We start from the raw sequence: 104,680 nt of genomic DNA, 5'->3' as shown, positions 1-104,680 counted from the left end.
AAAACAATTTTCCATATAGAGTGTAAGAGAATGTGAATACTAATTGGTCATATTTGAGATTGTGACGCCATTTAATACTATGGTCTAGTGTTATTTATCTTCATTTGTAAGGAAGATGTCTTAAGCTTGATTCTCACCAAAAGAGAATTTGAACCACATTATTGCTAGCTCATTGTGAGGTTAAATTCATCTCCTCCCCTTAATGTAGATAATCATGTGTTAAAAAAAAAAAAAAAATTTGAGATTGTGACACTTGTAGTCCATAAATGAAAGAAATATTTTGAAGATAAGCTTTGATGACTTAGGGAAGAATATCATTGTTGTTGTGGGTTTCATCATTAGGGAAGGATTTGCAAATCTTATTTTTATCAGTGCTATAAAATGTCACTAGCGCAAGACATCTGTTAGAGATAAACTTTGATGGCTTAGTGTTACTGCTAAGGGCGTTATCATTAGTTGTTGAAATTTGAGGGAGGCTTCTGTACTAGTTGTTGAAGTTATGGCCTTAAGAGATGCTCTCAAATTGATGAATAGATTAGCATACAAAATTATGTGCGAAGGGTCAGAGGGCCAAACTTCTTAGCTGATGTCACCGCGGATTTAGGCCATCTCCAACCGAAGGGTCCAGAGGGCCAAAGGGCCCAAAATAGCCCGAAAATCGTCTCTAACCGAGGGCTAGGCCAGAGGGCTGTGAAATCTGAGAGGGCCCCATTGTATTCAATTTTTTTTTTTTTTTTGGGTTTTTTGGGCCAATTTTCTTTAATTAAATTCTTAAAAATTCTAATTTTTTTCTTATAAATAACTAAACCATTCATTAAATTTAAATTCTAATTTTTTTGGTTTTTTGGGCCAGTTATCGTTGTAATTTTTAAATTTAAGTTGTTATATTTGAATTTAAGTTGTTGTAGTTTTTAAATTTAAATAATAAATTATATTTGGCCCTATAACCCTCGGTTAGAAACAGAGGCAAATATGATCCTGTACTGTTTATTAAAATATTATTATCTTGAAGAATCTTGGAGGGCCAGAGGGCTAAAACGAGCCATCTGGTTAGCCCTCGGTTGGAAATGGCCTTAGGGCACACTTCAGATGCCACTATCTTCACGGAGATTGCACTATTCCTACCTTAGCTAATAATGCTCTTTTGTTTGATCTTATAGGATATATACAAATATTTTAGAAATTTCTAAAATGAATAAGATGTTGTATGACCAATTCCAAGAGACCAAATATTACCACATTCAATAATAGGTTCGCCCTTTCCTTTTGAAATTATCCCAACATGAGAAAGTTAGTAGTGAATCGATCCAGGTTATATATTCATACATGGGATAATTTTTTCATGTATCGTTGTCTCCATGTCGTAGAATAAATTTCTTCATTTATGAATGACCTTAATTGCTTCACGAAATAAACTAATGTCTTTTCAATTAGAGATTTGTTATTAATACTACAAAAATCTTATTTTGCTATTTAGTATTACGGTTTGGTGGTATCATTCTTCATTTGTAAGTGAGAGGTCTTAGGTTCCAATCTCGTAGATGACGAATTTGATACCAAACTAGGTTGTACATTGTGTGGCTTAGCCAAACTCCATATCCCCTTAGTGTAAAATATATCGTTGTATTAAAAAAACTTTCTATACTTAGAAAGAAAAATACACTTATAAAGAGCGTAGAATAAAATTTTTAGAGTGCTAATAATAGTCCCCTTCAATTATTGTCCATAATTACGAGTCCATTAGCTGTCAATTGATCAATTTGAAGTTCATTGTAGCAAGAAATTGCAACCACGTAACTTCATTGTTCTTTTTAAATGACTAATAGCGAGAGGAGTATGAAATCTAGTTCCTTCAATAACCGGCCAACAAAGTGCATGCAAATTATATTATTTTTGAATCAAAATAGCGAAAGCGTTGCATGCACCCCAATACCCGATAACAATGGATTTTTGAAGCACTATCCATATTTTTATCAAGGTTGATTACCCAAGTGGAGGACCTTCTTTCTATGTGGAGGACCTTCTTTTTATACATGTATACTCCATCTACATAGCTTAGACTTGAAGCTTGTAAAAACCAATGTTGCGTTTACCAAACGGGAATAGAGTGGAAAGAAGGGTAATCACGCTCCTTGCAAAGGTTCCAATGTTTACTATCATTTTCCAGACGAAAATGAATAGGGTCCACCAAAAACCAGTAATCAAATTTTCAAATTTCTCATAATTAGATTACGTAATGAGGGGTGATGTTTGGATTCCGGAGAAAAGATAAACAGACTACAATATTTTCTACCGATAATACCCTCATACTTTTTATAATCTTAAAACATTCTCACAATTTGCCACTTAATACAATGGTCTAATGATATTCTTCATTATTTATAAGTGAAAGGTCTTAGGTTCAATTCTCAGCAAAGACTAATTTGAATCATATTATTATAGCTAACCTAGTGTGAGGCTTAACCTATTCCTCCACCTCTTAATATAGCTAATATCTCTTGCACAATAACAATTACTATTTAGAATGAATAGTAAAGGTAATTTCACTGCTTTTTCCCTTGCCTTATCCTTGCCCTAACAAATCCCCTTACCCAACAAAAGTTGCTCCAGCCCGCCCAAATCGCCCTTGCTATTCGATGGGCCCAACTCCCCAAACTTCGAAATCAGGCCACTCTTGCAACCTCTACGCGATATAACGTCATGTTGATGTCATCATGACAAACAAAATTGCAGGCGAAGGTGCAGCAGTACGAGACGGTGGTCGAGGGAGAGGGAGAAGTCTACCTTCTCTACGGTCTAGAAATTCGACTTAGAAGACGAAGTGGACGAACAAATGGAGAGAAGAATGACGGAGCGAGGGGCCGAGATCAAGGAAGAAAAAGAGGGAGAGGGACGGACGGACGGAGCGAGCTCCAAAACCCGGCCTTGTGTACAAGGACCACGGCCTTGTGTACTAGGACCCGTCGTCGGCGAGCTTGAAGTCGAGGAAGTAGGAGGAAGAAAAAATTCGCCGATGGGAGGGGATGAGAAGGATAAGGAGGAGAGAAATCGACGGTGGCTGGTGACGCGGCTTTGCCTATAGGCAATAAACTCGGACGATGTTGGCTGTCTCTACACGTGACGGAGAAAAGGAAAGATGGAGAAATTGAGAGTGAAAAACAGGGAGAGAGGGATAGTTCCAAGAAAAAAAGACGAAGATATTTTTGTTACAAAATAATACTAATTTTTATTTTATTTTTAATTACTTTTTTTAAAATAATTTTTATGTGAATTACGCGGACGGGCAATTTATTTAGAGCAACTTCAGACTTCAGCTCTAAAGATTTTGCGCCAGTACTCAGCCCATTTATCCATTTCAGTGAACAATAATAGACCCTAATGAACAGTAATGGACCAAAGCATCTCCACCCCAAAAAAAATGTGTTGGCACCTAGTCTAAAAATGTGCTGGCACAAACGATCTCCACCCCTACAAAATGCGCTGGCACCCATTCCATTTAAAATATTAAATAATTTTTTTATAAAATAATAAATAAAAAAAATAGTTTTAATTTCGGATAGGATTTTTAACCAATCTCGTCACGCCACGTGTCATTATCTTAACATACTATTTTGTGAATAGATTTCTGCTAAGATTTTCAACCAATCCCGACAACCCACATGTCACTTCCTGTTTACAATAATTTAGGCAAGATTTCGATAAGATTTTTAACCAATCTTGTCACGCCACGTGTCATTATCCGAATGTACTATTTTGTAGATAGATTTCTGATAAGATTTTCAACCAATCCCGACACGCCACGTGTCACTTCCTGTTTACAATAATTTAGCCAAGATTTCGATAAGATTTTCAACCAATCACGTAGTGCCACGTGGCATTGTCCAGAACCTCATCTTCTCTTTTTTTGTCCATATAAACCCTACATCCCTACATCCATCCTCACACTAAACTCAATCCTTTTTTTTTAGCTCAGAATTCTTCTTTATCGTTTTCAAATCTTAAGTTCTTACAATGTCTTCTTCAAGTAGAGCGTATAAAGAGTTGCAAGAGCGGCAGAAAAGGTTGTTGGCACAACATGAAGAATTGGTCAATCTTGACCAAGATGGAGGTGGAGATGAGGCCTTCGCAATGGAGGAGGATGAGGATGATCACCATAGAAGGCGGAGGGCCTCACATTCTCGCCGTATCATGGATGTTGTGGGTCAGATAGCCAAACCCAGACGTGCGGCAAACATCGATAGAAAAAGGGAAAGACGAGGTAAAGATCTCTTGGAAGATTATTTTATTCCCAACATCGTTTTCCCTGATCATGTTTTTAGACGTCGTTTTAGAATGCAACGAAGTTTGTTTGATAATATCATGAGTGATGTTTGCAACCATGATCCATATTTTGTGCAAAAAGATGATGCTTTTCATGTTCTAGGTCTTCTTCCTGGGCAAAAAATTACGACTGCCTTGCGAATGCTTGCATATGGAGCATCTGCAAATCAAGTGGATGAGATCGCAAGGATGGGAAAAACAACAGTTCTGGAGTCCCTGATGCCGTTTTTCTCTGCAATTGAAGCCCTCTACACCAATGAGTACCTTCGGAAACCCATGCCAAGGGACATACGAAGGCTTCTGAGGAAGGGTGAGATGCGAGGCTTCCCTGGCATGATTGGAAGCATCGACTGCATGCACTGGACATGGAAAAACTGTCCAAGTGCGTGGCAAGGAGCTTATGGCGACAGAAAAGGAGCCAAAAGCATCATTTTAGAAGTGGTGGCTTCTTTTGATACATGGATTTGGCATGCTTTTTTTGGTTTTCCAAGAGCTCAGAATGACCTAAATGTCCTTACCTAATCTCCAGTGTTTGACGAACTGCTACAAGGAAAAGGGCCGAGATGCACATATTGGGTTAATGGTAATAAATACGAGGGACCATACTACCTTGCAGATGGTATTTACCCAAAGTGGTCAACATTTGTCAAAATAGTGCCACATCCGCAGAGTGAAAAAGAGAAACACTTCGCAAAGTGTCAAGAAGGGTGTAGGAAGGATGTCGAGCGTTGTTTTAGTATCCTGCAAGCTCGTGGGCCATTGTCAGGGCTGCAGCTAGAATGTTTGATCTCGAGGCTCTTCGATCCATCATGATGACGTGTATTATTCTCCACAACATGATTGTTGAAGACGAGTATGATTATGATGTCGTCAATGAATACGAGCCGGATCCGATGAACAACTCAAGAACACAAATCTACTATGCTCATGACTGGACTGAAGATCCTGTGCAACACGAGCTGTTGGAACGGGATGGACGTTACAATGAATTGATCGTTCAGCGGTACACTTCATTGCAAGAGCCATACTGGCATATAACCCGTCAGAATGACTTGATTGACTATCAATGGGGATTGCACGAAGGCGAAGATAATTAAAATAAGGCTTGTGGTTGAAGAATAAAGTGTATTGTTTTTTAAGTAATCTTATTTAGTGTGTTTTTTTTTTAAGTTTATATGGTGAGGTTATGTAATTTTATTTGGTGTTTTTTTTTAAATGTTTATTTGGTGAGTTTATGTAATCTTATTCAAATATTTAAATAAAGTACAAAAATTACATAAGAAATTAAATAAAGTTCTAAAAATAAATAAGAAATTACATAAGAAATTAAATAAAGTTCTAAAAATGTTAAGAAATTACATAACAAATTAAATAAAGTAGTACAAATAAATACGAAATTATACAAAGTCTGTGGAGTTAGGATATATGGTGCTAGGATCTTGGTTGCTAAGATTTTTGTAGCTGGAACCCCCTTGACTTGTTTCGGCATCTCTTGCACGCCTTCTTCGCACAACATCTCTTTTTCTGATGTCCAAAAATATTTTGAATTCGGAGACAGTCATACTAGAGACTTGTTCATAGTGTCACGATCTGTTTGAGTCATTCTTTCTTCTCTAAGCATCTCATTCTCTCGATGAAGTGCTTCTTTAATCATCTCGTTATCTCGATTAACTATTTCTCTTTGTCTCTCAGCCACCGCATCACGAGCCTCAGTAGCTGCTATTATTGCTGCCATAGCAGTAACTTTTTCCTCATCTCTAGCCTTTTCCTATGCCATGTTCAGTTCACCTTGACGAGCAAGTTCCTCTATATATTTAGTGTAGTCATTTTTGAAAGAACTACATTTTTTCTTTGATGCCTTTTTACCTTGAGGCCTGAGGGACTGACGAGTCGGTTGGGTCTCTGGCACTTCTTCAGGCGTCCCTTCTGTGTCTTCAAATGTGTTGGCTTCTTGTTCGGCTGTGTCTGCTTCTGGCGAATTGTGTAGACCCATATCGTGCATGACAACTTCTGGAACGATTGCCACAATTTTGTATCTAGGGCAATCTTTGACAATTTGCCAACATTCTCATTTGTTGAATGATTTGTGACGGTTCTTTGCATTGTAGAATGTTTGTGCTTGTAGTGTCTATAAAAATGTGGGATAAGATAGTATTAAAAAATACGGGTGTAACACAAATAAATAAATTAAAATATTGATGGGCGTGGAATGCATATGAATTACATAAGAAATTACATAGAAATTACATAAGAAATTAAATAAATTAAAATATTGATGTGGGTGTAACACAAATAAATAAATGAAAATATTCATGGGCGTGGAATGCATATAAATTACATAAGAAATTACATAGAAATTACATAAGAAATTAAATAAATTAAAATATTGATGTGGGTGGAATGCATATAAATAAATAAAAATATTGTTATCTGATCCGCTAAACTTGTTCCACTACGCAGATTACCAGAAGCATGAGAGATGGCGTTTTTCCAACAAGCAAAGGATGCGTTGAGTTTTTTCCAACAACCTTGAAGACCTTGACTAGATCTGGCATCTTTTCCATGTACATAGCAAAAACGATTTTGTAATTTTGCTCCACATTTCTCACTTATCCATCTCATTACCCATAATTGGGTCATGAGTAGTGTGAACCCAACATTCACACAACGTAACATCTTCAATGAGCTTCCACAAAGTCATTTTTTTCTCTCAAAGTGTACAAAATATTCAAATGTAGAAAGTGTAGAAAATGTAGAAAGTGTAGAAAATATTGAAATGTGGTGTAAGGTGGAAGATGAGGGTTATGTATTTATAGAAAAAAATTAATTTTTTAAAATTTTTCTGTATTTTTTAAAAAAATTTCACAATTTTTAATTAATTTTTAATAAATTTTAATGTTGTAATTAATATGGACCGTTGGATTTGAAAAATAATCAAATCCAACAGCCAACCAACTGCCACGTGGCTAACGGTCAAAATTCTGACCGTTGGGCCTTTTTTTTTTTAATTTTTTTTGTGAAAAAAACGTGGACCGTTTGACACACACCGATCGAGATCAGAGCATGCTGGCCGTCACGTGGAAGTGACGTAGCCATGTGCACAGTGCGGAAGCTAATAAAATAATAATAAAGGTAGTACGAATAAATAAAATCCAGCTTAACACAAGGTAATAACATACATGTGCAAGCGAAGTGTGAAAACAAAGTTCAGAGCACGAAGACCTAATGCAGTCCGGGAGAAAACGACACTACAAAAGCACACCCAAAGGTGATCCTACACTGGTGATAGTCTGTCAGATATGCCGGGGAAATCCTCTGGGAAGCCACCAAACGTGCTAGTTAACTAGAACCTGGATGGGCGCAAAACAAAAGCGTGAGTGGGCAAAAACAAAGTTTTTCAAAACCATTTCAAAAACAAGTTATAACCCCTCGCCATAATATCTGTATACTTCCCAGAAAATAGAATATACAAATATATAAATCATGCACAAAAATATGCCATGCCAAAACCTCGAAGTAAAATGCAAGTGCTCAGGTAATGCCAAATCCAATGCTATGAAATCTGCCAGCCGGAGTCACCTAAAGTGACCTGTACGGCTGAATCTAGAGCTTAAATCTCCATCTCACTAACTATACCTGCACAAGAGTCGGAACCACCTAAAGTGGTCTGTACGACAGGACTGGGTGTAATATAAATACGCTCAAGTGCTACGATCACGTGAAGGCTGGGCGAATAATCGCGGGTCACCTACGAGTCGGAACCACCTAAAGTGGTTTGTACGACAGGACTGTGCACCTAACTTGGATCCAAGATGAGCGTGTGGTGCGGGAGGTGAACATCATGTGAAGGACTGTGCCCAACTTTGAGCGGAAGCGCTAACACCGGGGGTGCAGGTTATGAGCTCTCTATGTATCTAGAATCACTACTGAACGTAAATATAAATCATACTCACCAGACACTTATCTGTGCGTCCGCAGTACCAAACATATATATATATATATATATATGCAACTAATAAAACTTAAATGATGGCAAATAATAAACATGGCATATAAACGAATAAACATTTCAAATCAATTTCTGGAAAAACATAAGTATATAGGTATATACGGAAAACCAAAAGCCCACTCACTGGTATGTAGAAGGGTCGTAACCCCCTTGCCTTGAGTGACCACGCTCGTCCTCGGGATAGGTATCACCTATATGCGAAACAACTATAAAAACGTTAATTTTTGAAACACATAACCAACCTTATGAAATAACTTCTCATACAATGCTCAAATGGGGTGTATGAATACACCAATGTGATCTACTCAACCTCAGAAACATCCCCATATTTTTAGAAAAAATTTTCACTGTTGCACGCGCCCCCACGCGCCGGCCCACACGTGCCTGGCACGCTGACGGCGTCAGTTAACGCCGTCAGGAATATTCCGTTAACTTTAATGGATTCCGTAAACGCCGTTAGGAATATTCCGTCAGTTTTGACGGAATATTCCGTCAGTTTTGACGGAATATTCCGTCGTCTTCTCCGGCGAGGCTTTGGCGCCGGAAAATCGGGAAAATTTCAAACCTTTGTAACTTCTTTTTTTTTTTCAACCAAATTTCACAAAATTGGTACCAAATTCAAGCTTACAACGAGAGGAACAAGTTCATACCACTTTCAAGTGCTAAAATCCACGAAATCTTGCTGGGAAAACACCACCAACTCCTGCCAACCTCGAAACTTGCGATCTCGACGTCCAAAACCTTCAAACGAACCACCCCGAGCCTCCTAAGGACCTCACCAAGCTTCCTACAAGTTTGAAATTCCCAAAAACATAACAATTTACGTGTGCATGAACAGTGACAAAATTCGGGTATCCTGAGTTCAACGTGAAAACGAAGGTATCCTTATCTAAAATGGGTATGGTTGAACTTCTACGGACCTCACGAGCATGGATATGTACTTTGTTTCTTCGATCTGTGAAGATTTGGGTGGTTTCTAGGTATGTCCGTACAAATGGAGGGGAAAATGGAAGAGAGAGGGCTCGGGACAGGGGGTGCAAGGCAGGGAATGGTGAGGTTGTGTGTGTGTGGAAATGTGTGTGGTCCAAAACCAGCCACACCAAGCTCAAAACAACCACACAACGTAAAAATCACACTAGGGGCAAAATCGTCCTTTCACACTTATGTTTTAAATAATTCCGGGACGGGCTGTCACACCGTTGATCTGTGATCGGACGGTCCATTTTAAAAGTCAAATTAAAATTTTTTTTACCGCTGGAAATCCAATGGCCTACAAAAACTAGCCGTTGGAAATCCAACGACTCTGAGGAGGGCCACGTAGCCCTCGGCTGTTCGAAGCCAAGTTGGCCTGAGACGCGGGCCCTGCCGCCTGCAACGCGGTCTCCTACTCGCGCCCAGTCGCGAGTGTTGTGCACGCGCTAGCCTTTTGGACTGGTTTCTGGGTCTGTCCGAAATGGGCTGGCCTGCTGCCTGGCTTGGGCTGGGTGCCAGGCTGTTTTGCGGGCTGAAGCTTTTGGACAGGGTGCCAGGCTGTGTTTTGGACTAGGTGCTGGGCAAGTCCACCTCCGGTGGAACTGCTCTTAAGGGGTGAAAATACCTTCGGGCGATTATTATTTACTAAGAAAATAATTGTCAATTGCATAGTAGCCCGGACAATTAGCTTCCTAAGGGGTAGAGTTGCTTCAAGGGAAGTGGAGAAGAATATAGTTTGGGAGAGGAGCAAACTCATAAAAAGGGGATGACATGTTCTCTTAAATAAAAAAAGGAATTACAAAATAAAAAGATTAAACTTTTTTAGGGTAATTAAAGTTTTATTAAAACAAATATTGTAGTTTGTTTAACTAATACTAGTAATCACACTAGTTTTTATTTCTTCTATTTATGTGAATTATTATGCAATGAGTATCACTCTATAAATTTTGTAAGCAGATTCATAAGAATATAATTCTGACTCCAACTAATTCTAACTTCTCCTCAATTCAATTACATTCTCATTCCAATCACGTATTAATAAACAAGCCATAAGAGTCTTCCTAGCACCTAAAGTTTGGTGCCTCTAAGAATAGACATCTTCTAGAGTGGGATGAGTGATGGAGGATGGTGGTGGCCATTTTTGGGCGGTGGTGGTGCTATATTCCTCTCAACAATCTTGCTTGTAGAGATGGTGGCCCTTTTTGGGCGGTAGTGGTGGTATATTTTTCTCTCATGAATACTTTTTTTATTTCTTTTTTTTTATATATAGAATATATGCAATATTCTTACTCTAAATTATAAATTGAAGATAATTGACCTATAAAAAATTGAAAGATAAATCCGGAAATATTTTCAAATATAAGAAATTAATAAATAACCTTCCAACTAAATCACCATGTATTGGAAACGAAGAAAGTTCCTAATGAATTTCAGTGGAGAGGAAAGAAGCAAAAAAAGCGAAAATGTGGATTCTTTGAGAAATTGTTTTTCTCCAAATCTTCAACAATCGAGGTTGTGTCAGAAAAGTACGGATTGTTGTCCTGATGGATCAGGGGCATATGAATGGATTTTGATAAATTTAAGTTATTGGTTTTTATTTTATTTTATTTTATTTTTTTATTTTTTTGGGGTCAAAGCAAGTTTTTGGTATGTATTTTCATTTATATCAATGAATGAAGTTTGGTTTCAAGTGAAAATCCCAAATTATGGGTATTCTATGTTGAAATCATAGTGTTAAAAATAGTCAATGTAGCAACCAAAACAATTACCAAAGTATCTAAGATTAACGTGCACAAATATAAGTAAAAATTAATCAGGTATTGTGTTTAGCCATTACCCTTTGTTTTAAATTAGGTATTGATCGATTTTGGATTGGAAGTTTGGAATTTGGTGTTAGATTAAGGGCGACTTAAAAATGTTTCTAATCGTTCTGAATGATGGTACTTTCTTTCTTCTTGTGATGCATATGCTGTTTAAAATGTCTGTACAAGAACAAGTTCAGATTAAGAATGTGATTAAGAATTTGATATGTTTAGCCAAAAATCAAAAGTCATTAGTTCTTTTTCTTGTTCATATTTTGGTCAAATTAATTTTTTCTAAAACACCAAAGTACAAAGCATGTAGAAGGCTTTGTTTTCGAGAGGTGTATGTTGAGCTATGATGATCGTCAACCTTGCATCGCAAAACATAATGGACTTGGCCATTCTAGAGAACGTATTTTATTCATTTATTCTCTCACTTTTTTTTTTTTTTTTTTTTTTCTTTTGTTTTGTTGTAGAAGTGTTTTATTTCTTATTTAGGTTAAGCTTGGATTACGTTTACTGATTTCTCGAAGTTCAACTTTTTGTTTAAACTGAACAAGGGACAAAGATATGAGTATTTTGTTGTTTTTGTTATCTTAATTTCTTAATCCAACTTATTGAATTGTTGGTATAAATTCTTGCTTTCCAAATGAAATTTGGACCATATTTGTATAACTTGTAACCCTTGATATATCATGTTGCAAACTAAACCCATTATTAAAAGAGAATTTTAACGAAAAGCTTCCGGTACTGTTTACTTTAACGAAAAATCACATTTTTACACTAAAAAGTTATTCATAGTACTATTCACTTTACCCTTTATTTTGTCATTATCGTTAAAATTCAAAATTTTCAAACCATTTTCATTAGTTTTCTTTAATAAAAGCATTACAAAAATTATCTCCTCTATTGAGACCCTTTCTCACCATGGTGTGAGTGACTTTCGTTTTTGATTTTCTGCGTCCTCGCCGACCTTTGCCATGGTCAGGGTTGGTGGCAGTCCCTTGATTGGCCCTTATCTTCTTCTTTTTCTTTCTCCTACTCTTTCTTGTAATAATCCTAGCCCTATTTTCATCCCGATCTTCCCTTCACGATCTCATATTCTTGTTACTTTTTTTGCCTCTGTTTTCACCATCTTGAGTGTTAAATTTTAATCACTCGTTTCCTCCATCTCATTCGTTCCTTTCCCCTGTACCATCTTCATCACCTGGCTCCATCATCTTTCCACAAATCCTATTTTCGACTCCACCATTTATTACTGCGATTGTCGCTTTTCTACCGGAGGGTGTGCAGAGCTTTAGCTCAGGTTTTTGCACCACCACCTTTGTCGGCCCTTATTTGGTCTTCCAGTGTTTGTCCTTGTTGGCGATGTCATTCGCGGGATCCCTCTTCCCACAGGCTTCCTTTGTAATGTGTGTTTAATGGGTCCATTTTACCTTTTGTACTTGGTGTGTGTTTGGGCCCTTTATGTGTAATGTCAATGTCATCACTGCCACAAGCCCAATTGAAGACTAGGACAACCTCAACTCCCAAACAAAGCATCTAACTTTTTGAATCACTGGGAAAGGGAGCAAGAAATTACTTCATGGGTGGAATGGAATCTGTATTCTTTAAGGCTGCCTCCACAGGGACAACTCATAAGCACTGAAATTTTCAATTATAAGGAAGATAATCAAAACCCAAATTCTACCTAGCCTTGAAAATTGTAAATCCCAAAAAATAAAGCTAAACAATCAAGCCACAACGGCTTCTAGGTTTAGGTGCAACTGCAAAACCTCGAGTTTTAGTCGTAAAAAAAGAAGATGGAATTGAGAAAATCCTCTTGCTTTGGTTTCCTTGCTGGGAAATTGCCATTGATGACCTTGTTGTGGCACCACTGACACATGGGGTTGCAGAAGCACTGTGATTCCAACGACAGGTTGTGAATGTTCAGACGACAAGGAAGAAGATGGACCAGAGAAATCGAAGTCTGATATAATACTAAGGCTATTGACGATAACATAAAAGTAAAACGAAGTTAAAAATGTCGCTTGACGTTTCAACTTTCAACAATGTGTGTTTAAATGAAAAAAAAAATGATAAAGTTAGATATCCAGTTTTCATTGGTTCGGTACTCCACTTATAAATGTTGAGATGGGGTTTCGAAACCTTGAAAAATTCCTCAACAAGACATTATTCCGGATATGCATGGTCTACATGCGTGCAATATCGTCAAACTAACAGACTTTATAACAAAGGTTACAAGTACTGCATGTTTGGTTATAACATAATTATAATTCGTGGGTAAATTTCTAAACTTGAGTGAACAAATCCTAAATTTTACTTTTAAATATGTGTAAAGTGTTGCGAAACTAATTATTGAGGGATAGTAGAATAGAGAGAAGGTCCGCTGGAGAAGAGAAAATGAGTGAAGGGTTGAGTAATTCTTTATACCTAGTGCCTTTATTTATAGTAATTATTGCATTATAGGCTATAAGTAATAGAAATAGTACAAAAAAATGATCTTCTAAATATTATTGAGTTCTGACTTCTAGTTTATACAACTCAAATTAGTTATAGAGTTTGTTTTGATGTGCTATTTAAAATGACTGAAAATGTTTTTGGTGAAAATATATTTAGAAACAATCCTTAGTAAAAGTTCTAGTTAATTTTGAAAAAACACTTGAAGTATTTTCTAGAAGAATCACATAACTAATGCTTCTTGTAAAAAACATTTCAAATACTTTTGAAACTAGAAAATATTTTTTCTAAAAACGCTTTTAATTATTTTAAAAACACATCAAAATACATCAAAATGAACTCATAAATTATTATCCACAATTTCAAATTACAATGCGCGTGGATAGTCTGTGTGCGTGTGGGTACACGTGCTCATTGTCAGTATGTCATGTGCTTCTCCCTCGTCTCCCTGAGTTTTGATCTCAATCAGCTTGCCTACTTTTGAACTGAACAACCCAAACCCCACCACCACATTGCTCTCTCTCCGTCCCCACAACCTCGTTGTTGACTTTTCACCTCCATTTTCACACCTTCACTTGACTTGACCAAACTCCCACTTCCACTTCCACACACTTAACAACTAATACAGATCACAAAAGAAGAAGAAAGGAAGCAGAGCAGTGGCATGTAGCTCTCATCAATGGGCTGCTTCCAGTCCAAAAACCCCCGCCTCCCTTCCTCCGACCAAGCCCCTCCTCCACCAGATCCAGGTTTCGCTCTTTTTCCTTTCTGGGTTTCGATTATTTTTGTGTTTAGCAAAATCCCAATAGAAAATTATGAACAAAATGATTGATTTGTGTTTGAAATTTGAACCCAATATCTGTATGATGGTGTGAAAGCCAATGAAGTGGAATTGGAAGATGAACAAGCTGTTCCTGCATTCAAAGAGTTTGGACTGGCAGAGCTGAGAACTGCCACCAATGGGTTCAACTCTGAACTTATTGTCTCTGAGAGTGGGGAGAAGGCCCCCAATGTTGTTTACAGAGGGAAGTTAAGAAACAATCGATTTGTCGCCATTAAGCGCTTTTCTAAGTTGTCTTGGCCCGACCCACATCAGTTTTTGGTATGCCATTGTCCACCGAGTTTATGCATGTTATGTGTTTGTGTTTATATGCCTGTATGAGTTTCTGAGCTGATGGAGGTGTTTGTGTTGTATCTGGATGTAGGCAGAGGCGGCTGGGGTTGGCAAGGTTAGGCACAAAAAATTGGTGAATTTGATTGGGTGTTGTGCTGAGGGAGATGAGAGGCTGTTGGTGGCAGAGTACATGCCTAATGATACTCTCTCCAAGCACCTCTTTCACTGTATGTTTCTATCGTTCTTGTACGTATTTTTGCTTATAAACTATAAAAATATGAATGTTGCTAATATTCTCTAAGCCTCATAGCGTTGGGACATATTATATAATGTAGTTTTGCTTTGGACATTCTTCTAGTTGTAACTTGTAACTCAATGCAAATGCTTGGGAAGTGAAGTGATCTCCAATCGTGAGTCAGCATGGTCATCTGTGTCCAAGAACTCTCACTAGGCATTTAGATGTAGATACTAGATATAGTCCTTTTCTGGTATGATTCGTGTAACTCGCATGTTCTGTAATTTGCGTCTTAGTTGTAGGCTTCCCCTCCCGGTGGATGCACCCACATCTATCCTACCTTCTGCCAATGTCTAAAAGTAATAAGTCACCAATGATTCAGACCTCGCAAAGGCTAGATTCACCATGTTGACATCCTGAAGCCTAACTTAGTGGTGTTTGTTTATACTATTTCTATAGATTAGGATTCCCTGTACTCTGCTTGGATTTTAATCTTTATGTGTTTTCATAGGAAAGAGTTTTAACTATGCCTTGATGGGTTAGCTGATAGTTAGTGCAGACGAATTTCCTCTTCTCTTTGTAGTATTGAAGTCCTGTCATTAACTAGAAGGTCTCTCGCTGCCAAAATTAGGCTAATTGAATGTTCTAGCTCATATTCTAATGGTTATGCTTCTCTGGCTTAACTTTTTTGGACGATGAGCTCAATTATTTTCTGTTTGCATATTCTATATTGTCACTGAGCATGGATAACTTGATTGTGCATTTCTTTTTCCTCTTAAGATTTTGTTTTCAATTTGTCTTCCTGTTTTGCTTTTTTTTTTTTTGCGTTCATTCTTTGAGCCACAGTTAAATTTGGTTTCCCTTATTTGTTAGTTTTTCTAATATATGTTATAGGGGAGAAACAGCCATTGCCATGGGAAATGCGCGTTAGAATTGCATACTATATTGCACAAGCCCTTGATCATTGCAATACAGAAAACCGAAAACTGTATCATGACTTAAATGCATACAGAGTTCTTTTTGATGAGGTACGCTATATCCAAACACAGTGCTTTAGTGTTTAATTGACTTCCAAACCTAATTATTGGAACCAAGGTTGGGGGTTACCGAAATTCCCGTAGTTTGCACGTACAGAGTTTTCTTGGAAGAGGTACAGATCATTCAACACAATAAGTTGCTAGTGGGAAATTCATATTTATTTGCTTTAGTGATTCATTAACTTCAAAGCCTAATTATTTAGATCAGGGTTAGCGCTTACTGAAATTTGGTAGTTTTTACAAGTGTAATGTTTATGCGTCTTCATTTGTGCATTACATATTCAAGTTAGCACAAATGTGCTTAATAACAATTAAAGCAGACGGAGTATAGTGAGTATGCCGTTGAGAGAGATTGTTCAGAAACAAATCTAACAAATGATATTTGAATTTCAAATTTCCTATCTCTTGGCCATCCTGGGTGGTTCTCACTTTAAGGAAATAATGGTCTGCCTAGCCAATATGTGATTAAGGGGAAACCTCGAGGTTCTACATGTTCTGTTTCATGCCCTGATTCAATTGTGACCCTTTATTATCAAGTAGTTCCTTTTTGAACTAGAAAAAGAAACTTCCTTTTTGTGACATCAAGGGAGCATATTTTGTGGTGTTAGTATTGAACTTATCTGAATTGTTGTTGAACTTAATATTTGACTGGATCACAGGATGGTGACCCGCGGTTATCTAGCTTTGGTCTGATAAAAAATAGCCGAGATGGTAAAAGCTATAGCACTAACTTGGCTTATACTCCACCTGAATTTTTGCGGACAGGTATGCCATGTTGTTTAGCATACATTACTGGAGGTTTCTTATAGACTCTTGCATGTGGAAAGATTTCAGTATGGTGATGTTTGATATTATGTTGTCATGGTTGGTAATATTCATCAGAGCAGAATATAAAGTAACTGGAAGAACAATAATGATTTTTACATTAAACAAAAAAGAAAACATTTAAAAAAAGAAGGGAAAGATCAAATAAGTTGTCACAGACATTAAAATCAAGGGACCAATAAGTAAATCTTGGAACCTGTCTCGATGTCTCCATTGAAACGTCTGAGTTAGAACAGCAAGAAAGTGGATCAAGATGTGAACTTTTGTCCCTAAAATTTACATTTTGTTATCCTGTGCTTTCTATGGTGTGAGCATTACCATTTACCAATGTAAGAAAGACCCAGACGGTTCTATTATCTAATTCTCCTATGTGTGGTCTTCCATTTTCCATCCAAGGGAAGTGAAGTTGGTCTCGTTTGAAACAAGAGGAATTATTTCTGCTTCTAATGCTTGATTTTGTTACATGATGAGTCTTGTTAAAAATCAAAATGCTAATAATTGATACAATTCAGTCAGCGCTCTCTCATGGATAGGAAACTAAATTTCATTAATGGAAAAAGGAAGAATGACAGTGTGGGCAGATATCGACTGAGCCTGATGAGCTAAAAACCTGCTTCCCCCACCAATACGATCAACTACAACAGATAGAACATCCACAACCCCATTTACAGCAACAAAATAGAAAACAGCAGCATTCCAATCATACAATATTGCAGAAAAAGAACCATCCAAACTCTCGAAAGTTTAAAATGTAGCAGGACTGTGATCATTTCTTGTATGTTTCTGATAGTGGCTACTAAGGAAATACCATTATCCATTTTACACAATAAAACGTTTGGTTTTTGCAGGTAGGGTCATTCCAGAGAGTGTGATCTACAGTTATGGGACTGTTCTTCTTGACCTTTTGAGTGGAAAACATATACCTCCAAGCCATGTATGCATTCTTCACATATTTATCTTTACTTTTCTGTACTATCTCAACCTTCATGACAGTTTCGTTCTTATTTTTCTTTTTGGGTTAAGCATGACAGTTTCACTCTTTAGTTCAATCATGTAATTTTGACAAGGGTTAGAAGGGTAAAATATCTGGTGCCAGTGGTAGTTGCCAACCCCCACTATATTTCCTCCAAACACAAAGGATGAGTGTGTCATTGCGAGCTCCACTTCCATATTCACTCTATAGATTGTCAGTTGGAAAACAAAAAAGAATTAAAGATATGTTGTTGGGGTCAATGCTAAAAAGAGTGGTTTGAATTTTAAGTAATACGAGAATGTTTCCTTAAATAGGCATTTTCCTGTCATTCCAAACATGGTTATCAGAGCAGCGCCACTAGGTACGAGCATTGTCTGTTTCGTTGGTATACTCTATCCCATTTTGAAATTTATTTCTTATAGATGAGTTATAACTTATACCCAAGCTAGGGATGGGAGACTTAGGAGTACTTACACCATCTCCATGTTGAATTAAAACTAAATTCTTGAGCATGGAATACAAGGAAATAATGCAGTAGTAATAAACAGAAATAATGCAGAAATAATAAACAAAAATAAAACCCAAATGGATGCACCAAATGTGTAAGGGCCTGACTTGACCAACAAAATAGACCGTCATTAATTTTATTATTTATATCAAGATACACTGTCTTTCTCAAAGCAGTCAATATATCAAACAATTGTTTGAGCCTAATGTTCTTCATGAGAAGGCTATTGAGGGCCATGTAGTTGGTTGTGAATAAAATAGCACCAAGGCCTATTAACAGACCATGATTATAGCTACGCTGTTAACTATTGTTATACTTGGAATTGCCTGCTTGACTCCAAGTTCATTGGCCTGTCTTCTATTATTATAGTATTTTGTCGCCTTTAATGATTTGGGGGCAGACGAGACACTTGCAACTTCTTACTTCATCGATTTAACTTGTTATTTTCTAGGCATTGGATCTCATAAGGGGGAAAAGTTTGTTATTGTTAATGGATTCATCCTTAGAAGGACAATATGCCAATGAAGATGCAACTGAATTGGTTGAATTGGCCTCAAAATGTCTTCAATATGAGGCTAAAGATCGACCTGAGACCACATTTCTTCTGTCAGCAGTATCCCCCCTCCAAAAGCAGACAGAGGTATTTTGAATAGTTACGAAGTCTTATTGAAAACTAGGATTTTGTGACGACTTATCCTGCAATTTCTTCATTTGTTTTATTTATATTTACTAATATATTCATTCGTTGAAACTGTTATTTTAGGTTGCATCACTTGTTTTAATGGGTTTATCAAAAACTCCAGTGGTGATGCCAACCATACTTTCTCCGCTTGGGAAGGCCTGTGTACAGATGGACCTCTCTGCAGTTCATGAGATTTTGCTAAAGACTGGTTACAGAGATGAAGAGGGTGCAGAAAATGAAGTGAGTTTCTTATCTTCTCTTTGTAGGTGAACCACATATATCTGGAAATAGAAAACTTAAATATGATTATCTTACCATATTACAGAACGAAAGAAGGCAATCTTCTTCCATTAAATAAAGTTTTGTGAGCAAATGCCGTAATTTTGCCTAAAAATTAGTTGATCCACATCAGTGTTCTCTTAGCTTCTGTAACATCTCCCAAAATATAGTCGGCCATATTAAAATATGTAATTACTAGTTAGTACAATTGTTTTCAAAGGCTTGTGGGTTGTGATCTTTTATAATGATCCTTTTCATCGGAAATGTGTTCTATCTAAAGCTGTCATTTCAAGAGTGGACACAACAAGTGCAAGATATGTTGAATACCAAGAAATTTGGGGACATTGCGTTCAGAGACAAGGATTTTAAAAATGCGGTGGAGCACTACTCTAAGGTATTTTTCTTTAATTTCCGTTGTTCTTTACGTTTACTCTTACTTTCAAATGCATAATGTGATTCCTATGATGTCATGGTCTAGTTAGCAATTTCCGTTATTAAAATCTTGAAATGGGGATATCGCGTTCCTTACAGCATCTTTGACTTACGTGAAATTGTTTTCATCATCTTCTACGCACGTTGAGTAAAACTCATTGAATGGAACGGTAAATCTTGCAATACCTTTATGGCTTTTGAAATCATATGAGCAGCAGATGACAGCAGAAAATTGAATAAAAGAAGTTTACCTGAACCGCGAGTACTTGCAGACTCGGCCGAAAAAAAATTAAAAATCTTAGTGCCTTTGTATCTGTATGTGTCTTTTAATTTCTGATCCTTTTTATTGTACAGTTGGTTTCAATGATGTCTGTTCCTTCGGGTACTATATTTGTGAGGCGAGCGCTCTCCTACTTAATGATCGGGCAACCAGAATTAGCTTTGAGAGATGCCATGCAAGCTCAAGTGTGCTTGCCTGAGTGGGCAACTGCCTTCTACATGCAGGCTCTCGCCCTTTCGAAACTGGGAATGGAAACTGACGCTCAGGACATGCTAAAGGATGGAGCTTCCTTCGAATCGAAGAAGCAAAACAGCTGGCGCAATTAGATCGCGAGGCTGATGAGATGGCGGTAACCAAGGCCCTTGAATTTTTTGCCACTTTTTTCACCCTGATGTTGTTGCTGCAAAGGATATGTGGTCGAGCGGAAGCAGGTTTCGTTTGGGTTATTTTCAGTTGACAATTCACCTTCTAGTTGTGAAAGTAGTCTTACACAAATGTATAAGCAAAAATTTGAAATAAGAAATTAGAAACTAGATGTGTAATCAGCTGTTCAATCAAATTTACAGTTATTTGTTTTCTACCTTGGTTTCTTGTTCTGGGGTACAAGAGCAGGAAGCCGGAATCACTCTGATTGAACACTGCATCCACGAAGTCCACCACCGTTGCCAACGCCTCTCGTGGTACAAAACTCACGTCCACCATCTTTACTGGCCAGTTCACTAATTACTTAAATGGTGAACTGCCTTGACTTTTTTCTACCACTCTCCACCTATTGTGAATAGTATTTGTCATGGCACATGCACTGTTCTAAAAATACGACGAAAGGCGGCTGGTCACTGGATTGTATTACTAAGTGGCGCCAAAACTTCAACTTGGCTCAAAACTTGTAACTTATCCTTGTAATCAAGTACAAGATTTGCAAAGTTGTCCACATGGATTTACACTGCGCTATAGATGGCTGACTACTAGACTGTAGTACTAAGTGGCACCAAAACTTTAACTTGGCTCAAAACTTGTTAACTTATCCTTGTAATCAAGTACATGATTTACAAAGTTATCCTCATGGATTACGTCCTTAGTTGTTAACTTGTTGGAGAAAGTTGACAAATGTTTACAAGCAATTCTTGGTATTTTCTGCTATGCATTGCCTCCGCTTGGCCTTTGCAATTGCTTTTGTTGTTTTCCTTGTTAGCGTTTTCGTAGGTTACAAATAGTTTGGTCCAAATCGTCTTCTTCTAGTTGTCGGGTTGGGCATTTTTGGTATTTTCCGCGCTTTTTGTTGGCCTAACTTGGTGCTCTCTTTTAGGGCACATGCGTACAAGAAAACAACAATTGTTAACACAAGTTTTTGTGGTCCAATTCGTAATGTATTTTAATGATTTAAATTATCTATCTTTTAGAATATCATTTATTGATCATTCTTATAAAAATTTAGACAAAGGAAAGAACCCTAAACCTAAATATGATTTCAGATTTGGGTGATTTTTGGTAGATCCAATATTTGAGAGAAGATCTAAAAGATAGACGGTTCATCTGATTTCAGATTTGGGTGATTTTTGGTAGACCTGATCTTTGAGAGAAGACCTAAAAGATAGACGGTTCAAATCATTGAAATATATTATGGAGTGAGCTACACAAAAAACTTGTGTAAAAAAAGTAGTGTCACGAATCTGTATATATATATATATATAAAGTAAAGGGTTTTTTTATAAGAAGATATTAAGTAAAGGAGGTTAAGCTAAGCTTCACAATTATTCGTAAATAACTTGATGTTGAACTTAGTCATTGAATAAGTCTTGTCTAAAATCTTCTATTTACATAAAAAAATGAACACTACGAGAGTGTAATACGTGTTGCCAAACCAATATACATTTGTTTTGCTTGAAACGCTGGTGTTTAGAAACGAAAAACGTTGTATTGCAACAAGTTTGGTGCTAACTAATAATGCATAATGCATGTTAGTTGATATTGTTTTATCATTAAACTTAAAAATCGAATTATATATGCTAAGACAGAAGATTAAGTTTAGATTTAACAAAGTGATATCAATCCCACGATGTAAGTCAAAAGATGCTGAAATGCCTCTATTGGTCTTTTTGACCCTCGAAAATATAGATTACCATGAGTCAATCCCTTTTGAAAAAGACATATTTGTCGATTTGTCCCTTAAACTTGTATGGAGCTGCTAATTTTCTCTCTGAACTTAAATTTTAGCTGATTATCCCTCTGAACTTTTATAATTAGCTAATTTTCCCAAAACTTTAATTTTAGCCGATCATCTCCAGAACTTTTATAAACAGCCAATTCCTCCTAGCGTCAAATTTTAAAAACTTTCATTCAATTTTTCATCCATGGCCAATTATAAAATTTCTAGAGGTAATCAGCTAAAATTAAAGCTTAATGAAAAAATTGACTCATTATAAAAATTCAAAGAAATAATCTGTTAAAATTAAAGTTCAGAGGATAAATCAACAGCTCTATACAAATTAAGAAACAAATCAACAAATGCCTCATTAAAAACATTTGATTAAAAACATTGAACTAATTGCGCTGGGCCTAGCGAGCGCTGCAGGCCAACCCATACAGGGATCGGACGACAAGAAACTTCTAGCAAGACCTAGTCTAGGCTAAAGGACAACATTTATAGGGGATAAGGATAGGATCATTTTTCTACGAATCCTAAAGATCCCGTAATCGTATTTAAACACGTAATATAATTTAGGTTACGACAAACACAATAAAACTACACCGTGCCAGGTGAGTTGCCAGGTGAGTTCCTCTCTTCTACGTTCAAAATTTTATTTACGGTTATAACAATAAAGAAAAAACATATTTTCAGTTGTAACCAAGGCCCTTTTATTTGTTCGTCAACAATTTGTTAGTCGGACCACGTGAGCGTGATAACGTACAAAACCAAAATTACAATACTTTTTCTATAAAAAAGTTGATTGGGGTAATAAATCTGCAAACTGGGAAACTCAATATCTGCAACCAATCAAAGGTTGAAGATTGAAGACGGAGAAAAATAGGCGCCAGTATTTGCTTTGCTCTCTCTCTCTCTCTCTCTAATACTTTCTCTCTCTACTCTTTGGAGCCTACTTGCAACGTCTTCTTTTTCTTCCTTTAAATAAAAAACAAAGTTAAATAGAGGATTCAGAGTCGATACAATACAAATATATTTATGTACACAGAGAGGTCAACACACACTCATAAATCTCTATTCACCAACTCCCTTTCTTCTTCCTCAAGCGGCTCCGATTTCACGGTATGTCCTCTCTCTCTCTCTCTACAATTTTGTTTGGGACTATATTTCTCTCTTCTTCCGCTCAGTCTCTATGGTCATATGTTGTTTCAGAAATTTGGGATGTTTGAATTTCTTTCTGGGTTTAAATGGTTCTGCCTCTGATTGAATCTGTTTTTGTTATTCATCCTCGTAAACAAGACATGGGTTGTGCATGTTTTTCTCCTCGCTTTGATGGGTCGGTGCTTGATTTTCCATATTTTTTAAAGTTCAATTTTTTAATTTTTGTAGTTGTTAGATGCTTTTCTCTTTTCTGAAGTTATAATTTCAAATTAATTTCAATCATTAAATGGTATGTAGCTTCAATATGAAGCTGCTTCTACTTTGTAGATTACTGGGTTTTCTCCGTTTTTGCATAGGTTTCAAGTGGTTCAGAAATTAATTGTTTTTCAGCATTTTGGCTGTTAGATTCCCATGCCATTAGGGTTTTTGATAAAATTCATGAAAAAGAAATTGGTGGTTGCCAAGATGTAACCCTGGATTCCAATTCAGAAGTCAAAACCTGCATTATGAGCACCTCATAATCTCCTAATTAAATCTTCTACCCGGTCAACTTCTAGTTACTGACCCTTGTGATAATTGATGCAACTGAATGAAGCCTGAAAACCCTCAAATCGCATGTTTTGGTGGCGGATTGGTTTTGGTTTCAATCCTATATGTTGAGAGCATTCAATTTTGTGTGGAATGTGTGCATGATTTTCAATAGCTTCTTGGGGTTTCATATTATGTGTTGCGGTTTAATGATTCGGGTTCTACACTTTCGGGAATCAGAATTTGATCGGCACAAAGCTTGCCAGTTCCCTCTGTTTTTGAAAGGGATAAGTTTATTTTGTGTTTCCTGTTATTCTGAATAATCTGAAACCCTGCCCCTTTTGTTGAACGTGACAGTATTTTTTTTCTTCACTTTTTATAGCTTTGAAATCTAGTTGTCACCTTTGATTTTCCTGGAGGGACGAATTGGAAATCTAGTCGTTACCTTGTGTCTGCATCTTTTCAACATCATCTTCATTTTTAACTCGGTTTCCTAGTCTTCTGTATTTTGGGTTTTCTTATGCTTCCCTTCTAATTTAATCATCATTGGGGCCTTTTCCGTTGTTGTGCAATATGCTGTCTTACACTGATGTAGCGGTTGATTTGCGATTTTTTATTTTGCCATATCATGTAAACTTTTGTGACTGAAAACACTTAAAATCGACTATCTTTTATCAAAGCCAAGATATACTGAAGTAGTCTATGTTCTGAGAAAATAAAAAAGTACAATTCTTTGAAGCAGCTTGGCCAGTAGCCCTCCCATAATTTTGTTGTTTTCTTTTTAGTTGGTGAATGGGGATTCTCGGATGCATTTCTATTGCAAAATGAACAACTTTGTGAGAACATTGTGGTAGTAATTGGAACTTCTTGTGAATGTCTCTTCCGATTTTCTTGTCACCATTTTTCAACTTACCTCCAGTTAATATGATGTTTGGATACATGCAGACCAAGCACATCAGACATTTTATGGATAAAGCAGGACTTGGCAAGGAGGCTCCTGAAGAAGTGACTCGTGAGTCGCTTATTGCCATTTCGTACTCCTTACCAGAGAAGAATCTCACTTCAAAACTCTCTTCTGGAAAGTTGAATGGCGAGGCAATAGATACTGATGGAGAAGAGAAGTTTAGGTCTGAGCTGATCTCCATTTCGTATACAGAGTCACCGGAAGTTGGAGGCTTACCTGTTACCATGGGAGAACTTAACGGCTAGGGTGCAGGCGGTTCCTGTTGTAATAGAAACCGAGTAATACTGTGTGCATGGACTTGTACTGTGGAAGTTGTTTGCATGTTCTGTAAAATAAACCTTAAAAGAGTTCCTTGAGACAATGAATGAAAAAACTTCCTGTCTTCTGTGTCTCTGTGTGCTGCTGGTTGTGAAATCTGGGTTTTGTATCTCTGCTGCCTCGAAGTTTACTCTAAATCTTTTGGCACTTGTGTTACCAATTGTTGGGACTCACAGCTCGCCTGCAATGAATAGTATAAACTTTGTGTTATCTTTTCATGGTACTTTAAAACTTCAGAGATGAGATTGAAAGTTTTAGATTTTGCTTATGGGATAAAGTATTTTGAAGTTTGTAGTATGATGATGACTTGATAGGTTTATAAATTTTTTCTTATAATTAATTTCAACATAACTGGAAATTTTCATATAGTATTAGTAATATGTGCATGATAAACTCCAAATCGAACCAAACTGCACAGCAATATTGGTGAACCGATTACATCGGTTTAAGCCATTATGGTTCGGGGTGGTTTGAAATTCAGGCAAATCAGTTTGGGTCTTGGTTTGTACCCAAAACTGAACCAATCCAAACTGTGTCGACTCTTAATACATTTTATTAGGCTGGCAGAATATTCTACAACTAAAAAAAAAAAAAAAAAAAAAAAAACCTTGCACAATAGACTAGACAGACGAGCTAGTCAACGAGTTACAGTTTGATACTGATGAAAAACATAGTTGTAAGATATAAACTTAAAAGACTAGAAATCTCAACTAGTCAAACTCCACCAAGTTTAAGTTTAATAGCAAATATTCATACACAGAAGCTTATTCACTTATCAGATCACACAATACCAACAAGTAACAATAACATAAGAATGTAAATTAAATAAAAATATGTTGTGAAATCAACGGTATGTGTGCAGTGGAATAAAGTAAATAAGACACAATATTTACGAGGTTTAGCAAGTGTATCTACATCCTCAGGGTAGTAGCAGTAGTCTCTCTTATTATCATACTGAAATTACAAAGTAATGGAAACAATACATTGTATTTACGCTTCTCTATCATATTTGTATGCTGATAGGCCTTTATATAGAGAAACTTTATCTTCTTTGTTAAGGTCAACAAATGTGAAAGTAGGCAGCACAACTTTAACATTTGTTGGCTGTTGGTGCCTTTTTCTTCAAGTGGGTCATCCACTTTTATAACACTCCTTCTTGGATGACCACAAGTTTTTAACTGATTGTCTTCATTAGAACTTTGCTCATATGGCCAATGTAACATACTGTTAGACACTCCCCAAGATGATATCTCCCCTTGATTAGAATAAGCTTTGGATTAATTAATTTGTCATTAAGCCAATACGCGATAGTTGGAGTGTTTGCTTCTGAAGGTGAATCATGTGTGCTCCAAATTTGATTGGCCATAGGTCTTAACCATACACATGTATTTCTAAGAGATATAAAGATGTAGCACCGAATGCTTGTTTCCTTGATCGTTGCAAGATCAATCTATTTCCATATGTAAATACTAATCATTTCTGAGAGCGATTTGAATGTAGACTAGAGAGATGTTTAGATTTTGCTTGCTCAATATGACTATGGCTATTAGTAAGTTCTTTGGAATAAAACAAGCATATGTCTATAATTTTCTGGTGATATCAATAGATAAACTTTATTTCATTGCAATACCCATTTTGTTGGTATTGTGCTCCACATGAAATGTAATAATTGATTCAGTATATTGTGCTAAATACAGTAAGGCACGTACTTCACTAAGATAAGGTACTTCTAGATCAAATATCAATTCATCATTTACCTCACGAGGATGAATGACCCTTCTTAGTGCTTAAAAATTAATTAACCATTTAAGTGTTCAACTCATGATCTTCAAACCGCATGGTTTTTAATACCATAAACTTTTGTTGGATAAGAATTTGTGTTGGCATATCATTCGATCTGCAGCTCGAGACAATATTCCTTTCAACACTTTATAATTTGTCTAGACTCTTCAGGAGTCTCAATTTTATATGAACTCTTGCAAGAGATTTAGTATATTGCAACAATATAATGAAAGTACTCTCTGGCAATTTTATACCATCTATTAGTATTGAGCACATAATCTATGCTTTACCCTTCTAGGGCTTACTTTAAGCAATTTGAATCATTTACACTTCATGACACATTCTCCTTTAGAATTTATACAGAGCAATTTGCCTCTATGTATACTTGAGGGATTTACTTACGGAGATATGCTTCGGGCATATATATATCCATTGAAATGAATGAGTTTCACAATGAGAAATCATGTTTAAAAGAGTATATAACAATTTCAGGTTTCAACTAGGAACCAGGTGTCATATCATGTAATATTTCACTGTATTACAAATGTCAATATGTAACGTTATGGGTTCAACATCATTTGACGATTTGTACTATAAGTCTATTTTTCCACGTTCTTGCTAAATTATAATGAAATTGCCTTTTTCCATTTTGGCCAATAATTTTTCTTTTCGTCAACGAACAAAAGAACGTGGCTCAATATCAACATAGCTCATTGATGAAATTAGTAGCTACTGTAAAACCAAAATCAACATTGGTTATCATTAATTCGTGATCCACAATTCTCATGTACATGCAGATGCATAGTTTATAAGCATTGTTGGAGTTTTGAGCTACTTTAGTCCCACATCAGGGAACTCAAGTTCCCTAGAGGCCCATATATTAGGTTAGTCACCTTTATTAGTGATTAGGTGTTGGACCATTTGGAATGAACATTGAGGTTTGGGCCACTAATTGTATGGATTAGGCTTGTGATAATTATACCATAATATTAATATTATTAATCAAGATCAGAGTTCATTAATTTTAATTTTGAATTAAGTTTTTAATTAAACTAATTAAGAAAATGTTTTGATTAATAGACACAACAGTTTGGAAAGAGTTGTGCGGTTTTAGATACATCCAAAAGGTATTTGAAAATGTACGAAATAGCCTATATATCTGAAGATTCTTAGTTCTTTCATATATCATCTTTTTCCTTTCTATCTCTTCCATACAAAACCTTACAAAGAGTAAACACACAAAGCAATTCGCCAGAATTCTATAATCCAGTGCGGGTTGTAGAATTAGATAGTTGTATCCTGGTTGAGTAGACACCATAAAACCACAAGCACAAGAATGAGACGGAAATACTATTCGAATGACATAGTTTTTGCACTAGCCTCTATCTGTGTAAACCAAGTTAGTACAATTTTAATTTCTGTATTTATTTATGTTATTTCATTTTGTATTGCAAGTATTTTTCGTTAGTAAAGTTTTAGAATTTCAAGTTCTATTATTTTTATTTATTTCTGAATTGTTCTCCAACAATCTTGGAACAATATGGAACAATCAGGAACTAAACCTCATTCTGAAAGCTTGAGAAATTTAAGGGCGGAGACTTCAAAAGTTGGCAACAGAAAATGCTGTTTTATTTGACAACTTTGAATCTGGCTAATGTTATGTGTGAGACTGTGCCTAGCCATAAACTTTGACGGTTATAAATGCCTAGAATCATAATGATTTCCTCTGCAGAAACTATATTCTCAATGCATTAAATGATTCGTTGTATGATGTCTATGTGGTATGCAAGACAACCAAGGAACTTTGGGAATCACTTGAGAAAAAATATAAAACAGATGATACTAGTTCAAAGAAATTTGTCGTGGCCAAATTTTTGGACTACAAAATGGTTGATTCCAAGTCTGTTTTCTCTCAAATTGAAGATCTCCAGAAAATCATCCATGACATTCATGTTGAAGGGATGGTGATCAATGAGTCTTTTCAGGTGGCGTCTTTTATAGAGAAATTGACACCTTTTTGGAAGGAGTTCAAGAATTATCTCAAGCACAAATGTAAAGAGATGACCCTCGAGGATCTCATTGTAAGGTTGCAAATTGAGGAAGATAACAGAAAGAATGAGAAGGGCCTGGTTTCAAGTATGGAAGCCAAGGAGAATGTTGTTGAAGGAAGTTCATCAAAGCAAAGGCCGAAATTCTAGAAAACTAAGAAAAAGGAAAAGAACTTTGTCCCTGGTGTGAAAGGCAAAGACTTCAAGAAAATTAAGGGAAGTTGCTGGGTTTGTGGAAAGTTAGGCCATAGGGCTCAAGAATGTCGCCATTGAAGGGATTAAGGTCCTGGAAATCAAGGCAACAATAACCGCACAAACTTGATTCAAAATGATGTGGATCCCTGACTGCAATGATTTCTAAAATCAATCTTGTATCTGACCACGCTGATTGGTGGATAGATACCGGTGCGACTCGCCAAAAAGTTGAGGGGAACAAGCAGCTATTTATGGGAAATGTGTCTGCATCTGTGGTGGCTAGAATAGGGAAATGTATTCCGAAATTCACTTCTGAAAAGGAATTAACCCTCCTTGATGCACTGTATGTACCCGATATAAAGAAGAATCTTGTTTCTAGTCTTATCCTTAGTAATAAGGGATTCAAACTAGTTTTTGAGTCTAATAAGTTTGTACTAACTAAAGGGGAATGTTTGTAGGAAATGCTTACCTTGCTGATGGATTATTCAAACTGAATATACTTGCTAATGCTATGAATGAAATAAATAATGCTACTGGTTATATTGTTGATTCATCTAATTTATGGCACTCTAGGTTAGGACATGTAAATTTTTGTTCTCTTTTTAGAATGCATAATTTAGGTTTGCTGCCCAAACTTGATTATTTAGATAATGTTAAATGTGAAACTTGTACATAATCAAAATTTGCAAGTAAAAACTTTAAATCAGTGCATGAAAAAACCAATGATTTGTTAGATTTAATTCATAGTGACTTGTGTGATTCCAACTCATGGTGGAAAGAACTGTTATGTAACATTTATAGATGATTTCAGTTAGACCTGTAAACGGGTCGGGTTTACTGGGTTTGGGTCGGGTTCAATCCTACTAGTTAAGTTAACGGGTCACCCAAACCTAACCCGTTAAGTTAACGGGTCACCTGAACCCAACCCGTTAAAGCTAACGGGTCACCTGTTTCACCTGTTAACAATTTGTTTTTGGGTTTGGTACCCAACCCGTTAAGCTGTGGTCCGATTCGACGTCGACTGACTTAAGCCTTGCGATAAAAAATGGTGGAGTAGAGTGAAGTGAAGACGGCGTCGTCTGTGTGGGATTACGGCATTGCAAATCTGGCGTGGCTGCATCTTGGGGAGTTCGACAATCGGATCAATTTCGGATCTTGGGGCGGATTTTTGGATTTTGGATTTGAGATTTGGTCGAGGCTGAGAGTTCAGCCGGGAAATGTTTTGCAGGTGTTTTGGTGAAAGAGCTACTTGGATTGGTCGATCGTCGTCGCGAAAGAAAAACAAGAAACGTCTCGCTTTATAATCAAGAAGAACATGAAATGAAGAAGATCTTCTGCATTATTGCAAGGCTTCAGATCCTTTTGCATTATGATTTCCATACAAATCTATGGAAAATGAAAAGCAAAGATTGAAAAATTTGATAAGAAATCGAACAAACAATTAAAGCAGAGACTGAAAGGCTGTTTGGATCGAGGGAAAATGAAGAGCAGTTGTTTACCTTCCGAAGCAACAAAAGATCTTCTCCTCCTTCTCCTTCTCCGTTGGAGTGAGAAAAGTGACTAAAAGACTATTAAAATTACACAAAAGTCCTCAATAACGGATGTTAATGGATGGTTAATGGGTTTTGCAGGTTTACCCGAAATGACCCTTTATTTAACGGGTGATTAACGAATTGACCCGTTAACCACCCAACCCGTTTATCACTCACCCGAATACTAATTTTAACATGTTGGGTCGGATCGGGTTAACGGGTTGGGTTGAAAATGCCAGGTCTAATTTCAGTAAGTATTGTTTTGTTTATTTACTTCATAGTAAAGATGAGACATTGGATATGTTTAAGACATATAAGGCAGAAGTTGATAATCAACTTAACAAGAAGATTAAAGTCTTAAGGTCTAATAGGGGAGGAGAATATGAGTCTCATACCTTTGCTGAATTTTGTACCACACATGGCATAATTCATCAAACAAAAACTCCCTATACACGACAACAAAATGGTATTACCGAACAAAAAAAAAAAGGACTTTTAAAGACATGATCAATTCCATGTTGAATAGCTTTGTGCTTCCACACAATTTGTGGGGTGAAGCTTTACTTACTGCAAATAAAATTTTGAATCAAATTCGACCTAAAACGAGAAAGGAGTCACCATAAGAATTATGGAAAAGAAGAACCCCAACATTCAAATTGCTTAACATGTGGGGTTGCTTGGCAAAAGTACAAGTCTCATTGCCAAAGAAAACAAAATTAGGGCCTAAAACTATAGATTGTGTTTTTATTGGTTTTGCATCTAATAGCTTAGCTTATAGATTCTTAGTTTTTCATTCCGAAGTACACGATATACATGTCAATACTATCGTAGAATCTATAAATGCAATATTTTTTGAGGATATATTTCCATGCAAAATGGGCAAGTCTAATTTCTTGAAAAAGAGCATGATGATGTATCTACGGTTAATGACCAATCTAGAGAACATGATGATGATTCATCCTCGTCTAGAGTTCAAGAAGAAGAACTTGAACCTAGAAGGAGTAAAAGGACAAAAATTCGAAAGGACTTTGGGCCTGATTTTGTGAACTTATTAATTGAGATAGAACCACAATCATTCAAGGATGCCATGTCCACTTTTGAAGCTCCATTTTGGAAGGATGCAGTTAACAGTGAAGTAGATTCCATTATGAAAAATCATACATGGGAATTAGTCGATTTGCCCCCTGGCAATAAGCCAATTGGGTACAAATAGATCTTTAAGAAGAAATTAAAACCAGATGGGACAATTGACAAATTAAGGCTCGCTTGGTAGCTAAAAGGATACCGTCAAAAACATGGTTTGGATTTCTTTGATACATACTCGCCTATAATGAGAATTACTTCAATAAGACTGTTGAGTGTTATAGCTGCACTCTGTAAGATGGAAATACATCAAATGGTTGTAAAGACTACATTCTTGACTGGAGACTTAGATGAGGAAATATATATGGAACAACCCATGGGTTTGTGGTTAAAGGTCAAGAACACAAAGTTTGTAAACTTGTGAAATCGCTATATGGCCTTAAACATGCTCCAAAGCAATGGCATGAAAAATTTGACCATATTATGATCACACATGGGTTTAAGATAAATGAGTGTGATAAGTGTGCCTACATAAAAACTCAAAATAATGCTTGCGTTATGTTGTGTTTATATGTAGATGATATGCTTATAATGGGAACTAACAAAGAGATAATAAATTGGACCAAGAAGATATTGAAATCAAGTTTCGATATTGGTCTAGCTGATGTGATTCTTGGTATAAAAATCAAAAGAAACCAATAAGGTTATACTCTTACACAATCCCATTATATAGAAGCTACACTTAGAAAATATGGTCATTTGGAAAGTAAACATGCAATTACTCCTTTTGATGCCAATAGCAAACTAAAGAAAAATAGTGGTGATGCTATATCTCAATGTGAATATTCACAAGTTATTGGAAGCCTTATCTACATTATTAACTGTACAAGGCTTGATATATCATACTTAGTGAGTAGACTGAGTAGATATACATGCAATCCAGGGCATGATCATTGGGAAGCTTTAATTCGAGTATTGAGATACTTAAAGCATACAATGAATTATGGATTGCATTATATGAGGTATTCTCCTGTGCTTGAAGGATTTACTAATGCGAATTGGATATCTGATAGTACTTACACAAAATCCACAAGTGGATATGTATTTACTTTGGGAGGAGCAACAATATCTTGGAAATCTTCCAAACAAACATGCATAGCCCGATCTATGATGGAATTAGAATTTATAGCTCTCGATATAGCTGGAGAAGAAGCTTAGTGGCTAAGAGATTGTTTGGAAGATGTTCTCATATGGCCGAAACCTATAACGACAATATGTTTACATTGTGATAGTCTAGCTGCACAATATTGAGCTAAAAATAGTGTATACAATGGGATGTCTAGAAAAATTAGCCGAAGGCATAATACAATCAAGCAATAGCTCTCTAGTGGTGTAATTTCTATTGACTATGTTAAGTCAAAAGATAATAATGTAGATCCGCTTACTAAAGGTTTGTCTAGAGAGCAAGTTAAGCATACAACGAAGGGAATGAGTTTAAAGCCAATAGAGTAAAATGAAACTGCCAAACAGAAACCTAACCTAGTGGATTGGAGATCTGATGGTCAAGGTTCAATAGGCAAACTGGTTTGGTTAGTTTCAATGAAGAAACACACTTACATACCCATTCCTATGATGGAAGAAGTATGGTGACTGCTGATGGGTGTAGGATATATTAGTTTAATGATATTGATACTTGTAAGTCAAGTGGAATAATAACAGCCTATTCTTAATCAATATCACCTATATAAGAGTAAATGTGGGGTCGCATTTATGAGAATTACATGGCTACATTCTCTAAAGCTCTCATGAATCCAGGATTTGTTTAGGACCAAAATGAAAACAAACGTATGAATTTACAAAGTGTTGGTGTGACATATGTTTTGCTTATTTTCTTGGTTTACTGCGAAGATGAATAGTTCAAGATTTTATATTCATTGCGTCATCTAGTAAATCCTTTAAGTATATACTAAGGTATGTTCAAGTCCAAAAGACATCTCTTCTGATGTGTGTCACATTTATTGTTTACTCTCATTTTTCACCTTACCCTAGGACCTAATAATCAGCTCAACATGTGGGGTATTGTTAGAGTTTTGAGCTCCTTTAGTCCCACATCGAGGAACTTAAGTTCCCTAGAGGCCCTTATATTAGGTTAGTCACCTTTATTAGTGATTAGGTGTTAGACCATTTGGAATGAGAATTGAGGTTTGGGCCAATAATTGTGAAGATTAGGCTTGTGATAATTATACCATAATATTAATATAGGGAATTGTTATTACCACTCTAAAAATCTCATTCTAAACTCCAAACTTTCTATATTGGGAAAGAAAAAAAAACACTTATGAAGAGTAAAGAATGAGATTTTTGGAGTGCTAATAATATTTTTCTTAATATAATATTAATATTATTAATCAAGACAAGGGCCTTGGGGCACTTGGGGCCTAAGAAGTTAAAATTAATAAGAGTTCATTAATTTTAATTTCGAATTAAGTTTTTAATTAAACTAATTAAGAAAACATTTTGATTAATAGACACAACTGTTTGGAAAGAGTTGTGTGGTTTCAGATACATCCAAAAGGTATTTGAAAAGGTATGAAATAACCTATATAATTGAAGACTCTCAGTTCCTTCGTGTATCATCTTTTTCCTTTCTATCTCTCATACAAAACCTTACAGAGGGTAAACACACAAAGCAATTTGCCAGAGTTCTATAATCCAGTGCGGGTTGTAGAATTAGATAGTTGTATCTTGATCGAGTAGACATCATAGAACCACAAGCACAAGAGTGGGACGAAAATACTGTTCGAAGAACATAACTTTTGCGCTAGCCTCTATCTGTGTAAATCAAGTTAGTACCATTTTAATTCTTGTATTTATTTATGTTATTTCATTCTGTATTGCAAGTATTTTTTGTTAATAAAGTTTTAGAATTTTAAGTTCTGTTATTTTTATTTATTTCTGAATTGTTATCCAACAAGCATTTCATTACTTCGAATATCCTTACCTTTTCAGGATCTTTACATTGTCTCTTTTAGGACAGTCATCTCTTATTAGATGAATTTATTTAGAGAACTAGGATCATAACCTCATCTAGAGCGTTATAGAGTTTGGATTTTTAATCTCCACTTCTGGGGAGTTGAATCATTGGGACCTATACATTTATCATGCTTCAGGCATGAGATGCAGTAAAATTGACAGTGCATAGATTATCCTTTTTGGGACTTGAATCCATGTGGTGACTATTATGCTTTGGGCATGCAACATTTTAGTAGTGCTAAGTCCATGGATAGTCTTATTGAAATATGAGTCGGTTAGTTAGCACAAGATTTAATGCATGAATAGGTGCTCGGGAAGCATAACACTTTCTTGAAATATGAGTTTTCTAACAAAAAAACAGTTGAGCTTCTAAGAAGATTCAAGCAGGCATTTTCATGGATATTTTTATAAAAGGGTAATTCTTAGTTTATTACCCTCAAGGATTGTAATTTTCAAACTTTCATACGTCAAGGTCTTTTTCATCCCAATTTCATACCTAATGTTTGAATTTTGTGACATTTTCATACTTCCATTAGTCTTTTTGTTATTAGCCTAGTTAACTTATGACGTGGCTAGACTTTGGCACATCAAAGTTATGTAGACCTGGCAATTTCTTATACGACACGTAAACAACACGAAAATAACAGGTTTCAGGTCGACGTGATAACTAATCAGGTCGTTATTAAGCCACACGATAAGAACCCGTTAATAACAGGTCCTTAACATGTTTACATGAGAGTGACACGCATGTAACTCATTTTGACACATTAAGAAAAAAGTTATTTTGATGATTTTAATTTTTTCAACTACTATAAAATACAATAGCCATTGTGTGTGTGTGTGTGTATTGTATATTAAAAGTGTATTCTTGTATTATTTTTTTATAAAATTGAAAAAAATTGTTTTATTTATTTATTTACTTTTATAGTATACTATAAGCAAAAAGTGAGATTAAAAAAAATTATAAAACACATTAAAAATCAAGTAATTTAAAAATACCAAACACATTAAAAAAAATTATAATAATTAATTTACAAGTACGAAAAAATGTGAAAAAAAAATATGCAAACACTTGTGATCGTATCCTTTACGCTTTGAGGATGGATACATCATCGTTTGAATTTTTAAAACCATACAAATCCTCAGGAATATTAACTTTAAAGGAGTTCAAAATAAATAAAATTCTTAATCATTAATGTACAAGTCTCAAACATGTGAAATCACATACAAACGCTCGTGATTGCTTCCTCTACGCTTAAACGATGGTTACATGATCGTTTAGATTTTAAAACCCTCCAAATCTTATGAAACGCAACTCCCTTTATTTTGCATATCCTTGAACATTTGGTATTTTATAGTAATGTACTAATATTTTTTCATTAGACTCTTTTTTTAGGGTATGCAATACTTGAAAGACAAATGTTTTTTCATTCTTTTATTTTTTATGTTTTCAAGTAATATTTATCTAACAATACAGTATGCATATACTAATTTAGTATTATGTTTTTCATTTTCACTATTTATTGATTTAAAATATATATTATTTAACAGGTAACGGATCGGGTCATATTACCTGATAATATAAACAGGTCTATTTTGGGTTAGGTCAGTTTATCTGTTTACTTTAACCGGTGTTACATGACACGATCCGTTAAGATCGTAGGTAAATCACGAAAATGGCATGAACACAAAAAACACGTCATAAATACCAGGTCTAAAGTTATGCCACATGAGCAATAAACATAAAGAATTAATTCATAAAAAGTAAAAAGACAAAATTAAAGAAAAGGCATCTCCCTTTTCTCTTCCCCTCCCTCTTTCACTCCCACCGCACTTCCATCCCACCCATCGGCCCATCTCCCCATTTGCGACCAAATGTCAGCGTCTCCACCAAGCTCTCTGCTACAGCCTACACCGTCAATAAAATATGATTTTTACGGATTCCCTTGAGGAAATATGGTTTTTTTTTTTTTTTTTTTCAAAACCCATATCGAGAATTTGATTATTAAGAGGAGAAACTAGCTTTTTTTTTTTTTTTTTTTTTTTTATATATATAAGTTATTCATTTATCTTTTTAGTATCTAGAAGTGAAAATGTTTTAAGTAGTTAAATGAAAAAAAAATAGTTCTCAAATTATAATTCTGATAACTTTTCATTACTGAAATTTTTCAGGAAGCAACGAAATTCCATTTTCCACTGCTACAAAGATTGCAGCTACCAAAATACAATGAAGCCTTACTCCAGCCCTGGAAAATCATTGTCCCACAGAGATGATGTGATGAAATGCACTTCTGAATTTTGAACGAAACACTTTTAGCCGAGGAAGGAACTCTCAACCTTCGGTTCTAAAACTTGAAAGCAAGGTTATGCCTTTTGCTATGAAGTCCAATAATGGTTCGGCTGCATGTGTGCTGCACATTGAATGTAACCTGAGTAACACCTCACTTCGCCGAGAAAGGTAATGGAGTGACCTCGTTTCATGAAAGAATCAAGGACTCTTCGCCAGTAGAGAATTACGATAGATAACTAGTTGGACGTAGTAAACCTATTGTTTAAAAAATGTTAGGCCTCCTGAATCGAACTGATTCTACAACTCAATCCTATTTAACCAAACTATTACCTTTGATGGTTGCCTCTAGAAAACGCTGTCTAACCGGGATGTCGTCGTCTGTCGACGGTTAACACAAATCTGTCTAACCAGATTGTATTCGTGCTAATAGTTAGTGAAGCTGATAATATTTCTCAAAAGGGTTGAGAGAATTTGGATAGAGCATTAATTTGTGCGTTGAGTTAAAGATCCCTCTACGTTGCAAATCCTCTTGTTTTTATAGGACTAATGCGCTTGGATGTGTTATAGAGTCCATGCCGTGAACACCAAGTCATATTTTGATAATGTCACGTTTAAGTGATTAGTTTATCCCACCATGTAACTGTCTAGGTGCATGCAAGTTCCAATGATAATTTCTATGGACTTATTCCAACTCATAATTATTCAAGCCAAATGACTTATCACGAAGTTTGATCAGATTGGCTTTTAGGTTTCCACCTATGTGTCCCGTGTTTGAAACTCGCCCTCTCCTTATCAAGGTCAATTGCATGGTTTAATGTAGTCTTCTCACATCAATCCAACTTTTACGTATTATGGAGTCTATAAAAATCACTGACCGTTGAATCAACTTGTGGTATCAATCCACTGCCCACTCATTTTTATCCTCATCTCCAAACTAAAATATATTTCTCCAAGATAATTATTACGATAATTAAGATGTGTAGGTCATTTGTAAAATTTTTAATTCATTCAATGATATCAATTACTCGGGTGATAATGCAAAAGCGAGTCCAAACAAGTAATTATTATATTTTCATGTGGATTTAAATGAGATTCCTAGTAGGTATTATTAATTTTAGGTTTAGTATATAATAGAAAAGCATTATATGTTATTCTTAGTATCTAGTCACTTCAAATTCATAACAAATATTGTAATTCTTTTTACATGGTATAATATTTAGCTATATATGGATTGTTTTTTTGGTGAACTCTATATATGGATGTTACGTAGATTGTATCTATTATCTTTTAACAATGTGTATACATTGTATTTTTCGTAATATCTGTACTCATTTTTGTGTGAGAAGAATCCTCACATTTAAAAGGAGCTAATGCTAATTTAGGGTGATTAAGAGATTTTACAATTTGGTTGTTCTTGTGGTGTAATTACGTAATTAATTATAGAGTTGTGGTTACAAAACTAAAGCCCAACGGCTGCCTACTTGTGTATATAACCGTGTATGTGGGTTGATAAATGATAAGAAAGAATCATTTCTACAATTTTATTTAGCCTGCAAATTAGTAATTTTCTATATTTTCCCAGAAGGATCTTAGTCAGAAATTCCACATATTGTCCAAATTTAAACATTACTTTAAATGGCTTTTAGATTAGAAAAATGCCAAAATAAAAGTATACACGAACGGTGCAGGTTTAAAAGAATCAAAGCCAATTTACAACACGACGAAACAAAAAATATAGGTAAAGGGCCGGCATATATGTACGTCTTATCACACAGGTTTGTTTGTTTTTTTCTTTTCTTTATTTGGTTTATTATGACAAATCACAATTTTCTTACGTGTAATACTATTCCTATCATGTTTTTATACCATATTTTCATACTACTTTAGGTTGCATATGATGTGAACAGCCACATTATTTGAATTAATCAAATGAACTAAATTTGAATTAATCAAATGAATTAAATTTAAAAATCTAATTAATTCAAATGATGTGACTATCCACATCAGATGTCATCTAAAGTGATATAGAAATGTGGTATAAAAACATGGTACGATAACATTCCTCATTTTGTACTCTCTCTCTCTCTCTCTGTCGGGCCATGCCTAGGAGTATATATAAAGGAGCAAACATAGAGACACAGAAACAGAGTGAGGGATATCACTCAAAGTGCGAGCTTCTTCTCCCTCCCTCTCTCTCTCTCTTTCTGTGCTCACAGAGTGAGTGTTCTCTCTCTCTCTCTCTCTCTCTCTCTCTCTCTCTCTCTCGTTCTCTCGCTCCCTCTCAGTTTCTTTAGTGAGTGAGTAGTAAGTTATAACAAAGCAAAAGAGAATCATGGTGATGGGTTTCGTGGTGGGTGTGGGAACGGGGCTGGGTTCTATTTGGATGGTACTTTTGTTGAGCTTTGTTGGTCTTGTGGCCTTCTGGTGGCTTATCAAGAATGCGAATCGGTTGCTGTATGAAACCAAGCTGGGTGAAAGGCAGTACTCTCTCCCACCTGGTGACTTGGGCTTGCCTTTCATTGGCAACATGTGGTCCTTCCTCAGAGCTTTCAAGTCTAACAATCCTGAGTCCTTTCTCGATACGTTTGTTTCCAGGTCAAATTTCACCTCTCTCTCTCTCTCTCTCTAATTTTGCTAAAGTTATATTGTTCTTCCTTGTTTAGCTAAAAGCAAACTAAGTTGCATTATGTGGTTGATATTGAGCCAAAATGATACATTTAGTACCGGATATCAGTATATGCTTACAGTGTCGATATCTGGTCGATATCATGAAGTGTTCAAAAAATAAATGATTACCAAAATGTCGATCATGTTTGCACTCTATGTATCCGTAAATGGGTGTTTGAATTACCAATTTGTCCCAACATGGGAAAATCTTCCGTTGTACGTCTTTGTTTACCACAAGTAACGTTTGTGAAGTACAGAGTAGAAAACGTTACCAAAAACGCTACATAATTGCCTTTTTTTTTTCTTTTTTTTTTTTTGTCACTTTCACTGTCACATTTGTAACCAAAGCTTTTGTCCTCTAATTTATTTGTGTAACTGATATTTTGTGTGCATGTTTGACACTTGTTGAGGACAGTCTTTACACAATGTGGGTGACTGCCACCACCACACTTCATGTAAATACTCCCAAATTTTCACCGCTCCTTATTTTGAGTTTTCTGCACAAAAACCCTTGTTTTAGCATGCTTAGGAAGGCTCACTACTCTCTTTGTCCTACGAAAAACTCTTGATGACATAAAATAGCGTCACAATAACGTTATGAGCCATGTAAATTGTCCTCATTTCCGACACGGTTCACGCCTTTTCTTGTTTTTCGCATTACAAGTAATTGTCCACATAGGATATGTCAAACTTGAAACTACCCAAGAAATTATTTGAACTTGTGTCAAGTTAACAAGACGGATTTTTATTTAAGCCTTTGATAAGAGGGGCCTATCTCCTCCTTCTCTGTCCCACACACTACCCACACACTAACTGTACATGAGGACTTTAGAGTACAATGGGTGGTCATGTTAAACCAAATTGTCCATGTAGGATGCTAATTAAAACTATAAAATATCCCAAATCTTGTTTATAAGAAATTTGGGTTTAACAGTAAACATTAAAAAAAAAAAAAAAAGGTTTTATATTTGGTAGATGTGGTACTCTTTTTTCTTGACAAAGTTTCTTCAAGTCGTTTTAACAAGTCAGGTTTTAATGAGGCCACTAATTTCCTCGTCTGCTTGATCTCGTCTGATGAAGAGTCAATTTACCTTAAATAAAGAAAAATAAAAAATGGTTTTAGAGTTTAGTCTTTGATGGGTTGAGAATATCTTCATTTTTGTATTAAGGGGATTTGGTAAAGTTGTTAATATTTTGAATGAGTAGCCTAATTTAATTTCAATATGCTTCTCCCTTGTCCTCAACTACTTGGCATTTTCTGACCAAAGAAAGCACTTGGCATGCATTTAGGTGCAAAAGTGGGATATAATGGAGAATAGAGAACTTGACTCATTCCTACTGAGGATGTGGAAGTCAATTTTCCAAACATTAGGAATATGTTCCCAATTTGTTGAGTTGATCGACTAGAACTGCTTTTTTGCAAGTGATTCTCTTTAGAAACTGCTTTTAATATTCTCCTTTGTTTTTTTCCCTGTTCTAAAATAAAAAACAAACAAAATTAAAAAGTTTAGAATTAAAAACGGACATGTGTGCTAGGAAACTAGATGAACTAACAAGTTCAATAGGTGGCCACCACTATAGTTTATGGGAATAAGAAGCAGAAAATATTTTTGGTCCAAAACCTGCATGCTTTTGTTGGGTACCATGCATGTAGCAATGTGTCACACTAATGTTTTGTCAGGGCGATGCAGTGCGTCTAATGCACCCAATACAAACTAGTATATGGATGAAAGAACATTAGTTACATTGTACCATAATGTTGAACAATGTGAATGGAAGAGTTTCTTTTCGCCTCACCATTTGTCACTTCAACTCAAAAGCGAGTCTAACACGAGCGCGCGCAAACAGACACATACACTCTTCTTTGGTTGACCCTTTTTTCATTTGAATTATTTGGAAGTTGATTATCGGCTTAGTTCAATCGTTTTGTGTGTGCCATATATTTAGCCAATTTGACTAATTTCAGTGTAACTATGTTACCATATCAATGAACAATACAGATTTGGGAAAACTGGAATCTACAAGGCCTTCATGTTTGGGTTCCCAAGTGTCATTGTTACAACGCCTGAAACAAGTAAAAGAGTTTTGACAGATGACGATGCATTCAAACCCGGGTGGCCTGTTTCTACTGTGGAGCTAATTGGAAAGAAATCATTCATTGGTATATCTTACGAGGAACACAAACGTCTAAGAAGGCTAACAGCAGCTCCAGTCAATGGTCATGAAGCACTCTCCGTGTACATGAAGTACATTGAAGAGATTGTCATAAGGTCCTTGGAAAAATGGTCCAAAATGGGACAAATAGAGTTCTTAACTCAACTCAGAAAGCTTACCTTCAAGATTATTATGTACATCTTTCTTAGCTCAGAGAGCGAGTCAGTCATGGAGGCTCTGGAGAGGGAATATACAGTACTTAACTACGGAGTTAGAGCCATGGCAATCAATCTTCCAGGATTTGCATACCATAAAGCACTTAAGGTGAGGAACTGATAAATTGGATTTTTGGTTTCATAACTTGGACAGTTGTGTTTGTAATTTTTTTGGCATTTAACTGAGGTCTTTGCATTTCAGGCTCGGAAAAGTCTTGTTGCTATATTTCAATCAATTGTGGATGATCGAAGAGCTCAAAGAAAGGCCGGAAACTACTATGCAAAGAAGAAAGATATGATGGACGCTCTGCTGGATGTTGAGGAAGATGATGGAAGAAAACTTACCGATGAGGAAATTATAGACGTACTGTTAATGTACTTGAATGCAGGCCATGAATCTTCCGGCCATACCATCATGTGGGCTACCGTTTTCCTACAAGCAAACCCAGAAGCTTTCCAGAGAGCTAAGGTATTTGAATTCACATATTTTTGGGTAGTTCATCTTGAATGAAGTTCTTTTATTGTCTCCTTTTCCTTTTGAATATTAGGGGACTGATTTACCTGTGCAGGCGCAATGACACAATTCACCAGTCGCAGCATTTTAGCCTTCATTTTGCATGCATAATCAATCCACTTTGATTAGGCCGCATTTTTTATATTGATCGATATTTATGCTGTTATTCAATGAATTCTGGTTTGATCAATCCACCGATATCGTTTGATGAATTCTGTCTGATGACTCCTAAAAACTTTAAATATTATTTGCTAATCATGTTTGAACAACTTTAGGCTGAGCAAGAGGAGATTCTCAAGAGGAGGCCACCAACGCAGAAGGGTATGACACTTAAGGAATATAGGGAAATGGACTATCTTTCAAAGGTAAGTGGCTTCACCTTCACTTTCCTCTTTATTCAGCAGCTGCCAAGTGATTCCAGCTAACTGTTTTAAACTCCATAGGTGATTGACGAAACTCTTCGAGTGATAACATTCTCACTCACCGTCTTTCGTGAGGCAAAGAAGGATGTCAAAATAAATGGTAGGTTAAGATTTTCTTTCTTATGTATTTTACTCTGCATACATATCTTCAATGGTATTGGTTACACATTTTTCTTTGAATAACTATGAGACCTCAGAAATTTACGTAATGGCTTCAATTTCAGGTTACAGCATTCCTAAGGGCTGGAAAGTATTGGTGTGGTTCAGGAGCATTCACTATGATTCTGAATTATATCCAAACCCAATGGAATTCAACCCTTCCAGATGGGATGTAAGTTTTTAAACACCTGTAATTTACTAATAATTATGAAAAACAATAATTTATACTTACATCTAACTTGTTTTCCTGCTTTCTGCCGGCCCAGAATTTAACACCGAAGGCATTAAGTTTTCTTCCCTTTGGAGCTGGAAGCCATCTGTGCCCCGGAAATGATCTTGCTAAGCTGGAAATTGCTATTTTCCTTCACCATTTCCTCCTTAATTATAAGTGAGTACTCTTTAATAAATTCCTCTCCATGACTAAAATTGGAAACTTTGTTGTTATAATCTTAATAATCTTCTAATGTTTCGGTGATTTGATGCTGCAGGATGGAACGCGCTAATGCGGGATGCCCCTTGATGTACTTGCCTCATACTAGGCCAATAGACAATTGCATGGCAAAAATCAAGAAATGTGGATCTGCAAAGGCCTGAGAGCACTGAGAGGATAAGAGAAGAGAGTACACAGATTAAGGTATTTCATTTCGTAGGTTATAAATATAATCCTTTTTACGGCCTCATATATTTCACTTAGGTTCTATGATTTTAATTAGCAAATTTTGAACCTAATCTTCTGTCCATCTGTTACCAGCCCAGGAGCCACGCCAGCAAATATACACAGAAGTGAGGCGGCCGGGGAGTTTCCCCGGATCAGCAGCTAGCTATGTTTAGTTAATTTAGAGGTTATGTTTCAGCGGGAAAGAAGGCCTAGCATGCAAAACCAATAAGAGCTGGTATTTGTGCATTTACAGGCTTGTTTAATCTGTAACCTTGTTGTCTTCTCTTAATAAAACTGCTGGACAATGCACCAAGGACTCGACTCTTTTTTTTTTTTTCTTTCTTGGGCTGTCTTTTGTGGTTTTCTCCATTTATGATAAATTTGGACGAGAGATTAAAAGATTTCGGTTAAACTAATTAGAAATGCACTGCTCATGAGCATCATAAGGTCACCAAACGAATGAGAGCTACACGTTTTGAGGCATTATGTCCTTAATGGTCCAACGATGCCAACTAGAACAAAATTACTATGTACATCACTACATTTGATACTATTTTGACGGAATAAAAAGAATTTAGTCAAAGTTAAGAGAATATTGAGTTTCAAGCTATAAAATGACCATATTTGAGTTTTAAGGAGAAAAAAAAATAGTTACGAATAATTATAAAATAGAATATTATTAAGAACATGGATAAAAAATATCTTGAAACAATAGTTCAAATTTCAAAGCCCAACAAATTCTCGAAATTGATCCCTCCTTTAACCTAATGGCCAAAATCCTTATTTATATTACAAAAGGTTTTAGAATAAAACTAGAAAATATAATAAAATAATAAACTAGCAAATAAAAGGTTTCTATTTAAAGTTAAATTCAGACTTCTCAGGAAAACACATTTTTGACCGCCAAATCAATTCTGATTTGGACCAGAAGGTCTCTTTTGAAAGTTTAGGACGTTCCCAACAAATCCATCTTCCTCAAAATATGCCACATTTACCTTCAAAATACCTAAAACATCCAAAAACGTTAATTTGAGAAAGCTACGCGCTGGACCTTCTTTTCTTCGCCACGGTCAAACGGTTTAGTAGAAAAATCTGAAATCTTGACACAATCACCTTGGAAGACTCACAAACATCATCTGATTGGAATCACTCCAAAATTCATGCGTTTGATTACTTTATGCTCAAGAGAAAGTCGCATATCCTATATTAGAAATATAATTTAAGAGTATCAAAATTCTCACAAAATGACCAATGAATTAATACTAAGAATAGAGTAAAAAAATATAATATAATATTCCCTCATCACCTGTGCACGTCTAAAACTTGATAGTATACATGAGATAAAGTTCCGGGAAGGAAAAACTAAAGTAACGGTATTTCAAATTCGAAGCGAAATGACAACGGCTACTTTGGCAAGATAAATGGGCAAGGCTATTACAAACACCACAAGCTCAGGAAAGGGATGGTCCAACCCTCACATGGCGGCTGCTTCTCGCGCCATTGCCAAACGGATCCCATTGTTTGATCGTCCTCAAATTCAGAGACGCAATGGTAAATATCAAATACTAACTCAAAGTATTTGTCACACACTGCAAGTGTTTGATGAAATCCCTGACTCACATGCGGTAGCCTCTTTTTCTTTCTTAGGATGAAAGTTTCTATGTTTAAACTCTGTCTTCGTGAGTTTTAGGGCTTTAATTGTAGAAAACTGGCGCAAGTAGCTCTCAAGAAATCTCTGGATGGCTAGAGATGGTCTGGGATTTAATTCCAATGGAGCAACATCCTCTTTTCGTGACTACACTGTGGCAGTTATGGCACGAAAGGAATAAGGTTCTTCATGGAGCCAAGGTGTCGTGGGTTCTTTGTGTGCTATGATGAGGCGTATAAACAAGTTCTGAACTCCCATCATAGGAGTACTCCTTCCTTTGTGTGCTAGTGAGGTCCGCTGGAGGCCTCCTAGTGTAGGTATTCTCAAGCTCAATGTGGACGGAGCTATCAATGTTATTAATGGAACTAGAGGTGCGGGAGGCATTGTCAGGGATGATCGAGGATGGCTAGTAGGGGCTGTGGCGATGAAAGCTCCAAACATAGTGTTGATCCTTGCTATGGAATTGTATGCTCTGGAACTGGGGATCTCTTTTGCGGTGGATGCTGGGTAAGTTCCTCTTGTGATTGAATCCGATTCTCTGCAGGTTGTTCAACTGATCAGTAATGACGAAGAATGTTTTACAGCGGAAGGGGTTCTTGTGGATGAAGTGCGCCGTCTCCTTGCCTCACAAACTCAAGTTTTAGCTCAATGTCTCTGGAACACACATCAGATAACATGTTATAGTTTACGTCAAGAGAGGTTGTGTTTTTGGCTTGAGAATGGACCGCCACTGATGCAGAGTTGTGTTCAAGAAGACCTCCCTACAAGGAGTCATAAAGGGTCGTGTTTATCATTGTTTAGGTCTCGGGTGAGGAGGAGCTGATGTACTCGTTTGAGTTGGGTTGGTTTGTTTTATTGCGCGTGTTTTTTTGTTCATGTGGTGTTCCGCTAGTAAGTTTTTTCTGAGACCCCGTCCCACCACATATGCCCCGTTTATGTACTTGTTTACGTTTGATTATTGAATGAAATCCAGTGTTATCCTAAAAAATACTGCATCCCAAATGCTAAATGTTTTTCAAAATAAAAGAGGATTTGAAAGGATCTGAGGATAAAGGCAGAACCTCATGTTTAGGGAAGCTGTCACAGACGACCTGTCAGCCATATTAGGTGACCGGCTGATTGGGCTTTAAAGCACATAGCTTGCTGCTAGGACCAGACCAGTCGGTCTACCTTGCAGAATTCAAATTCTCACACCTCTTCGGAGGTGGAGTTCTGTGAATACGTTTAAAGCTGGGAAGCTCCATATATAGTACCAAAGTTACTCAAATCAATGTTCTCTAAGTTTGAGAACGAAATCAAATGAGCAGACATGTCTTGCTTGAAGTGGTGCTTCTTGATCAAAGAGTGCAAACCAAGAGATATCAGGCTTTGAATGGTTGTTCCATTTTAGAATCGGATACTTAAACCTCCTTAAATAGAGGGCGAAATTTTGGAAGAAAGTATGATTGATATTCCTACAAATACTCAAGGCTATACACAAAGCCTACTCCACCTTTTTCAATGAAAAACCAAAACACTAGGAGCAATTTTTCTGTAGGTTTCGCAAATTTCCTTGGTTTTTTACTTGAGTATTCCTTGTTAACTCTTGTGTGTTTGGGGTTTGTCTTATGAGAGTGCAAAATTTTGACAAATAATAAGCATAAAGCTATGCTTCATTGTATCCATAGGGCTTATTATTCAATAACACCTTTGTAAACTTGATGTGGACGCTAATAAAGTCTGATAGATAGCACATTTATACTTGCCTTGAAGCAACTTTTCATCTTCATCGTCATATTTTCAGAAATTTTCTCGAACACCAAATTTCGTCCATATTTGGCTTTTTATTTTTATTTTTATTTTTTTTTATTTTTTTATTTATTTTTAATTTCTTTTCCATTCCATCTCATGTGCTTCTGCGTCACTTCAGAATGCGAGGGCTAGGAATCCTGTTTTGAGTGACAGGGAGCAACCAAGGACTCGGTTTAATCCCCCTTGGTCCCCTCCTCCCAATGATACGGTAAAGATTAATGTGGATGCTAGTTGGAAGGCGGGTGGTAGCACTTGTCATATGTGGTACGGGACTCGAACTCCAACTGCTTGGCGGTAAGGAGGAAGGAAATAAGGGCTCCATACATCCTGGTGGCAGAGGCTTTGGGTGCCTTGGAGGGCTGCACTCTGGCTCAACAAATGGGGTACTCGAGAATTATCTTAGAGTCCGACTCTAAGGCGGTGATCTCGTGGTTCAATGGTTGCATAGATAATGGAGGCTGGGAGGTGTTTCCTAACCTCTGTAAGATTCGGCAGGTGGACAACTCCTTTCTCGCGTGCAACTGATCTTGGGTCTCAAGATCAGCAAATGAAGCGGCGGATTTCATAGTGTCGCATTATGAAGCGGAGATGAGCGACTTGCTCTGGTTTGAAAGACCCTTATCTTCATTTGTAAGAATCTTGAACAGGACGGGCTTCCATGCCTCCAAACTACTTTTTGTTTAGGGAGGCTGTAAAGGTTGACATGGGGGTATTTCTCTCGGTTTCCTTTTGTTCCCTTAGTGTTTTTAGCCTGATGTTTGTTATCCCGGAGTTGGCTTTCTGTACTCTTCTTGGCTTCGGCCCTGGTAATGATATTTCCAGTTCGTCCATTTTGGTAGGTGGACGATACATGACCAACTTAAGAGGGTAAAAACTTAATAGTTGTCCGCACTTAGATGAGTTGGTGCTATACATAGTCGATTGATTACACTTGCACGAATTGGTTGGAAATATAATTGGTTGGCGGTTGTCGGTTTTAGTTAGTGGCAGAAAGTGTCATGGATGAAAAATTTGAATATCTGATGGTGAGGAGGATATTGGGTATTTAAAAAAGTTTAGGTTACCGTCTTATAAGAAGAGGGGATGGGCGAAAACGTTAAACCACCCGCAAGTTCATTAATGGATTAACCACCTTAGTTAGTAACTCAACAACTGCTAACTTGTGACGTTTGCCCACCATTAGTGTCATTCAAATTGAACCACCACCCTCCCTGGTGTAGAAACGCCGCGACACTAGGTCATCCGCCATGAACAAGGGCGGGGAGCTAGAGGCCTAGGGACAAGGGCCCTTTATCAAATTTTGTATAGCCAAATTTATGCGTTAATAATATATCTACAAAGTTTATCACATCCTTATCTTTATAGGTCATACCACTTGGCTGTGGCTTTCTTCAAGAAGTTAGACCTTTCTAATCACTTTCAACGAGAAGAAAGTAGCCTACTTTTATACTTACGAGTTATGGTTCTTTTTGATCACTTTGTGCGTGTAGAGAGTAAGGTTACTTTTATAGTCGATGACTAAGTTTTATGAGTAATTTGATGTTGTGCTAGGATAGCACCAAACTTTATGGAATCAACTCAAGCTAACCCACAGGAAATTTATCAAATGAAAATGCAAGAACAAAATATAAAAGACACCAAGATTTTAACGAGGTTCCTCAACAGTCAGTGTAACTGGAGTACGTCCTCGGAGCAGTAGGAGCTCACCCAATAATCCACTATCAACCAAATGGGAGTTTACAAAGTGTTGACAATCTCACAACCCAAAAAACCCAATACACCCAATAGCTCTCACACACCAAAGAAACAAATAGAGAAAGAAATATAAAGAATAATTTCTTCTCTATACATATAGCTCAAAGCTATTACAACAACAATTACTTTGGTTGATGATTACCAATCAAATGAAGCAACAACTTCTTCTTCTGTTTTAGGCTCTCTGCAACTCTCCCTTGCTCTCTGCAAAAAGGAGCTCTTTTTTCTCTCTAGTTTTTTCTTCTTCACCGAAATGAGCTCTATATCTCTCTCTAGCTTCAAAGGCAATTCTTTTCTATTAAACCAACACCCACGGGTGTTGAAGAGAACAAAAAACAAAAAACCTTTTCCCTTTTTTTCTCCCCAAAACAAGGAAAGGTGTTGTCCACCTTCTCTTTTTCTTTTTATATGTTTGTTTAGCCGAAAGGTCTTTTGGACACTTGTCCACTTGGCCACATACTCTAACAATCTCCACCTTGGCCAAGTTCCGAAAGACGCCATGATAAGCAAAAATGCTTCAAAACTCCTACTGCTCAACGCCTTCTTTATATAGGCAAAATGTGAGCCAAGTTCAAGCAATGAATAAACTTGGCTACACCAACAACCTTAGTCAACATATCAGCGGGGTTGTCTTTAGTTGGAATCTTCTGGAGAATGATCTCCCCTTCACCAACTACTTCACGAACAAAGTGATAACGCACATCTATGTGCTTGGTCCTCGCATGATGAACCTGATACTTAGCCAAATAAATGGCACTCTGACTATCACAATGCACCTCCACCTGCTTCTGATCAACCCCCAAATCTCTAATCAGTCCATGTATCCAAATGGCCTCCTTTATAGCTTCAGCAACTGCCATATATTCAGCCTCTGTAGTAGACAAGGCAACAGACGACTGCAAAATGGACCTCCAACAAACTGGTCCTTTAGCCATAGTAAACACATAGCCTGTAGTAGACTTCCTTCCATCCAGATCACCTGCATAATCTGAATCAACATAACCAACAGCAAAATGACTAATACCAGAGTCATCCCTCTCAAAGCATAAACCAACATCTTGAGTACCATGGAGATACCTCAATATCCACTTAGCTGCTTGCCAGTGCTCTTTACCAGGATTATGCATATATCGACTCACCATGCCAACTGCATGAGCAATATCTGATCTAGAGCATACCATTGCATACATCAAACTACCAACCAAATTTGCATATGGTATATTTTTCATTTGCAGCTTCTCCTTATCAGCTTTAGGATATTGTAGAGAGCTCAATTTAAAATGAGGAGCCAAATGGGTACTAACCGGTTTAGTTGAATCATGAACTCTAAACTTCCGAATCAACTTTTCAAGGTATTGTCTTTGATTCAAACAAACCAAACCCTTCTCTCTGTCTCTAGTGATCTCCATGCCAAAGATCTTCTTTGCTTCACCAAGATCCTTCATCTCGAACTCATTCTTCATTTGATTCTTCAATTTCTCAATCTCTTCGACATTCTTTGAGGCAATCAACATATCATCAACATATATCAACAAATAAATGAAAGACCCATCTTGCAACTTCTTGAAGTACACACAATGATCATATTGACTTCTAGAATAATTTTGGCCTCTCATAAATTTATCAAACCTCAAATACCATTGTCTTGGAGATTGCTTCAAGCCATAAAGTGATTTCTTCACCTTGCAAAACAAATTCTCTTTCCCTTTCACTTTATACCCATCCGGTTGACACATATAAATCTCTTCATTCAAATCACCATGTAGGAAAGCCGTCTTCACATCGAGTTGCACAAGCTCAAGATCATATTGTGCAACAAGAGCTAACATAATGCGAATTGAGGAGTGCTTCACAACTGGAGAAAAAATTTCATTGTAGTCAATGCCTTCCTTTTGTGCATACCCTTTAGCAACTAATCTTGCTTTGAATCTTACATTGCTTTTCTCATCAGCATTTTCCTTCTTGGCATACACCCATTTACAACCAATAGCTTTCTTACCCTTAGGCAATTTAGCTAACTCCCAAGTCTTGTTCTTCAAGAGAGAATTCATCTCATCACCCATGGCATTGCACCACTTCTCCTTTTCCTCACTCTCAATGGCTTCCTCAAAATTGGATGGAATCTCATCAGTGATAATAGGAAGAGCAAAAGCAACATAGTCACTATACCGAGCTGGCTTGGTAATTTGTCTTTTTCCTCTGTTCTTGGCAATAGACTCTTGAGGTGAAACTTGCTCTTCAACTTGAATAGAATCTTCAAGTTCAACTTCTTCAACATCCTCATGGTCTCCCACTTCTTCACTTGTAGTGGCTTCGACATCAGCGGAAATAGGATTTGAAGTACTAGAGGTAACTTTCTCAAGCTCCACCTGTTGGACATCTTTCACATTCTTTTCAGAGTCTCTGAACATATTTTCTTCATCAAATGTCACATCTCTGCTGATTTCAAGTTTCTTCATCTCCGGGCACCATAACCTATAACCTTTGACACCACTACTAAAACCAAGAAAGATAGCCTTTTTGGCTCTAGGATCAAGTTTATTTTCAGTTACATGAAAATAAGCAGGTGAACCAAAAATACGAATATAATCATAATCAGTAGAAGGTTTTCCAGTCCATACCTCTATTGGCGTCTTACCCTGAACAGCAGCTGATGGTAATCGGTTGATGATGTGACATGCATAAGTAACTGCCTCTGCCCAAAACGACTTGCTCAAACCCGACTGAGACAACATGCATCTAACCTTCTCAAGCAAGGTTCGATTCAATCTTTCTGCAACTCCATTTTGTTGTGGAGTTCCCCGGACACTAAAATGTCTCACAATCCCTTCTTCCTCTTTGCAAACTTTAAAGAAAGGGTCGGATGTGTATTCACCACCATTATCCGATCTCAAAATCTTAATCTTTCTCCCAGTCTGGTTCTCAACCATTTTCTTCCAACCCAAGAAAATGCTCAACACCTCGCTCTTGTGCTTCATAGTGTAGACCCAAGACCTTCTTGAATAATCATCAACAAAGGTCACGAACCAATGTCTACCACTCAAAGAGGGAGTCTTTATAGGACCCCAAACATCCGAATGCACATAATCAAGAATACCCTTCGTCTGATGTACAGCAGTACCAAACTTCACTCTAGTTTGCTTCCCCAAGACACAATGCTCACAGAAATCAAGCTTACAAGTCGTGACACCTTTTAGAAGACCTTGTTTCACAAGCCCTTGTAGAGCTTTTTCACCGGCATGGCCTAATCTCATATGCCACAATCTAGTAGTATCAGAATCGGATGTGCCCATATTTTCTGAGACTACAGATGCTTCACCAGTCACAGTGCTTCCTTGCAATAAATACAAATGGCCACATCGAGGAGCTTTCATCACAACAAGTGCACCATAAGTCACCTTCAATGTCTGCCCATCTGAATGAAACCTGAAGCCCTTGGCTTCCAAAGTTCCCAAAGAAATAAGATTTTTCTTCAAATTCGGTACATACCGAACACCTGTCAACTCTTTAACCATGCCATCATGCAACTTCAAACGAACTGTACCAATCCCTTTTGTTGTGCAAGGATTGTCATCTCCCATGAACACAACACCGCCATCAAACTCTTTCAAGCTTGAAAACCAATCCTTGTGAGGAGTCATATGATGAGTACAACCCGTATCCAACACCCACTTAGTAGCACAATCAAATGATGAGGAAGTGGTTAAAGCAAAATCAGGAAAATCTGTTTCAACTTCAGCAACATTAGCTTCAGAACTTTCTTTACCTTTGGTCTTCAATTTAGGACAATCTTTCTTCCAATGGCCCTTATTACGACAAAAGGCACATTCATCCCTTTCCATAGGTTTTCTACCTTTAGAGTTTCCTCTAGGTCGAGACTGTGATTTTTTCCTACTAGAAGATGATCTTCTCTCCGATGATCTACCTCTAACAAATAAAGCTTCCGAGGTACTATCATGATTTTTATCTCTATGCCTCATTTCATAATTCATCAAGGCATTTGACACATCTTCAAATTTCACAGTTTCTTTACCATGCATAATAGTGGTAACAAAATGCTCATAAGAGTCCGGCAAGGAATTCAACAATATTAAGGCCTTATCTTCATCCTTAATATCCTGATCTAAATTTAACAAGTCGACAATCAACTTATTAAAAGCATCAAGGTGTCTAATCATTTTTGTACCTTCTTTGTATTGGAAGCGGTAGAGCTTTTTCTTCAAGTGTAGCCGGTTCTCTGCACTCTTTGTCATATACTTGTCTTCCAATTTTTGCCACAACACACTTGCCAATGTCTCCTGCATCACAAAATACTTCTGAGTTTTTGCAAGGCACAACCGAATTGAAGAGCAAGCCCACAAATTTAATTTCTCCCATTCCGGCTTCGACATAGCTTCCGGCTTCTCTCCCAAAGCGGCAAGTAGATCTTGTTGAGCCAACACATCTTTGACCTCACATTGCCACATCCCAAAGTTGTTTGTGCCATCAAACTTTTCAACTTCGAACTTTGCATTTTGCACCGTAGTTCTTGCAAATCCGGAGCTGCTTCCAAAAGGATTCTCATCTTGCCCGTCTGACATTTTTGGCAATTAGACAGTACCCAAGAGCAACTAGTGCTCTGATACCAATTGTTGTGCTAGGATAGCACCAAACTTTATGGAACGAACTCAAGCTAACCCACAGGAAATTTATCAAATGAAAATGCAAGAACAAAATATAAAAGACACCAAGATTTTAACGAGGTTCCTCAACAGTCAGTGTAACTGGAGTACGTCCTCGGAGCAGTAGGAGCTCACCCAATAATCCACTATCAACCAAATGGAAGTTTACAAAGGTTGACAATCTCACAACCCAAAAAACCCAATACACCCAATAGCTCTCACACACCAAAGAAACAAATAGAGAAAGAAATATAAAGAATAATTTCTTCTCTATACATATAGCTCAAAACTATTACAACAACAATTACTTTGGTTGATGATTACCAATCAAATGAAGCAGCAACTTCTTCTTCTGTTTTAAGCTCTCTGCAACTCTCCCTTGCTCTCTGCAAAAATGAGCTCTTTTTTCTCTCTAGTTTTTTCTTCTTCACCGAAATGAGCTCTATATCTCTCTCTAGCTTCAAAGGCAATTCTTTTCTATTAAACCAACACCCACGGGTGTTGAAGAGAACAAAAAACAAAAAAAAATTTCCCTTTTTTTCTCCCCAAAACAAGGAAAGGTGTTGTCCACCTTCTCTTTTTCTTTTTATATGTTTGTTTAGCCGAAAGGTCTTTTGGACACTTATCCACTTGGCCACATACTCCAACATTTGACTCATCTAATCCTTTATCAGCCTCATTAATGAAATTACAATTTTATCTAAATTGATAATCGAATTAAACGAGTTTTAAAACTTGAGTCTTGATTCACTTTTGTTGTTAACTATTCCATATTATATTGGGAGATTTTTCTGAGCAAATATATAGTTCTAATCAAACCGAAAAATATAACATGGAAAGATTGAAGGTGTTGATAAAAAAGCTAGCATTGAATAACATAGATAAACAAGAAATTGACAATTGGGCATCTTACTATCTCTTCCCTTCTTCTTCTGACTTACTAGCTTATTCTGTTTCCACATGGATCTTGCCGCTATATAAGAAAAGTTTAACATTAAAAATAAGCTTTGACTACCGACTAACACGACGCATATATAGACTAGGCCTTGCCATCACATCTCTCACAGTCAGATGAGCATTCTTATTATATTACCAAGGATATTAATATAATTTAAGCATATGATCTCCCCTACACTTCCTTGCCACCACTTGGCCCAACATACACCTTACCATTTTTCCGGCTAAAAATAATTTAAAGAAAAGGGAGTTTCAAACCCAAGATGAATGAAAAAAAAAAAAAAAACAAAAAGATATAAATAAAATTAAAAAAAACAAAAAAAACTTTGAGCATCTTAATTATGACGTTATATGATATCTTAAAATGCTAAGAGTTTGGCCATATAAAGTGGATCCTTTTTTTTTCAAATTTTAACTTCGAGAATTGCTACACGACCACATTTTTCATATCACAATCACATCTTGTCTAATAGAGATAAGGTTTACCAACATATGTGAGTCTTATCTCTATTAAAAATGATAAATGTAGTATAAAAAATCTTATAAGACTAACCTTTTTATTTAACTTCAGTGAAATTTTTTAATTTGGGAATATATACACTTCATATGCAACGATAATGACTACTATATTTTTTGTTTGTAACAGATGATGGTAAAAGCTAACACATTATATTTGACTCAATAACTCAGTCACTCTCCAATGCACATGAATAATTTTAGGGTCGCATATATTTTGAAAAATGTGTAGGTGAAGCCTCAGTACAAGAATTGTCATATAACACAAAAACTTAAAAACAAAATCTGGTCTAGACTAATGACAAGGTTCGAAAGAGAGTTTAGGACAGATACATACCATCATCTGAAATAGCATGAGAGGATGGAGAAAGCCGAGCATTTGTGATTCCAGAACTAGCTAGGTTTTGTATGCTTTAAATTGATACCCATTATAACAATATACTGGTAAGCACATACAACGGTTATAACGAAAATTATGACAAATTTTTCTTTTGTAATTTTCAAGTTGTTAAAAAAAAAAACATGTAAGATGGGTAAAAAAAAGGGTAAACGGGTAAAAAAGGATAAATGGGTTAAAAAACGGGTAAATGGTTATGGTTAAATGTAATTTCTAGAGTTTTGTCAACTTCCAAACGTAAATCCTGGTTTTGGTTTCATAATATTATAATATCTAGTTTAATTTGTCAAACTTTCAGAATTACTTCATGAATTCTGTCAACACCACAGTGTAAATATATCTCGTTTCATTTCACGTATCTGTTAGACTTGAAAAGTATGTAGACGCAATGTCTGAATTGCAAATGATACGTTAAACATCAAGTCATATGGTTTTGAACTGTAATTAGGCTAAAACTTAATAAAATGCCCAAAAAAAGGATAAGCTCGGGCCTAGACTTCCCAATAAGTGATATGGTTTAAATTTTCCCCTCTAGTTTTAGTTCATACCAAACAAAATCGCCCCGCTTAATAGTGATTGGTTATACAGACTGCAGTATATAGTACAACTATACTGCACATATGATTGGCGAACTATTTTATGCACAAAATTTAGTTTAAGAATTCAAGCTCTCTAGCATTACCCTTAGTAAAATAGTGTTCGAACTTCCCTATAGTTTAAATGTAGACATTTGAAGAAACTAAATCAGTTTTCTTGTTTTTTTTATTAGAAAGAACTAAGGCATTTTATACTCAAATTTATCAATACCTGCCGATTGTCCTGAAAATTAAGATTTTCTTCTTCAATCATTGCATTTCAAGTTTAAATACTTCCCTCTACTCTTGGTATAAATTAATATAAAATGTCGCTCGTAATAAAATTAAGGATAAAAAGATTGTCAACTTGTGTAGCTCTCCTTTGGATACCACGTACTATTGGACCCGATTAAACAAAACCAATGATTTTTTTTGTCAACTAGCAATCAGCTCCAATTTTCTATTATTTAAACAAAACCAACGATTTTTTTTTTTTTGTTAAACTAGCGTGATCATCAGCTCTATTTTTCTATAATTCTGTCAAACATTGCTGATCCAACTCCCTTAATAATAATAAACTTTAGAAATAAAAATTTGTTGATCCAACTCCAATTTTTTTATTTTTTTATTGAATTTGATCAGATTTTCACCTGGAGAGTTAGATGGTATATATCATTGTCAACAAAAGGCAGCTCAACCGTTGGTAGCTACAAGTTATTGAACATAAAAACATCTTGGTCTTTCGTTCCGTCATATTCCTAATATTATAAAAAGTACACACTTAATTGAGAACATGTTAGCCTCGCAGTATTCGCCGTGTGTTTTGTGAGATTGATTTGAAACATGTAGAAAATTCATAGATATAGTTGAAAACTCTCCATCTTTTAATATGATCAGTTATAAATTTTAAAAAAGAAAAAAAAAAGAAAAGAGAAAACTGCAGATTCAAACCATGCATATATATATCTTGTGCGCGCAACGTATGATGTAGATGTAAGTGGTTATATATCTATTGCAATAGTGCCCAACTTTTCAAAGTCAACTCCCAAAACGGGCGGATATTTATGTTCATTTTGTTTTCCCACACCAAAACTTATAAAATCTTCCCTATGCCCTGTTATTAGAAAAAGGATCCCTGATCTCCAGATGAGCTGTGAATTCAAATCATCAAGGTTTAGCCTGCACTATGAGAGATTTTTTGGTGCATTATGAAATATTTTTCGGTATACTCGATACATTGTCATGTGGTATAACAATTTCACTTAAATTATCACATACGTTTGTTGTATTTTATGAATATACTCTAGAAGTAAAACATATCAATCATGTCGTTCACCACATGCGGAGCTAATTAAAGGTCTACAAAGGTCACTCAATTAAACATAACCTAATCTCATATGTGCTTAAGGATAAAGAGACTCAAGACACTTGGGCTTAAAGGTGTATGTCATTTCATTCTTTGCCTCAAGTTAGATTGACCCTCTTATTAGAAATTCTGAATACACCATTGTCGTTCACTTCTATTGTAATACGTAAAATAATACATTATGTGGTAAGTGTTTTAAATAAGGCTTTAATTTCCTGATGTGAAATTCGTTCTCAACAAAATCCATATTCATTGGATAAAATGAGACCTATTCCCTGATCAGTCATATTACAATGCTGTCACAAACAAATCTGGAATTAAAGATATAATTATTTTTCATTCATGTTACTACCAGGAATGAGCCGATGTCATATTATATATATTTGATTTTTCCAAAAATTTGATTTTGCTGTAAATTAATTGGCTCCTCATTGTATATACATCTAACCTGCAAATAAATGTACTCAAATATTATGTTAATGCCATATTTGTGAACCAGCAAAATTATCACTGGCATGCTTTTTTCCTTTTTAATTAATCGCGCCGTTTCTTTTAATTTGAATTTTCTGAAAGGGAAGTTAATCTTAAACATGGTCAACCAAACACATGCATGAACAAAGTAACTCCTCGTCAATTTGCCATGGTGTTCTTACCATCTTTTTATTTTTGCGGTCAAGCTACTTGCCATGTGTTACCAAGCAGAAACGTTTATTTCAGCGGTGGATATATCTCATAAAATTATTAGATTTTTGGATAAGAAAGCAAAATAACAAAAAGAAATGGGTCAGATAGGAATATCACCACAACTATGGTAGACTTATGGTACTTAATTAGAATTAAATTTAAAATTAAAAATTTTTAAAATAAATTCAAAACAAAGAAACTTTCCTGTGCTGACTTGTAGATTTAATGCTACAGCTAGGGATAGCTACCAAATGCATATCCATATGTTGACTTTGAGTTTTTCCCTTTTTTTGGACTTCCACACCTTCCTCCCCTCACTATATATATATATACATATTTGCGTGTGTGTGAGAGGAGATCTCACTATTGTTAATAACCTCATCAGTCATAACCTCCTCAACTTCTCTTTGATTTTACAATGGAGGATCTTGAGATATCAGAGAGAAAAACACCTGCAGATCATTCAGCCATGGACGACTTTCCTCCGTACCATTTCAGATGTCCCATTTCTATGGAGCTCATGAAAGATCCCGTCACCATCTCCACTGGTGTCACCTACGAGCGTAACAACATTGAGAAATGGTTCTTCTCCTACAAGAAGAAAACTTGTCCTGCCACAATGCAAAGCGTTGAGAATTTCGACATGATTCCAAACCACACCCTCAAGAGGCTCATTGTTGCATGGCAAACCAAAGAGGATGCTAAAAAAGCTATTTGCTCAACATCATCTACACCAAGGCCTTCAAATAAACATGACGAAATTCAAGCGCATCTCAACACAATCGTGTCATCCCCATTCAAGGTAAATTCGATTAAGAAACTCCGTTCCATCATCGAGATAGATGACGAGACGAAAAATGATTTTATTCGATCAAACGGGGTCGAAGTTCTTGTCCAAATTCTTGATCAAATTCTCTTGGAGAGCTCGGATTTCACTACGTTTAGAGCTTGTGAGGAGGCTCTTTGTATTCTTCACCAACTTCCCATATTGGAAGAAGGGAAAACATTTAAATTGTTATCGAAGCAAGAATCAACCAGATCAATGGCCATCATGCTTCAGCGAGGAAGCGCTGAGGCACGGCTCCATACCATTACCATATTCAAGAAGATGGCGAAAACCCAGTATGATTGGAGCTTCGTGGTACAAGATCAAGGTATAGATTTTTTTAAATCCTTGTTGGAGCTTGTTTCGGATGAAATATGTAGCAAAGCAAGTTCATGTGCCTTGGAAGTCTTGATAGAAATATTGACAGCATCAAAGAAAAACAGGCTGAGGGCAATTGAAGCGGGTGCAGTTTGTGTCCTCATAGAGCTACTGCCAGACTCCAACAGATCCAAATGTGAGAAAATGTTACAAGTGATAAAGTTGTTATGTGAACGTGCTGAGGGAAGGCAGGCCTTGGTGGAACATGGTCTGGGCATTGTTTCCATTTCCAAAAAAATGTTGCATGTTTCCAATGCTGCCACCAAGATTGGGGTGAAGATCATATGGTTGATTTGTAATTTTCATCCGACCGAGAGGGTATTGGAAGAAATGTTGATTTGTGGACCTGTGAAGAAGCTTGTGGCATTGTTGCACATGGATGGCAGATCTTCTACAAAGGATAAGGTGGTGAAGATCTTCAAGATGCATGGAAATTCATGGAAACAATATCCATGTTTCCCTTGTAATTTGAAGGACTATTTGGGATTTGTAAATGATCCTCGCTAATTAGGGTTTTATCTTCTTTCAAGTTTTGTATTAATTTTTCAAAACACACAGCAAAATACAGTTAATTTTCTCATGAAAAAAATTGAACTGGTACAAGTATTGTGAAAGTCTAATTAATGATTTAGAATTTTATATATATGATTCGGATATTGGTTCAATGGTGGTATAGTACTATTTTATTTTGTGTTGCTCAGGATATATATCCTTTTCATCGATGGAACTGCATCTATCCCTAGATATGCTTTCTAAATTTCCTTTTACCTTTCTTTTGGCTGCAATCTCTCTCCTGCTAATTGTTTCTACTTAACTGGAGTAAGTTTTTGTTTTTTTTTTTTTTTTCAGAGTAAGTTTTAGTTCAACTCACATAGAATATGAGTCTTATGTTTATACGTATTGAGTTTAAAAACAAATTGTGGTTGAGCAAATCATGGAGGCATGTGAGTGTACAATAAGGGATCTCTAACCTTCAAACGCTTCAAGGAGAATACTCTATGATATAATTAAGAGTCTCTGGCCACAACACATGAATGAGATTTGAGAAGTACATTGACAAGAGGATTAGATCAAATAGTAGACATGAATAACTATCAACCAAACAATATGATTAAGAGTATTGATATAGAGAAAATCATATTGAAGAATACAACGGAGTTGAGTAAGGACAATAAATGGTTTAATTGTTTATAGCTAGAATTAATTAATTTGTTAATTAATCAAACTAATAAGTTTGTTTTAGATCTCGAGTTAGTGTTAGGCCTCAAGACCTAATGGGTTTCGAATAGTCAAAGCCATTAACTTAAGTTGTATGAAAACTTAGTAACTAAAACTCAAAAGGTCCAAAAGCCCAAAGGCTTTAGGCATAGTTGTGAGAAGGGAGATATTTTCACTTATGTTGAAAGCCATGCATAAGGAGGATTATATCTCCACCTTTCATTAGGGGTTTCTTTGAGGCAAAAGAGAGAAAATATCTTTTTTTTTTTTTTTCTTCTAAGGAGGTCGGCCACATGGAAGAGGATTGCTTGCATTTTTTTTCCTCCCATGTCACTCATCTTCTTCCTCAATCATTTTTAGTGTCGAAATGTAGAGGCCTCCTTCTTTAGTGGCTTTTGAGAATCCAATGAGCCAAAATGATGAAGATGAAGGCTATGGAGTCCAACTCAAATAGAGGAATGAAGGCCCTCACTTTAGATAATTATCCTTTACGTATGCAAAGATGAACTACAAAGGTATAATAACTCTCGACTCTCTTTGTGAATTTCAATTGAGTCTTTGGTTCACCACATTAGTAGGCTTTAAATTTCATGGGTAAAGTTTTGTTTTGAGTGCATATAAGTTTGCTTCTACCATTTAATTGTTAAATGTATGTATGATGTTGCTAAAATAAACATAGCATAATCAATATTTTTTTTCTTCAGTGTCTTGTGGCAATTTGCATGATTGCAGGGTGGTGACGTTAGCATGTCAAATGACGTGTACATTGTCATTTAAGGATGCAACATATTCCCAGGTCTGATCGTCTGCTTGGCAGACGCATCTTGATAAAAATAATGTCCGAACCATCGAACGAGTTGGGATGGAGTGAGGTGATCGTTTGAGTTATGGGATATGATCCCAATTGAGCTTCAAAGTTGATGGTTGGAATCATGCTATTTTCGTGTAAATAAAAATAGTTTAGACCCACAACAAACCTTGTTTTTATTTATGGCCCAAACAGGCGCATTATGGTTGTGCGACTTCATTATTGTGAGATTATCATGATGTAAATGATTCCAATGTTTAAATTCCAACTTTGTAAATATTATATCGTTTATTGGACATAATTAAAGCAATGATTTTTGAACTTTAAGTGGAATTTATAATAAAACATGTAATATTGCGATTTAAGATGCACTGTTGGTTGTTTCAATCAACTGCGTCAATCTTTATTGGTTAAACGTAGAGCCAAATGAGCATTTGACCTCAAAATATAAAAAGAGGTAGAGACAAAAGAAACTTACAGTCAGATAACAATTCCCCATATAAATATAAAAACAAAAACAAAAACAATCATTGTTTGGTGGTGATTTGGAAAGATGGTGAAATCCTAGTACCCTTCGGATCTTTCTTTCTAAAAGTTCTGCGGGATCGTTGGTTGTAGTAAAAGATTGTCTCTAGCCGTGTTTTTAGGCTGCGTTACAGTCATACTGAAATTTTATTTTGTAGGTGAACGCTATTATTAAATAAAATTGTAGCGTGTCTAATCAGTGATAGTGACCCAAGACCCTACCAGCTTGATTAGGGGTGGATTTTTTTGCCAAATTGCCGTGCCATACCGATTTTGTGCCAACGGTAATGGTACGGTATTGTACCGTACCGAAATTTCATGGTACGATATTAATAATGGATACCATTACCACGGTATTACCGTACCGTACCGAAAATATAATATAATATATAATTATAATATAACACATTTATAAATTATAATATATATTTATAATATTCTAATAATTTAAAAATAAACCCTACAGACAGACTACAGTAGACACAAACTAGTGAGTGACTATTCGCTCTCCCTCTCTCATTTCAAGCTTTCAAGTTTCAGCCGTTTTACACAGACTACACTTCGTCTCTCCCATCGTCTTGTCTCAGATTCTCCCATCGTTCCGTTGAACAATCTCACTCACTCTCATCCATCTCATCTTCGTCTCTACTGGGACTCCGCCTATCAAGGTTAATTCTCAAGAGTTAGATAAAAAAAAAGTTTTAGAAACCCTAAATTGATAAATTGGGGATTTGTAATTGATTTGTTAAATGGAATTAGACTCAATTGATTAGGAATTGCATGACCTTTTGATCGAGTTATCACTTGTCAATGATGCATATCTTTTTTTCTTCTATGCTTTTCTGCTTTTTGGTTGTTGGGTTTAGTTTCGAGGAATTATACAATCTGCATTTAGGCTGTTTTCTGTGATTGATCGGTACTGATGGGAATTATACAATATGCGTTTAGGCTATATTCTGTAAAGATTATAAACTAAGATGGGTAAGCAGTAAGCCTAAGCTCAAGACATTGGTTTGTAAACTATAACAAGCAGTTAAGAATATAATCTATGTTTGTTTTTTATTTGCTTTTTAATTGAGACAATTGGAATGGGTGCTATTTTTGGTATGATGTGTATCTATACGAAAGCTTCTACTATATTTGGATATGATGTGTATACGATATAATGTTGTGTTTTATTTTCGGTATTAGGTCAAGATAAGTCTAGGACAAGCCAATCTCTGTGTGGCTCTAATACTAGAACACCTTCCACCACCCAACCCTAACCCCAACCCCAACCTCAAACGCAATCTCAACAACAAAATCAAGGAGAAAGGGATGAAAGTGTGGGAAGTGGTAAGAGAAGAGATGTGCCCGATGAATATGAAGATGTAAGTGGGTTGCAATCGGAGTGTTGGTTACATGCTAAGAGAGTGAAAAGAACCTTGGGTAAAGGGAAATACATTCACCTTACAATTTGCTCATATTGCGAAAAAAAGGTTCCGGCTGATCCTGGGAAAAATGGGACATCAAGCATAGGACATTACCTTAGAAAAGTTTGTAAAGACTCACCTCTTTATATGAAAGGGGATAATAATCAACCAGTCTTAACAAATGAGTCTACAAGCGGTGGATTGGTCCCCCACACCTTTAACCAAAAAAAACTTGAGTTAAAGGTTGTGATGTTTCTCATTAAGGATGAACAACAATTTAAGGTGCTTGAAGGTAGTGGGTACATTGACATGATGAAAGAGGCTCAACCTCGGTTCAAGATTCTAAATAGGAAGAAGATTGCGGCCGGTGTGTGGGATTTATGTGTCGGAGAAGTCTAAGTTATTTGAAGCAATGCATAATCAAAGGGTAAGTATCACAACCAATACTTGGACATCGGTACAAAACATTAACTACATGGTAGTTACCGCTCATTTCATGGATAGTGAATGGAAGTTGCACAAACAAATCATAAACTTCATAAAGATCACATGTCATAAGGGAGAAGACATTGGGAAAGTTCTAGAGGTGTTTTTGAACCAATGGGGGATAGAGAAGATCTTTAGCATTACGGTTGATAATGCTTCCGCCAATGATGTTGTGATTAACTACATGAAAAAGAGGCTAGGGAAATGAATTCCCTCTTGGTTGGTGGGAAGTACATACATATGAGGTGTTCTTGTCACATCTTAAATTTAGTTGTCAAGAGTGGGCTAAAGGAGCTTGCTAAGTCGGTTGAGGGAATTCGAAATTGTGTCAAGTACATTCATTCTTCACCGGCTAGATTGGATAAGTTTAGGGATTTTGCTATCTTATTCAAGATGGACAAGATGTCAAATGTGCCTTTTGATGTGTCTACAAGATGGAATGCAACATATAAAATGCTTGACGTTGCATACAAGTTTAGGAAGGTGTTTCTTAGGATGGTGGAGGAGAATGTGCAATTTTGTGATTACTTTGAAAAAATGGAGATGGATTCAAAGAAGAATTTGGGAAAAAAAGTGGGGCCTCCGGATGAGGAGGATTGGGAGAAATCACTAGCCTTTACCCACTTTCTTAAGAAGTTTTATGATTCTACTTTGAAGCTTAGCGCAACAAAAAATGTTACATCAACTTTGCTATGGGATCAAGTGGTTGCTTTACTAATAGAGATTGAGAAGAAAAAGAAAGATCCTACCAATCCTACATTGCAAAGGGTGGCTTCTACAATGATGCATAAATTTAACAAGTATTGGGGAAGTTTTAAGAATGTGAACCCACTTATGTTTGGCCAAGTTCTAGACCCTTGTTATAAACTTCATATGATTACCGTTAGCCTCAAAACACTTGGATGAGATGATAGAAAGATAGCTTGGATGCTTATGGAGATTAAAAAATGCTTGCTTGATTTGTATAATGAGTATAGAAGGGGTTCTTCTACTACCATTGGGGCTCCATTGGAAAGATGTGGAACTAAATGAGGAGTACATAATTCAAGCTTGTGGGGGTGATGAGAACAAAATTGAAATGATGAAGGAGCTTATACAAGAAAGGAGGGAGCAACGCCTTTTGGAGATATCTAATGAAGTTGATAAGTACTTCGCCGCTCCTTATATTAGCATTGTTGTTGGTGGCTTTGATCTCTTGAATTGGTGGAAATCAAACACAAAAGAGTTCCCAATTCTTTCACAAATTGCCAAGGATATCTTTGCAATCCCCACATCTACCGTTGCTAGTGAAAATGCATTTAGCCTAGGAAGGAGGGTTGTGGACCTTTTTAGGGCATCCTTGACTCCTAAAATTCGAGAGGCACTAGTGTGTACTAGTGATTGACTTAGGGTGGATGAAGTAAACTTCTACAAAGAACCAACAGAAGATATGCTTCAATTTTACAAGGAAATGGAAGAAGTTGAAACAAGTAAGATATGCTTTAATTTTTTTAGTAAATTTGTTGTTAAATGGTTTTCAACTTTAATTCTTCTTGCTACTAATATGTTTTCTTTGTTTGTAATGTAGGCTTGACACTAAGTCAATCTTCTACAAGTTCAATGCCTCCTCCAAAAGCTTCGACATCTTAAACTTGAAGAATTGATCAATGAATTTTACCTTTTGAAGTTTAGTTTCAATTTTCATTTGGTTTGAAACTTTAACTTCTATTTGGATTGTTAACTTCTATTTTGATTGTAAGCTTAATTTTCATTATGAATCTTGATGCATCATTTGAATTATTGTGTGTGTGAATTGTGAATGATAAATAATAGATGAATTTAGGCTACAATGTATGAGATATCAGGAGCTAAGGAGAGGCTAAAGTTAAAGAGGTGAGTCTTGTGTTACTGCTTTATGTTTCCGTTGAATAATCAACCGGTACTGCTAAGGTGAGGAATTATTAGGCTACGCATTTTGTAGACCTATGGTACTGCTTTATGTTTCCATTCTTTGTTTCAGGCTTATAATTTTCAAGTAATTCATCAACATTTCATGCGGCTGTAAATCCATTTGAAGGTGGAAATCCATTTGGGCACTTGTTATGAGAATTTTCTTCCGTCTATGCATTTGGTTTATATATCTTTGTCTTATCACAGAGGCACAAAATATGAAATGTTGAACAAAGCAAAAACAGATTTTGTCTCAAAATAAAGTGGCAATTACCATTGCCATACCATGTCAACCGAACATTTGGCAATGCCGAACTTCGGTATACCGAAAGTTTGGTATGGTAATGGTAATAGATTTTACCAAACCGAAAGTTTGGTACGGTAATTGGTACGAGGGTTTTGATACCAACAACTGCTGAAAGGCATTCCGTACAACATGCAAATCAGCATTACCGGTTGCAAAACTTAGCAAGTTCAATCTCAGTTGCCTAATTTAAACGTGCAGAAAGATGATAAAAGAAGAACATTAATATCGGCAAATGAATGCCTCGCTTGATACGTTGTGCAAATTTGTGTTCATAGGCTTTAACCATGAGTATACAGATTTATATCATTTGGCTGACACAAGAAATGCCTACTACCGAGCCATTCGGTTTTATTACCATGAACTTGAGCGGTGTTTTTATATGTACCTGCTGAAGTGCGAACTTAAACTAAATGGCCTCGACAAGTTACAAGGTCTGAGCAGGTAGAAACGGCGGAGTACTCAAAGCTTGGCAATGGCAGTTGCAGGCAAATTTGATCTTGCAGGGAGCTTTAATTCTTCCCATCCTTCATCATCCAACTTAGAGAAGTATTGCTCGACCATATGGTTTGTGACGAGCTCCAAATTGGAAGGCTCCCACTGCATGAAGAACCAAGAGAAGAATCCAAAGAAAATTAAAGCGCAAAATACACACATATTTGTATGATAAAAACATATATGCACAGCCAGATATGTGTGTGTGCGCGCGTGTTCGTGTGTGTGTGATGAGTAAGCACACAACAGGGATTCTACACCCAAAATTATTTGCCCTGTTGGCATTAGAGCAAAAATTTTAGGCGTTTCAATGCCTTTGCGTCCGAACATGAAAAAGTCAGGATGAACAGCAGAGATAATTTCTCTACACACAAGTTAACTTGTCAAAAGCAAGAATACGCTCATTTTAAGACAAGGGCCACTTTGTGGTAGCACAACCATCAATGTCGTACATAGATTTAAACGTTTCATGTTTTAGGTTCCCAGTAAAGGTTAACAGAAAATAAGTCAATTTAATGTTTAAATACTTTTGTTGATTATAATTAGATGATTACACACCTTCAGTAATGTTGATTACTTGCACAGATGATCTATCAAAAGAAAAGTAATAAAATGTCATTTACCTTTGGGTTCTTATCCTTGTCCAGCAATAAAGCTCTGCAACCCTGCAATTAGGAGCAAGGCTTGAGTCACCCGAGAAAACAAAAACAATGTGGATACACTATTTGAACAAGCTAACCTCTCTGAAGTCCTTGCTGACTTCTCCTTTCACAACATGCGAAACCATTCTATATTCACGAACAAGGCACTGACCAACTCCCTGAAGTCTTCCTTCTCTAATCTAAAATCGAAAGGAACACATTAATACCAAGCCCTAAAAATTTCCAATTCAATTTCATACAATGCGAAGTGTCTTAATGTTTGTCCTCAGCACATTATGAAACTTAAACTCCAAGCTTTAGGTGATATTTGTGCGGTATACAATGCCTCATTTTGTGCTGAGAGAAAATAAAAAGAAATATTTGCCTTTCATAACCATCATATTACATGTTCATGTGAGCGATGACTTTTTATTTCACCTTACTATAGTGAATTCCATTTTACTCCCTTCAAATTTGTCCAATGTAAGCTGCTTAACAAATTTTAGTTTTGTTATGAAATTTACGGACGAAGCAGGAATTCATATTTTTAGAATATACTTATGGAACCCTATACCATCTGCCCTGTGCATAACAAGCAATCTTATTCTTGCTCTATATAAGGAGTAAAAAAACAATCTAGTATCATACCAGTTTTACACAAACTAATGATAAGTAATTTTGATATGCTGCAATTAACCAACTGCAATTTTAAGGCCTGCAGTAGACATACCGATCTCAAAGAAATCTTCAAACTCATTGGTGATGCCTTCTTTAACGCTTGAATTGTTGAAGTTAGCCACGCATCCGCTTTGTTTGGAGCCTCCTCATCCTCCTTTAATACAAATCATAGGTATCATCAAGTAAAGTATACATACTTAATCTACAAGTTGAACATCAAACATAAACTACTCAAGTACCGAGCCAAAAGAGTAATAAACTTTCCAAAGATCCAGAACACAGAGAACATCAAACCAAGCCTTCCAATATTTTAAACTCAAATCAACTTACAAGGGCAGATACAATTTCTTCTACAGTTCTTCTAGAAAAGCACTTGTCTATAACATCCATCCTGTATTCAAAACAGCTGAAAATTACAAAAAACATATTCCCAGCTTTTCATTTTTGAGAATATATAACTCGTTCAACAAATGATGGGTCTGGACTACGCAACGGATTTTTTATAACTTGACAAATGCATAAAGATGCAGTTACTCTCCTTAATGTCCAAGCCAAAGCACCAATTTTACATCTAGAAACTTCCAAGTGTGTAGCAACTTAGACATTGTAACTGTTAGATGTGCTTCAACCATTAAAATAACGAATATAATGAGGAATGTAGTTGGTGTCCAAAGTTTTATGGTGTTCATGCTTCCGCTGTGGTGATCCAAATGGTTATAAAATCTTGTGAGTTCGACTGGATAATCCATTGGAAGAAAAATAAGATCACGCAGAACAGTGAATTCCATTAATGGAAAGTTCAAAGCGACTCGCGCATGAGAATTGGAGTCCATTAGAAGAAAAAAAGAAAAAGAAAACATCCTAGAAAAAATAGTTAAAGAAAAAAGGAACAGAAATACTAACCGGTAGTATGCACTTTTCTTCTTCAGAGCTGGACTCTGCGAGTATTTATCTATGACTGCTTGAATAATGGCAAAATCACTTGAATCAACTTTGTATAAAGCTTCTTCTAACAAAGACAATCTCTGTCAATAAACCAACCACAGAATAAGCACTCAAGTCTCAAACGGAAGGAATAACATGCTGCTACTTGTTATGATTCTTAACTGGCATAACTCCTTAACCAATCAGGTTATCTTCTTCTTGTTAAGTTTCAATTAGGACCATTGGAATAGATAAATTATGATGATAATTAGAGATAACACACCGTTGATGGAACAAAGTGTGTTGCAAGACCGCAAGCAAGCATTTCAGCACCATCCAATCTGGTACCTGTAAGACCAACATATTCTCCTGCAATGCACATAGGGGAGAAGGGGCAATCAATAATTGAGAACAAAGATAGTAAAGAAGATCAGCACATGCAATACTTCCCACTTTACCCGTCATACAAAAGACAGTACAAGAAAAAATAAATTATTCATTTAAGTCAAACAAAAATGTAAACCAGAGACATAACAGATATTACCGAAGAATCCAGGAAGCCTGGACAAGTAATAAGAGGCACCAACATCCGGAAAAAGTCCCAAAGCAGTTTCTGGCATTGCAAAAACCTGCAAAGGATTCATAAGAAACACAAGGGATTAAGCTGCTACTAAAAAGACAGATATCTTTGCAATTGCCTCCCCAAATGCAGTAAAAGATCTGGACCGTTCGGTGGGATACCAACAGCGATGCAACAAATAACAGAGTCTGCAGATTTCTTGCTTTTACTTGTAGAAAACAACAGATCCCTCCTCTTCTTTCCCAATACAAAGGTCAAACCATAATCTCAAATCATATGCATAGCTTGGGAATTCATGCATCCCCTTAGTGTTTTTATAATGGGAACTTATGTATCTTCCTTGCATGCTTGTTCTTTACAAGTCCCCCATTTAGCTCAGAAAATCTTAGCTATCCATAAATATAAAGAAATGCTACATTTTAATCTCTGATATGTGCAATATATGTCATCAATATTTTGTGACACAATTTCACCATACGCCTTATAGACTTTATATTATCTCAAAGCCCATGGACTTTGGCCATGAAACAGAAAACGTGTTTTATATTCTTTAAGTCACAGAAAGGTTATGTCTTCATTCCTTGATCGGGTTAACTCATACTTATAGATTTTCAATGTACTCACAGAAACCTTGGGTCCATATAAAGCAACAAAATTGTTATTGATGTACAACAAAAAGTAATGAGATTATTTTCAAGATATTGAAGTGACAAAATAACTAGCATCTCACAATAGACAATTAACTACAATGCATACAGATAGAGCATTGAAATTTTCCATATAGGGCACTCTGAATTTTCACATGTAATTCAGTCTTATCCTACTGTGATAATATAAGAGAAGTTAACTTCCCATAGTTTAAAACAAAGAGGGAAAATAGAGAAAACAAAAAGATCAAATACTTCAAATCAAAAGGATGCAACCAAAATTACTCCTAACTTCAGACCTTAGATAAAGTGAGACATACCGAATTCTCAGTTGCAACACGGAATCTTCCATGTATTGAAGCACCAGCCCCACCTCCCATGACAATCCCGTCCAGAATTGAAACCTTCAATGATGTCATGCAAACAGTAAGAAAAACATATTTTTCTAAATAAGGCTAAATTGATTAAGAAATAATACCTCTGATACCAGAACTGAATAAATATTAATATGAAAACAGCACTTAACAAAGGAACTAAGTCACCTGGGGTTTACTGTATGTTGCCAGCAAATAATTCAAGGTATACTCCTTTTGAAAAAAATGAGCAGCTAATCTCCAATTTCCTAAGTTATAATGCAACAGGGTGATATCAGGTTGAAAGTAATTTACTGCATCTTACAAATAGATACTCAACATTTTCACACAGCCAAGCAGAACTGGAAATGGAAAATCTAATAACAGTTAGGTGTGCACCTAAACTGAAGCTATTGCTCATTACGTGATGTTAATGATCAGTAAACATGCTCAATAAAAATAGAAAAAGAAAAGACAGATGAAAAAAAAGCAGTTGTGCCTTCATTAATCTGACGAACCACAGCCGCTACATCTCCACCAGCACAAAAGGCCCTTCCTTTCCCCTAGAAAAAGATAAACAGATCATACACATGTCACAATGTTTTACTTTCGCTGTCTTGCTGAAAACAGGAGTATGCTCATTCAATTATTAATTCAATCAAAGCTTTAGTGGATAAAAGCACAGCCTCTATCCATCACAATACATTATACACCAAAATAAATTATGTTTTCAGGTTAAATCCCCATCCTTTTGGATTGCCACTAAGCAAGCAAACTGAAACCGGCCGAAAATGAAAAAGAATACCAAGTTGGTATTGGTTTAAAGCCAAGAGACTGTAAAAATTCTATGCTCTCAACCATTTATAAGCAAAATGATCAGGATGAATTTTTAAGTGGGGCTGCAAGTGGTATGAAACATGCACTCCCAATAAACTTAAAATCCTCTTTCTTGGAGAAAATCGAACAGAATCTAAAGACGAGCTTAGATCTTAACAGGATTGTAGGTTCACAACATCAAGCCAAAGACTTTGATGCTAATATTTATATACGAAACTCAAAAGAAAATGTAAGCACACAACATAGGTCTGTGAAAAAAAAGTGATAACTTAAATGCTTACACATTAACAAACATCAAATATCCCAAATTAAAGATCAACTGCATGTGTAAGACAATATTCTTCTTTCTTGTTTCTCATTGAGAAAGTTTAAATACAATACATAAAACTAGAGCATGGAAGAAGAGTACCTTGACAATTACCAACTTGACATTAGCATCATCCTCAAAGGCAAGAAAATGCTCCAACAGACGAGAAATCTACCAAAAAAAAAAAAAAAAAAAAAGAAACTAGAAATGAAAACCATTATATGCTTGTTTCACCAAAACCTATATTAAACACACCTTATAGCCATGGAGATAATATCACTGCATGAAAAAGCATGACATAGTTTTATGCAGATTAATTTAATTATCTAACAGTCGATTAAAAGATGAAGCAGGCAACAAAAGACTCAGAATAAAGAATGTCTGAAGACCAAAAAATTTCTTGAATTACTGCTTGATTTCTGCGTACTTTTGTACTTTGGAAAGACCACATTCCCTTCATACTTTTGTACCATAAACATTTCCACTTTTGATTTCAACATGATGCCTCTCGGGACCTCAAGGGCTGATATGATTCTTAAAACAGTATATACCTTCTTTTTTGTAAAAAAGAAAGTTAGAAAAATAGTTTGAGGAGGTATACATTCTTTTAAATTTTATCCTTGAAAATGTATAATCTATTTCATAACTTGAATTATAGAAAGTTGAGTTACAAATAAAAAATAATACAGACACGAAATATAAATCGTAAAACATAGACACAAGATGAAAACGGGAAAAAGAGTAAGCTCTCAAACTCTCAACAAAGTCAATAAAGTACATGTTCATGATAGGGCAATACCATATCAAAGTTAAGGGCATTCAACTGCCGAGGCCGGTTCAATGTCAATGTCCTCGCAATCAAATTCTTCTGTACCAGAACCTATCAGATAACATGAACAAAACATAAGGCTTCAGACAAATACTAGGCAAGAATTGAAATCAAACGTACTATATTTTTCACATAATCCACATTTCTACAATAACTATTTCCGACCCAATTCAGGAAAACAATCAAAAATTAGAATTTAACCATTGGAAATACAAATTTTAAGATGTCCCATGCTCCATTCCTAATTTTCCCAGAAGCCAAACAGAAAATAATAGGGATTGAATTAAAACAGAAGAAATATATACAGATACACATATATGTATATATGTATAGTAAAGGGTATGAATAGAACAGAAAATTGGTTCACCGAATCTCCTTCGCGCGGGGTAGAGGTAATAGAAGAAGCCATGGTAGTACTGGAAACGCACTGAAAGTCTGAAACGATTGAGACAGGCGCACGCCTGAAGCTTTTGGATACTGGTTTCAGCTGAATATGGCGGGACAGATTGTTGGGTCTTTTTACCGGTCCGAAAATTGGTTGGGTCCACTAGTTAGAGTGCCGACGCAAACCATTTGGATTTGGCTTAGCAGCCTCTCGGACTCCAGTCCACTTGATTAAAAGTCGTTAGTGTTCGACTTACGTAGCGGAAATGATTAGGATTGTGTGAGCAATTTAAATGTTATCACCTACTTATAATACGGTTTAATTGTGTTCTTCTTTATTTGTAAATAAGATGTCTTAAATTTGATTTTTAACAAAAATGAATTTGAACCACATTATTGCTAGTACCTTATGAGGTCCCTTAACGTAGATAGTATCGTTTGTTTAAAAAAAACAAATTGTTATCATCTCATTTCAAACTCCAACAATTCAAACATAACCTTTGGAGTTGATTTAATTATTATCATATTAAACGAAAAAAAAGAGTTGATTAGACTTGTCAATTGATCGGATTTTGATCAAGATTCGATTTGAGGTCGACGTAATTAATGATATGTAAGATTGGGATTTTCATTTTTATGTGTCGAGGGATTGTTAGCCTTAGATAAAAGAATGTCAATGGAAATGCCTTCAACGCTCAAAAAGGCGGCTCCTTAATGTATACTGTAGGGTGTTTTCTCGTGCCCAAGGCCTTTTGTGACAACCTTAATCGAATGAAAACGGCGTTGTGGTGGAATGGAGCTAATGACGGATGTCGTACTCACTGGTTCAAGTGGGATACTTTGTGTGCCCCAAAAGAGGAGGAGGCTTGGGTTTCAAAAGTATGTATGCATTTAACCTTGCTCCCTTGGCAAGATAGGGATGGCAGCTGATCCATGAGTATGGCGATTTGGAGGCTAGGGTCCTATAGGCCAAGTATCAATTTTTAGGGTGCGTTTGTTGCACGGGACTGTCTTGAACTAGACTAGCTGCAGGGATTAAACTGGACTGGCTTAGACTAGACTAAGCTGGATTAGCTTAGTGAAACGTTTGGTGCAGTGTCGGACTAAAAAACATGGTTATGAAAACCCATCCACAACAAAGCAACCCATCACAATTTTTCCCAAAAGAAATTAAATTCACACAAAAATAATCAATGTGGACTTTGCGAATAAGGATAGAAAATGTACCAACAAGAACAAATAATGCTAAAGCTGTATACCAGATCAAGCAAAAATATACACATATATCTGCAAACCCAGTATACCGAACGATGCAATTGATCATTTCATCTTAAATTAGAAAGAACCCACCATTTTAAACACCATCACACCAAACAAAACATTTTCAAAAATCTGAAATTTCATATTATATTTACCAAAAAATAAGTAAATCTGAGAAAAATTAGGGAGGAGATCTGATGCATACAATTGTTGCGTCTCTTGAAGACGCGTCTTTTTATCAAATTTTGGTGCCTAGATGGCCCCAGCGGCCAACATCATTTGAATGTCAGCCTCCTTCTGAGATAGCTGAGTCGGTGATGCGATGGCGGTAGCCATCGTTGAGACTTCGACAGAGAAAGTGGGAGATAACCTTCTAGAAAAGGAGTGGGTGGCACCGACAGCAATTTCAACCTCGGATCGAGCAGACCCATCTGTGGGTGGTAATCGAATTTTGAAATTCAGGTGGTGGGTGGGGCTGTTAGTGCAAAGATAGAGCAAGGGAAAGAGAGGAAGATCCGTGCGGGGAAGGATTGTGAGGATTTGACGGGAAGGTCGTGGAGCAGGAAGAGGACATGATGTGAGCAGATGAAGCAGACGACGCGAAGAGGGAAGGTCTTAGCAGTCCGCTTCATTTTGGGGGGTCTCGCTAAGACCCTCTAGCGAGCTCTCTAGTTGGGACGAATCCCCTTTACTCCCACTTAACTTAGTCCCAGCATCTATCAAATATGGGACTGTAGTCCAGTCCAGTTCAGTCCAGTCCCATTTAATGAGACCAAACAAACGCATCCTTAGAGGTTGAACCATGTAGACATATAACGTTGCTCTCTTAACACAACGATCTTCTATTAAATCTGTTCTCAAGTTGTATCAGAGTCCTGCGTCAAACTTGACATTTGGTTATTTACGTTCTTAAGGACAAAGCTGGATCTTATATGGTTTTTAGTTAGGGAATTATTTTTGGCATTCCAAAAATTTCATTCTGCACTCTTAGAATGTATTTTTATGTTTTCTAATTATAGAAAGTATAGAGTACAAAATGAGATTTTTCGATTGCCGATAACAGTCCTTTTTAGTTATTGCCTTACTTAATTTTTCCGAAGCCTCGTTTATTCTCCGACGCCTCCTTTCATTTACAACTCGAGGTAAAATTCATTAATCTACTCTCACCATGACTAATCATTGAGAAAGTTCAATTTTATGGTTGCTAATTGCATGTGATTCAATTTACGCTTCTTTTTTTTTTTTTTTTTTTTTGTAGCAAGCCACAGTTATCCACATTTTTCAAGAATCAGGAAGACTCATATAGACATTTGAGCCTTCCCTGGCCACAAGTTTGGCTTTCACACCAACAGTGGATTTTGAACCCGAGACCTCTAGTTTTTAATTTGAAGGAAGCTTTGCAATCCGTCATTTATCACTGGACCACCAACTCATGGTTGGTTAAGAAGAAAAAAATTTACGCTTATCTCAACCAAATTGAAAAGATGAAGTGGAAACAAAATAAAGTCTAGGGGTTAAAGTGAAATTTACTCCATTACTTTGGCATAGCTAAAAGTAAGCCATTTTCTTTTCAAACGCAACTGTTTGTTGTGCTGCCCAGAATCAGTGTCGTAGTATCAGAGAGAGTTTTCAATTTCTCATCTTTTGAAGGAAAGGAGAAATGGGATTGAAATTTGAGGAGGAGGACTTCTTAGCTTGCTGCGCAAGCACCAAATTCGCCAAAGAAATGGCGGAGGCGTCCCCTTTCTCATCTCTCGACGAAGCTGTGACTGCCGCCAGAGACATTTGGTTCAACAAGGTCGATGTCAATGGCTGGCTCCAATCGTTCTCCGCTCATCCTCAAATCGGAAACTCGCCTTCGCCTTCTTCTCACTCCACCTCTGCTCAGTTCGGTTCTTAATCTCACTTTTCTTATTTAATTGCCGTTTTTGTTGATAATTCACAAATTTTTACTCAAATCTTGACAACCCTTGAAGGAAATCGGCATAATTGAATTAAAATTACTTGAATTTGCACACCATCGATGATCAGATGGATTGTTGTTAGCGTAAATTTTAGTGTTTAATTAAACCTAATTACAATAAAAATTGGAAATTTTGAATCTTCCAAAAGATGCCCAATTGGATTTTGGCTCGTCAAAAAGCATCCTGGGTATTGGCGTATGGAGTCGATTCATGTCATCAATGGGTTTGCTTTTTTTTTTTTTTTTTTTTTTTTTTTTTTTTTTTTTTTTCTCCTTCCAGTCTCGATTTAGATTCTAATTCGTGATTAATTTTTCGTATTCAGTTAATTGTAATGCTATTCTATCTTTAGTTTACGTTTGAATGTGTTAAACAAATAGGTTGCCTTCAATATTTGAGTGCTGAGCAATAAGCCATGTGGTGTTTGAGCTTAGTATTATTTACCATCGAGATGAGGCCTTTAAAGTTTAAGTCTTTTGCTGGACCGCTTGACGTTTTACTAGCTCCATACCGAGTGCAAAAAACATTAGTGACAAATACGAGTGGAGTGCCCTTGTTCTTTGTGGGCTAGTTGATGCTAATTAACCGCCTTTCTTTCTCCATTAGTCTTTTTAGATATGCAAATGCAATGATATTGAAGTAAGTGATGAAGCAATCGTTTGTAGGTGGAGTAAGGGAGAGCAGGCAACTGCTGTAGCAACTGCCACTAGTTCTAGCTTGCAGGTTAGTATGCTTCAGATACTTTATGCATATCTTTGAAGTCGTAATTCCCCCTTCAAATGAAACCAAACATATTCAAGGTTTCCCTCTATTTCATCCTGTTTTAGTTTGCAGAAGTGAAGGGATTAAAAATAGTTTGATATTTCAATTTCTTTTTGTTTATGTGAAAGTTATGGTCAGGGTTTTTTTCGTTTACTTAAATATTATCCACCTGGCTTTTGTAGGAACTGGCTGAATGGAATGCTAAATACAGGCAGAAGTTTGGTTTTGTATTTCTTATTTGTGCATCTGGAAAGAGTTCTGATGGGATACTTGCTGAGTTGAAGGTAAATTTTCACTTACAGTCCCTCTTTTTGTTAAAATTTCCAAATGTTAAAAGATTATATACGTGACCCTGATGAGCATTATAGAATAGCTTGGAGAGATATACTAGCGTTTAAGTCAATGGATTCAACGTACTGAAACTATTTCATTTTGAGAATTTCAGTTTAAGCGTTTTCATTAATAGAAGTTTCTTTAAACTCAATGCAGAACGAATTTGTTTACTCAATAACTTTTGGTTTGCATATTCTGGCTTAATTAACAATTTTCATGGGAAACAAAGACTAATAAATCAAACAATCAAAGTCAATAATTTACAAAAATCACTCTCTTATAAATGAACTATCAAGGACAATAGTAGTTTGTTGGAATATAACAAGTGTCACTACCGGTTATTGAGGCCCAGAAAGATGGCTAAAACCTCACTCTGACCTCTATATTGGCACTTGCGCCCCATTTTTATCTTTGGAGATTCGATTATTCCTTTCCAACCAATTCACTCCAAAAAAACAAAGCGATTAAAAATACTTTTAAAGAACTTTAGCCTCACTATTTTTGCCAGAAAACAATGTTTGGCAACCAATAATTTAGCACAGGATGGTGGGGTGAACCAGCTCAGTTTTGCCTCTACGAAGAGCTTAAGCCAAAATTTTAATGTTTTCCGGCAATGAAGAAAAAAATAAAGAATGTGTTCCACTCCATAGAAAGTGTGTACAAAAGACAGGAGATAGCCTGCAGTTTAGAAGTAGCCCTAAACCATACGTTGGCTAACATAGTTCTTATATTAGCATTTGCGATGGAGTAAACAATGACCAAGCTTGAAGAGAACTAGTTATTGTCCTTAATCTTTATCATGTGTAAGCAAATATTTTTCTTGCAACTTATAATGTATAGACCACATGAGATGTTCACCAGAACTTCCGCTGATGTTTATTTTGTGATGCCTGTTGAGTGAAGAGAAGGATACCACTTCTGCGAGGACTATGCTCTACAGATTCTGCATAAATTGTTACTCAAATTAATAGATGTACTTTTCCTCTTTGCAGAAACGATATCCAAACAGGCCAATAGTTGAGTTCGAGATTGCAGCTCAGGAGCAGATGAAAATAACAGAGCTACGCCTTGCGAAGCTCTTTGCAGCAAAAGAAAATGTTACTTCCACAGGCAACAAGAATCCCACAATTGTTGCAAAGAAAGCGGAAGGTATTGTAAATTTCTATTCCAGATCCTTCTCAAAATTGTGAGTTTTAGTCCGCTTAATGCTTATGCAGCTCTGGGCTTTGCTTGTCTGACAATGTTTATAACTCATGGATGACTCTTCTCTCCAGAGGAAGTCACTCCTCTTTCCTTTGCATTTGCTACTATTTCTAATTTTTTTTATTAATTTTACGAACCCTAGAAGATCGTGTGAGCATTATTGGAGGGCATTTAACTGCTACTGCTTCTGAAGCTTCATCAGTAAAAACTTCTCAAGCTCCAACTCGAACCCGTCCACCCATCACAACCCATGTCTTGGATGTTTCTCGAGGATCTCCAGGTGCTGGAATTGAAGTGTGTTTAGAAATGTGGAAGGGTGTTCAACCTCGTCCGGTGTTTGGCGAGTCAAATGCAGGTGGTTGGGTATTTCAAGGGTCTTCGACTACTGATAATGATGGACGAAGTGGTCAATTGATGAGCATCGTTGATGTGGTGAACCCGGGCATATACAGGATAAACTTTAACACAGGTAAGTACTGCCCAAGCGGGTTCTTCCCTCATGTTTCTATCGTGTTTGAGATCAGAGAGTCACAGAAATTGGAACATTTTCATGTTCCTCTGCTGCTGTCGCCTTTCTCATTCACAACATACCGTGGAAGCTAGACGTGTGTGTAGTTCAGTCGATGAATAAATTGTCTGTAATTTTACTTGAGATTGAACTATGTATTAAATATATCTGAAAGTAATATCGATCTCCATGTGTTAGTGGTGATAATATGAACAAAGATAATGTGAATGGCAGTTTCCTTGTAGGATGGGAAGAAATCTTTCACTTGCCACCTTGTAGTAAAAGGAGTGTGCTTTCCCAGTGTGAGATTCACATCCCTGGGCTCAGCCCTGGGTCAAGGCCTTGCCTATACAATCTTTCATATTTTATTTTTGATCCAAGTCCAGTTATTTCGAACCTCTTGCTCAAAATTTCCAATACTTTCTTAAATTAGGGGTGGTTTTCAAAATAGGCAACGCGGGTAATATTGTTACTGTCTCTGTCATGAACCCTTAAGGCCTGAACATTGCATATAGGCTTCAAATTTAACTGTCCATTTACCCTCTAAAGTTCTACTGTACTATTTTTTTTTTTTTTTGGAAAAATTAGGTCTTTAAACTCATTGAAAATTACCAATCTATTCTTTAAAGTGTCTCATATAAGTTACGTGACTTAATTTGATGAGAAATTAGATAAAATAGCTTTGAATTTATGATAATAAGGAATTTGGTTGTTTTTAATGAACTAGGACTTGTTTTTCTAAAAGAATTGTCTAGCTACTTGGTTTTCATTCGAGTAATAATTAAGGGACCAAATCGGTAGGTTACTCGGTATCTAATATTGCTTAAAAGATGAGGAATGCTAGTCACCTTTCCCTTCGTACATTCTCTTTTGACATTCTCGTTTATTTAAAAATCCTACAATATTACTTCCTGATCCGATCGAATCATCAAATTTCGAAATCACCCTTTTAAGATCATCTTTACTGAAAGATAGCTAAATCTGAATCCATTTAATTAGTTATCTTACTTGTTATTCAACAATATAGAAAAGCTATGCTATTCAGTTAAACAATAAAATCATGACTACACTAATCAAACAATTAAACGATTTTCAATTTAGTATTTATTATTTTTATTTTGCGAAGTTCATCTTTATAGAGTCATACAAAATAGAGAAAATTGTAGAAATGGTTCTTCAACTTTAACTCAATTGGAGCAATGATCCATCAACTAAAAATTCATGACTATTGGTCATTTAACTCATCAAAACGTGTAGCTACGGTCCTTTTTGCTAACTCCGTTAAAACTTCCATCAAAATGAGTCATGTGTCACGCACGTGAGGTTAGAATCAAGGAGAAAAATGGGAACTAAATGAAAAATTGTAAAGATGGGGGAATTTATCAAATATAACAAAAATTAATCCTTAATTTAAAAAATGTCCAACTTTTATAAAACTTTCATATATATTCAAAATTTCACTTAAATAGACATAACTACCGTCAATTTATATGAATAACTAATTGTTAGACTTAAAACTTTTTGTGCTGTAATCTCTACTAAAATTTTCTCCTTTTTTTTTTTTATTTTCTTTTCCAAACGAAGAGCAAAAGTTTTCTTTCAATTTTATTTTAACAAATAATCAAGGAAACCTTTCTTTCACACATGGTTCACAAAAAACACTTCAGTATGTTATAAAAGTGAACAATCAAAGTAAAGAAATAAAAGTAATTATCTTTTAATTGTAGGAAATTTAAAGAATTGTACGTACAACCAAAACAAACAATAAAATGATCAAAAGAAAATATTTATTTGTTACACCGCAATTTCTTGGCCCAGACAATAAAATGATAGAAAGAAAATTTTATTCATAAAACTCTAATTTAAAAGGGTTCTACAAATTAGGATGAAGTTGAACGGGATTCCTACAAGTTTGTTTATAATGGCCATTTGAACCACATTCACTTTCGAGTTGATTTTTCTTCTCCATGTGATGGGATCCTCTTTTCTTTGCGCCTACCATATCTTCTTCATGTAATTGGTGGTAGGACAATTCTTTGACAGACATCATCAGTTACTATCCAATCAGTTTGATCACCAACTGGTCATATAACTTCTACATAGGCAATGACCAAAGAGTTTGTAGTATAATAATGAGAACACATAGGATAACATGAAAGTTGTCAGTGTCTACATGCAGCACAAGCATGTGAGCAAGAGAGTTGGTCAAAATTAAATTGTCGGCATGTGCAACTCTTTTCCTCTAAATTCACAACTTCAATACGAGATCCATCGTATACATGAAATAAGTAAGTTGCAATAGGCGAATACTTGCATGTTCACATACATATATATTACTCAAACAAAAGAAGAACTAAACAACCAAAAAAATATTCCGCATAAGAACTTCAAAAGCAATTCGCAATTAGTGATCTGTAAGAGAAGTGGATGAATACCCTGAACTGCTGCATAAAATTATAAAGGCAATTTATATAAAACCATAGCAGCAATTACGTTGAAGTTACACAAGATTTGGGTTCTAATTTTTTTTTTTTTTTTTTTTGTTTTTTAGGGGTCAAAGCCTAGTTTTTTCAATGGATAAAGCTACAGATTATGGGATATAAGAATCTGTAAAATAGTTTAAAAACTTGAGAACAAATGAAACTGTACCAAAATTAAATAGACAAATTGGACTAAATTCTATTTAAGTGAATGCAAAAATACCTGTAATGATAATCCTTGCTTGTTACTTTCTTGCACCAATTTATCAGCCCAATCTGTCAAATGTGTATTCATTTTGGCTGCCTCGGTTCGACACTCATAAAACCACTTATGGAGAATATTCATTCTTAAATACTTAGGAAATCGGGTGATAGGTAGTTTTCGAGCATCTCTGGTGATTGCATTGAGACATTCAGCAATATTTGTTGTCATGATGTTGTACCACTTGCATCCATCGCCGACACAACCAACTTCAAACCTTTCTTTGCTTGATCTCTTCACTCTGAACTCATAATGGTTCTTCATAGCATCAGTACCCAACTTTTTTTTTTCTTTTTCTAAATCCTCCTTAGTCTCGTACAATTGGCCTACAACTATATCTCCATCTAAATTGCACAGGTTTGCCTTGTCTGATTCATGTACAATATTTGTACCCTTGTGAACATTTGATTGGTTAGAGCTGGATTCATCAAATTGCACATTAACAGGCACATCATCACATACCATCCCTTCAGGAGGCAACTCATTGAATTCAACATTATCTTGGAACACATTATCAGACTCCATGTGTGGCATATTCTCAAATTCTTCATGATACGATCCATTCTCAACTTCTTGATTTACCAAGTCGTTATCTGAATCATGTAGCACAATATCTTCCAAATCACCTTGAGTAACAAAGTTAAGACTTATTTGTAATGGGTCATCATTATCTTCCAAAGAAAATACTTTCTACTTTAATATAACACACAAGGGAATCTTCCAAGACCTTGAAAGGTTTTCAAAAATAAATGCCCTCACATCATCATCATCAACTATATCTGCAGGCCATGTAGTTTCCATTGCGTTATATATGACTTTCATACTTATCTCATACTCATTTTGGTCCACATTCACAATACTAGGTACTTTCTTCTGAAGCTCCGTAAATGTGATTTTGTTTGAAACAAGTAATCCTTTCATTTTGCAAATTTTTGTACGTTGAGTCAGCCCATCTCCCATCGTAGTTCACTAAATTGTCAAACTACACATTGTCCTGAAATATGAGCAAAACAATAAGAAAATAAAAAGTGACATACAGACACAGCTAAGATCGATATATATATATATATATATATATATGAAAATAAAAAGGGTGTTGTGAAATCTGGACTGAATCATGAGAACGGCTGGGAGTTAACATATACAGAATTAATATATACACAAAACATCATGCATATGAGCAATGGAAGAAGGACCTTGTTGATTAAGGTGCTATTCTGGAAGTTAACTTCCAATTACTTTTACACATTGAAAAAAGAAAAAATTAGTATTTCTTACCAAACCAACATAAGATGAATAAAAAAAACAGAAAGAAAAACTTTATTCCGAAAACCTTACTTTTTCAAATATGCACTGAAGAACTATTAGCTTTGTCTCTAACTGATTGGCAAATGCTATTAGATTTGTCTATCTTCCATTGACATAAGAAACCTAATTTTTCTAATATGTGCTCAAGAATTTCTATTCCGTAGTCTTTACAAAAATTGGCAGTTTGTTCTTCAATAAAATTCAACCAAAGGAAGAAACTACAAAAGCTAAGAGAAAACGTAGACTAGGAAGAATGAAAAAAATTAACCATCTACACTCAACTTCATATGTTTAGGGTTACACAAAGTCTCCACAGTAGCCGATGCCTTCACTATCTCTCCACCATTTTTTAGGTTTTGCCGTCCAAAATATCAATCTAATAGGGTTTTGGGTTTTTTAATTTATTTGGTTTTAAAGTTTAAGGGCATTTGTGTCTATTTAAGTGATATTTTGAATATATTTGAAAGTTTTTATAAAAACTGACATTTTGAAGTTAAGAGCTAATATTTGGCTATATTTGGTAAATACTCTAAAAATGGTCCCTCAACTTTAACCTAATTGGAGAAATGGTCCCACAACTTTCACCCAATCTGAGCAACAGTCCCTTAACTTTAACCGAATTAGACCAATGGTTTTTCCAATACGACTCGTTTTAATAAAAGTTCTAATGGAGTTGATGAAAAGGACTATAGCTGCACATTTTGAGGAGTTAAGGGACTATTGGTCATGAATTTTTAGTTGAGGGATCATTGCTCCAATTGGCTTAAAGTTGAGGGACCATTTCTACAATTTTCTCTACAAAATAAACAACTTCGATAATCAAGCAGTATTGTAGGATGTTAAAAATAAGGAGAAATTAGGTTCTCATCCTTCCTTTTGCTACTCCATTGATTAAAATCCTATTCATTTTCAATTTTTGATCAAGGTCCTTGGGTATTAATAACATCATTAATTATTTAAATAATAAAATATTTTTTATTTCTAAATATATTCATTTAATGTTAAAAATGTTACAATTAGTATATTTATATTTATGACTAAATTTTTTATCATATATTTTTAGTGTTAGTTTGTACCCATTTTTAATTTGTACCAATTTTCTTTTCAGTTTTGATTTGTACCTATATATTAATTTCTTTTTGTGCCCATATTTTTTAAATTTTATTTGTATTTGTACCCATATATTTTTTTTATTTGTACGTTTTATTTTGCTAAATGTGCCCATGCTAATTATATGTACCCATTCATGTAAAACTTTTTAATCTTAAAATGTACTCATTCTTAAATATACCAATTAACACTCATTCTTAAATATACCAATTTGTTATATGTAAAATGTATAATTTTTTATATAAAATCTATTCAATTTTTTTCTAATCCATTTTTAAACTTATATGGGTACATTCTTTTTTCTTTGATTTTAAAATGTATCCATGTCAAGTTTAATCGAAGAAATTTACTAATGTTATTAAGCCTAATATCTTCTTCTTCTTCTTCTTCTTCTTTTTTAATTTTTTTATTTTTTTAATTTTTTTATTTGTGATTTTGAAGAATGTACCCATGTTTTGATACAATTAATTTTTCGGAATGTACCCATCTTTACACACACACACAATAGTATATTTGTATTTTAATATTTTTAATCCCACAAATTATGGTTTTTTTATATTTAAATTCTCATTTATATAAACAACTAAAATTTCTAATTTTTAATTTAAAAAATATAGTAACGTACATAGAAATAAATTATTACATTAATTTCAAGGCCCTTGATTAAAAATTAAAAACCAACAAGGTTTCAATCAAAGAATATTTATAACTAAGGACCACATCCAAAGTCTCTCTAAAAATAATAAAAAAGATGAAAATTGAAAACAAAAAAAAAAAAAAAAGAAAAAGAAAAGAGAGAGAGTACAAAGGGAAAAATAACTAGCATTCACCAGTAGTAATAGGATTAAAAGATACGAGGACAAAGGGGCAGTGACCGAAGGAGGCGGTGCATGGTATAAAAAAGCAGCATGAATTCTAGTTGTATAAGAAGCTAATTACTTATAAAAAAAAAAAATGAAGATACATGGGCCAATTGTGAATGAGATTATCACCACATGCATTGTTATTGTATAAATTTTTTTTTTTTTACATGTCAATACTTATTATGCTACAATCGTTGTTCTCATAGGAAAAGGATGTTCTTCGGATCCCTTCCATCAAATCCACCCAATCAATCAATTAAGGCTCCTGAAATTTGATCCAACAGCTTCATTAAAAATTATAATAACTTTAACCGTTGGATCAAGTTTCAAGAGCCCGGATTAGGTGATAGGATGGATTTGGTGGAAGAGATCTGAAGAGGATCCCTTTCCGTTCCCATACACACGGAATTGACACTCATCAAATAGTAGTAGTACAATACATAGAAATTTACACTTGTCAAGAGGAAAAATTAGCTTAATTAAGATCAAACCCAACCTTATTCTCAAATTATGCCTTCAACTTAAAACTCGGATCTTGAATTGGCATTGTGGGATGGGAATTTAGAGTGATTGACTCCTCATCAACATCGCCCACAAGTTTGTCCTAAACGTCTGCATGTTTGACAAGTGTCACCTATACGTCCATAGACCGTCTTTGCTCTTTCTGGGTCGTACGAACTCTATATATATGTTACATTTTTCATTGTCGATTATTGGGAGCATTATAGTGCAGTTCATTTGGTTAATTTTGTAAGGTGTTGATAAAAGAGAAAGAAAAAATGCAGGCAGTGAAGGACAAGATAAATGAAATGGGCGCCATGAAAAAGGTCAAGGAGGAGGCCAGGGCCGAAGAGAGGGTACGTATATTACAACACTTTATTCAGATAGTAATGCATTGATATGTTTGCAGATTACATTCCATAAGAAATATAGAGCGACTTAATCATATAAGTCTCGACTCCACAAAGAATATATTCAGGTGTTTGATTTTTTATTTGGTCATTTTCATTGTACAATATTATCATTATGAAAATACACACAAGTACGAAGTGACATGTACATTCATTCATCAGTACATCAATGTGCCTATGAACGTGCATGAATATGCCTGGAGTGTTTTACTACGTACATTTCGTGTACGTAATCAAACGACTATAATCAGATTTCAACCTAAAACTCATTTTTATATTGCTGGTTTCAAATTGTATATTACTAGGCTGAGAAGGAAATAGCAAAGGCGAGAGCAGACGTAGCTCATGAGGTGCGATTGGCTAAAGAAGCTGAAGCAGCAATGTCACTGCATGTGGCCAAGGCTGGGGAGATTGCCAGAGCTGGAGACAAGGCAGCACATGAACATGAAATTAAGGCAAAGCATGCGGCTGATGGTACAAACACTACACATGGACATGGAGCTTCTCCTTCTGAACTGGCCGGTGCGGGAGGTCATCCAGCTTATAAACGCATGCCCTAATTTTTTATTTATCTTTCCCTGAACATGCACCTATGAATTTGTACTCCTTATTCGTATATAGACATATATATATATATATATATATATATATATATGCATGTGCTTTGTATTGTTCATGCATTTCCATGTAATTTTCTATGTTAAACTATTTCTTATAGTTTTGATTCGATACAGTTTTCCTTCGATTTTAGGCAAAATTGTTATGTTGTGTAATATAAAATTAGTAATATTAAATTTGATGTTATTTTCTTTGTTATGATACATTTTATCACACTATTTTTAGTCGCCCGGCCACGTCTCGTCCTCAAGGCTCTATCTTCAGGTTTTTATTTTATTTTGTTGTTTAGGCTCGGCACTTATGGATTGCCCCTTATGTGTACTTTCAATGACATTAGAACACTTTTGCAAAAAAAAAAAAAAAAAAAAAAAAAGCTCCCAAAATGGGAGCTTCTAATTTTTTTGTTTCCCTTTCTTTTATTGAACAAACGATATTATCTATACATTAAGAGGTAGTGTTGTGGGAGAGTGGATTAAGCCTCACAGTGGGCTACGATAATGTGATTCAAATTTGTCTTTGGCGAGAATCGAACTTAGATCTTTCACTTACAAATAAAGATGAATACTGCTAAACTGTAATGCTAAGTAACAAATGAGAGCTTCGAGACATTAAAATGAATAAAAAAAAAAAAAAAAACTAATGAAAAGGGCTTAAAAACTTTGAGTTTTAATGATAAGGACAAAATAAAGGGTAAAGTGAATAGTACCAGGATTGAATTTTTAGTGTAAAAATATAGTTTTTCGTTAAAGTGAACAGTATCGTGGACTTTTCGTTAAAACTTCAAAAAAAAAAAATCAACTCCAATCATGTTTTTTTAAGAAATTTTCTAGGAGTTCTTAAATAGCTGGTGTTTTGAGAATGTGTAAAATTTTCTCCTCCGAGTAGCTCTTTAGGGATCAGGATCCTTTCCTAATCTAAGGATTAGGATCCTCATGATTAAGGGATGTGGACCATTGGATGAAAATCCAACGGTTATAATTATTATAACTTTAAAGGGACCCCCCAGTTTCTAGCCGTTGGATTTTCATCCAACGACCCACATGCATTGGTCATGAGGATCCTCATCCTTAGATTAGAAGAGGATCCTGGTCCGCTTTTTAGTAATGTTAAACGGTTTAAATATTATTTTATTAAAATTTAATTAGTGGTTGGTGTAGAATATTTTGTAAACGTGTAGAGACATACATGATACACTATGGATCATCAAATACGAGATGTGACACGATAATAATTTAAGCATTGATAATGAATTAATATGTAAAATACTGAATTAACTTTTTCATACAAACAATACTGGGCAGATGGATTTGAATTCAAAACTTTGCTGCATAGGTAAATTCCTAGACCTAATTTGGCAAGTACTTTTAAACGACTAAAACTGATTTTAGATAAAATATTTTCGGAACCATATCTTAGTAAAAAGGCAAGTTAATTCTGAAAAAACACTTAAAGTTCTTCATGTTAAAAGCACCAGTTATGTGCTTCTTACTGGAAGCACTTCAAGTGCTTTTGAAATCCAAAAATATTTTCTCCAGAATCAATCATTTTAAGGCACTTGCCAAAAGGAGCCCTCAATCATTTGCCAAAAAAAAAAAAAAAATCCAACTATATATAAAGATGCAGAGGATTAGAACAAACATATTCCAATTGAACTCCTGTACCTTAATACTCACCAGATCCTATACATAAATGTGCATAATAAATTCACATGCCATCACTTAGTCATCCATATCCAACCAACCCAAATCTATCTGGCTTTACATTTAAAGAAACCCTATAACTACATATTTCAACTCTATATATAGCTTATTTCAGGGAATGAACTACAAGGGGCCGCCTCAACCTCAAAACCATCTAATCCATTGTCTATTCCTTCAACAATCCCTAGCTCACCATGACAAGAAAAAAAATTAAGCTTGCATACATAAGAGATGATGTTTCAAGAAAAGTCACCTTCAAGAAAAGGAAGAATGGGCTGATGAAGAAGGTAAAGGAACTTAGCATTCTTTGTGGAATTGATGTATCAGCTATCGTTTATAGCCAGTATGACACCAAACCAGATGTTGGTTCGTGCCGAGATGTAGCCCGACGAATTGTCACAAGGTTTAAGCAGATGCCGGAGAGGGACAAAAGCAAAAATATGCTGAATCAAGAGAGTTTTCTTAGGCAGCAGATACTTAAAGCTGAGGAGCAGTTGAAAAAACAAATTAAGGAAAACCAAGAGAAGGAAATTATGGTACAATCTATGCGCGGGAGCCTCCCAGCTAACTGGTTGCAGAATTTGAGTGGTACGGATTTGAACGGCTTGTTGTTGTCGATTGAGAAAAATATAGAAGCAATTGAGGAAGAAATGCAAGAGGCGTGACCATAAGCAACAATAATTAATGAGGTTGGAAGGGTAACGAAAAAGGGCGGAGAAATGATGGGGTATTAGGTTATATTAAAATAAATTTACCGCTCTACTATTTGGATTTTCATTATAATTTAATTCGAATATTATGTAGTGCAATGTCATATCAAAATTGTCTTGAAGATCTTTACCCCGAAATAAAATAAAATAAAACGAAAATTGTCTTGAACACAAAGCATTTAAATCTTAAACGTTAAAGTGGTACACAAAGCATTTAAATCTTAACCGTTAAAGTGCTGGGTTTTTATTTATTTATTTATTTTAACAAAAAATATTATTTACATTAAGGAAGTGGAAGAGTAGGTTAAGCCTCACAATAACCTAGCAATAATGTGATTCAATTCGTCTTTGGTGGAATTGAACCTACGATCTCTCAGGTACCAATGAAGAGAAATACCACTAGACCATAGTACAAAGTGACAACCGCTAAGGTGTTCTATATATATGATTTGTTTGTCGACACTATTGTTGGGTTTCTTAATTCCTCTGATTAAAAAAGGTTCATGGTTGCACTTAGTATCACGGTTTCGGAGGTTCAAATTTCGTGAACTATGAGTTCGAAATTTATTTATTTCCTATTCCTTAGTATAAAATATATCGTTGTATAAAAAAAAGGGTGATGGTCACCACTTATTAGTCTTATGGTCTAGTGGAATTTTACTACATTTTATAAGAGGAAAACTAATAAAAAAGGCTTGAAAACTTTGAATTTTAACGATAAGGACAAAATAAAGGGTAAAGTGAATAGTACCAGGATTGACTTTTTAGTGTAAAAATGTGGTTTTTCGTTAAAGTAAACAGTACTGGGAAATGCCACACAACCGAACACGTGAGGTGGGAGATTGGGGACTGTAGGAGCATCGACATGTGAGGAGAGAGCCTGAAATGGTGTCTAAAAATTAACCGATCGAGAGGGAACACGATTAATGAGATATACAGCAGAAGTGAGAGCTTCACCCCAGTAGGACAACAGAAGACAAGCCCCAAGCAAGGAAGCACGAACAACTTCTAAAAGCTGATGATTCTTATGTTCTGCAACTCCATTTGGTTGGGGAGTGTTTGGACATGTAGTTTGATGAACAATACCATGATGATTAAGAAAGGCATGAAGCTCATCGTTCATGTACTCGCCGCCATTATCACTTCTAAGAACCTGTATTTGTGACTTATATTGTACTTGCACCATTTTGTGAAATCGCTGAAACAAAGAAGTAACTTAACTTTTGGACTTCATCAAACAAACCCACATCATACGTGTGCAATCATCAATAAAAGTAACGAACCAATGAGCCCCACCAAATGTAGCAGTTTTAGATGGTCCCCAAACATCAGAATGGATTATCATAAAAGGAACGGAACTTTTAGTCATACTGGATGGAAATGAAGTTCGATGACTTTTAGCCAATTCACAAACACTACATTTAAAGCTAGAAACATTATGCTTAACGAATAGGCTAGGAAACAACCTCTGTAAATAACCGAAAGAAGCATGTCCAAGTCGACGATGCCATCTCCAAACCTCCGAAGCTTTATTTGTCTCCCCTTGAGATTCTTCGACTGTAAGAGCTTGAGTCAACATTCGGGTACTGTTCGATGTTAGCTCCAAGTAGTAGAGCTTGTCCTTTTTGATATCATAACCAATCGTCTTGCGAGTCTGAATATCCTTAAAAACACAAAAAAAAGGTCACAGCAATGTAGGGTGACAGTTATTTGAGCAACTGATAATAAATTATAGTCAAGAGAAGGAACAACAAGTACGGAACTAAGATTAAGGGTATCGGAAAGGGAGACAGTGCCTTCCCCAATAATGGGAACAACATTACCATTGGCAACACTCACAACGGTTTTGGTGGATGGTTTTAGGATTTGAACCTGTCTAGATTCACAAGTCATATGTTCAGTAGCACCGGAATCAATTATTCATATATTATTCGTAACTGATGCAGAAACTTTCAAAGCCTTACCATCGTTGTCCATATGTTCAGAAGCTACCTCAGCTTTAGCAATCAGTGCACGAGTCTGGGCCGCCATTGTTCTGGATGAGTTTGCTGCAATGTGTACGAGTGATTGGAAACGTCCAAAGGTCCAACCAAAGGTCTTGTAAAACAATGACCAAAAACAAAAATATTTCTTTTTTTTCTTTTTTCCTGTTTCCTTCCTTCTTCTCCCTTTTTCTATTTTTTTATTTTTAATTTTTGTCTTTTTCCTCTTTCTTTACTTCTTCACCCGTGCTTCCTCCTTTTTTCAAACAAGAACTCCTTTTCTCTTTCTTCTTTCCGCATTAACAGACCTTTTTATACTGCTCTTCAAGATAGCAGCAAGGGGGTCACGACGTCTGGGCACAGAAAATAGATTCGCGCTCGAAATGTTGTGGTGCAGATGAAACCAACAGTTGAAAGTCGTGGTTCAAGGCGATGGCGATTTGAGTCTGCCCGGAATCTGCGACAAACTTCAGGCAGCGGGTTGAATCTCGGTTTGTGGTGGTGGATGCAGGGAGCAGATTGGTGAACTCGGATCAGCAACGACAGCGTCGCTCGCTGGTCGGACGGTGCGCTGCACAACTGGATGTGCAGCTGGTAGTTCTGGGTTCTCGGGTCAGCAACGACGGCGTCGCTCGCTGGTCGGACAGCGTTGCATAATTGGCTGCGCTGCTGGTAGTTATGGTTCTCCGTACAGAGTACCACTTCGTTATTTTTTTTTTTTCTTTTCCTTAAACCTAGGCTCTGGTGCCAAGAAGAGAATGCTTGAAGGAATAATTGTGTATTGAATTGATACGGTAAGGAGAAAATATATACAATTGATATGCACAATCAGCTCCTTATAAATTGGAGTTGACTTCCTAACTAGGCAAATACATGAAAACTAAGTATACAAATAATTAGGGATTTGTTCCCATTAAGATTTGATTGATTTGTCAACAGTATGCTGTAAAGTGTTTCTTGATATTATGAATTTCTGGAAATAAGTTGCTGTAAAATTTACAGATGTTCGTTTTGTGAATTGGGTGTATGAATGATTTGTGGGTTTTGGTTTTACAGGAGGAAGCTTGGGGTGTGGGGAAGTTGCGGCATCGGAGGCTTGCAAATTTGATTGGGTATTGCTGTGATGGGGATGAGAGGCTGCTTGTTGCTGAGTACATGCCTACTGATACTTTGGCTAAGCATTTGTTCCACTGTATGTCAAACAAAATCTATCTTTATTTACTATTCGTCTTTTGACGTCACCTGGTTTATTAAGAATGCTCTTTTTAGCTCAGCTTCTAAGATTTCTCAGTGACCCTTTTGTGAAGTACCTCTAAATATAGAGCTTTTTAACAAGCAAACATTGAAATGCAAGATGGTATTGACATTAGTTTTCTACAACATGACACGTTCCATTAACCTTTGTTTTTTTGTTTATTTGTTAATGGTTCGGTCATTGATCTTAGTTGGCCACTAATCTTACCTTATAGTTTTGTTAATCTCAGATGATATTAAACATTGCCTTTCATTTGGAGAAGTCGTGGCGAGGTGGTTTTTACTTTTTAGTGTACTCTGGTATCTAGTGTGCCAGTATTGTGCTTGTCTTTGTACTGCTAATTTATTAAGTTTTGCACAAGCAATCAATTCAATGTTTTGGGTTTTGTTCCTACAAATTGAGAATTAGTTGCTGTGTTCGTCAAAAATTAATTTTTAGGCTCTGCTTGTTTATACAGGGGAGAATCAAACAAACCATTGAGTGGGCCATGCGTTTAAGAGTGGCTCTTTATATTGCTGAAGCTTTAGATTATTGCAGTACCGAGGGCCGCCCGTTATACCATGATTTAAATGCTTATAGAGTTCTCTTTGACGAGGTATTCGATTCTCAAATTCAATCATCTTAGTTTAAAATGTGTTTTCTGTCACTTCAGTGTTCACTACTTTTTAGGGTGATAATGTAGTATCTGAATGGACTTGTAGGATGGTGATCCTCGTCTTTCATGTTTTGGCTTGATGAGAAATAGTAGGGATGGGAAGAGTTACAGCACAAATCTTGCTTACACGCCACCTGAATATTTAAGAAATGGTAATAACTTCTCTAGCCTAGATATCACCTATCCCTTTGATCATTTTTCTTGTCACTATTCTAGTTTTCCTATCTAAACGACTTCTGCTTGAGATATGCTGACTTTACTGGTTGTTTATTTACTTTGTAGGAAGGGTCACTCTAGAAAGTGTTGTTTATAGCTTTGGCATCGTCCTTCTAGATCTGCTTAGTGGGAAGCACATCCCTCCAAGTCATGTAAGTAGATTGCTATAAATTTAATGTGTGGCATCCACATTTTACAGCTAGTGTGTCCTACTTCTTTGCTTACTTATTCAAACTAGAGTCTTTAGTGTTGTACTATAGTCATGTTGGAGTGTGTCAACTTGTAATTGTTCGCTCAAAGTTGAAGTTAATTGATTACAAATAATCTTTAGTGGATCTGTTTATACTAAACTTGAGTAGTTCAAAAATAAATGTTAAACAACGTGGTACTTCTTTTGTTTCGTCTATAGTGGCTTTGTTTGATAGCTTATTTCAAAGTATTTGGTATGGTATTTATTACAGCTTGTGTATTCATTTCATGCCAACTACTCCATTTTGATGATGCAATTTACTTTGGATTTATAGCTTGTGTATATAAGGACAGGTCATCGCCCTAACGGAGGAAGTGGAAACCCTAAAAGATAAGATTGTTGCCCAAAAAGCAGCCCTGGATGCTCGAGAAGCCTATTGCTGCCTAGTTTTCAGCTCAGGACAAGAAGATGAGCATGATCTTACGGGCCTTACAGATGTCTGGCCTCCAAACCCCGATGCCATCACCTGATTTTGCTCCACCTTCGACCTCCCAGCCACTTCGCCCAGCCGATACTAGTAGCCTGATGTATCAAACCTAGAAGACTACTTATTGTAGTTTTTTCTTTTTTTGTTCGGACATCTTGTATGTACATTTTCATATATTTTATAATTAAATACTTCTTCTTGGTTTATTAATTATTGTTTAGAATTTAATTACAATATTTATTAAAAATTAAATAAAAAATATTTTTGACAAAAAAAAAAAAAAAAACAAAGGTTCGCGCAATGCATGTACTTCTTCGTTGTGCAAACCCTACTTTCACTGCCTTGTTGTGACAGTTGGTGCACGAAGAAGGTTTCGTTGGGCTAATTTTTGCGCGACGAAGGACCTGTGTTGTGCAAACTGTTTTTCATACTAGTGAGCGCTTGACACCTTTAAGAATTTTGCTCATTATATAGTTATGTAATGGCACAATACAACAAGAAATGGTGCTTAAATCCTCATTCCAATAATACTGTAAAATTCTCCTTCAAATATTTCGGGTAGTCCAAATCCTCTTTCAAATATTTCGGTTAGTGCAAATCCTCCTACAAATATTCTGGTTAGTTCACATAATCTTCTTGCCAACCCTGGACTCAAATCTCGAATAGATGTCCACATTTTTTTGGGGCCTTAAACCTTTTAAATTTCACCCTCCCCTCGACAATTTCTGGCTTTGTCAATGTTCGGAACACCCTTTTTTTTTTTTTTTTCTTCTTTTACAGCAATCATCAACTTTTTTTTTTTCTTCTTTTCTATAACAATATTTAGCCCCCAAAACTTTGAGCTCTCTTTTGATGGATGTGGAATTTTTTTTATGAGGCTAGCTAGGGACAATCCAGGTTAAAGAAACAAGAAAAGGCTCACATAAAGGCTCAACAGGGCTGACTAGGGAAAATAATAACAAGGGTTGGCTATAAAGGTTCAAACGAAGGAAACAAATGCGTAAATCACTTCTAAGTTTGTTACGTGAATTGATGAAAGCAAAGAAAGGTAGAAGGCAAGTTTTAGATATATATGTAAAATGAGATCATGCGCACAAATTAAATGAGATTAATGCATAATAGTTCAATCTATAATAGGCTCAAAAGCTCGCAAGGGTTACATAAACTCACTAGATTCACATATGAAATTTTTAAATCATGCTTTAGTTTTGCACGAACAAGGCTATGTGCATAATATTTTCCTAAGTCATGATCATCAAAAAATATGGTTAAAACAAAGATAATGTAAAGAACTAATATCAAGCTTAAATTCCATGAAAGTTATGAAAAACATAAAGATCGTATCTCATCACTGAATTGGGAAGTAGCCAATAAAAACAAGACTCAAAGAAAAATATTTTTGGTTCTCAAATTTTATATATTTTTTATTTATTTTCATTTTTAGTTAGATAATTAATTAAATGAAAAATGCAACAAACATAAAAAAATAAACGGGAAAAAAAAAAAAATCAACCAAAACTAATTTGAGACTCCACCAATTGAAAACACGTGACAAACCAAATTGAACGAGGCAAAAAAAGAAAAAAAAAAAGAGTATGGGCTTGAAATTCTGAAGCATTTCACAATTTCAATGTTTGATGCTGCTCCTCTTTGTGACTCCGTAAAACCCAACGAAAGATTCACTCCCAAAATAAAATCACGTATGTTCTCAATGGCAGGAGACACAAACGACAAACAATACAAAAATAAAAAGTAAAAACTTAAGGACAACGTTACTTCCTTGGTTTAAAGGACACGGGCAAGCGAAGATATAGATGGCAATCCACCCCGGAACTTGAATTTGTATTGGCAACAAGGTAAAGTAGCTCCACTTTTCTGCAAAAAGCACAAAACAATGGGTAAGCTAAACAAGAGACTTAGGAAACAATTTATTATTAAAAAAAAACTAACAATTAACATTAAAGCTAAACCAACTTAAAAAATGTAACAATCTGTTTAAGTAACAGTATCAAATTCGATTCCCAACAACGGCACCGAAAACTTGTTACAAAAATTAGATGACCAAAACTAACCTAATTAAATCTCGAATTTTAGTGCTTGCAAGTATACGAATCGAATGATTATATAGCATATAAGCACAGATATCGTTCCACAAAGATCGAATTGATTCTAAAGTGTTACTAATTAAATTGAAAATAATTATAATTGTGAAGTTTTGACGTAAAAGATAGAGAATTTGATTTAAACTAAAATGAAATAGAACTTGAAAATAAAATGTATGAAATAATAAAATTAAAATATAAGAAAATAAGACCTAGGCATCCGAATTCACTGCAACCACTTATACTTAATTCCCTTAATATGTTATGCTCAAGTAGTTCCCCAGTATTGATGATCAATTTTCCCTAAATTATTCAACGGACATGGCATAAGATTGCATCAAAAGTATCTTTACATTTTAACCCTTTATGGCATCTAGATGAATTTAAACAAGTAAGAACCCCTTAAGCTTTATAGAAATTGTTGGAAAATCACACAAACCCTAATTGCATGTCATCTACAAATAGGTGTTTGATGAGTAGATTTTATATTATATATTTAACCCTATTCTTAGTATATTTTGGCTATTATTTTGGAAGAATTTTGATGCTTTGAATTGTATTTTCAATATAGGATTTTCGACATCATTTGGGACAAAACATAGTCAAATGAATGAATTGGAGTAATTCCAATTAGAGGACGTTTTGGGCTTTGATTGCGAGTTTTGGAGCCCAAGATGACCTATTTTGGATTCGGCCTTTTCTAGAGATGTGTTTAGACTATTTTGATCTTTAAAACAAGCTATAATGGGCTGGATTTGGAGGACATTTAAGGCTAAAACGTGGCTGGATAGTTCCCTAGAAAATTCTCCTAGCTTAATTAGGACTTTATTTTCTAGTATATTTTATTATTATTTGGTTTCCTAGTTGGAGCCAAAGACTTTTATTGAGAGATCGTTTATGTAGAGCAATATAAGGCTTTGGCCGGCCCTAATCTTTTACTTCTTCTTCTTTTATGCGACTTGGGAGATAGAAAATTGCCTAGGGTTCTTGAAGAATTTCAAACTTTTACTTTAAGGTGTTTTCAATCTTTTTATTCATAATAATATTTTCTTTGATTTTAATTATGAATATGTGTAACTAATCCGTTTTGCTAGAGCAAAGCCTTGAGCCTTAGCATGAATATGTAATTTTTATTTGATTGCTTATGATTGATTGCATGCATCCTTTGAATTATTGATCACTATTTTAAATTATCTAATTGTCTTAATGCTTTATCACCATTAGGATCTTTAGAAAAGTAATTTGATGCAATTTTGGTCTGAAGGTTCCCTGAAATTGATTCTGGCTTCTTGTGTTCAAAATTGTAATTTCACTTAAGATGAACACCACGTCTTAAGAGTTGCATGGTTTTTCAAAGGGTTTTCACAAAACATAATGAGTCTCTCATGTTCATATTTGATCCGAACATCCGGACAGATTGCATGTTAGATATACATTCTATGTTGGCGGTTCCAAATATAATATATATTAGGAAAACCTAACCTTTAAAGTGGCATGTGTAGATCTAAGTAATTGGTAAAAAATACATAGGATTGCTGGGTGATGGTGGAACCCTAGTGCTTTTATAAATTGGTATTAAAAAACTCTTTTCTTTTGTCTTCTTAATTTTGGCCGAATATGCTACTTGGTTTTTAATTAAAATTCATTTTTAATATTACCGAAATTCAAAATCTCCTTTCTAAATTTTTTAGTTTTAAGTAGTTAATTAGGAATTGGTTTTACATAAATTATTTAAATAGTCCTAGTAGAGAACGACCTTTCATGAGCATCTATATTACAACATCGTTGTACTCTTGCAAGTATTTTGTGTGATTTTTACCTTCTTTCCGTAGGTACTAAAATTTCTATTAGTGTTTATGGTATCAATTGCAAGAAGCTAAACTCAAGTTAAGTATGACATCTTCTCTAACTTGCATCGAAATAAAAATCAAGCACATTACGAATAGCAAAAAGTACTCAATAAGGAAGAAAAACTTGATAATAACTAGGCCTGGCAAACAGGTCGTGTATGTCGTGTCGTTTTCGTGTAACACCTGTTATCTTAACGGATCGTGTCGTGTCACACCTGTTATCTTAATGGGTCCTTAACAGGTCGGGTCACTTTACCCAACGGGTAAAGTGACCCGACCCGTTATGACTCGCTATGACCCGTTAAGAAAAATGTATTTTTTTTCTTAAACTTGCACATACCACACATTGCCACATAAATATTACTTCAAAACATTAAAGCACATTTTTCATTTAAGTACTACATTTACACTTGAAAATAAGAGCCTAATGAATAAACATCCATACACTGCTAGTCTATTACAAAATATTAAATGTGCAAGGATATGCAAAATGTGCAAAGATATACAAAATATTAAATGTGCAAGGATATGCAAAAGGATATTAAAGGTTGTGAAGCTTTTCTCAAAAGTTTAAACCTTGCCAATGGAACTCAAAGCTTGAATGTAATTCCTTTTACAAAATTCTCAATTTTCATCGATCATTATGACATAAGATTTTGTGGTATCTACTTGTGTAAATATTTTAAATTGAAGATCGAATTCATTCATTGTATTCATATGGGGTCAAGGAGTGTAGCTGTAAAAAATCAACAAAATCAGAGTTAAAATAACCGTTAAATCGTGATTTTTTGTTGATAACTGTTGAAAAGTTTTGTCCCGTTACTTGATCTCTGAATGTTTGTTTTTTGCGATTTTTGGCGTATGCGATCTTGAAGCATATACAAACAACTTTGACGGTTGGATCATAGAAATTATTTTCATAGAATGCGTATCCCATCAAAACGATAAATTCACTAACACCTAGAGTTTATTTATAATTTCATCAAGTATAACATAAGATTTTGTGGTATCTACTAGGGTAAATATTTTAAATTGAAGATCGAATTCATTCATTGTATTCAAATAAGGTTAAGGAGTGTAGCTGTAAAAAATCATCCAAATCGAAGTTAAAATAACTGTTAAATCGTGATTTTTCGTTGATAACCGTCGAAACGTTTTGTCCCATTATTTGATCTTAAATGTTTGTTTTTTGCAATTTTTGGCTTATGCGATCTCGAAGTATATACAAACATGTTTGACGGTTGGATCGTTGAAACTAGTTTCGTAGAATGTGTATCCCATCAAAACAATAGATTCATTAACACTTAAAAGTTTATTCATACTTTCATTAAGTATAGCATAAGATTTTGTGATATCCACTAGTGTAAATATTTTAAATTGAAGATCAAGTTCATTCATTGTATTCATATAGGGTCAAGGAGTGTAGCTATAAAAAATCATCAAAATCGGAGGTAAAATAACTGTTAAATCGTGCTTTTTTGTTGATAACCGTCGAAACGTTTTGTCCTGTTACTTGATATTTGAATGTTTATTTTTTGCAATTTTTGGCGTATACGATCTCGAAGTATATTCAAACACGTTTAACGGTTGGATCGTTGAAACTAGTTTCGTAGAATGCGTATCCCATCAAAATAATAGATTCACTAACACTTAAGAGTTTATTCATACTTTAATTAAGTATAACATAAGATTTTGTGTTATCCATTGGTGTAAATATTTTAAATTGAAGATCAAGTTCATTCATTGTATTCATACACGGTTAAGAAGTGTAGCTATAAAAAATCATCAAAATCGGAGTTAAAATAACATTTAAATCGTGATTTTTCGTTGATAACCGTTGAAAGGTTTTGTCCTGTTACTTGATATCTGAATGTTTATTTTTTTGCAATTTTTGGCGTATACGATCTCGAAGTATATTCAAACAAGTTTGACAGTTGGATCATTGAAAATAGTTTCGTAGAATGCATATCCCATCAAAATAATAGATTCACTAACACTTAAGAGTTTATTCATACTTTCCTTAAGTATAACATAAGATTTTATGGTATCCACTAGTATAAATATTTTAAATTGAAGATCGAGTTCATTTATTGTATTCATATAGAATCAAGGAGTGTAGCTATAAAAAATCATCAAGATCGGAGTTAAAATAACCTTTAAATTGTGATTTTTTGTTGATAACTGTCGAAAAGTGTTGTCCCGTTACTTGATCTCTGAATGTTTGTTTTCTGCAATTTTTGGCATATGTGATCTCGAAGTATATACAAACATATTTGACGGTTGGATCATTGAAACTAGTTTCGTAGAATGCATATCCCATCAAAACAATAGATTCACTAACACTTAAGAGTTTATTCATACTTTTATTAAGTATAGCATAAGATTTTGTGGTTTCCACTAGCGTAAATATTTTAAATTGAAGATCAAGTTCATTCATTGTATTCATATAGGGTCAAGGAGTGTAGCTATAAAAAATCATCAAAATCGGAGTTAAAATAACCGTTAAATCGTGATTTTTCGTTGATAACCGTCGAAAAGTTTTGTCCCGTTACTTGATATCTAAATGTTTATTTTTTGCAATTTTTGGTGTATATGATCTCGAAGTATATTCAAACAAGTTTGACGGTTGGATCGTTGAAACTAGTTTCGTAGAATGTGTATCCCATCAAAATAATAGATACTAACACTTAAGAGTTTATTCATACTTTCATTAAGTATAACATAATATTTTGTGGTATCCACTAGTGTAAATATTTTAAATTGAAGATCGAGTTCATTCATTATATTCATATAGGGTCAAGGAGTGTAGCTGTAAAAAACATTAAGATCGGAGTTAAAATAACCGTTAAATCGTGATTTTTCGTTGATAGCCATCGAAATGTTTTGTCCAGTTACTTGATCTCTGAATGTTTGTTTTTTGTGATTTTTTGCTGGTGCGATCTCGATGCATATACAAAGAAATTTGACGGTTGGATCGTTCAAATTAGTTTCGTAGAATTTGTATCCCATCAAGTTCCATGATGTCTATATATATTTATTAAGTAGATTTAATTTTATTTATTTTGTATGTATAGCACTTAAGAAATTAAATGGTATGTATATTTAAGCCGATCTAGTGGTCACCAATTTTTAATATTTAATTTAATATATATATAATTATTGTGGTTTTTAGGGGTATAAAATTGTTAAATTAATATATATATATATATATAATTATTATAATATTTTTTTAGGGTTATAAAAATATAAAAACAATATTTTGCTTATCGTGTATCGTGTTACTCACGTGTATACCTGAACCAACCCGTTATCTTAACAGGTGCTTATCGGGTTACCCGATAACGACCTGATTCGTTATCGTGTCAACCCGAACACCTGTTAATTTCATGTCGTATCGTGTCGGGTTATCGGGTCGTGTCAAGAATTGCCAAGAATTGCCAGGCCTAATAATAACAATGCCACAAGAAAATAAAAATAAATAAATAAATAAATAAACTCCAAATATCTCATCAGAGATTGCAATTTGTATCAACACTAACGCTCTAGCATCATGAGCAATCAGATCGTGAGCAGCGATTTGTTGCTTCTCGGTGATTTCTTCATACGAATTTGAGGGAAGTTCATATCCTTCTTCAACGAACTTCTAGAGGTTGTGCAACTTGGTGATCGTCTTTATTCTGGTACACCAAAAGTCGTAGTTCACTCTGGTAAACACTGGAGCTCGAAGATTAGTTCTACATCCACCACCGCAACTGCGAGTTGTCTAAGTTCTTCTTTAAAAAGCCAGAAACCACAGTCACAGTTGATGCCCCTTGATTCAAATCAAACCAAGTTCTGAGGCCATGTTAGTGTTTGTTAATTGAATTGAATCATATTTTGCTGAATTTTATTCAATTTTGGAAAGAGAAGATTGTTCTTAAGCTATCTGAGCTTAAGGAAGAAGAAAGGTGGAGTTCATAGCTCCATTTCATTCACACATTCAGCATTACATCTTGGATCCGAAAACAAAGGGAAATATCAATATGATTGTAGGAGATTCCCACGCTCTGCACGAGCCACTCTCTTAAAACTACTCACATGTTCTGACCATACATCATTTACTCTACACAATTGCTATGACAGCTGCCCTAAACAAGCCCTTAAATTGTTCTAAGCCTAGCCGTACATTGCAACTAAAACTAGGGGTAGAAATTTTTACCAAATTACCGTACCAACCGTCATACCAATCATACCATACCAAATTATTACCAAAAATTTGTACCAATTGGTAATGGTACAGTATTGGTACCGTACCATACTGTTTCGGTATGGGACTGGTATCCAAAACCAGTACCGGTGGTATACCATACCTATCAATATTATTAATATTATATTATGTATTTATTTATATCATTATTTGAGGGCAAAATTAATAAAATTAATAATAATTATTGTAGAAGTGTAAAAAATGTAAATAAAAAAAATAAAAAAATAAAAAAAAATCACTCATAGTGACAAACTTTACAACTTTTATAAAGAAGTCAGCTTCAAAATCCAACGCTATAATCCATAAACCTTAAATTTATATTTAACCGTCGATTGTCATTTATGCTTTATTCTTCTTATTGAATTTCATTTTTAAAATTTTCTTTTTTGAAAACATGATCATCTGGCGGATGTAAGAAGTTGAACGGTTCAGATATTTGATATCACGTTTCGATATTTACGGTTAATTGAATCATATAGTTTGTAGAAACTTTATAAACATCAAGCAATATTTTTAGTAACCGTAAAACTCTTAACATAATATCAACGATCCAAATCGTTCATCTTCCTGCATCCTCTAATAGATCATGTTTTCAAAAAAGAAAATCCGAAAAAAAAATAAAATTTGATGAGAAAAATGAAGCGTAAATGTAAACAACAATCAACGGTTAAATTTTAATCTATTATTTATATGATTATAATGGTGAATTTCAAAGTTAAGCTCTTCACGAAAGTTGTAAAGCTTGTCATTACAAGCGTTTATATATATATTTTTATATATTTTTTACGCTTCTACATTAATTAAAAAATATTAGATTTTGGGCAAATTAAGTGGCGTAAAACAAAGTGGCAATTGCCATTAGCATACCATACCAACCAAACTATTTGGTATACCGAAATTTTGGTACGGTAATAGTAATAGATTTTGCCGTACCAAATATTTGGTATCGTAATTGGTATGGTAATTGGTATAGAGGTTTTGGTACGGTAATGTACCAAAACCACCCCTAACTAAAACAACACACTTAAAACAGAAATGAAAATGAAGAACAAAAACAAACTGCAAAATTTGAACTTTGTTGATTTGCAACAAGCTTACATCTCAAAAAAATATATATGTGTATATATGTGCCAATAATTTTTTTTTTTTTTTTTTGTAAGGTAAACATGAAAACAAAAACTGTTTACACTAAAAATATTATTGGGCCTTGGTTTTGGCCCAAGAAAATAGAGTTTGGACCTTTAATTTACTCTAAATGAACAATGTATGGCCCAAACCACTTTCACTTGTCGAATATACCAAGCCCCAGTTTTTCCTCTCCACTGCTACGAGCATTGAATGCAAAGTACTTTGATTATTATTTTAAGGGAAGATGATAACAGATTTAGGCTAAATCACCGACTTGATTATGCTAATCTGCATTCACTGCCTAGATATTTTGGATTACTTTTCTATTGATGCAATACTTTCTAGAAAGTAATCCTAGGTCAGTTTCAAGTGAAACATAGGAAGCATTGAAGAAGGAAGTGAAAGGTCTATAAATACAAGTAAAGATGTTAGAACAAAGGACACTCAAATCATTCAACAAAATAGGCTTCAAGCTTAACAACTAAAGCTCTCTACCTTTATTTGTTTCATCCGTTTTGCCTTGCTAAAAGATCACTTTGAAACCAACACCTTAGAACTCTAGGGAACCTTCCTTTAGACTCTAAGACCAATTAGAACTTGATTTGCTACCATCTCATTGTGTAATATCGATTTACCATTCATTACATAGGTTTATCTCTTTGGTTGAGATCCTTTACAAGGAAGCATCTTTAACTCAATCTGACAACCTTGAATCCAATCCGATAAGAGTTTTTATCAAATGTTTTAAGCCCTATTTTTCAAAATTTCAATAAGCTATAATCGATGAAATGAAAGCATTAGAATAACCAATTCTGTCCTTTTATTCCGAAGGCAATTTCACGACAATAGTGGTGAAGTTTCACATGCATTGCGACAAATGCGAGTAAGATTTGAAGAAGTTAATAAAGAACAAAGGTATGATTTCCAAAGTTTGTTTGTGTATAATTTAGGGTTTTTTTTTCTTCTAAAGAACATATATATATATATCAACGATGTATGTAGGTATTCACAATGTAAAACTGACATGAAAGCTCAAACTCTAGCAGTGGAAGGAACAATCGAGCCTGAAAAACTAATATCGTATTTGTGAAAGAAAAAAAAGGTGCACAAACATGCAGAACTTGTGCCCTCGAAACCACAGAAAAAGAAAGACACAAAAGAGAAGGAGAAGGGTTCCCCAAAACCACCAGAGAAGGAGGAAAAGAAAGAGAAAAGGGAGGAGAAGAAAGACGGTAATCAATTACCAAGGTTATAGAAGTTAAGGAAGAGGTAAAAGTGGTGGAGGTTAAAACAAAAGAGACGTTGTTGCTCCCAAACCACAGAAAAAGGAAGAAACAAAAGAAAGACGGTAATCAATTACCAAGGCTCCATATTTCATTCACTATGTTTATGCTCCCAAACCTTTAGCAATGGAAATCCAAATGCTTGTTTTCTAATGTGAATAGGAGAGGGTAGAGTGTATATGTATACCTGTACTCCGGATTTGTTGTTTTGGACTAATTTCTTTATATTTGGCTGCTTGAATTGAAGAAGAGATGTTGCGTACATGGGGAAAATCAATTTCGCACCAGATTGTAAGAAAGTATATGATAAAGAAACTTAATGTGGATACTATGAACAAAGATGAGGCACTTTGTGTCTCATGCCGGAAATCTTACTAAATAGATCTCAACTTAAGTTAAGTGGTTTCACTTCTAATTGCATTGATTTTCTTCTGTATAAAGCTCCACCTTTGTTGGACTCAATATATATATATATAGGTCATGTGACTAAGTTGGGAACAATATCGATATTGATTAGTACTGGTCCACTAGTCTCTCTTTAAAACTCTTAACATTAAGTAACACAACATAAAATGCACATCTTGCGCATATA

The 104,680-nt window shown here is 35.5% G+C and overlaps 9 protein-coding genes across 11 annotated transcripts; 8 read left to right on the top strand and 1 right to left on the bottom strand.

Annotated features, from left to right (window-relative positions):
* The first annotated feature begins 14,029 nt into the window (after positions 1-14,029).
* Positions 14,030-20,508, top strand: LOC125478282 (serine/threonine-protein kinase BSK2-like). Its single transcript, XM_048586355.1, has 10 exons — positions 14,030-14,312; positions 14,442-14,665; positions 14,769-14,904; positions 15,807-15,940; positions 16,609-16,714; positions 17,623-17,708; positions 18,707-18,895; positions 19,019-19,177; positions 19,497-19,610; positions 20,003-20,508. Exons 1-10 carry the CDS (start codon positions 14,243-14,245, stop codon positions 20,252-20,254), a joined length of 1,470 nt encoding a protein of 489 aa, XP_048442312.1. The 5' UTR covers positions 14,030-14,242; the 3' UTR covers positions 20,255-20,508.
* A 2,249-nt stretch (positions 20,509-22,757) lies between these two features.
* LOC125478174 lies at positions 22,758-25,106 on the top strand. Its single transcript, XM_048585948.1, has 2 exons — positions 22,758-23,193; positions 24,706-25,106. Exons 1-2 carry the CDS (start codon positions 23,110-23,112, stop codon positions 24,967-24,969), a joined length of 348 nt encoding a protein of 115 aa, XP_048441905.1. The 5' UTR covers positions 22,758-23,109; the 3' UTR covers positions 24,970-25,106.
* Positions 25,107-39,143: 14,037 nt separating this feature from the next.
* LOC103939254 (ent-kaurenoic acid oxidase 1) lies at positions 39,144-48,064 on the top strand. Its single transcript, XM_048585976.1, has 9 exons — positions 39,144-39,600; positions 41,673-42,150; positions 42,244-42,510; positions 42,831-42,920; positions 42,999-43,077; positions 43,202-43,308; positions 43,403-43,524; positions 43,625-43,770; positions 43,888-48,064. The coding sequence occupies exons 1-8, from the start codon at positions 39,338-39,340 to the stop codon at positions 43,728-43,730; spliced, it is 1,512 nt and encodes a 503-aa protein (XP_048441933.1). The 5' UTR covers positions 39,144-39,337; the 3' UTR covers positions 43,731-43,770; positions 43,888-48,064.
* Positions 48,065-58,508: 10,444 nt separating this feature from the next.
* Positions 58,509-60,004, top strand: LOC125478295 (E3 ubiquitin-protein ligase PUB23-like). Its single transcript, XM_048586403.1, has one exon. The coding sequence runs from the start codon at positions 58,563-58,565 to the stop codon at positions 59,853-59,855; it is 1,293 nt and encodes a 430-aa protein (XP_048442360.1). The 5' UTR covers positions 58,509-58,562; the 3' UTR covers positions 59,856-60,004.
* A 6,232-nt stretch (positions 60,005-66,236) lies between these two features.
* On the bottom strand, positions 66,237-72,895 carry LOC125478318 (3-hydroxyisobutyryl-CoA hydrolase 1-like). 2 transcript variants are annotated; one of them, XM_048586440.1, is made up of 14 exons: positions 72,689-72,895; positions 72,292-72,372; positions 71,595-71,663; positions 70,848-70,911; positions 70,538-70,617; positions 70,316-70,399; positions 69,313-69,397; positions 69,052-69,137; positions 68,748-68,869; positions 68,175-68,235; positions 67,897-67,998; positions 67,265-67,366; positions 67,149-67,190; positions 66,237-66,630 (listed from the first exon to the last, which is right to left on the bottom strand). In XM_048586440.1, exons 1-14 carry the CDS (start codon positions 72,728-72,730, stop codon positions 66,493-66,495), a joined length of 1,158 nt encoding a protein of 385 aa, XP_048442397.1. In that variant the 5' UTR covers positions 72,731-72,895; the 3' UTR covers positions 66,237-66,492. The 2 variants fall into 2 exon arrangements, with proteins under 2 accessions (XP_048442397.1, XP_048442396.1); XM_048586439.1 differs by lacking the exon at positions 72,689-72,895 and adding an exon at positions 72,523-72,662.
* A 2,641-nt stretch (positions 72,896-75,536) lies between these two features.
* On the top strand, positions 75,537-78,976 carry LOC125478325 (uric acid degradation bifunctional protein TTL). Of its 2 annotated transcripts, none has more exons than XM_048586455.1 (5): positions 75,537-75,852; positions 76,592-76,649; positions 76,871-76,972; positions 78,014-78,170; positions 78,370-78,976. In XM_048586455.1, exons 1-5 carry the CDS (start codon positions 75,626-75,628, stop codon positions 78,825-78,827), a joined length of 1,002 nt encoding a protein of 333 aa, XP_048442412.1. In that variant the 5' UTR covers positions 75,537-75,625; the 3' UTR covers positions 78,828-78,976. The 2 variants fall into 2 exon arrangements, with proteins under 2 accessions (XP_048442412.1, XP_048442411.1); XM_048586454.1 differs by having other exon boundaries at positions 78,367-78,976.
* Positions 78,977-85,477: 6,501 nt separating this feature from the next.
* On the top strand, positions 85,478-86,449 carry LOC125478194 (late embryogenesis abundant protein 6-like). Its single transcript, XM_048586027.1, has 2 exons — positions 85,478-85,612; positions 85,972-86,449. Exons 1-2 carry the CDS (start codon positions 85,535-85,537, stop codon positions 86,224-86,226), a joined length of 333 nt encoding a protein of 110 aa, XP_048441984.1. The 5' UTR covers positions 85,478-85,534; the 3' UTR covers positions 86,227-86,449.
* A 1,436-nt stretch (positions 86,450-87,885) lies between these two features.
* Positions 87,886-88,806, top strand: LOC125478179 (agamous-like MADS-box protein AGL80). Its single transcript, XM_048585962.1, has one exon. The coding sequence runs from the start codon at positions 88,179-88,181 to the stop codon at positions 88,647-88,649; it is 471 nt and encodes a 156-aa protein (XP_048441919.1). The 5' UTR covers positions 87,886-88,178; the 3' UTR covers positions 88,650-88,806.
* A 2,364-nt stretch (positions 88,807-91,170) lies between these two features.
* Positions 91,171-93,685, top strand: LOC103941935 (serine/threonine-protein kinase BSK1-like; the record flags this gene model as incomplete). The annotated part of the gene is made up of 6 exons (XM_048586017.1): positions 91,171-91,371; positions 91,733-91,872; positions 92,394-92,526; positions 92,633-92,738; positions 92,869-92,954; positions 93,346-93,685. Coding segments are annotated over 6 exons (843 nt in total), but the record flags the coding sequence as incomplete, so codon positions are not given.
* Positions 93,686-104,680: the final 10,995 nt, after the last annotated feature.

This window comes from the organism of the source record quoted next, unplaced genomic scaffold (assembly GCF_019419815.1).
Source record: "Pyrus x bretschneideri cultivar Hongxiangsu unplaced genomic scaffold, Pyrus_bretschneideri_v1 Contig24, whole genome shotgun sequence".
Taxonomy (NCBI): Eukaryota; Viridiplantae; Streptophyta; class Magnoliopsida; order Rosales; family Rosaceae; genus Pyrus; species Pyrus x bretschneideri.
Note: the sequence above shows the minus strand (reverse complement) of the source record. Positions and strands in the feature narration are given on the sequence as shown.

What these genes read in the sequence shown, in the direction of transcription:
- LOC125478282 (XM_048586355.1), top strand. Translation starts at nt 14,243, where the DNA reads ATGGGCTGCTTCCAGTCCAAAAACCCCCGCCTCCCTTCCTCCGACCAA. An exon ending in AACATATACCTCCAAGCCAT is followed by an intron (nt 17,709 to 18,706) that starts GTATGCATTCTT and finishes GTTATTTTCTAG; the next exon opens with GCATTGGATCTCATAAGGGG. An exon ending in CGGTGGAGCACTACTCTAAG is followed by an intron (nt 19,611 to 20,002) that starts GTATTTTTCTTT and finishes TTTATTGTACAG; the next exon opens with TTGGTTTCAATGATGTCTGT.
- LOC125478174 (XM_048585948.1), top strand. Translation starts at nt 23,110, where the DNA reads ATGTACACAGAGAGGTCAACACACACTCATAAATCTCTATTCACCAAC. An exon ending in CAAGCGGCTCCGATTTCACG is followed by an intron (nt 23,194 to 24,705) that starts GTATGTCCTCTC and finishes GGATACATGCAG; the next exon opens with ACCAAGCACATCAGACATTT.
- LOC103939254 (XM_048585976.1), top strand. Translation starts at nt 39,338, where the DNA reads ATGGTGATGGGTTTCGTGGTGGGTGTGGGAACGGGGCTGGGTTCTATT. An exon ending in CTCGATACGTTTGTTTCCAG is followed by an intron (nt 39,601 to 41,672) that starts GTCAAATTTCAC and finishes TGAACAATACAG; the next exon opens with ATTTGGGAAAACTGGAATCT. An exon ending in AAATGGACTATCTTTCAAAG is followed by an intron (nt 42,921 to 42,998) that starts GTAAGTGGCTTC and finishes TAAACTCCATAG; the next exon opens with GTGATTGACGAAACTCTTCG.
- LOC125478295 (XM_048586403.1), top strand. Translation starts at nt 58,563, where the DNA reads ATGGAGGATCTTGAGATATCAGAGAGAAAAACACCTGCAGATCATTCA.
- LOC125478318 (XM_048586439.1), bottom strand. Translation starts at nt 72,636, where the DNA reads ATGTGTATCTGTATATATTTCTTCTGTTTTAATTCAATCCCTATTATT. An exon ending in TAAAATTTGTATTTCCAATG is followed by an intron (nt 72,373 to 72,522) that starts GTTAAATTCTAA and finishes GTTATCTGATAG; the next exon opens with GTTCTGGTACAGAAGAATTT. An exon ending in CAGGCTTCCTGGATTCTTCG is followed by an intron (nt 69,138 to 69,312) that starts GTAATATCTGTT and finishes TGTGCATTGCAG; the next exon opens with GAGAATATGTTGGTCTTACA.
- LOC125478325 (XM_048586454.1), top strand. Translation starts at nt 75,626, where the DNA reads ATGGGATTGAAATTTGAGGAGGAGGACTTCTTAGCTTGCTGCGCAAGC. An exon ending in TCTCACTCCACCTCTGCTCA is followed by an intron (nt 75,853 to 76,591) that starts GTTCGGTTCTTA and finishes AATCGTTTGTAG; the next exon opens with GTGGAGTAAGGGAGAGCAGG. An exon ending in CCACTAGTTCTAGCTTGCAG is followed by an intron (nt 76,650 to 76,870) that starts GTTAGTATGCTT and finishes TGGCTTTTGTAG; the next exon opens with GAACTGGCTGAATGGAATGC.
- LOC125478194 (XM_048586027.1), top strand. Translation starts at nt 85,535, where the DNA reads ATGCAGGCAGTGAAGGACAAGATAAATGAAATGGGCGCCATGAAAAAG. An exon ending in AGGCCAGGGCCGAAGAGAGG is followed by an intron (nt 85,613 to 85,971) that starts GTACGTATATTA and finishes GTATATTACTAG; the next exon opens with GCTGAGAAGGAAATAGCAAA.
- LOC125478179 (XM_048585962.1), top strand. Translation starts at nt 88,179, where the DNA reads ATGACAAGAAAAAAAATTAAGCTTGCATACATAAGAGATGATGTTTCA.